Genomic DNA, 144,179 nt, shown 5'->3' with positions numbered 1-144,179 from the left:
TTCCATTCAAGATAATAGGATGACAAACTGAAGATCTCAATAAAACTATCAGAATTTACCAAATTTCCTACAGAATAAAGAATATGGATAGATGTCTGCCTTGGACTTCAATATCAGAGATGTTTTGTCTTTTTTCTAGTTCACGACCCACTTTTGGGTCCCGACCCACCACTTGAGAACCACTGCTCTGAAACATCATTGATGTTCATCTCAAAGGTTATTTTCAGAGAGTCAGACGTGTCTGTATCTGAAAAAGGGCAAATTAAAGTAAATAACTGAATTCAGAATAAGAAGACAAGATGAACTTGCTGGATTTAAACTTTTTTATCATTAAACTTTTATTTAAATTTACTATTATTATTAATATTATATTCTAAGAACAAGGCTTAACATACTTTTCAGCTCTCATTATTGTCATGTTTTTGCACTCTATTAAAGTTAAATACAATAAAAGACTGATCAGTATTTATAAGAGCTAAATATTAGCTTTAATTCCCATGTCATAGGAGATTAAAAACACATTTCTAAATTATTCAATAATTCAAGCAGGAAAACATAAAAGAATAATGTTTGATTTATTTATTTTCTTAGACCTAAATCTAAGGAGAGCAGATCCTCTCTGTCAGGATGTGATGCTCTGGTTGAACAGCAGGGGGCAGCAAACACTCAGGATTCAACAGGTTTCACTGCTGCATGGAGTCTAAAACTAAAGTCTGTCCTTTGGTAATAATGTATGATAGAAAACACCAGTTATATAGATGATTAAGGAGTTTAAGATTTAATTTAGTAAAATAGATATTCTCCTTGTTATTCTCCTGCTGACGTCTTCACCATCAACACAGAATCATTATCAGGGTGCAACAGGTAAACTTTCACACTCAGGTAGGATAAAGGACAGTCTGTGATCCTACATCCTACTGTCTGAAGACAGAACACAGCACAGATTTAAGACAGAGAGAGAGAGACAGCCCAGGTAGACCTCCACACTGGGAGGATGTTAGTCATGTGACCTGATAATGATACATGTCAGGTAGACCTCCACACTGGGAGGATGTTAGTCATGTGACCTGATAATGATACATGTCAGGTAGACCTCCACACTGGGAGGATGTTAGTCATGTGACCTGATAATGATACAGGTCAGGTAGACCTCCACACTGGGAGGATGTTAGTCATGTGACCTGATAATGATGCAGGTCAGGTAGACCTCCACACTGGGAGGATGTTAGTCATGTGACCTGATAATGATGCAGGTCAGGTGTGACATCATAGTCAGTCATAGTCAGCCCCCCCCCACCCCCACCCCCCACCCCACACACACACACACACATACACACTCTCTAGAGCTTGAGTAAGGCTGCACAAAAATAAAAATGCATGAATTTCAATGATGTTTCTAATCTTTGACAGATCAGTGCTGTGATTTTTAAAGTCCTCCTGTCATTAATTACAACGGAAATATCTGACTTTTTATTGTTCAATAGAAAACAGCAGTGACATCATGTGATCAAACTGACATCTAAAGGGTTAAAATCCTGACTGATTAAAGGATTTAACCCTTACAAAGTTCATTGTCATAAATGTGTACGCTTTGAACTATGGCCCATTAAGACAAATCAGAATTTAAAAGTTCAACAGAAGCCTTTAAAATCCCTTAAATGCAGAAACTCTGATGGTCATGTGTGCAGTTATGCTGGTTTTGATTGGCTGAGGACGATTTAAGCTAGAAACTGTCAAACAGTCCAAATTCTCCTCCTGGTCCAGACCTGTTGAAACCTAAAGAGAAGGATTGTAACTGCAGAAAAACATTGTCAACATTTAGACAGCACGGCTGCAGCCTCCAGCTTCTCTCTTGTTCCTGGTCGTTGCTGACGTGTGTGAAGAGTTTCTCTTTCCTGTTAAAGCTGACATAGATGAATATTTGGAGTTTTAGGCCGTGTCTATGTTGGTGTCAGATTTCAGCATCGATGGTTTTAAGCTGTTGAGCTTCTCTCCTCCACTGTAAATCAGACCCTGGCTTCAGTTACACTCTTGTCCTCTCCGGGCCTCTGTAGCTCACTGAAGCAGAGCAAAAGGTAGCAAAGCGGCGAGAAGGAGCACTGAGGCGAACAAAGAGGATGGATTTCAGAGAGGAGACTAAATCAGTTAGTCCTGATCCATCCTGACCTCTGATCTGCTCATCCGGCCTGCAGAGCGATCGGCCAAATGTCCTCCTCTTAAGTGACAAAACGCCCCGAGGACACGCAGAGACCCCGGCACACTGATGTGTGGACAGCTGCAGCTCTGCCTGAGGACTGCACAGACCAGTTCAACTGCAGACCAGTTCAACTGCAGACCAGTTCAACGGCAGACCAGTTCAACAGCAGACCAGTTCAACGGCAGACCAGTTCAACAGCAGACCAGTTCAACAGCAGACCAGTTCAACATCAGACCAGTTCAACAGCAGACCAGTTCAACTGCAGACCAGTTCAACTGCAGACCAGTTCAACAGCAGACCAGTTCAACAGCAGACCAGTTCAACAGCAGACCAGTTCAACATCAGAACAGTTCAACAGCAGACCAGTTCAACTGCAGACCAGTTCAACATCAGACCAGTTCAACAGCAGACCAGTTCAACATCAGACCAGTTCAACAGCAGACCAGTTCAACAGCAGACCAGTTCAACAGCAGACCAGTTCAACATCAGACCAGTTCAACATCAGACCAGTTCAACAGCAGACCAGTTCAACATCAGACCAGTTCAACATCAGACCAGTTCAACAGCAGACCAGTTCGACTGCAGACCAGTTCGACAGCAGACCAGTTCAACAGCAGACCAGTTCAACAGCAGACCAGTTCAACTGCAGACCAGTTCAACAGCAGACCAGTTCAACAGCAGACCAGTTCAACAGCAGACCAGTTCAACTGCAGACCAGTTCAACAGCAGACCAGTTCAACATCAGACCAGTTCAACAGCAGACCAGTTCAACATCAGACCAGTTCAACAGCAGACCAGTTCAACAGCAGACCAGTTCAACAGCAGACCAGTTCAACAGCAGACCAGTTCAACATCAGACAAGTTCAACATCAGACCAGTTCAACAGCAGACCAGTTCAACATCAGACCAGTTCAACATCAGACCAGTTCAACTGCAGACCAGTTCAACATCAGACCAGTTCAACAGCAGACCAGTTCAACAGCAGACCAGTTCAACAGCAGACCAGTTCAACATCAGACAAGTTCAACATCAGACCAGTTCAACAGCAGACCAGTTCAACATCAGACCAGTTCAACATCAGACCAGTTCAACATCAGACCAGTTCAACAGCAGACCAGTTCAACAGCAGACCAGTTCAACAGCAGACCAGTTCAACTGCAGACCAGTTCAACATCAGACCAGTTCAACATCAGACCAGTTCAACAGCAGACCAGTTCAACATCAGACCAGTTCAACATCAGACCAGTTCAACTGCAGACCAGTTCAACATCAGACCAGTTCAACAGCAGACCAGTTCAACAGCAGACCAGTTCAACATCAGACCAGTTCAACTGTAGACCAGTTCAGCATCAGACCAGTTCAACTGCAGACCAGTTCAACAGCAGACCAGTTCAACATCAGACCAGTTCAACTGCAGACCAGTTCAACTGCAGACCAGTTCAACAGCAGACCAGTTCAACATCAGACCAGTTCAACAGCAGACCAGTTCAACTGCAGACCAGTTCAACATCAGACCAGTTCAACATCAGACCAGTTCAACAGCAGACCAGTTCAACTGCAGACCAGTTCAACTGCAGACCAGTTCAACATCAGACCAGTTCAACTGCAGACCAGTTCAACATCAGACCAGTTCAACAGCAGACCAGTTCAACAGCAGACCAGTTCAACATCAGACCAGTTCAACTGTAGACCAGTTCAGCATCAGACCAGTTCAACAGCAGACCAGTTCAACAGCAGACCAGTTCAACATCAGACCAGTTCAACTGCAGACCAGTTCAACAGCAGACCAGTTCAACAGCAGACCAGTTCAACAGCAGACCAGTTCAACATCAGACCAGTTCAACTGTAGACCAGTTCAGCATCAGACCAGTTCAACTGTAGACCAGTTCAACAGCAGACCAGTTCAACATCAGACCAGTTCAACAGCAGACCAGTTCAACATCAGACCAGTTCAACATCAGACCAGTTCAACTGCAGACCAGTTCAACATCAGACCAGTTCAACTGCAGACCAGTTCAACTGTAGACCAGCAAAGGTCCTCTCAAACCAAGGACCCAAATAAGACCAGACTCTACATCAACAACAGGTCCTTTCAAACCAAGAACCTGAACTCAGACCAGACTCTAAACCAAAAAAATGGTTCTCTATAACTATGAACCTGAAATCAGACAAGGCTGTAGACCATCAACAGGTCCTCTAAAACCACAAACCTGAACTCAGACAAGACTCTACACCAACAACAGGTCCTCTAGACTAAGAACCTGAACTCAGACCAGGGTCTAGACCAACAACAGGTGCTGGACCAACAGCAGATCCTCTAGAACCAAAAACCTGAACTCAGACCAGGCTCTAGACCAACAACAGGTCCTCTAAAACCAAGAACCTCATCTCAGACCAGGCTCTAGACCAACAGGCGACTAGTCTCTAGACTTGGGGCTGCTGGAAAAGATCCAGGGGACCACTAAGACCTGAAGTCAGAAAACGACAGAGGGAGCAGTGACAGATGTCAGTGAAGATAGGGGAGAAGAGAACATTTAAGAGATGAACACGACACAAAGACCTGGATGGTTCTAACGATGCTGAGCTTTTTAAAGATCCAGGAGACAATAAGAACATTTAAGAGAAGATACACTATGTGGACAAAAGTATTTGTCCTCTCACGTTATTATTGAATTCAGGCGTTCCAGTCAGACCCACAGGTGTATAAAACCATCACTTATCCATGCAGTCTCAAGCATCTGTGATCCTAAACGTGTCGTTCTGAAGAGCTCAGTGACAGGAACAGGATTGTGGGCCAGGCCTTCTGGTCCAACATCAGTGCCTGACCTCATAGGAGCTCTCCATAGTCTTGTAGAAAGCCTTCCAAGAAGAGTGGAGGCTGTTACAGCTGCAGATGGAGGCCAACTCCATATTAAAGTACATGGATTTGAATACAATGTCATTACAGTCCCTGGTGGTGGAATGGTCAGGTGGCTGAATACTTTTGACCCACCAGAAGGACGAGGTGACCAGTTGAGAAGCTCCGATCTAACATGTGCGTTCAGAGGATTATAATGTTAGAAATCAGCTAAACTGTGTCTATAAATCTGTGGTCCCCCTGGTTTTAGACCAGTTATAGGAGCTTGTGTGGTCCTGAGGATGATGTGGTCCTCTTGGTCCCAGCTCCGTCTCCTCAGACCAGCAGCTTCATCTCATTAGGATCTCTCCATCCCCTCGGCCTGGGCCTTTCTCTCTCTCGTTTGTCTCCGGTATTATCTCTGCTGAGAGAGTGGATCATCACACCAGAGCCTCCTTCATGAACAAACACAGACCCTGAAGCTCCTCGCTCCCTCACATGAGGGTGAGAGATCCTGTAAGGATTCACAAGAGGATTTAGCCTTAGTCAAACACCAAAGAACCTTTCTACTGAGACCCTGCTATGAGACACCTGAGCGACAGAAATGCTAGATGTCTAACATTACACAACAAAAACCCTAAACTTTCATATTTTATGATGAACCAATAGGAAACAGGCAGAGCATGGACCAATCACGTTAGCTCTATCCATTGCTGCTGTGCTGTTTTCCTGGAGACATTTGCTTTGATCTCACTCACTCACATAGTCCCAACATTCTTTCACACACACACACGGTAAAAGTCTGAGAGCCAAAGATCAAAGATCATTGGTAAAGTAATTATTTAAAATGTGTCAAAGACAGAAATAAAGTGACTCCAGCATAAATATCAGGATAATTAGTCTACTTTTTAAAGCCTAAATGAAGTCTGTAGGAGGAACTGAGGGGGAGGTTTAGGGCTGGGACTGAGATGTGTTTGTGATAGAATGTTTGGACTGGATACCAGAGTGTATAGTCAGTTTTTGTTCTTTGTGTGCAAGACGTTATCAAAATGTTGACGTCTAAGACTTGGGAATTTTATTAACAAAATTATCCTGCATCCCAAGTTCCAAAAAAGTTGGGTCGCTGTGTAAAATGTAAATAAAAACAGAAGTCAATGATTGCAAAATGACATAAACTCATATTTGATTCACAATAGAAGATAACAGAGATGTGTGGCTGCCATCAAATTCAAAATGAGCTAAATATTTTCATGAAATGGTAAAATCTCTGAGTTTCAACATCTGATGTGTTGTTTATGTTCTATTATGGATCAAATATGGGTTTATGAGATTAGACAGCCGTTGTTTTTGTTTACGTTTACAAAGCGCCCCAACTTTTTTGGAACTTTGGCTGTATTTCAGTGGATGGTTTCCGTGTTAACGTGACCTAAATGTCATTGTTCCTGTATAATGAGAGTGTATGAAGGGAGGATTAACCCTTTAACACACACAAACACAGAGACCTGGATCTGACACAAAGACCGGTTCATGGTTCAGTCCGTCAGACCCAGTTTAAGACAAAGACCGCCACCAAACACGCACGTGTTATACCGTGACGTTGGGTCGAAGCCTAAACTGGCCTTTTTCCTCCAACTTTCCTTTTTCTGCAGACGTCCAATCAGAGGCGAGCTCAGCAGGAATAATCCCACTGATGACCCTGCTTTGTCACACCAGGACTCCATGTGTGAGTGTCGCATTAAATCCAGCACACTGCTCCTCTATACGGTGACCTCTGACCTCTGCAGGCCGATGTATACCACTGTTCCTCCTCCTTTTCTTCTCCACTCCTCCAACTCGGCTTTCACTGCCCAGGTTTGTTTCAGTCTGAGGACTTTTATTTTGAAGTTTTTCCTCCTGGAATGCTGAAAAAAGAGAAAATATCTGAGAATCGCCTGAACATGGGCAGAAACGTTATGATTAGGATCATTCCTTTATGAAAGCAGCAACTCCTACTACAGGTCTGGATAGAGGGACAGAGACCAGGTCTCGAATAATCTAGGACTAATACCAGAGTCTAGAGGAGTCAAGGACAGAAACCAGAGTCTAGAGGAGTCTTTGACTGAGACCAGAGTCAAGAGGAGTTTAGGACTGAGACCAGAGTCTAGAGGAGTTTAGGACTGAGACCAGAGTCTAGAGGAGTCTTGGACTGAGACCAGAGTCAAGAGGAGTTTAGGACTGAGACCAGAGTCTAGAGGAGTCAAGGACTGAGACCAGAGTCTAGAGAGGTCTAGGACTGACACCAGAGTCTAGAGCAGTCAAGGATTGAGACCAGAGTCTAGAGGAGTCTAGGACTGACACCAGAGTCTAGAGGAGTCTAGGACTGACACCAGAGTCTAGAGGAGTCTAGGACCCAGACCAGTGTAGAGGAGTCAAGGACTGAGGCCAGAGCCTAGAGAAGTCTAGAACTGAGATCACAGTCTAGAGGAGTCTTGGACTGAGACCAGAGTCAAGAGGAGTCTTGGACTGAGGCCAGAGCCTAGAGAAGTCTAGAACTGAGATCACAGTCTAGAGGAGTCTTGGACTGACACCAGAGTCTAGAGGAGTCAAGGACTGAGACCACAGTCTAGAGGAGTCAAGGACTAAGACCAGAGTCTAGAGTAGTCTATGACTGAGACCAGAGTCTAGAGGAGTCTTGGACTGAGACCAGAGTCTAGAGGAGTCTAGGACTGAGACCAGAGTCAAGAGGAGTTTAGGACTGAGAAAAAAAAAGTGAGAAAAATGATGTCATCAAACTTTGAAACATTTCTTCTAACCAGCTCTACCCATAGCTCCTCCCACTGTATCAGACTGAGTCCATACTCTAATGCTCTGGCACAGAGGGATGTTAGTGACGTGAACAGTATACCTACCTACAGAATATCCTATTACTGTAACTAAATCAACCTCACTAATGGACGCAGTGAGGGGAGACTGACGATTAATTTTTAGGGTTTTTTTTTTATGTTAGACTCAGTAAAACATCTAAAAGTGAAGAGCCAATGAGAAATCAGAATCATCTGTTGCTATGGCACTAACAGAGCATATATCAGCATGAGCACTCACTCCTCTATTGTAATGTGATCCTGGATATACACACAGTAAAGTCTCTCTCTCCACTCTTAATTGCCTCATTCGCCCCTCTCTCTCTCTCTCCCTGCAGATGTCTGCCTCCTTAATTTGCGTAGAGAGCAACAATCAGCCCCATCTGTCCCAGTTTTTACTTTCCTCCTCCCCCTGAAAAATCACCTCTGTGCCCCCCCCCCCCCAAATCTCCTCACTAAGCTCACCACACTCCTCCCATACTGAACCGTGTCAGTGGCGTGGGGATTGAAAGCCAATCAAAAAGCTATAAAGGAGTGCTTTGGTGTGCAGGGACACAATCGGAGGCCGGGTGGGGGGCTGGTGGGGTAGGGTGAGGCTCCTAGGTGCCCCCCCCTCTGCTCTGTGTTTGTGGCTGCAGGCTCCTGTCAGGGCAGTGAAAAAGAGTTGGGCAAAAACGGACAGATGGGAGGACTTAAAGGGAGGAATAATCACAGCAGCATCCTCCTCCGTCTCCTACATCCTCAATACATCCTCCATACATCCTCCTTCCATCCCTATGTCCTCTGTCCATCTATCAGTCTGTCCATACATCCCTATGTCCTCTGTCTATCTATCAGTCTGTCCATACATCCCTATGTCCTCTGTCCATCTATCAGTCTGTCCATACATCCCTATGTCCTCTGTCCATCTATCAGTCTGTCCATACATCCTTTACCTATTCATACATCCCTACATCCTTTACCTATTCATACATCCCTACATCCTTTACCTATTCATACATTCCTACATCTTTTATCCATTCATACATCCCTACATCCTTTACCTATTTATACATCCCTACATCCTTTACCTATTAATACATCCCTACATCCTTTACCTATTTATACATCCCTACATCCTTTACCTATTCATACATTCCTACATCTTTTATCCATTCATACATTCCTATATCTTTTATCCATTCATACATCCCTACATCCTTTATCCATTCATACATTCCTACATCTTTTATCCATTCATACATCTTACATCCTTTATCCATTCATACATCCCTACATCCTTTATCCATTCATACATCTTACATCCTTTATCCATTCATACATCCCTACATCCTTTATCCATTCATACATCTTACATCCTTTATCCATTCATACATTCCTACATCCTCTATCTATTAATACATCCCTACATCCTTTATCCATTCATACATTCCTACATCTTTTATCCATTCATACATCCCTACATCCTTTATCCATTCATACATCCCTACATCCTTTATCCATTCATACATCTTACATCCTTTATCCATTCATACATCCCTACATCCTTTATCCATTCATACATCTTACATCCTTTATCCATTCATACATCCCTACATCCTTTATCCATTCATACATCCCTACATCCTTTATCCATTCATACATCTTACATCCTTTATCCATTCATACATCCCTACATCCTTTATCCATTCATACATCTTACATCCTTTATCCATTCATACATCCCTACATCCTTTATCCATTCATACATTCCTACATCCTTTATCCATTCATACATTCCTACATCCTTTATCCATTCATACATCCCTACATCCTTTATCCATTCATACATCTTACATCCTTTATCCATTTGTACATCCCTACATCCTTTATCCATTTGTACATCCCTACATCCTGTATCCATACATCCCTAGGGTTAGGGTTATATCCCCTCATATTCTCCTCTGAATCAGGACTAGGTGAGTCAGCTGTAGGAGTCTGAACGCTTCCTTAAAGCTGTAAAACTCTGAGGATTCATTATCATGTAAACATCCTACCTGAGCTGAATTCTTCAATCATCAGGAATCTCTGTGATTATATAAAGTTTATTAAGAGTGATGCTGATTCTTGCTGAACTTTCTAGGGTTCTTTAATCCACCGTATTTGGTTCTTTGCAGCTGAAACCTTTGTCGTCCAGCTGATCCATTGTGCAGAATCAGACCTGCTCCCTGTTTAAGGCTTTATTAGAATCATAAAGAGCCATCTAGGGGTGGTATTATAAAATCAGCTGCTGTCCTGGTCCTCTGAGGACATTCCTCCACAGTGATTGATGCTCTCATGTAAATCAGCTCATCTGGAGCGGGGCTGATGGGCTGATTGATGGCGTCTTTAACACACAACACAATCCTCTGGTGATGAGTCCGTCAGGCTGGAGTGCTGCTCCTCTGCTCCTTTGTCTGGCTCCTGAAGAGAACCATTGAGACGAGTGAGTCCTGTGTCCTCCTCAGCCGCCTTTGTGAACCTCACAATGACCATTCAGCTCTGTTGGTGGTGGGCCCGCTTTTCATCTCGCTCTCAAAACGCTGCAGCAGAGCGTGAGGAGGAGAGGAATAAAAACACAGAGGACGGCCAGGTATGGAGAGAGGAGAGGGTCAAAATCAGGAAGGAAGGGTCAGCTTTAAGGACAGGTGTCAGACAAACACAGAGATTCAGCTTTAGTCTGTTAAAATCAACATTTTCATCACAACCAGGACATTAATAGGCAACTCTCTTATAACCAGAAATGATCAATATTCACGTCCTGCTTCAGCACAAAGATGATCATCACGCTGAGGAGAGGAAAGATAGCTAAACCCTAAAAACTGGATGTTCCACCCTTGGTGTTTGTCTTTTACATCGCTGTGGAAGAATGTTGTCCCATTCTTCTTTACAGAATTGTTCTAATTCAGCCACATTGGAGTGTTTTCCAGCATGAATGGCCTGTTTAAGGTCATGAAACAGCATCTCAATCAGATTTATGTCCAGACTTTGACTAGACCACTGACGACCAGAACCTTCCTTTAGTTTTTAGTCCATTCAGAGGTGGACTTGCTGGTGTGTTTGGGATCATGGTCCTGCTCCATAACCCAAGTGTGCTTGAGCTTGAGGTCATGAACTGATGGTCGGACATTCTCCTTCAGGTTTTTCTGGTAGAGAGAAAAATTCATGGTTCAAGTAGTCCAGGTCCAGGTCCAGGTTCAGACCATCACACTACCACCACCATGTCTGACTGTTGGTCTGATGTTCTTCTGATGAAATTCTGTGTTAGTTTAACAGCTTTTCTCCATCATGTTGCTTTTGAAGGACACGGTGATGTAGCATTTAGCTAATAAATCTGTGGGGTACTGGTTAGACCGGAATGACAGTTGGGGGTCAAGACCGGCCTGTGTACAAAAGGCTCGGATTGAATGGCATCCTTTGAAGATGATGTATTCCTTTGAAGATGATGTCATCCTTTGAAGATGATGTATTCCTTTGAAGACGATGTCATTCATTAAAAAAAAATAAACAGACCTCAAAGGATGACATCATCAAAGGCAGATGATGGAATGTTCCATGTTTCGGCCTTTTCCCTCCATTTTTACCCACTAGTCGCCATAGTTGGTAACTTTGGTAAAAGTGGGTGGAGCTGTGGAGGAGAGAGGGTTATGGTTGCAGAAAGTTCCTTTTCTGTCTGGTCAGTCCTCAGAATATTTTCCCAGAAGTCTTGGGGACCATCAGGATGTTTTTAGTCAGATGTGAGATGAGCCTTTGTGTTCTTTTTGCTCAGCGGTGGTTTTGGCCTTGGAACTCTCCCATGATGCCATTGTTGTCTAACCTGACACGCCAGATAGATTTGTTTCACACATCCATCTGGAAAACCTTCAATACTAAGCGTTTGGGAAAGGGCAGAGGATTTGAAAAAAGCTTGGAGTGTGATTGGATGAACGTTCTGTCTGTCACATCTTTACAGGCCAATCATAGCAACAAAACACGGGACGTAGCCGCAACCGAGGTGCACATGCGCAGCTACTGAGGAATGATGCGAACCATGGTGACTATAGACGTGTCAGTACACAATTTTTTTTCATTTTTGAAAAGAAAACAACTCACTGCTGTTCTTTGTTCTTCTTTTAACGAAGAAATGTCGTCAAGCTCTGATAAAACTGGTGCTTTAGCAGCATCTACACTAATGTCTTCCGCTATAATTGCACCGGTCTCTTGTTGCTTCTTGCTTACGTCATGACTCCGCCGTGCCTAAAAGTACTGCCTCTCGTCACTGATTGGCTGACTTGTCACTTTCTAACCGGGCCCAAACGGTTCAGACGGGAGCTTTGCAAGATGGATTCACCAGTGAGAAACAAGGAAACGGGCGTGTCTGTCTGCTTTGCAAGGTTAATTGTTGCCCAGTCTCTATCTGATTGTGGAATCATGAACTCTGACCTTAACTGAGTCAGTGAGGCCTGCAGGTCTTTAGATGTTGTTCTGGGTTCTTCTGGGACCTCCTGGATGAGTCGTCCATGCACTCTTGGAGTCATTTAAGGAGGGCAGCCACCCCTGGGTAGGTTCACGTCTGTTCACAGTTTTCCCTATTTGTGGATAATGGCTCTCAGTGTGGTTGAATGGAGTCCTAAAGCTGTAGAAATGTCTTTGTAACCCTTTCAGACTGATAGATGTCAGTGACTTTGTTTCTTGTCTGTTCTTCTTTAGATGGCTCCATGATGTGTTGGAGATCTTCTAGCCTACTTCACTTTGTCAGACTGGTTCTATTTAAGGGGTTTCTGGATCCAACAGGTCTGGCAGTAATCAGGTCTGGGTGTGGATAGTCAAACTGAACTCAGCTTTATCAAAAATGTGGTTAATCACAGATAATTCATGGTTTAATAAGGGGGGAATGACTTTCTCACATTAGGCCAGGTAGGTTTGGATGGAGGCCATTCTCCAGTTCCATCAGAAAAAAATAAAATCATCAAACTTGCAGCTAAGGGGAAAATGATACATAACTAAAAGCTGTATTGAATGAGGTCTTTTTAAAAAATCTAAATAATGAAAGTGCTCATTAATATTGACACACAAGCATGTGAATAATTCTGTAGTTCTGGATCAGAAAGATTTTATCTAAATCCAGACTCTGATAGTCCCCGGTCTCTGTGGTTCAACCTCTTTGTCTGAAGGTCACCGTTATCCTCGTGTGTCAGTCACAGGAGGTCGAAGGACCTCTGAGGAGCCTGCGGGGGCCGGTGATGGACTTTGCCTGGGGCCCTGAATCTCTGTGGGTCCCTGGTTTTGGCGGTGGGCCCTGAGCGGCCCCTCTCTCTCCGGTCACGGTCTCGTCTCTTTCACTGACAGTTTGTTCTCAATTAGAAAGCCTTTGTCCTCCATGAACGCTTTCAGCCCTACACCGCCGTCTGAGCTGGGGGTGAAGAGATGCTTCCACGCCATAATGGCGATGTTTCGCCTCTTCACGGACCCCCGCCGCCACCCTCTTTATACTCTCGTTTTGGCTTTCTCAATGCTGGCCCTTTCTCCTCAGCTGAATAGCTCTAACTAGCTTTATAAAACTTCCTGGATATCTAAATCTCATCCAGACTCCCTCAGACCCTCAGACCACTTCTCCTTCGTCTATTAGGACTACAGAAAAAGATTTCAGATTGTATTTGTACATTCCTAGTTTTTTATTTAATTATACAACCTCGATTTTAAAAAAAAGTTGGGTCGCTATGTAAATGTATTTAGAAACAGAAGTCAATGATTGTCAGATCTCATAAACCCATAAATTCTACTGAGCTAATATTTTTCATAAAATAGTAAAATGTCTGTTTCAACATCAGATATGTTGTTTCTGTTCTATTGTGAATCAAATATGGGATTATGAGATTCAATCACTGACTTCTGTTTTAACTGACATTTTACACAGCATCCCAACTTTTTTGAAAACGGGGTAGTGTATAGGACCCTGTGGGCCCCAGCAGGGCCTCCTATGGTTTAGAAAGAGGGCAGATGTAACAGATGGCTCAGCCTGCAGCGTGTCTTTGCGCTGTTTTACAGGCCAAACGTGTCTGAGTGTTGTGATAATGGTGGTTAAATCTACTGAGCATGCTCAGAGCTCATCGATGACTCAAACGTAGCTCAGACTGACACCATCATCCATCACACTGATTTTTACAGTGTTTCAGATCATCGTTCTGTTAGAGCACACCTGTATGAACTCAGTCCGACAGAGTGGGAGGAGCTATGAATGCAGATGTTTAAAGGATGGTATGTCTTATAAGTGTTGATGATGTCATCTTTCTTCAGTGTACCAAAGGCTTCAAAGTATGACCTCATCAAAGACAGAGAATAGAATGTTGGTTGAGCTGTGTGGGTGTGTGTGTGTGTGTGTGTGGGTGTGTGGGGGTGTGTGTGTGTGGGTGTGTGTGTGTGTGTGTGGGTGTGTGGGGGGGGGCTTTTTCCCTCCATTTTTGAAAAATAGTAGACCATAGGTGGCAACTTTGGCAAAGCGGAACTGGAACTGGACCTGGATAGCATCCTTTCATCATTAAAGGCAAGGATGGAATGTTTTATTTGCTTTGAAGGCTGGCATCATCTTTCTAAAGCGTATTGAAAACTTTAAAGGATGACATCACCAAAGGCAGAGGACAGTTCCACCCACTGTTCTAGAAGTTGCCAACAAAGACACGAGGGAAAGATCGTTGGTGTATCTGTGTCCTGATGGTGACAGAGATGAAGAACTGGAGTTTGATTGTAAATCCACCACAGTGTCATCCGTGATTGGTGGAGTCTCTAGTAACCATGGATACCATGTCTATGAACAAAGGCTGTAGACTGTTGATGATAACATACAGGCTGCCATATGAAGCAGAATAGACAGAAACTGAGAGGCACTCCAACATTATCATTTTAGAGGGAATCAGAAATAATGATAGTTTAAGAAAAGGTATATATGCAGTTTGGAAGCTTGAAAAACGTCCTTAACAGTGAATAAAATAAACAACTCAGAAGATGATGTGTGTGTGATAGAATGATGGGACTATCTTAGTGAGATAAAAGCAAGTGTCTCCTGAACAGCACAGCAACATCAGGCAGAGCTAATATGATTGGTCCATCCTCTACCTGTTTCCGATTGGTTGGCTCGTTCTAAAAAAGAGCAGAAATACAAAGTTTCAAAGTTTCATTCGAATGCTCAGACAGAAAATCAGAGGCGGTTTCATAAACCGGACTCAGAGTGGAGTCTGAATGTTTCAGCTGAAGAATAAAAACCTGACCCAACACTAAAGCTGACGTTCAGTCACACGACTGCAGACTGGGATCATCACCAGATCTGATCCCCAGAGAGAGAGGAGGATGGGGGGTTATGTAGGGGGGATTAGGGCCATGTAGGGGTGATTGGGGAACGGTTTTAAACGAACAGAATGAGAAATTTGGAATTAGACGTCTGGGAAAGTTTGGACCACGGTGAGAAGAGAGAACTAGAGTCAGAGTTCTATCAGAGAAGAGGGAGAAACAGTCCTGAACCTGTCTGATCTTAGTAACCTCAGCTCTAGTAGACCAGTCAGGCTAAAACGCTGGAGTAAGAGCGGTCACATGACCAAAGTAGAGCTTTGTTTGGGGATTTTTGTGTTTTCACACAGAAGAAAGAGAAAGTGAGATCCATCCAGTAAATCCCCTAAACCCCTCAGTGATCCCAAACCTGCGGTCTCTAGACCCCCCAAGAGGTCCCCGGATAAACCCAAGGTCACGACGGCGATTAAAGAGAGCAGACAAAGAACCAGATCAGTCCTGAATCCTGATCTGAGTGTAACCAAACTGGTTCATTTAATCAGATATTTAAAGTTTAATATGAGATATGTTGAAGAATAATTAGAGGGAAGCTGGTTTTGGTCCTGACTGATTCAATGATGCATGGTTTTATTTTCACCCCTGTTCGTTTAGTGTTCACACTGAGATATTACAGAGGGTCAAAGGTCACTCCAGGCTGTCCTTATATTACCTCAGTACACCCCAGTCTGATCCTACCACTGTGTTGGTCTGGGGTTCCAAGTCTTTTCCCTTGGGCCCCCTACTTTTATTAAAGAAAAGCTGAGGCCCCCAGGAGCCACACAGAAAAATTCAATGATAATTTCAGTTGTTTTATCCTTAAGGACAGTCCCCAGTTTTTAAAGAGCAGCCCACTTTTCACAACCTCAGAGCAGACAATCACAACTTTCTGATCTTCAGGAGAAACTTGGAGTATTAAGAAAAGTGAGTTTTGGTGGAGGGACGGGGGTTTGAATATGACAGCTTGAGTGGATATTTAGGAGAACTTTGGGAACAGAAAACTTGAGTTTAGGGGTAAAATATAGGAAAAAATTCAGGGGAGGGGTTGGCAAAATAGATGGAGAATTATGGCTGGAATTTAGGAGGTTTGATGGAGAGTTTTAGGGGTGGTAGTCAAGGGGTTTAAGGGTACATTTTGGTGGTGTGATGGAGATTTTATGGAGGAGATAGTTAGTGGTTTAAGGAAACATTTTGGAGTTTTAATGGAGAGGTTTGAGGGAGGTAGTCGATGGTTTAAGGGTACATTTTTGGGGTTTGATGGAGATTTTTGTGGGAAGGTAGTAAGTGGTTTAAAGGTAGATTTTGGGGGTTTGATGGAGATTTTGGGCGAGTTAGGGTTAGGGTTAGTCGATCGTTTAAGGGTACATTTTGGGGGGTTTTGATGGAGAGATTTGGGGGAGGTAGTTAGTGGTTTAGGGGTATTTATTGTTTATTAATATATTTATTAATTTTTTTTTTTTTTTTCTTTATTTGTAACGTGGAACAATGCACATCAATGAACATGGACATGTAAATGTGCCAGATTGTAGTCATAGGATAATTTCCATCTGTAGTCCCTGGTTGATGGTATGTACAACAAAGAGTCCATTAAAAATCTTCATAAAAATCAGACAACACCAAAATCAGACAACACAGTGCTTAACAAATCTCTTAGACCACCCTAACCCTAACCAAAGTAAGGTTGATGCCACAGCTGCCCTAAATTAACAGCATTGGTAAAAATTGGTAAAACCAAAATAATTTTTTATGTTTCTGCAATGGTTAATACACCAATATGCAGAAGCTCTTTAACCCAAATAATATGTTTAATGCTAAAATATAATAATTATTGTTATCCATGAATTTTACAATTTACTGATTTACAAAAAAATAGTAAAGCACATTAATATTTCTTGATTAATATGTAAAATTATAGTTATTTACCTGCATTCCTGAACAGAAAATGAGTTTTAGCGGTTGAATGTTATGCTTGATTCATTTCTGACTTCTCAGAGAAGCCCAGTGAGCCGGCTCAAATTTGGGTGAATTCAGTTTGAAATTCCTCATTCCTGTTCGAAATGGTAAAACGTGGAGAGCTGACTGAAAATGAAAGAGTCCGCATTAAAGCACTTCATGATGCTGGATGGTCTCTGAGACAAATATGACAGGTGGTCTAATACATTTGTTAAGCACTGTATATAGTACAATAACATACAAAGACCCAAATATACCAATACCTAGCTAAGGACAGACCAGAAATAAATTGAGCATTGCAGTTACAGTGCATAAGGCAGACGATAAAGTGCTTTCGTGCTGAAGTGCAAGTGTGCTGATATATTTCACATGATCAAGAGTGTGCTTAGAGAAGAAAGTGCACATCATCCTTAGCCTGGTTAGTTAAAGTGCTGATATTATTGCACATAGTTAGCATTATAGAGATGTGTTTATTTCTATATTATTGCACCAGAAAAGAGTAAGGGTACATTTAGGAAGTTTGATGGAGAGTTTTAGAGGAGGTGGTCGGTGGTTTTAGGATAAATTTCGGGGGTTTGATGGAGAGTGTAGAGGGATGTAGTCAAGTGGTCTAAGGGTGCATTTTCGGGGTTTGATGCAGAGTTTTGGGGAGGTAGTTGGTGGTTTGAGTGTCCATTTAGGTGGTTGAGATGGAGAGTTTTGGGGGAGGACGGCCTCCCCACGGCGTTGGCGGCCCAGCTATGAAGCTCCGCCTTTTGTTGTCCATTTGTTTACCTTTGCTCGGCCGAGGTGTGGAGGAGAGGGACAATGAGCTGGTAGATCAACAGTTGGTCTGAATGGGGCGGCTCTCCTTTATCCTGTGGCCCTTGAACGCAGCACCTCAGAGGGCCGGTGATTAAGAGCCCAACAGGCCACCATAGGCTCAAAAGCACAAAGGAAGCCGCTCCACTTATCCAATAAAAAAAAGTGTCCGGGACAATCGGAGCGGGCGGCGTCCTGCTGACATCACACTTCAGTGATCAGTGGACGGGTGGAGGATAAAGAGGGAGCACTCCAGCCGACAGACCCTCACCCATTCAGTCCAGACCGGGGGGGGGGGGCCTTGTTAACTCCTTACTGAGGACTCGGAGGCTTTAAGGGTGTCAGAGATTTCAGAGAGGAGGGGGTGAGTTAACGGGAGAGAGAGAGAAGAGTCGGGGTCATCACAAACTCTGAGATGATTCTAGTTCAAATTTAACCTCCTTTATAAAACTATTATCTACTGAGGCTCCGAGGGTGTCAGAGATTTTAGAGAGAGAGGAGGGGGTGAGTTAACGGGAGAGAGAGAAGAGTCAGGGTCATCAGTTTAGCAGAATCTAAACTCTGAGATGATTCCAGTAGGAATAAACTCGTGTATGTGAGTTCTGTTTGTTTCTGTCCTCAGAGTGATCATTTAAACAGAGTTTCAGGTGAGCTGATCTGATGTGAGTCTGGGTTACTGTCTTAATTTCAAGGTCCATAGCTGATATTTTTATGTGCTGTCAGGCTCCTTTTTTTCTTTTTTATGTGTTTGTGGTAAAACTGGAACAACACATAAACATAAGGAGAAACAGTCAAAGCCAGAGGCGACGAGGGAATCCCAGAGTCCACTCAGATATCCGATCATTCTGTTCTGATCCGTCAGTGTTTTTACGGCCAACATTTTTACAACAGAAATCCAACATCAGGAGACCAGCGGTTTCACAATTTCTGTTTCAAAACAGGAAAGACAAACATAAAAACCTGCCTTTGGTCCTCTCTCACAGTTTGGACTGAACTAAGAATCAAAACACCAAACAGAAACCATTTTTGGTTTTCCAAAAAGTCGTTAAAGAAAAACTAATTCTCACCTTCTTTTCTGCGTGTGTTCAGATTAATTTATGAAAGATCAAAGAACAGAACACTAGGGATGTAACATTCTTTTTTTCACAACACCTGCAGCAGGTAAGACGTATGGAGAGAAAGAATGTTACATCACCCGTGTTCTGTTCTTTCAGCTTCCTGGTTTTTGTTTGTTTGTTTTTGTTTTGTTGATTTTTTTTCATAGAAATGTAAAAATGAAACAATGTCATGAATAAACTAGAAAAGCACTCAGAGAGCACAGACCTCTGCCATTAGCCCTATCTCCTAATAGTGAAGAATCCTTCAAAAACTTCCTGGATCCGTCCCCATGTGCCCCCCAACATGGCATTCGCCGATTACTCCCTCCCTGGTGGGGTGGAACCATGGTGAGGCAAAGCGTTGGCTTCGCTACAGGTGGACTGTCAGGATGGAAGCATTGTCTGCTGGTGCCAACAAATGCACTGACAGTCTCACCCATGGTCTCACCGGACGACTGGAAGTCAGGGCAGAGGGTGAATATTCCTCTATTCCTCCCAGCATTGTGAGTATTCTCACTACAAATCGCTGTCTTTCTCTCTGTTACGCTCTGACTCATCTCCTCGACCAGGTGTGCGTCTTTCAAACTCTATAAACTCCAAAACTTTGAGTAGAAACACACCCAAAAATGCCGCTGGGATTGAAGTTACTCATGTCCGCCATCTCCTGGTGTAAAGTAGTAACAGCGCAGACCTCCGCCATTAGCCCTATCTCCCAATAGTACAGAATCCTTTAAAAAAAATTCTGGATCCAGACGGTGATCCGGATCAGTTCCAAAATCTTATCAGTTCTTCCTTATGCCATTTCTGATATTTCCTAAAAATTTCATCAAAATCCGTCCATAACTTTTTGAGTTATGTTGCTAACTATCTAACTAACAAACCCTGCCGATCACATAACCTCCTTGGCGGAGGTAATAAATAAATGTATTTTTTCTAGAAAACAACAAAGCAGGAAAAAATATCAAGAAGGAAAAAGAAGAGTCTAGGTTTAATCTGAACTGCCTGAAAGCAGCAAGAACACATTTTTTTTGTTTTTGTGTGTTTGTCTTTCCTGTGTTAAAAATGAGAAACGGATGGTTTCTGGATATTTGATAAGTATTTCAAATCAAAATCTCATCATAAAACACCCACCACATTAGAAAAAAAACCACATAATCCCTTCAGCATATGATGCATTATACTTACCAAAAGTCTAAAAATTACCCTACGCCTCCAGACTGCCCCCCCGGGAGCATCATGTGCACATGATTCCTAATAAAAGGAAAATACCTCAGAAGAACATCTCTGACCAAGTTTCCCTTTTTTTGACTATAACTTAACAAAATCACCATCAGGCATCTGACCAGACACTTGGATGGCGTCCTTGCATACACTTACCTGGGTTTGGCGGCCCCAAGCTTAACACTGGTAACCCTGGTAACCATGGAAACCCTTCACAGAAACACGTGCAGGATCAGTCCAGGCATAGCCACAAGTGTTTTCTGCTGTGATTGGTGCATTCAGTGTAAAGTTGAGCCTACATGTCGTCATAGGAGATAAGACCAACTTAAGTTAGTACCAGCTGGTGGACTGGGTCCTGGGACCCTGGTCCTCTACCAAGTGACAGTTCTGAAAGCAGGTGACAGTGGAGCTCTTACACGTCATTGTTTTTTAACGGATTTGTTAAAGTATTGATCAAGAGCAACAGGTGATCAGGGTGGTGGGCGGAGTCTGTGAGTGGCAGAGGTCATATGAGGTGAAGACCAGGACCGGATGGACACCAGGAGGCGTGTCCTGGACCTGTTGTCCTCCGTGTAATCATGGGGGTAGAAGCGAGCGTCTCATACAGCTGCCCTCCAAAATAAAAGCCCCTCCCCTTCCTGCTCAGACCTACAAAAGATGAAAGAGTACATCCTGCTGGGTGGTACCAGCCCCAGGTGACCACAGACACCTGACCAGCGCCTCCTGTGAGAACCATACCAGTCCATTTAAAGACGGGTCCCAGAGAGCGAGGGGGGCGTGGCCAGATTGGGGTCTTTCTCTTGTTTTTAACCATAATGTCAGGGTAGGAGTGCCACACAAAGAGAGTCTGAAGGTGGTCGGCCTCAGACCTGCAGGTTAAATAATAACCCAGCAGCTCGGATTACAGATGTGTAGTTTAAAACCGTCCAATCAGAGCACAGCGTTTAAAAAGAAGCCTGAAAAACAAAAATGTTATGTTATTGTGTTCTACAACAGAGCTGCACCTTTAAGTCTGAGACGGGAAACCTGATAAATCAGCTGACGTGTATTCAGATGATTTTATCAGACTGTAACATGCTCTGATGTTTTACCTGTACCCGCTCCACTGCTGTTTTATGGAGTCATTATTGCTGCAAAACTCAACATTCTGAGATCCTGACTCATTGGTCTCAGATTTTGTTTTCTAAACATCCTCCTTCTTAGTTTTTCTCTTTGTGTTCTAAATGTCTCTGAGCTCAGCTCTTTAGTTGATGATCAGATTTCAAACATTCTTCTCTCCTTCAGGAAAATTCTGTCAAACCAACTCTCTGATTTTTCTGGTGTTCCAAAGTTTCTCTAAGCGATAAACCAACCAAGGCACCCAGGCAGAGGATTGACCAATCACGTTAGCTCTGCCCATTGTGGCTATGCTGTTCTCCTTTGATCTCACTAACAGAGTCCCAACATTCTATCACACACACACTCATGGTAAAAGCCCCGGAGCCAAAAATCATCATCAAACTTTACCAGTCATTATTAAAAATCTGTCAAAGATAGTAAGGCAGTGAATCCAGCATAAATATCAGGATGTTTGTCTACTTTTTAAAGCCTAAATGAAGTCTGTAGGAGGAGCTGAGGTGGAGTTATAGGGATATGAGATGATGTTTTTCCTTGAATTAAGTAGATCGTATAAAACCTTCTGTCTACATGATCATTAATGTATTTAACATTCCTTCATGACTTCATCTGAACCATGTTTTGTTGAGAAAGAACTATATGAAGGTGGATTCAGTCAGTCAGGGATGTTGCTATGGCAACAGTGGGGGCAAATCCAGCCATAAATAATTATACCTGGCCTGAATACTTTATATTTCTGTTATAACTGTATAAAAATGTATACTTAACCTCCATGATTTCAAATTTCCTTGTTAAGACATAAAAATCAGAAACGGCGAAGAATAAATATGATAACATAAAAAGTCAGGAATGTAGGAAAAGAAATAAATTTCATTTCATTTCAGATTTTCAATTTTGCATCTCACAATTGACCTATGGCTAAGCCACGCCCCCTCCACTGACTCAGACAAACAGTGAACATTCAGTGGCAGATGCTATTGCAGTTGTCACAGTAGGAGACATTTCACTGGAGGTCACTGATGATTTTTGGAGACAGAAAGATCACGTATCATCTAGAAGTCACCAAAAGGGTCTAAACTACATATTGGAGGGATATATTAATCATTTTATTGTCGAGAAGGTTGATAAAAAGCTTCAGTTACAAGCCAAAATTTACAGGTCCCAGTGATAACGTGATAAACCACATCTCGTTGCCATCACAATCTCAGACCACAAGATAGAGGATCAGCATCAAAGAGCCACTGAAGTTCAGGTTTTTGGCTCAGAATATGAGAAAAATATAACAGCCTTTTTTCCATCTTTACCAAGAGTGTCTCTCTGTTAGTTTGGTGCTACAGTATTTACATTGACTCATTCAGCATAACGTTTGTCAAACTTTGTTATCTTGGCTTTTACAGATAAGTTCATGAAGCTAAGCTCCAGAAGTTAACGTTAGTTTAACTAGAGCCCTTTGGACAACAGCTAACAATGATGTACGATCACCAAAGAACAGAAACTAGAACAAACAATGCCAACGAACTCCAAACAACGTAACACAACGAACAACGCAGCTAGGAGCTAACGTTAGGCTAGCTTTAGCTAATGTTAGAGAGGTTAAGGATAACTTTATATTTCTTTCCAGCAAAGTGACAATATGTTGCCTCAAATACGATGTTGGCTTACCTTAGAACAGATGTTGTTAATTTTATCCACGTTCAGTTGATGTTGTGGTCTACCGCAAACTTATATCCAAAGGAGACACTTTTCTTGGTTTAGATGTGGCTTAGGAAAGGGTAAAAATACACTCCGTCACCCAGCCTCTCAGGATACCTTGTGTTGGAGTCACATGTACCCCATGAACACCATTTGACCATTTTTAAACTTAAAATCTCCAAAAAACCTCATAAAACCGGACGAAAACTGACTTTCTCCCATTCATTTCAATGGATGTCCAGGCAGCCGATGTCCAAGTGTATTGGAGTGGCTATACGCACTGTGACTGGCTCATTGCATTGAGGGCGGGACTTAGCCATAGGTCAATTATGACTCAAACTCATGATTTTGACATTGTACCTCATATTTTTGTCTTTCAATACATTATTTAAACTTTTAATTTTGTGTTTTGACCTTTGAGCTGATAAGTTTTTAATACAGGATTAATTTCATCGACTAAGACAATAAAAATGTTCGTCTACAGCCTTTTTTTCCATGACAAAAACTAAACTAAAACTAACAAAAATAGATCTGTGATGACTAAAACTGACTAAAAGTAAGTTTAGTTTTTGTCAAGATGACTAAAATTAGACTGAAATGTAATTTAGTTTTCTCCACTACGGGTAAATCTGTCAAAAAAAATACATCTGTATCTATTCTGCCTCTCAGCTGTAGAAAGCAGGGACCCCAGGTTTAGCAGAGTACAGAGAACACACTACCATGATTTTGTACCAGATTTAGGCAAGAAAATATATGCTTGGACTAAAAGACTAAAATGTGAGGACGTTTTATGGACTAAAACTTGACTAAAACTAAACAGACGTTTCATCTAAAGACTAAGACTGAAACTAAGATTGAAAATAGCTGCCAGAATGAGCACTGCTTTAGAATTATCATTATGACTGCCAGACTCATTTATTATTAGTAAAACAGGTTTTTTTTCCCCATAAGGGATGGAGTTTGACCTCTGTATTATAGGATTGTGGGTAATGTAGTACTGTTCACTGCAAACTTGAATAAACCATGGATTTTTTTTCTCAAAATGAAGCTGAGTCCACCAGCATTATTTTTGTTTTTTAATTATTATTTTTATTGTATATTTTTGCGGTTTTATTATTGTCTAGACCTGCCCTCTTTGTAAAGGGTCTTGAGATATCTTCAGTTATAGTCTTCCTTGAATGGTTCTGTCATGTCTGATAATCTAAGCTAAAAGCAGCACAGACTGGAAGATGTTGTGGCTGATTAGGGACAGTAGGAGGGAGGGAGTGGGCGTGTCTTATCCCACCTCCCTCACGGCCTTTATGACATCATAAAGACATAAAAGCAATTTGATCTCATAAAAATGTGATGCCACAAAGACGTTCTTTTAAAGTGTGGCTAAGGGTAGGTCCTGGTCCTGGTCCTGGTTCTGGTCCTGGTCCTGGCAGAGTAAAAATACTATACTGCAGTTTTCTCAGGCTGTCCTCCATACAGCTCCTTTTCTTGGTCCTGATTCCATTGGTAAGATGTTTTGTTGTTGTGTTCTTCCCCTGGTTTGTTTTGTGTTCACACTGAAATATTAAGGAGGGTCAAAGGTCAGACCAATGACAGGCTGCTCCTCTGTGTTGGTGAACAAAGATAGACAGTGAACTTTAAAGTTTCTCAGTAAAGATCTGAGACAAAAAAAAAAAAAAAAAAAAAATCAGTCTGTTTTCATCCTCTCAGTCAGAGACTGACCAAAGTCTGGGCTTAGAAGAGTCAGAGTTGGTTTCTGGTTTGAAAAAAGACAGCAGCGTCCTGCAGGGTGAAGAGAAGGAGCTTTATCGGTTTACTTATCCTATCCTTATCCTGATGAGACAGAGACAGGTTTGACTTTAAGACAAGTTCAGAGACAGATTCCTTTAGCCCCCTCCCCGTCCACCCCCCTCTGCCCGCTGGCATCACAGGACTCATAATCACAGCCGATTTTCAGCTCCCAGTGGAACTAATGTGATCAGATCTGAGAAAGACCAGGAGGACGGAGACACAGAGATGTAGCCGGGAGTGGGTCTGGAGGGGGGCAGAGGGGGACTCGGGTGAGGCAACAAGTGCCTTTTTGGACTTTTGGGCCCTAATGGGATTTTCCGAGGAGCTTTGCCAGATCTCCTGCCTGTCCTTTCAGGATCAGGATTTTGGCTGCCAGGCGGCACACTTCAGCCCTGCTGGCCTCACGTTCAGACCCCCCCCACCTCTGACTCATCCTGCTGGCCTCACGTTCAGACCCCCCTCACCACCCCCAACCTCCCCAACCATCTCTGAGCTGGGAGTCCAGAGGGTAGAGACCAGTACCCCCCAGGACTAACAGTAGAGCAGAATGATCCAAACTGGAACAAGAATACACAGAGCCTAATGTACCTAATATATTCTCCCATAGAAGAGGCAAAAATTAAAGTGAACAGCATATAATCCTGAGAAAGATAAAATAATCCACACACCTTCTGCATCTTATGCATCTCTGCATTTTGAAGGAAATAAAAAATATCCTGAAGGACTCCTCCCACCGTGAAAATCATGAATTCACCCCTAACCCTGACCCTGACTCCCCTACAGATCCATGAGATAATGCCACAAGATTTTTACTAGTTTCTCTCCTAAAGCTATCACCATTCTGAACTCTGACCATAACATAGACAGCATTAATGTGCAATAACAAGACAAGTTGGTATAAATGTGCAATTACATGACAGTATAAAAGTGCAATAACATGACAGACTGTATAAATGTGCAATAACATGACAGACCGTATAAAAGTGCAATAACATGACAGACCGTATAAATGTGCAATAATATGACAGTATAAAAGTGCAATAACATGACAGACTGTATAAATGTGTAATAACATGACAGACAGTATAAATGTGCAGTAACATGACAGACCGTATAAAAGTGCAATAACATGACAGACCGTATAAATGTGCAATAATATGACAGTATAAAAGTGCAATAACATGACAGACTGTATAAATGTGCAATAACATGACAGACCGTATAAAAGTGCAATAACATGACAGACCGTATAAATGTGCGATAATATGACAGTATAAAAGTGCAATAACATGACAGACTGTATAAATGTGTAATAACATGACAGACAGTATAAATGTGCAATAACATGACAGACCGTATGAAAGTGCAATAACATGACAGACTGTATAAATGTGCAATAACATGACCGACTGTATAAATGTGCAATAACATGACAGACCGTATAAATGTGCAATAACATGAAATGTGCAATAACATGACAGTGATCAGTATAAAAGTGTAATAAAATGACAACAGACAGTACAAATGTGCAATAACCTGACAGTATAGAAGTGCAACAACATGACAGTAATCAGTATAAAAGTGTAATAACATGACAACAGACAGTAAAAATGTGCAAAAAATGAGACAATATAAATATGCAATAACATGACAGACCATATAAATGTGCAATAACATTAAATGTGCAATAACATGACAGTGATCAGTATGAAAGTGTAATAAAATGACAACAGACAGTACAAATGTGCAATAACATGACAGTATAGAAGTGCAACAACATGACAGTAATCAGTATAAAAGTGTAATAACATGACAACAGACAGTATAAATGTGCAAAAACATGACAGACAGTTTAAATGTGCGATAAAATGAAATGTGCAATAACATGACAGTAATCAGTATAAAAGTGTAATAACATGACAGTAGACAGTATAAATGTGCAATAACATGGAAGACTGTATAAATGTGCAGTAACATGACAGTAATCAGTATAAAAGTGTAATAAAATGTCAACAGAGAGTATAAATGCGCAAAAACATGACAGTATAAAAGTGCAATATCATGACTGTAATCAGTATTAAAGTGTAATAACATGACAACAGACAGTATAAATGTGCAATAACATGACAGACAGTATAAATGTGAAATAACATGAAAGCAGACAGTGAAAATGTACCATAATATGAAAGTTGACAGTAAAAATGTGCAATAACATGACAGTAGACAGTACAAATGTGCAAAAACATGCCAGTAGACAGTAAAAATGTACAATAATATGAAAGTAGACAGTAAAAATGTGCAATAACATGACATTAGACAGGATAAATGTGCATTAACATTACAGCAGACAGTATCATTGTACAATAACATGACAGTAGTCAGTATAAATGTGCAATAACATGACAATTGACAGTGTAAATGTGCAATGATGTGACAGTAGACAGTATAAATGTGCAATAATGTGGCATTAGACAGTATAAATGTGCAATAATGTGACAGTAGACAGTATAAATGTGCAATAATGTGACAGTAGACAGTATAAATGTGCAATAATGTGGCAGTAGACAGTATAAATGTGCAATAATGTGGCAGTAGACAGTATAAATGTGCAATAATGTGACAGTAGACAGTATAAATGTGCAATAATGTGGCAGTAGGCAGTATAAATGTGCAATAATGTGACAGTAGACAATATAAATGTGCAATAATGTGACAGCAGACAGTATATAGTGTCACCTATCGACACATTGCCGTCCATGACAGCGCACTGCAGGAGGAGGAGCAGTTCCTGGATCAGCTCCTCGAGCTGCTTCTGTTTTGAAATCAGATCCTTTTGGCAGAAGCTGAAGGTCAGAGGTCACAGAGCATGACCACTGCCAGTTGTTGAGTTGACCTCTGACCACTGCTGGGGGGGGCATTGTTGTAGAGCAGGTACACTTCAGAGATAAACACACCGTTCATTCATAGACTCTTTAGCAGAGTTTAGTCCGTGTTCATGGTTTAGCAGAGGGAACTAAAACTTCTACTGAGACTTTTCAAAAATGATGTCATCCATTAAATCTCATCAAACATTCCATCCTTGTCTTTTGTATGCAGGCCAGTCTAGGCTCCAGTTGTCATTCCAGTCTAACCAGCACCCCCCCATGACACCATGAGGGAGAAAAGCGGTTAAAGAGGCCCCACTAACCTCTTAGCGTCATTCAGCAGTGACATCCACAGTAACTTTGATCTGTTCAGTCAGAGTCGTAGAAATCTTGCGAATGTTTTGGCCCTAGATAATCTTGACACACTTTGGCCCCCTGGGTAAACCTGTTGGGGGTGTGGTGCGTGGATTCAGGTGTGTCTGTGCTGGCTGACAGCTAATCCCCCTGCGTGCTGCCTTCAGGTACCCGAAACTCCAACCTCTGACCTCCAGCAGGACACACTTAGGAGGAAGTAAGTGTTTGGGCTCAAATCTACAAGACTGCCATCTCCCTGAGGAGGAGGGAGGAGGGGGCTTTGATGGGTTTGATGTCCACAGGTGACCTCTGTGTTTCTAACCTGGACTACACACCATGATGGTTCTCTGACTCCCCCCTACTACCCCCTCCTCATCCAGACCTCAGGGCCCCTAAATACCCCTATTTGGAACAGAGAAAACCCAAAATCTGGTCCAGAGTGTGTCACTGAGAGTATCATAGTTAGTCAGGGATGTGGATCTCTGGACTAGTTTCTGAGTCTGGGGGTCAGGATTTGATTTAGACTAGATTTAGATTCAAACTGAGTCACATCACATTCCCTGTTTGTTAAATAGAGGGGCTGATTTCTGGATCTGGTCCAAGAATAGTTATTGGAAACTTGCCTTTTGAAAAAGTTCACTAAAGTAAATCCTAAAAAGTAAATCCATAAGAATAAAAACAAACTGGAAAAAAAATGTTACATCACCAGTGTTCTGGTTCCATTCTTTGATCTCCCCTTTTTGTCTAACCATAAAATAAAAACAAACTAAAAAGAATGTTACATTACATTGCATGGTCTGTTCTTTGACCTTAGTTTTTTAATACAAACATATGATGAAAAACTAAAAAGAATGTGGCATTACCAGCAACATTTTCTGTTCTTTGATCTTCCTTTTATATCTAAACATAAGACAAAAAACTAACTAAAAAAGAATGTTACATCACCAGTGTTCCATTCTTTGATCTTTTATCCAGACATAAAATTTAAAAGACTGAAAAAAAGAATATTACATCACTAGGTACATTTTCTGTACTTTGATTTTCTTTTTTTGTTTGAGCATAAGATTAAAAACAATCTTTAAAAAAAAGGATTTTTACATCACCAGTGTGCTGTGCTGTGATCTTCCTTTTGTAATCCAAACTTAAGATGAGAAACAGACTAAAAATGAATGTTAGATCACCAGTGTTCCATTTTTTGATCTCCCTTTTTCCTCTTTTCAAACGATAAAAACAAACTAAAAAGAATGTTACATCAACGTTACATGTTCTATTCTCTGTTCTTCATTTTTATCTAAACCTAAGATTCAAAACTAAAAAAGAAAGTTGTATCACCAGCTACACGTTCTGTTCTTTGATCTTCCTTTTTTATCCAAACATAAGATCTAAAACAAACTAAAAAAAATGTTATGGCCGGGCAAATGGTCGAGTGGTTTGAGGCGCCACCCATGTAAGCGGGGACTCCAGGTCCGGGTCCGACCTGTGGCCCTTTGCCGCATGTCTCTCCCCACTCTCTTCCCCATTTCTGAGTCTATCCACTGTCCTTCCTCAATCTAATAAAGGCATGAAAAGGCCCAAAAATAAATCTAAAAAAAAAAATGTTATATCACCAGTGTTCCATTCTTTGATCTTTTTCCCGAACATAAATTCTTAAAAAACTGAAATAAGAATGTTGTATCACCAGCTACACGTTCTGTTCTTTGATCTTCCTTTTTTTATCCAAACATAAGATCAAAAACAAACTAAAAAAAAAAAGTTATGGCCGAGCAAATGGTCGAGTGGTTTGAGGCGCTACCCATGTATGCGGGTACTGGGTTCTGGTCCGGCCTGTGGCCCTTTGCCGCATGTCTCTCCCCACTCTCTTCCCTGTTTCTGAGTCTATCCACTGTCCTTCCTCAATCTAATAAAGGTATGAAAAGGCCCAAAAATAAATCTTAAAAAAGAGAATGTTATGTCACCAGTTTTCCATTCTTTGATCTTATTTTCCCCAAAATGTAAAATAAAAAAGACTGAAAAAAGGATGTTATATTACCCTGTTCCATTCTTTCATCTTTTTTCCAAACCTAAATTTGAAAAAAATATGAAAAAAGAATGCTACATCACTAACATGTTCTGTTCTTTGATCTTCCTTTTTTGTCTAACCATAAGATTTAAAAACAAACTTAAAAAAAAGGATGTTACATCACCAGTGTTCTGTTCATTGACCTCTATTTTTATTTAAACATAGGACAAAAACAAACTAGAAAAGAATGTTACATCGACATTATATGTTCTGTTCTTTGTTCTTTATTTCTATTAACAAAGGTATAAGTTGAAAAACTGTTTGTTACATTGTTGACGTAACATACTGTAACATTGTTTTTCCCATTTGTGTGTCTTAGTGTAGGTGTTGTGAGAAAAGAATGTTATTCCGTTCTTTGATCTTTCTTTTTTGATCCAAACATAATAACAGTAAGATGAAAAACAGACGGTTTTTCCTTTTTTTCTGATGAATCAGAAATGGAAAATGAAAGGCAAACAAAAGTTTATTTTGCATTTTGTCTTTCTTGATTCTGAAAATATCATCCGAGGATTTACAGTTGGAGTGGCTGGTCTGCCTTTTTTAAACCTGTCTGTGATTCCTAATGAGCCGGCATTGAACCAACCCTGCAGTAACGTCAGAGACAGAGGGAAGAATCCCACTGGGCTCAAACGGCTGCAGCTGAAAATGTATTTGGGATTAAATGAAGCACATTTAAAACTAATGAGTTTATGGCGTTTTCGGTTAATATGTGTTTGTATTTGTAGGCTAAATCAGAGCTGAGGCTCTCATAAATGAACCCTCAGAGTGTCTGCAGCTCTCGTGCACGCTGTCAGAGTGCACGTGACTCAACAAGAGGTCACACAAAGACTCACAGTCTCTATAAGAGGTTTGGAGTCAGGACCTCTGATCCCCCAAATCCTGAATCCTAAATCCTGATCCCTGTATGCACAGCCTCTCTCTCTCTTTCTTTCTCGCCCATCCTGTTTCTCAGACTCTGATTGGCTGTCTTGTTAGTGAGCGGTTTCCTTTGTTTGTCAGTTTTCCTGACATCAGATAAATTTGGCCCTTGGCAGTGAAAATCTTATGAATGTGGTCCTCTCAGCAAACAAGGTTGCCCATCCCAAGTCTACACCAGAGGTTCTCAACTGGTGGGTCTGGACCCAAAAATGGGTCCCAGAGCTGTTCTTATAGGGCTGTAAATGTTGAAAACGCTATGAAATAATAACATATAATTATGTTACATTACAACGCATGAAGAAAATACTCGGAACTATTTCTTGACTAAACCACTGGGCGGAGTGACACAGTGCAGCAGCCATGTCTGGAGTGTAGTTCAGGCTTTGCATTTAGCTTTGAAACATCTCTGTCTCGTAATGTTCCATGATTATTTCATAGCGTGGTGAATGTACAGGTCACAACTTGTCCACGAGAGCGTTTTGGAGTTGTTGGATTGTGTGTTTGATGAGTTTGATGAGGGAAAGCCAGAATACCGTCTGCTTACATTGAGTTGGCACAGCAGGTCCGAACTCAGCAGCGGCCGATCTAAAAACAGCTTGCACCTACTACTGAAGGTAACGAACCTATTACTAAGACTATAGGGATTATGGCAATGGACAAATTTGCCAAAAGGTTGAAGTATCCCTTTAATCCTCTGGTCTCCATCCAGGGTACTAGCTCTAGGAGCAGGTCACCTTCTTCATGTGTGTGAGGTGGAGTCTTGTACCTGCACTAACCCAGCTATCACACGTACAGGTGGGCTTCAGGCAGGTGTATCATGACACTCATCCGTCATTGCGATCCATCTACAGTTTATTGACTCTGCAGATAAATGCCTGCAGCACCTGCTAAAAGCTGCAGCATCACTCAGTCTGCTGACAACTCTCTGTTGGTTTTTAAAGGCTGGCTGCAAACAGGAGGACTTTCAGATCATCAGGAAATTCAAGAACAGAAACAGGTTTAGAGCTCAGAGAAAGATTTGTACGCCACAGAGAAAAATCAGAGCCAGCTTGACAAACAGGCAGAAACAACCTGAGTTCATGAGCCACTGGAAAGAGCTTCTGACCCACCATCCCCAGTCTAACCTTCCTGCTACATGGCGTCCTCTCAGCTGTCTTTATTCACAGAGAAGTTTGGTGAATATAAAGGCTGAACGCTGCAGTGAAATGTTGTTGCATGAGTACACCCACCCCCCCAATAACTTCAGGGTTGGGTCTAAACCATCTCAAGTCTAACCTTCCTGCTACATGGCGTCCTCTCAGCTGTCTTTATTCGCAGAGAGATATGGTGAATATAAAGGCTGAGCGCTGCAGTGAAATGTTGTCGTTGCATGAGTGCACATGCTCAGAACCCCCCCCCCCCCCCAAGTGTGTGCGTGAGCTCAGATCTGATTTCAGCCTCTGGTCTCTGAGAGCTGTTAGCCTGAAAAGAGTTAAAGAAAACAGCATGAAGCAGTGAAAAAGCCATTAAAAGAATATTTTCCCTGCTCTCCTTTGTGCGTCTCTGCTCGGCCTTGCTGCGGCACCAAACCACACAAACAAATGCAAATGTCTGTGAAAACTTTGCCCAGGGAGGGGGCAAGACCCCCGCTCGAGAGAGGCCCTGAATGGGCTCTAAAGGAGAGCCTAATTAATCTAAGTACAGCACCAATAGGCCCACTTGGAATTTTTTTCACCCCTTTATCTGAATGGGAGGGCCGGGAGGGGGGAGGAGGGGAGGAGGGGGACAAAATAAAGAAAAAGAGAAAGAAAAGAGAAGAAAGAAAGGAGAGAGGGGATCAGGCCTCCACCTTTTCTATCCAAGGACCCGCCTCATTCAGGCCCTCCATGTTTAACAGCACCAACACCCCCCTCTCCCCGCTGGAATCAATCACTCTGATTTTACAATCCTGAGCCGACACCCCCACAGGGTCTGATTTTACTCCTGCTGCAGAAAACATCAGCAAAATTATAAAACTCAGCTAGGTAAATAAAAAAAATCATCCTAAAAGTTTCAGCGATTTTATTTAACACTCAAATAACAATCCCAGGAATGACCCCCATAAGCTCCTCTTCTGCAGAAAACAATAAAAAAAAATCAGCCAAAACAAAACAAAACTAGGAACAAATGTACAACAATTATTTATTAAAAGAAACTGAAAACTTCCTTATCTCACAGAAAAAACAGAGGTAGTTTTAAAACTTTTGTTTGTTTTGTTTTTTTAAAACAAAATGAAAAAATAAATCTTGGTTTCCCATTTTATTGAGTTTGTGTTTGGATCTGGAGATCAGAGAACAGAACACTAGAGCGCTATCTTTCTTTTCTAAGAAGTCCTGAGGACGTGAGGGGCTCTTAAAAGTGAACTTCCATGTTCCTGATGGAAGAATGTGCACAGGTACTGGAAGCATCACTTTAGCGTGTGAGCATCCTTTAGCTTTAAAGCTAAACTGCATTTTAACAGCTTTTCTGCATCATTCTGAGAAATGTATGAATGAGAACTAATCCGTTTTCTGTTTAATAAATATGACTAATGAGGAGATGTTATTGAAAAGTCTTCAGTTTAAGACTAGAAATAAACTCAAAAGTGTTGTAGTTTGGACCTGAGAGAGAACAAAGGACTGAACAATGAGATACGATAATAAAGGTTAGAAAACTGTGTATTTAAGAGAAGTCCATGTATGCAAATAGTTTATTGTTCCAAAGATAGCAGGGATGTTAACTCAGGAAAACCAGCTCTGTTATAACATTGGAAAACCCGCTCTGTTAGCCCCATAAAGGACAAAATAAAGCTCAAATTTTGATTATTTGTTCGTTATCACAGAAAAACTCGGCAGTCAAATGTTTGGGGGATTTTCCACTTGGGGCTTCTGTACATCTTGGACTGTTTTACACTTTTTCTTCCCAGGGAAGCAACCACGACCCAATGGACACAGCTGCATGACCCACAATTGGGTCCCAATCCACCAGTTGAGAATCGTTGATTTATCAGGTCCTTTTAAGGGAGCTGCTTCAGATTATTCTGTATGCCATTTATAAAAGATGACAAAAATATCACTACAGAGCCTTATTTCACCAATTTTAATGGCTTTTATTGTCTTTTTAGTGTTGCTTAGTTTATTGGTTTTATTCCTTTTATTTATGAATGTTTGAAATTTTTAGATGGCTTTAATTCTACATTTATTATTCCTGCTCTGTGTGTGGATCTTTGGGCTGCATGTTTTAATAAAACTGAGATAAGAACACGTTAAAAATTAACTTAAAGAAAATCTTTGAACAAACACACAAACAGCATGAATAAGAATCACAACTTTGCTGGAATTAAAAGAGAAAAATCTGAACAAAATGAGAATGTATTTATTAAAACACAAACTGTTGTAATCATGGCATGTTTGCATCTGGTGTAGTCATGCATTAATGTAGACTTCATTATCACAGTTTTTTTCGACTGCATAAACACTAAAATCAAAAGTATTACACAACTATCAAAACCTTACACTCAAGGAGCAAAACATGGGCTCAGATTTGCACCACTATAAGCACAATATCAGCCTCACACTTTTTGCAGAACAGTATACACAGTGATTTGCAAAACACTAAACACACTTGTATACATTAGACACAGAAGTATATCATGATGTCACTTCCTTGCAATTCCAAAGCACTGACTGCACACATGAGTCATTGGTTAAACACAGCCATCAGGTGCACAAACACATGATTGCTTAATTGTAGACACACCAGTCAGGTTTAAGCACTTTAAAAATGCAGCAGGTGAGTTCACCTGTCTTCAACCAAAATAGAAGGAATCAGAAGGAGTGAGGGTGAGAGGGGGAATCCACAGAGGAGAAGGAGGAAGAGGAAGAGGAAGACCTGAAGCAAGAAGAGAACATGCTGAAAGAAGAAGAGGACCAAATTCAGCAAAAACATCTAAACCCAGTCAAAGAGTTTTTCTCAGCATGGCGTTGGAAGGTTTACGATCTCCAGCCCCAGGCTCAGGTACCCCTCATTCAGGCCATGGAGGAGGGCTGTGACCAAATTGGTGCCGCAGCTGTGCAAGTATGGATTAGACACTCAAGACGGTTCGTCCCATGTTGTCTTGCCAATGAGAATATCGCCAGTGATGTTGATGAAATTCTCAGGCCAGATCCAGCTTGGCGAGGAGATGTCTAGTATTTTCTGTACTGTATTTTCAGTTTTTTTCATATTTTTTTTCTTTTTACTGAAGTTGAAACCTGTGCTGGATACAGTATTTTATGTTTGTCTGATATTTGTTGAGCTTACAGTGTTATGCACACTACTGTAGTAGCATGAAAACTGGGACATGTTTTGTTTTGACTCTCCATGCTGACATATTGACTGATTTGGGTATATGGAGAGAAATAAATTATATTTTCATCAGTCTGTAGCATTGGTCTTGTGTAGTGTTTGGTGACTTTATTGTATATTTGCTCTTTCTCCATGTACTTCACTTACAGTACTCTAATCACTGAGAAGTAGAATTGCTAAAAGGGTTTTAGGTTAGCAACAGCAGTGTGTAACTGGTTCAAACAGAATTAAGTCATATGAAACGTGTGTGTTACATACGGTAACAAAATATGGTTTTTATAAATTAGTGTATGGTTTTTACAAAAGTGTTTCATTTTGCAAAAGATCTGGGGTGTTCTGCTACTTGGGTGTGTCGTTGTGTGAATTGTGTGTAGTGTTTTGACAAAATGAGCCCTGTTTTCCTAATCATGTTTAAGCAATTGAAAAAAACTGTAATATAGAGTTGTTTATAGTTGTGTAAAGTTGTGTATAGATTCGTAAAGTTGTGTAAAGTTGTGTATAGATTCGTAAAGTTGTGTATAGTTGTGTATAGTTGTGTATAGTTGTGTAAAGTTGTGCAAAGTTGTGGATAGTTGTGTAAAGCTGTGTAGAGTTGTAGATAGTTGTTTATAGTTGTGTAAAGTTGTGTAAAGTTGTGGATAGTTGTGTAAAGTTGTGTAGCATTGTGCATAGTTGTGTTAAGTTTTGTAAAGTTATCTACAGTTTTGCGCAGTTGTGTATGGTTTTGTAGAGTTGTTCAAAGTTGTGGTAAGTTGTGTAGAGTTGTAGATAGTTAAGTAAAGTTGTGTATAGCTTTGTATAGTTGTGTCAATATGTGTATAGTTATGCATAGCTGTGTTCAGTTGTAAAAGTTGTGTATAGATGTGGATAAGTTGTGTAAAGTTGAATATAGTTGTGTATAGTTGTGTATATTTGTGTAAAGTTATGTAAAGTTGTGTATTGATGTTAAGTTGTGTATAGCTGTGTATTGTTGTGTAAAGTTATGGATTGTTGTGTAAAGTTGCCGATAGTTGTGTAAAGTTGTGGATAGTTATGTTAAGTTGTGTAAAATTGTGGATAGTTGTGTAAAGTTATGGATCTTTGTGTCAAGTTGTGTATAGTTGTTTAAAGATGTGTATAGCTGTGTATAGTAGTGTAAAATTGTACATTGGTGTTAAGTTGTGTATAGCTGTGTATAGTTGTGTAAAGTTGGGTTCAGTTGTGGATAGTTGTGTATAGTTGTGGATAGTTATGGATCGTTGTGTAAAGTTGTGTAACATTGTGGATGGTTGTGTAAAGTTGTGGATAGTTTTGTAAAGTTGTGGATAGTTATGTTAAGTTGTGTAAAGTTGTGGATAGTTATGTTAAGTTATGGATAGTTGTGTATAGTTGTGTAAATTTATGGATCGTTGTGTGAATTGTATAACCTTTTGGGATAGTTGTGTAAAGTTGTTGATAGTTGTGTAAAGTTGTGGATAGTTATGTTAAGTTGTGTAAAGTTTTGGATAGTTGTGTAAAGTTGTTTACAGTTTTGTGCAGTTGTGTATGGTTTTGTAAAGGTGTTCAAAGTTGAGTTAAGTTGTGTAGAGTAGTGGATAGTTTTGTTAGGTTATATATAGTGTATAGCTTTTCTATACTTGAGTCAATATGTGTTTAGTTGTGCATAGTTGTGCTCAGTTGTGAAAAAATGTGTAAAGTTGTGTATAAGTTGTGTATAAGTTGAATATAGTTGTGTTTATTTGTGCATCGTTGCGTATATTTGTGTATAGTTGTGTATTAGTTGTATTTAGTTGTGCATAGTTGTGCACCCCTGTGTGGCTGTGTATAGTTATGCATAAGTTGTATATTAGTTGTAATCATCATGTATTTAGTGTTAATGTGTTGTATTAGTTTTGCACTTGTGTGTGGTTGTTTATATGTGTGTATCAGTGTGTATAGTTGTGTTTATTCATGCACCCCTGTACAGTTTGGGTTACTTGTGCATTCATTGTTTATTAGTTGTGTATTAGTTATGTATCCATGTGTAGTTTTGTATAGTTTTTATTAGTTATTTATTAATTGTGTATTAGTTGTGAACCCATGTATAGTTGTGTATAGTTTTTTATTAGTTGTGTATTAATTGTGTATTAGTTGTAAACCAATGTGTAGTTGTGTAAAGCTGTGTATAGCTTTTAATCAGTTGTGTATTAGTTGTGTATAGTTGTGTATAGTTGTGTATAGTTGTGAATTGGTTGTGTATAAGTTGTGTATTCATTGTTTATTAGTTGTGAACCCATGTGTATAGTTGTGTATAGTTGTGTATAAGTTGTGTTTTAGTTGTGTATAGTTGTGTATAGTTGTGTATTAGTTGTGTATTAGTTGTGAACCCATGTGTAATTGTGTATAGTTATGTATAGTTGTGTATTAGTTGTGTATTACTTGTGAACCCATATGTAGTTGTGTATAGTTGTGTATAGTTGTGTATTAGTTGTGTATTAGTTGTGAACCCATGTGTAGTTGTGTATAGTTGTGTATTAGTTGTGTATAGTTGTGTATAGTTGTGTATTAGTTGTGTATTAGTTGTGAACCCATGTGTAGTTGTGTATTAGTTGTGTATAGTTGTGTATTAGTTGTGTATCAGTTGTGCACCCATGTGTAGTTGTGTATAGTTGTGTATAGTTGTGTATTAGTTGTGTATAGTTGTGTATTAGGTGTGCACCCATGTATAGTTGTGTATAGTTGTGTATTAGTTGTGTATAGTTGTGTATTAGGTGTGAACCCATGTGTAGTTGTGTATAGTTGTGTATTAGTTGTGTATAGTTTTGTATTAGTTGTGTATTAGTTGTGAACCCATGTGTAGTTGTGTATAGTTGTGTATTAGTTGTGTATTAGTTGTGAACCCATGTGTAGTTGTGTATAGTTGTGTATTAGTTATGTATAGTTGTGTATTAGTTGTGTATTAGTTGTGAACCCATCTGTAGTTTTGTATGGTTGTGTATAGTTGTGTATAAGTTGTGTATTAGTTGTGGGTTAGTTGTGCATTAGTTGTGCGTAAGTTGTGCACCCCTGCATAGTTGTGTATGTGGCGTCAGGTGCAGCCTGGCTGCAGCAGAACAATGGCAGCAGAAGGCTGCAGCTGAAAGCTCGGGGTAAATCAGTAATGGAGCTAAAGGGCAGACGCCTGTGGGGAATTTGCAGCTTTAAAGGAGCTTTAAGAGGGCCCTCATTCATACGACCCAAAGAGAGCTGAATTGGCTCCTTCACAATCACTTGAAAGGATGAGCTCAGGGTGTTCGGAAACAAAGTGGAAATCACTCTGCCTTTCAGCGCTTCTAATAAGCTTTTAACTATTTTACATCACGCCGCTCCCCTCGGCCTCGCCCTCCACGCCGTCTTTGTGGCCGGCGGGCGCGCTCTCAGACTCAAATGTCTGATTTATACTTTTCTTCACGCTAGATTCAGAAGAGAGATCCAGACGAGAAAGTTATTATCATACAGGAGAAGGAGCTCATTATTCAGGAGGGAGACAGGGAGGAGGAGGAAGAGGAGGAGGAGGCTCAACAGGCACCGCTCCATCATCTAAACAGCACACAGAAGGAGCAGAGGAGGCAGGACACAAGAGGAGCTGGAAGAGGAGTCAAGTGGAGGAACTCAAGCCTCCTTGTTTCCTTTCTAACTCCTTGTTTCCTCCTTTGCATCCTTGTTTCCTCTGTCTCCTTGTTTCCTCCTCTGTCTCCTTGTTTCCTCCTCTGTCTCCTGGTTTCCTCCTCTGTCTCCTTGTTTCCTCCCCTGTCTCCTTGTTTCCTCTTCTGTCTCCTGGTTTCCTCCTCTGTCTCCTTGTTTCCTCCTCTGTCTCTTTGTTTTCTCCTCTGTCTCCTTATTTCCTTCTCTTTCTCCTTGTTTCCTCCTCTGTCTCCTTGTTTCCTCCTCTGTCTCCTTATTTCCTTCTCTTTCTCCTTGTTTCCTCCTCTGTCTCCTTGTTTCCTCCTCTGTCTCCTTGTTTCCTCCTCTTTCTCCTTGTTTCCTCCTTTGCATCCTTGTTTTCTCTTCGCTCTCCTGGTTTCCTCCTCTGTTTCCTTGTTTCCTCCTCTGTCACCTTGTCTCCTCCTCTGCCTCCTTGTTTCCTCCTCTTCGTCCTTGTTTCCTCCTCTGTCTCCTTGTTTCCTCCTCTGTCACCTTCTCTCCTCCTCTGCCTCCTTATTTCCTCCTCTGCCATTTGGTTCCTTCCTTTTCTCCCCGTTTCCTCCTGTCGTCTTGTTTCTATTCTTTTCTTCTCATTTCCTCCTCTGTCTCCTTGTTTCCTCTTCTGCCTCCTTGATGAAATGGCTGGTACTGCTAAGAAGAATAACTGCTCACCATTTCTACCCATATTTCTGAATGTTGCCATTATATTTGTGAAGTTCTGCCATTTGGTGAGATTTGCATGTAGTTATGAATAAAAAACAATACATTTACATAATACATTTACATTTATGAAATTATTTTTCCACCAAAGTTGTCTCTGTTTTCCTGGTTTAGGTCAGTGTGCTCATCCACATATTTAAAAATACAGAATGTTATCACAGCTTAACTTTACTATAGCTCATGATTTTGCTGACCTGCATGGGCCCCTAGAAAGTTCCCCTCTTTTCCCCCCTTATGGACGCCTTAGCTCTCCTATCAGAAAGGCGGAGGTGAAGGACAGGTTTATTATCTCTGAATCTTTAATTAAATGTTGATCCTTGAATGCCTCGAACACTCCTTCAACCCCCCCCCCCGGTTATAAATCTGACTCACATTGTGGGGCCATCGTTGCTTGTTGCTGCGGTAACCGTTTATTGCTCTGGAAATTGCTTCAGTCTTTTTGGAACATCGGAGGTCAAAGTTCATGTAGGACATGACGGGCTGAACCCTAAGAGTCCCTGTGTGTGTGTGTGTTGGGGGGGCATGATGAAATGTGGGGCTGAGGTTTAATGCTGGGCAGTGGGGGGGTCACAGTGAGGAGCCCCTCGCCCTCTAGATGACTCCAGGCTCTGTGGACATTTTGAATTTCATGGTAATAATGGAAGACAAGGGGGGGGAGTGCCCTGATGAAGACCTCATAACTGCTAACCCCCCCATCACCACCAATAACCCCTCCCCCAACCCCTACCTTCCTACCTTCAAAAAAGGCTGCTGTAAAGAGGACAGAGGTCAGAGTCAGTCCTCTAATCACTGATCAATACATTCAACGATCATTATCATTATCAATCATTAATTAAACTGAGGACACCTCACCACTGTTCATATCACTGAGACCTCGAAGAATCTGATTGGCTCTTTAGCTGGTCCTGATCTGGATCAGGGTCTTCAGACCTGAGAATTTCACAATGAGAACTGGAACAGAGATGACTTCTTCACCTCAACATCTCATGACTACATATATGCCAACTTTTACTACATAAAGACGACAAGACTCCTACTATTACAACATTACCACTACTATTACAGTTACTGCATATTTAACTACATTACTACCACTACTTTAACTACTATATTTACTACATAACTTCTACATTACTACTATTACTACATCATTGCGACTATAACTACATATACTACCAATAGTGCTTTTACTAATACTACTGCCACTACTGCTGCTATAACTTCTGCGAAAGAGTGGCGAAAAGGTGGTGAATAGGTTTCTCAGGGGCCAGTCTCTCGATTTATCAGGGGCCATTCTCTGGGTTTATCAGGGGCTATTCTCTGGGTTTATCAAGGGCCATTCTCTGGGTTCATCAGGGGCCAATCCCTGGGTTTATCAGGGGCCATTCTCTGGGTTTATCAGGGGCCATTCTCTGGGTTTATCAGGGGCCATTCTCTGGGATCATCAGGGGCCATTCTCTGGGATAATAAGGGGCCATTCTCTGGGTTACTCAGGGGCCATTCTCTGGGATAATAAGGGGCCATTCTCTGGGTTCATCAGGGGCCATTCTCTGGGTTTATCAGGGGCCATTCTCTGGGATCATCAGGGGCCATTCTCTGGGTTTATCAGGGGCCATTCTCTGGGATCATCAGGGGCCATTCTCTGGGTTCATCAGGGGCCATTCCCTGGGTTCATCAGGGGCCATTCTCTGGGATAATAAGGGGCCATTCTCTGGGTTCATCAGGGGCCATTCTCTGGGTTTATCAGGGGCCATTCTCTGGGTTCATCAGGGGCCATTCTCTGGGTTCATCAGGGGCCATTCTCTGGGTTTATCGGGATTGTTCTCCTTTGCTTTTTCTTTATAGAGAAAGTTTTTTCTCTTGTCTTGCTATAAATAAAGTTGTCTGGTCTCTGACTTGCAGCTTCTCCCTCTCTCTGCAGACATGAATGGACTAATTAGCTCTACTCAGAGGTCTGCTGAGGGTGAACAGGATGAAACTCTACTCCATCCCTCAGGGTGAGGACGGGGGGGGTCTACAGGTGCAGTCAGTGGCACAGGTTGAGGGGAGGAGGGGGAGTCAGAGGTTATCTTGTAGAGCAGAGAGAGCAGAGGGCAGAGACTCCATCTGTTTACTGAACAGCTCCCAGCTCGGTTTCCTGATCTCTGTCAGGATCAGGACTGAAGAAAGGCACTGATTTGATCGGCTACAGCCGTATTCAGACACTATAATAATAGTAATAATAACAATTATAGTAATAATAAAAATAATATAATAATAATAATAATAATAAAATTAATAAAATAATAGTAACGATAACAATAAAAATAATAGTAATAATAATAATGATAATAATAACAATAATAGGTAATAATAATAATAATACATAAAAAATAGTTATGTAATGTTCTTATTGTTGTTATCATTATTAATAGCCAAAAGATGATGCCATTAAATGTTATAAATATTCCATCCATTCCTTTAAAGATGACATCATCCTTTCAAGTCTATAAAACATTCCATTCTTGCCCTTGAACATGATGTCATTTTTAAAGTTTATAAATAATTTCTCCCTTGCCTTTTTTCATACATCCTGTCTAGGTTCTGATGAGTCATACTTCTCAGTCCTCTGGGTAAACCCTCAGAGTCTGGACTGGGACGGTCCTGGATCAGGTCTCATGGTGTCCCTGTGTCTGAGTGCTTGGTTGCTTTCTTGATTGACACTTTCCTGTGACTCTGTTCTGCCTCTGTGGGCTTTTAAAGAGAAACTAACTGCCCCCAAAACCCTCCAAACACCCCCACCCCCCCCAACATGCCCCCGAGCTCTCTCTCTCTCTCTGAGTGTTGGAGGTGACGGAGCATGTCAGCCTCCTCTCCCCCTCTCCTCCTCCCCCTCCTCCTCTGTGGTCATTAGAGCTCTCTTCACTCTGCTCTAAGAGCCCTTCATCGCCCACTTCTACCTGTCGACCTGCTCACCTTACTCACAAACACTCACTCATGTAAACCCTTCCCACAAAAACTATGGACTATACAAACTCTGTTCTAAACGTTGGGTCACTGTTTAAAATGTAAATAAAAACAGAAGTCAATGGTTGTCAGATCTCATAAACCCATATTTGGTTCACAATAGAACATAAACAACATGTCAGATGTTGAGACTGAGACGTTTTACCATTCAGGAAAAATATTAGCTCATATTGAATTTGATGGCAGCAACAATTCTCAAACGAGTATGGAAACTAAGAGGTAAATGGAGGCTGTTTAACAGCTTTTCTCCCTCATGTTGACATCAGCATGCTTTTAAAGGACACACTGATTTACTATTAAGGCAATAAACCTAATGTGGTACTGGTTTGACTGGAACAATAACCGGGGTCCTAGACTGGCCTGTATGCAAAAGGAAAGGTTGGGATTTTAATACTAAAATGCTTTTCAAAGACAAAGAGGGAAAAGGTGCTGTTGATTTCAGTGGTGGATTGTGTGTTTGTGTTGATGGAGTGGGGCATGGTCGTGTTGGTGGTGTGGGTCGTGGTCATGTTGGTGGTGTGGGCCGTGGTCATGTTGGTGGTGTGGGTCGTGGTCATGTTGGTGGTGTGGGCCGTGGTCATGTTGGTGGTGTGGGTCGTGGTCGTGTTTGTGGTGTGGGGCGTGGTCATGTTGGTGGTGTGGGTCGTGGTTGTGTTTGTGGTGTGGGGCGTGGTCGTGTTGGTGGTGTGGGGCATGGTCGTGTTGGTGGTGTGGGGCATGGTCATGTTGGTGGTGTGGGGCGTGGTCATGTTGGTGGTGTGGGGCATGGTCGTGTTGGTGGTGTGGGGCGTGGTCATGTTGGTGGTGTGGGTTGTGGTCGTGTTGGTGCTGTGGGTTGTGGTCGTGTTGGTGGTGTGGGCTGTGGTTGTGTTGGTGGTGTGGTTCGTGGTTGTGGTGGTGGTCATAGTTGTGGTTGTGACGGTGGAGTGGATTTTGGTCGTGTTTGTGGTGTGGGTCGTGGTTGTGGGTGTGTTGGCGTGTGGGTCGTGGTCGTGTTGGTGGTCATGGTTGTAGTCTTGTTAGTGGTATGGGTCGTGGTTGTGGTGGTGGTCATGGCTGTGGTCGTGATGGTGGAGTGGATTGTGGTCGTGTTGGTGGTGTAGGTTGTGGGTGTGTTGGCAGTGTGGGTCATGATCATGTTGGTGGTATGAGTCATGATCATCTTGGTATTTAGGGTCGTGGTTGTGTTGGTGTTGTGGGTCGTGGTCTTGCTGGTAGGTAGTTGTGGTTGTGTTGCTGATGTGAGTCATGGTCGTGTTGGTGGTGTGGGTTGTGGTCGTGTTGGTGGTATGAGTCATGATCATTTTGGTATTTAAGGTCCTGGTTGTGTTGGTAGGTAGTTGTGGTCATGTTGGTGGCATGGGTCGTGGTGGTATCGTGGGTCAGCGGGTATCCAGCGGTCTGAAGGATCATCTATTAGTGTCTGTTCACCCTCGACCATGTGGTACAAATGAAGACAACTCATGGTGGGAGGTCGGTTTGCCTAAGGCTTCTTTTCACTTCCTCCATTCTCTCCTCTCTCCTCTCCTGCTTCCTTCCTCTTCTGTTTACCTGACCTTTCATAATAAGAGCACTGAAGTAGAACTGAGGCAATGCAGATCTTTCTGTTTTATGTTAAATCACTATTTCAAACTCTAACTTTATTACTTCATGTCCTCCACTCCCACTCTTCCCTGCGTGCCCCGGTCCATTGCTGTGATTGGTTTATTTCCTGCTGTGAAGGTGAGCATATCTGGGGGTAGGGGGTCGGCCTCAGGGGAGAGTGAAGGTCTGAATGGAGGAAGTGAAGAGAAACCAAGTGGAAGTGACGTCCTCCTCCTCTCCTTCTTTCTGTTGTCACACAAACAAAAGTCTTCTTCACGTGGCTAACGGAGCATCCTCACAAACATGGTCGCTCTCTGTCCTCTTCCTCTCTCAGTGAAGCAGAAAGCGCCCTCACTGAAGACTTTCAGAATAAAATGCTAAATACAGCTGCACAATAAACACTGTAAGGGGGATGATGTCTTTAAGAAGTCAGCAGTTTTAATCATGGAATCCTTGTCAATGTATTTATGCAGTTCTGACCATATGGAGGAGTGTGGCTGCAATATTTATTCATCAAAAATGAGAAATCAGTCATCTGAGATTTCTGTTTGATTTCAAATATTGGTTTTATTATGACAACTGGGGGGCTAGACTGGTCTGCATGCAAAAGGCAAGGATGGAATGTTTAATAAGCTCTGATGAAGTCATCTTCAAAGACAAGGACGGAATGTTTAATAAGCTCTGAAGACATCATCTTCAAAGACAAGGATGGAATGTATAATAAGCTCTGATGACATCATCTTCAAAGACAAGGGTGGGATGTTCAATGAGCTCTGATGACTTCATCTTAAAGAAAAGGATGGAATGTTATTGTCTCTGATGACAACATCTTCAAAGATGAGGATGGACGGTTTGATTAGCTCTGATGACATCATCTTTTTAGACAAGGATGGAATGTTTAATTATCTCTGATGACATCATCCTCAAGGCAAGGGTGGAATGTTCAATGAGCTCTGACAACATCTTCAACGATGAGGATGGACAGTTTAATTAGCTCTGATGACATCATCGTTTTAGACAAGGACAGAATGTTTAATTATCTGATGGCATCATCTTCAAAGATGAGGATGGAATGTTTCATTAGCTCTGATGACATCATCTTCAAAGACAAGAATGGAATGTTTAATTAACATTAAAGGATGAAATCTTTCAAGGCAGAGGACGAAATGTTGGTGAAGTCTGGGATGTTGGGGGCTTTTTCCCTCCATTTTTTTCAGACCATAGCTGTTTCTTAAATATTCATCCAGAGGCAGAGATCTTCTATCTGTTGCAGGGTCAGTGAAGCAGATAGAACTCTTACTCTGCTCAGACTAGCTGGACTTTGAGGGTTTCAGTGCTCTGGTTTGGGACTCAGGATGACTGTACCTAATGTTGTGGCTGTGGTTCAAACAGGTGGTTTTATTTGCCATGGCATGATCATAACACATGTCTAAGACCCAGAAGCTGGAGGAAGAGGACAGCAGAGTCATCTATAACCACAGAAGAAGAAAGGTGAAGGAGGAAACGTCCACAAGGCTCTGACTGCAGGAATCCTCCGTTCAGTGTGTGAGGGCCGAGAGGAGGAGGAGGAGGAGGAGAGCGCTGCTGTAAAAAAAGCCAGAGAAGAGGAAGAGGAGGAGGACACTGTAGAGAGCTTTAGTCCTCCAACACAAAGAGCAGAAAGTGGGTTAACAAATTGAGAACAATGAGGAGGAATTTACAATGAGCTGAATGGGAGCGTGCTGCTGAGGAGGGTCGCTCATTAACCACCATGATATCTCTGAGAGAGAGGGGGGACTGGGCGACCTGCAGAGAGTCAGGGACCTGCAGAGAGTCAGGGACCTATAAAGAGACAGGGACCTGTAAAAAGACAGGGACCTGCAGAGAGTCAGGGACCTGCAGAGACCTACAGAGAGTCAGGGGCTTGCAGAGACTCAGGGACCTGTTGGGAGTCGAAGACCTGAGGAGACCTGCAGAGAGTCAGGAACCTGCAGAGAGTCAGGGACCTGCAGAGAGTCAGGGACCTGCAGAGAGTCAGGGGCCTGCAGAGAGTCAGGGACCTGCAGAGACCTGCAGAGAGTCAGGGACCTGCAGAGAGTCAGGGACTTGCAGAGACTCAGGGACCTGTAGGGAGTCGAAGACCTGAGGAGACCTGCAGAGAGTCAGGGACCTGCAGAGAGTCAGGGGCCTGCAGAGAGTCAGGGACCTGCAGAGAGTCAGGGGCCTGCAGAGAGTCAGGGACCTGCAGAGACCTGCAGAGAGTCAGGAACCTGCAGAGAGTCAGGGGCCTGCAGAGAGTCAGGGACCTGCAGAGACCTGCAGAGAGTCAGGAACCTGCAGAGAGTCAGAAACCTGTAGCGTGTCGGAGTCCTGAATGGAGTCAGGGACCAAAAAAGAGCCTGCAGGAGAATGATCCAGGTCCAGAGTTGACCTGCAGATGCGGATTTGGGTCCAAAAGTGCATCAACGAGGCTCAGCTTCAAAATACAACCCCAGTTCCGAAAAAAAAAAACAGGTCGCTGAGTTAAAAGTAAACAAAAACAGGAACTGTGAAATCTCATAAACACATATTTTATTCACAACAGCTGGAGCTGAACATCCAGGAGCATTTTTCCAACTAATGAGGTAAATTGTCAGCAGGTCAGTCACATGACTGGGTATAAAAGAAGCTTTTAAGAGAGGCAGAGTCTCTCAGAATGGGCAGATGTTCACCAATCTGTGAAAACCTATAAAAGATTGTGGAACAATTTAAGAAAAATATTTAACATAATATCAAAAGATTCAGAGAATCTGGAGAAATCCCTGTGAGCAAGGGACAAGGCTGAAGGGGCCCTCAGGGGCCACAACAGACATGAAATCACTGCATGGGCTCAGGAACATTCCAGAAATCATTGTCTGTCAACACAGTTGGCCATGCCAGGGACAGGGACAGGGCATGTTCTCCTCACCTCCCAGACGCTTATAGACTGTTGTTAGAGGAAGAGGGGATGATACACAACGGTAAACGTGCCCTGTCCCGACTTTTTTGAGACGAGTTGCAGTCTGTCAAACCATCATCTCCTTCTTCATAAATCCTCTTCCGGATGTTATTTCAGCGTGTTTCTCGGCTTTTGTAAAGCCATGAAATCAGAGTAAAATCACTTTATTTGGCTCCATAGAGTTGTATGGAGGTTTTAATACTAAACCACTCTTTCTCCCTTTCAGAGAAACAGAAACTTTTAACCAAAGACTTTCTCAGTAAGTCGGTGTTCTTGGAGACAAAGATACACAGAATGGGCTAAAATGCACAAATCTGTTGCCACACTTGGTACCTGAGGGTGGAGTGAGGGATCAGTTAATCCGTCAGTGACAGGCGTGTCTCTGCAGGTTAATGACTTGTTGATAAAATAGAAGATTAGCTGCTCTCCAATTGGTCCTCTAAGTATCTGTCTGTTTGATTGACAGGAGTCACCGCAGGGGGCGGAGCCAGCTAAGTAAAGGACAGGTCTGAGATGAGAGCAGAACATATGTCCAATAACAAGTCGTTAACTGGAGTCATACACTGCCAACATGAAACCAGTCTTATCTAATCACAGTTTCTACTGATGGTTGTCCTGGGCTGCAAACCTTCAGCTGTTCCTACTCACAGTCTGACAGGAACGCCGCTGTAGCAACAGTTTCTGCAAACGCTCGAGGAATTTCTCTTTTACAGTCAATGGATTATGAACAGGAACTTTCAAAATAAAAGTTTTTTTCAGGACTCCTCTAAGCGTTTCAGTCTGTACAGATTCAAAGTCTGTGACTCTCTCAGTTCAAGTTAAAAGGCTTTATTAGTATAGAAATATTTAGTTTAGTGGCCAAAGCTATAAATAATTTATAAAAACAATAAAAGCATAAAAAACTGGATGAAAATTGCAATTTCAGCTGAAATTGCGTGGGGATGCTGGAGAGCTGAATTATGGAAGATCTGCTGAAAATAGCCAAAAAGCACAAAAATAGCTGAAAAAAGCATATAAATAGCATAAAATGCCATAAAAGTAGCTGAAAATGGCATTCAGTGGCTAAAAAGGGATAGAAATAGCTGAAAGTAGCCAAAAAGTATATTAAAATGCAAAGAATAGCCGGAAATAGCCCAAAAGTAGCTGAAAATGGCCTTCAATGGCTGAAAAAGCATAGAAATAGCTTGAAATAGCATGAAAATAGCTGAAAATAGCTGAAAGTAGCTTAAAATAGCTTAAAATGACTGAAAAAGCAGACAAATAGCTTAAAATAGCATAAAAATAGCTGAAAACTAATAGTGAAAATAGCGGAAAATAGCTGAAAAATCATATTGAAAATAGCGGGAAAATAGCTGAAAATAGCACAAAAGCTGAAGAGTCTTCTCCTGCACTGTAGCGATGATGTCACCTCTGTAAGTCTCTCCATGTACTCCACTGTAAAACGTCTAATGAAGAAAATGGCCGACATGAATATCGATAGTGTTTACTCAGCATCCCCACTAATAAACTTTAGCAGAAAGAACATTTGATGGTCCATCTCTCCTCCTCTGTTTCAGTAACGACCTCCTGATCTCTCTGTCAGACTCAGTGAGGGGCCAACTTCCTGCTGGATCCTCCATCTTGCCCTGATCAATATCTAATGAGGTGATAACACAATAAAATGTCTCAGTGGGAGACCAAAACTAGAGGAGGAAGAGGAGAGGGATCCACATGGAGTAACAGAGTCTTCACACCATGCCTGAGCACGTTTGACCTTCAGAGACCAGTCCATCTAGTCTCCATGGTCTGAGCACGGATAGAAGACGAGGGCTTCAGGCATGTGCACAATCACAGATTGAACATGGACAGCATGTCACCCCTTTAAACAAAGACAGAGTGTCAGTGCTGGGAGGAGACCTGGAGAGAGGGGGCCATGGTCCTGGAGCAGGCCTGGAGGATGGCCATCAGGAGACCAGAGCGGTGCGGGAACAAGGATGTTATAAACCCCTTTACTTCAAACAGAAAAAACAATGTGGACGGGCACACTGAACTAAACTATTGGGAAACTAATGTTAGACTTCAGAGCTCGTCATCCTGACGATGAGGACAAACATCAGGATGACAGAAAATAAACTGAGTCTACCGTAATGGGAGAGAATAACTGAAAGAGAGTAACCCTCTAACAGAGGTTCATTCTCTGGGATTATCAGGGGCCATTCTCTGGGATTATCAGGGGCCATCCTCTGGGATTACCAGGGGCCATCCTCTGGGATTATCAGGGGCCAGTCTCTGGGATTACCAGGGGCCATCCTCTGGGATTATCAGGGGCCAGTCTCTGGGATTACAAGGGGCCATTCTCTGGGATTACCAGGGGCCATTCTCTGGGATTATCAGGGGCCAGTCTCTGGGATTATCAGGGCCCATTCTCTGGGATTATCAGGGGCCATTCTCTGGGATTATCAGGGGCCAGTCTCTGGGATTACAAGGGGCCATTCTCTGGGATTATCAGGGGCCATTCTCTGGGATTATCAGGGCCCATTCTCTGGGTTCATCAGGGGCCATTCTCTGAGATTATCAGGGGCCAGTCTCTGGGATTACCAGGGGCCATTCTCTGGGATTATCAGGGCCCATTCTCTGGGTTCATCAGGGGCCATTCTCTGGGTATATCAGGGGCCATTCTCTGGGATTATCAGGGGCCCATTCTTTGGGTTCATCAGGGGCCATTCTCTGGGATTATCAGGGGCCCATTCTCTGGGTTCATCAGGGGCCCATTCTCTGGGTTCATCAGGGGCCATTCTCTTTGTTAATCAGGGGCCCATTCTTTGGGTTCATCAGGGGCCATTCTCTGGGATTATCAGGGGCCCATTCTTTGGGTTCATCAGGGATCTATTCTCTGACTTCATCAGAGATCTATTCTCTGGGTTCATCAGGGGCCCATTCTCTGGGTTCATCAGGGGCCCATTCTCTGGGTTCATCAGGGGCCCGCACAGATCTTTGGTCCGGGCTGAGTGAGACACCATCACTCACTAGCCTCATTTATGACAGTTGTATTGTTTTTCCTTATTTGCCCCTCCCCCTCCATGGTGCATGCCTCCTCCCCTCGCCCTGAACAGCAGCCAATCAGCTTCCTCCTTGAGTGTGTGCAGCAGTTGTCAGATCTGGATCAGTCACAATAGAATCAGATTCAAACTTTGTGTTCTCATTAGGAGTCTGCAGGTGCACGCTGCTGTTAATCCCGCTCAATTAAGGCACAGCCCCACGCACAACCACAATACAGGAGACGGGCGGGGGCGCGCAGCACGGGCGAGGGACAAGAGGAGAGAGAGAGTGTAGACTTTTTGATTGGACCTCAGAGTCCATTTTCAATAATCAGACATTCATATACTAATAATAATAATAATAATTTTTTGTCACTATTATTATTATTATATACGCACATACTCTATGTACATATATAAATATATGTATATGTTATTATGTATGAATATATTTGTATATATGTATACATATATATGTCTAATAATATATATATGAATACATAATTTATATGCATATATACAAAAACTTTATATATGTATATTTTTGTTTACATGTATATACAATACTACCTATGTTTGTGTGTGTGTATACAACATAAACATCTCTGATAATGAAATAAAACATCTCTGATGATTAAATATAACATCTCTGATGATGAAATATGACATCGCTGATAATGAAATATAACATTTCTGATGATTAAATAAAACATTTCTGATGATTAAATAAAACATTTCTGATGATTAAATATAACATCTATGATGATGGAATATAACATCTCTGATGATGAAATATAACATCGCTGATAATGAAATATAACATTTCTGATGATTAAATATAACATCGCTGATAATGAAATATAACATTTCTGATGATTAAATAAAACATTTCTGATGATGGAATATAACAGCTCTGATGATGGAATATAACATCTCTGATGATGAAATATAACATCGCAGATAATGAAATATAACATTTCTGATGATGAAATAAAACATTTCTGATGATGGAATATAACATCTCTGATGATGGAATATAACATTTCTGATGATTAAATAAAATATTTCTGATGATTAAATATAACATCTCTGATGATGGAATATAACATCGCAGATAATGAAATATAACATTTCTGATGATTAAATAAAACATTTCTGATGATGGAATATAACATCTCTGATGATGGAATATAACATCTCTGATGATGAAATATAACATCGCAGATAATAATAAAAAATATTTCTGATGATTAAATAAAACATTTCTGATGATTAAATATAACATCTCTGATGATGGAATATAACATCTCTGATGATGGAATATAACATCTCTGATGATGAAATATAACATCTCTGATGATGAAATATAACATGGCTGATAATGAAATATAACATTTCTGATGATTAAATAAAACATTTCTGATGATGGAATATAACATCTCTGATGATGGAATATAACATCTCTGATGATGAAATATAACATCGCAGATAATAATAAAAAATATTTCTGATGATTAAATAAAACATTTCTGATGATTAAATAAAACATTTCTGATGATTAAATAAAACATTTCTGATGATGGAATATAACAGCTCTGATGATGGAATATAACATCTCTGATGATGAAATATAACATCGCAGATAATGAAATATAACATTTCTGATGATGAAATAAAGCATTTCTGATGATTAAATATAACATCTCTGATGATGGAATATAACATTTCTGATGATTAAATAAAATATTTCTGATGATTAAATATAACATCTCTGATGATGGAATATAACATCGCAGATAATGAAATATAACATTTCTGATGATTAAATAAAACATTTCTGATGATGGAATATAACATCTCTGATGATGGAATATAACATCTCTGATGATGAAATATAACATCGCAGATAATAATAAAAAATATTTCTGATGATTAAATAAAACATTTCTGATGATGGAATATAACATCTCTGATGATGGAATATAACATCTCTGATGATGAAATATAACATCGCAGATAATGAAATATAACATCTCTGATGATGAAATATAACATCGCAGATAATGAAATATAACATTTCTGATGATTAAATAAAACATTTCTGATGATGGAATATAACATCTCTGATGATGGAATACAACATCTCTGATGATGAAATATAACATCTCTGATGATTAAATATAACATCTCTGATGATGAAATGTAACATGTCTAATGATGAAATATAACATCGCAGATAATAATAAAAAATATTTCTGATGATTAAATAAAACATTTCTGATGATGGAATATAACATCTCTGATGATGGAATATAACATCTCTGATGATGAAATATAACATCGCAGATAATGAAATATAACATTTCTGATGATGAAATAAAACATCTCTGATGATGAAATATAACATCGCAGATAATGAAATATAACATTTCTGATGATTAAATAAAACATTTCTGATGATGGAATATAACATCTCTGATGATGGAATATAACATCTCTGATGATGGAATATAACATCTCTGATGATGAAATATAACATCTCTGATGATGAAATATAACATCGCAGATAATGAAATATAACATTTCTGATGATTAAATAAAACATCTCTGATGATGAAATATAACATCTCTGATGATTAAATATAACATCTCTGATGATGAAATGTAACATCTCTAATGATGAAATATAACATCTCTAATGATGAAGTATAACATCTCTGATGATTAAATATAACGTCTCTGATGATGAAATTTAACATCTCTGATGATGGAATATAACATCTCTGATGATGAAATATAACATCTCTGATGATGAAATATAACATCGCAGATAATGAAATATAACATTTCTGATGATTAAATAAAACATCTCTGATGATGAAATATAACATCTCTGATGATTAAATATAACATCTCTGATGATGAAATGTAACATCTCTAATGATGAAATATAACATCTCTAATGATGAAGTATAACATCTCTGATGATTAAATATAACGTCTCTGATGATGAAATTTAACATCTCTGATGATGGAATATAACATTTCTGATGATTAAATAAAACATCTCTGATGATGGAATATAACATTTCTGATGATTAAATAAAACATCTCTGATGATAAGCAGACTGTTTGATCTCAGTGACAGAGAATGTATGAGTTTCTATTCTTTGCTTTAGGTCATCAATAAAGGCAGTCAGTTATAAATCACTGTTTGATTGTTCTCTGGGGCAATGGTTTTCCAACTTTTTTGCCCGAGGCACCAAAAATCAAGCTGACATCTCAAGGCACACCATATTAATGTCCTTGTAAAACAGCCTCTTTAGCATGTGTAGCAGGTAGCAACATGTCCCAGTCCCACCTACATGCAATGTGAGCAAGTGCCAGCTACATCAGATTGATTACTGAGTTTCCTTTAGAAGCATCCTGACACTCTGCAAGTGATGCACTGCAGCTCCCCAGGTTTATCCCCAGTCACCCTGTTCCTATTTTCTCTCTGTCGCTCCTGTTAAGATGAACAAGTAACAAGGGAAGAGGTTGCACAAAGGATGACAAGGCACCAGGAGTGTCCCACCAGAGGATATTCTTAATTTTCTTCCACTTTTCTCACTCCTGAAACTTGTTAACTTGTTTTACAGAGAGGAGTGTGTTGCATGGATATTCTCCATACCCATTTATGAATCTTTATGGTCTGACTTGTGCTAACATGGAGATAAAACTATGTGGCTCACAGCTGTTAGAGACACATACCTCTGATTTTTTAAGTAAAAGCATGAGATGTTATATTTTTATATGTAAATTTACATTTGCATATTTAACAGATAACAGATGGACAGTGAGCATGCAATGCTGTATGATGCAATGCAACACGTAACGCTTGCATGCAGTAAGGACATTGGTTATAGTCTCTTTAGTTGTTGCATAGTTGTAGTACGAATGTGAAGTCAGATGAATTTTCAAGGCACACCATCTGAGAACCCCTGCTCTAGGGCCATCATGATATCAGATGATTTATTCAGACATAAATCAGTAAAGATTAATCCAGAGTAAGTCCATGGTGGCAGCAGTAGGAGTCCTGTTCAGGGTAATTGTTTGTAATAGAGGTTAAATGTTAGAGCTCAGTGTTTGAGGGTTTTTACAGCTGAATAAATGTTTAAATGGTTATCTTTAGGGATGGATTCACGATCTAAAGGAGAGGATAAACTGATGATATTAACTCTGGGGTTCCTCAGGAAACACTGTTGGTCCCTTCGTGGTTTAATAGTCACAAAGTGTTGGGCTATGACTCTACATCAGAGGTTTAATGATGGTTAATCATTAAAAAGGTGATTCTGGTTCTTAGACCGTTCTCTTTCTTCTTCAGGTGAATGTTGGAGAACTCTTCAGTAGAGTTTGGTCCAAACTCTGTAAATCTGTTTCCTTTTTAAATATCATCCTTTATAAATCAGTCATCGATCACTCCCTATCTTTATCTGTTATTTATGTCTTTTCTTCTTTCTGGCCCTCTGGATGTTTCCTCATATGTCCCAGCAGTGAGCCTCAGTGCTGTTAGAGACCCAACCGTTATCTTATTCATATTAATCTGAGATTATTAATCCCCATAAAGCCGTGTTCATACAGACAGTTTCAGTAATCCCCCAGATTAAAGACATCATCACAGCAGCTTTATAGAAACGTTAAACTTTATTCTGCTGAGATTATTAATCCCCATAAAGCCGTGTTCATACAGACAGTTTCAGTAATCCCCCAGATTAAAGACATCATCACAGCAGCTTTATAGAAACGTTAAACTTTATTCTGTAGAAAACTGCTTCAAGTAAATAGAATAAAATCTCTTTATGTACAAATACAGCTTAAGAACAGACGAGTCAAATAAATAAAAATAAACTGGGGAGGGGGAGGGGGAGGGGGATACATAATGGATGAGGGCCGCTCCATTCAGTCTTTGTCGCAGCGAGAAACTCGATTTGCACGCTCGCTTTTCTGCTGCAGCTCAACAAATTGTAAAATTGACTTTTCACCTCAGACAAAGACGGGACTGTGACCTGCAGAGAGGGCGGGGGGAAGTGCAACGGTTCCAGGAGAAATACAAAATAAAATACCAAATAAAATAGAGCTACAAAATCAAACAGCTTAAATTATTCTGAGTTCAGGGTGACGTAAGGCAAACTGTGATTCTTAGTCCATCAGGATACGGGACGCTCCGTCTCTGTCCATCCGTCCCAACATTTCTGTGTCTGTCAGTCCTCTCCTTTAGGGGCCCTTGTCTCTCATTTAGGGCCCCTGGCTCTCCTGTAGGGGCCCCTGTCTGTCCTTTAGGGGCCCAGGCTCTCCATTAGGGCCCCTTTCTCAGTAGATGCCGGGGACGAAGCTGCGGAAGCTGAAGATGGCGTCGTGCTGCAGGTAGCCGTAGTCCTCGCCATTGGACGGGCTCCCCGGGCTGGAGGCGCAGTACGACGGCGAGGAGGAGGACGAGGAGCCACTGGAGCTCCAGGAGCTGGGGGGGCTCAGCGGGGGGTCGCACAGTGGGGGGTTGGCGTTGGGGTTGGTGGTCAGGTCGGCGATGCGGATGGTCTCGGACAGCGCCCAGATGTAGTTGTGGGCGAAGCGCAGCGTCTCGATCTTGGTCAGTTTGGTCTCGTCGGGGAACGCCGGCAGCACGCGGCGCAGCGCGTCCAGCGCGTCGTTCAGGTTGTGCATGCGGTTCCGCTCGCGGTCATTGGCCTTCATGCGGCGGTTCTTCTTCACCACCTGCACCGTGGCATCACTGCGGCGGCCGCGGCGACGCTTCTTCTGCACGTGCTCCGGCTGCGGCGAGAGGGAGGAGCTTCGGGACTCCTCGTCATCGGTGTGAGGGAAGAAGTCGCAGCTGTTGCTGTCGATGTCAGAGAAAACGGACTCCATCTTTGTTTTTACCTGCAGAGAGAGAGAGGAGGCGTGAGTCTGAGGCTGACCAATCAGAGGACAGAATCTCTAAGGTGGTTAAAGTCAAGTGAGAGTTTAAAGAGGAAAAAAAGATTTTAAAAAATAATCCTCTAAAATTGATTTGAAAAACAAAAAATTCAAAATAAATCTAATTTTATTTTATGTCATAAATTAAATTAAATTAAATTAAATTAAATTAAATTAAATTAAATTAAATTAAATTAATTTAAATTAAATCATGGCTGGCTTTTCCTCTAACAGACCAGAGGCTCACAGTCTGAAGGAATTTAACAAATAAAGTTCTGGTTTTCTGAGTTCAGCTTTAACTGAAGGTTAAATTTGATCTAAAAGCGGTTTAAACTTTAAAAATGATGATTTAGAAATAATAAAATCTATTCTAGAGTTATTGTTCATTTCTGGAGGTAAACGGAGGGTTTTCATGCATAGAGAAGATTTAGCCAAAGTCTGAGTCTGCGCAGACTGCTGCAGGTGTTGGCTCTTACCTGTCAGAGTGAAAAAGTCCTAAACTCGGGTTATCTCGGTGTTTCCGTGCTGCACGCGCCTCTCTCCGTGTCTCTCCGTGTGTTCGTGTCTCGTGCAGCGCCGTGGGTCTGGCACACGCTCGGCCTCAGCCCCCTTATATACCGACCCGGGACAAAGCCTCCATCACCCCCCTCCTCACGTGCGGCAGGTCCGCCCCGTGCCGCGCATGCTCATTAACATAAAGACGCCTGCGGTGTTTGACTGAAGCGTGCCGGTAATCACGGCCAGCCAATCACAGCCCGAGGCCGGCCACGCGAACGACACGCACGGACCCCCCCACCACGGACCCCTTCACGGCCCGGAGAGAAAAACCAAAAACATAAAAAAGAAGAAGAGGAGGAGGAGGAAGATGAGGACCCCCCCAAGACCCCCACCGGGCGGAGACACGCTCCGGAGATTCAGCCATCCTCCTTCATCCCTCCATCCTCCATTCATCCATTCACCCTCCTTTATCCCTCCTTTATCCTCCTCCTCATCCATCCTCCTCTCTAACAGGAGAAACTCATCCCTCACTCACACAAAGAACCGAGAACGGAGCATTAACGGACATGAGGAGAAGGAGAGACAGGAGCAGAGGAGACAGAAATAACCCTAGCCCATAAATGTTTGACTTTTTATTCTTTTATTATTTGAAGGTTGAAAAACACACCAGAGGATCAAACAGTCAGTCTGATTCCTCTCAGCTCACCTGGAATCCCAGGTATTCAGAACCCTGACCATCAGTGGCTTTAGACCCAGCCAGCACTTTAACCCATTACTGCCACTGTTGCCCATTTTTGGCTCTTCCTTTGTGCCATTTTTAACCTTTTCTGCATCTTTTGCTACTTTTTTGCTCATTCTTGCCACCTCTAACCCATTCTTACCAGCATTTCACATTATTTTGCCACTTTTAACTCAGTTTTGGCAGATCTTCGTCCATCTTTTCTGTTATTTTGGCACTTTTTTTGTCCAACTTTTTAAACTATTTTTGCCTCTTTCAGTCCTTCTACACTGAAGCAGTCTCAGATGTTTGTCCTCATCGCGGCTCCGCTCTGAAGTCTAACATTATTTTCCTTCTATTTTGCCATACACATAAACTTTAAAAAGGGGATTCTGTAGCTCAGTGGGTCTAAACTGGTGGCTCAGGACCCAAAAGTGGGTCGCAAAGCTCTTTCAAGTGGGTCGCGCAATGTGTGCCAGGGGAAAAACCCATCTAAGAGTCTTTTGTATGGAAGCCCTGAGGGCACAAACATTCATGTATTCTATGGGTCAGAGGTTCTAAACTGGTCCAGCCTCAGGATCAACCAGTCTGTCTACTACAGACCGCGACCCACGTTTCCAAAAAACTTTCACAAACACGTTTAGTCCAGTGTTAATTTCATTGACTAAAACTATGAGTAGAAAATGTTTGTTGACAGCCTTTTTTCCATGACAAAAACTAACAAAAATAGATCTGTGATGAATAAAACGGACAAAAAGTAAGTTTAGTTTTTGTCAAGATGACTAAAACTAGACTAAAATGTAGTGTAATTTTCGTCAGATATTCAAAATCTGTGATATTTCTCCACTGTGGGTAAATTTGTCAAAAAACAATGCATCTGCATCTATTCTGCCTCTCAGCTGTAGAAAGCAGGGACCCAGGTTTGGCAGAGTGTAGAGAACACACTACCATGATTTGGTACCAGATTTAGGCAAGAAAATAAATGCTTGGACTAAAAGTAAAGACTAAAATGTGAGGACTCTTTATGGAATAAATCTAGACTAAAATGTTTTTGAGTTTTCGTCGACTAAAACTAGACTAAAACTAAAAAGGATAGAAATGACTGAAATGGGACTAAAACCAACACGCCTTTTAATTCAAGACTTAAACTGTAATAAAAATAGCTGCCAACATTAAGACTTGGTTTCATCAGCTGAATATGTTGTAGTTTGGAGCACGATTGGACCAAAACACCTAATTTAAAAAGAAAAGGGACAAAACTGACCAATTTTTTTCCCCCTTCCCCATCATCATGTGTCAATTTTTGCCAATTTTACAGAGAACTTGTGAAATAGATTCATTATCATTTATTGAAAGAAGAGGAGAAGTTGAAATATTGATCAAACTTTAAATTTACCCAGTTTCACAGTAAAACAGGGTAAAATATTCGATGCATGTCCAGTAAGGACTTCTGGACTTCTGCCACCATTTTTCTTTTCAGACACCTAGTTGCGACCAAGGTCATAATAGTTTTTGATTTTCATTAGTTTCTGTTTTTATTTCGTTTTCACTTTCTGTGTTTGATTTCAGTTTAATTTTTATAAGTTCTAGTTTTAGTTTTTTATGGATAGATGTCGGGGCTGAGTGAGCGTCAAACATTTTTAAAAACTTATTCAAACAGGCTTCTCTTCACTTAGTATTGTATTTACTTAATGATGATGTTTGAAAATAACTTCAGACATAAAACTACCACTGTGTGAAGTCTTAACCAATCAGATCAGGCAGTTTTACTCTCCCCAGACTTGGGTCAGTGCCAGTCAATCTGGTCGTGTCAAAGACTAAAACTAAGAATATTTTGTCTCCATTTTTATTTTATTTTAGTTAGTTTTGTAAGCGCACTATACACTTTTAGTTTGCTTTCGTTTTTTTGGTAAAGCTAAGTTTTTATTTAGTTTCAGTTAACTAAAATGATTTTTGAATTTTACTTTTAGTTATTTAGTCCGTTTTAGTTAACTATAATAACCTTGGTTGCGACCCACTAAAAACTGCTCCGGGACCCACCTTTAGGTCCCGACCCACCAGTTGAGAACCACTGCTGTCTCAAGATTTCAAGTTTATTTATCTCCTTTTCTTTTCACAGCAAGCATCTTTTTTGGAGATATTGGTGAAATTCTTTATGTAATTTATAATTTTCCAAACCGTCTTGGGAAAATGGGGTAAAATTAAACATATGCATGCATTTACTTCTGTAATTTTTCAAATATTTTGGTCATGATTTTGCCTAGGGGTTGGTGGTGTGTGCTGATGTCCAACCAGTTGAGAACCACGGCTGTAGATCGTCCGACAGAATAAATAAAATTCAGTTTTGTTTTTTCAATCAGAGCGGTTAAAATTCAGGTTAAAATAAAATAAAATAATATTACCCCAGAATACCTTTATAGTAGGCCATGATTTTCCTCCATGCCCTCCCCCCTCTTCTCCTGACAGAGCTGATGGATATTGATCATCAGTTATTGATAGATGGAGAGTAGCAGCGCTGAATCAGAGGACATCTAAAATGTTTCTGTTGTTTTAAAGTTCAGTTTAGTCTAAATCCTCTTATGTCAAACTTTAGGTGAAATCCAGAGTTAAAGGGTTAAAGCAGATGTAGACACTGTGAGTGACCCCGCTCCCTCTCTCTCCCCCGTCTGCCTTTTTGTTCGTCTTTCAGCGTTAAAGCGTGCAGCGAGCACACAGCCTCGTTTTCTTCAAGTGTTTTTTAAAGACATCTTTATGAGACAGCCATACCATTTTCCATTAATTATTCCATTTATTGGCTCTGAGCTGAGCAGAGACCTGCAGAGTCTTTCTGCAGGAGGGGGGGTGTGGGGGTCATTTATAAATAATTACACAATGTTTAGAGTCTTCAGGCATGTATAATATATCAAAGCCATTAGAGGGGGAATTGTCCCATTGTGGCCGTCCAGCCTGCACTTCTTTTCACTCCTCTCCTGGTTTGTCCCCGGTCCAGATCCAGCTCCTCGGGCCCTTTGTGCTGCTTTCTTTCTGCCTCAGCCACTCTATTGGCATCATTCTTATTCAAATGCAGCTCAGCAGGAACAAAACCAAACCCAGGCTGCACACAAATCATCTCTGCCCCGGCTGCAGGGCCGGCACAAGCCTGCGTGAGGCCCCCCAACAGGCCAGCGGGGCCCTGCCTGATCCTGCTGCACAAACACAGAGAGGAGGATTTAAGATCCACGGCGAGGTACAAGTCTGACGGCCGGTCTGCAGGGTTCACAATTCTGAGAGAAAATCACATAAAAAGAAAGATTTCCGTCTTTATCGTCAACATGGATGTGAGAACAATTCTCCTCATGTTCAATTTGACTTCAGCTCACTTCATTCAGTTTGGATCTGTAGTTCCACACTTAAAAATCTCAGAATGATCAGGATAGAAAGACAGAGAAAAGCGCAAGGAAGGACGAGAATGTGTTCTTTACAGGATTAGTGAATGTTTTACCAGAATTCAACATGAAAAAATAAAGGAAACTAAGGCTGCTAGCACTGAGGGGCCCCTGCACCCTGGCACATGTCGGGGTGTGGAATAAGTGAGTGTAACCCGTGCTGTGTGCTGCAGCAGAGCACAGAGAGCATGTTGATCCTCCTAGGACTGTTATTGGTCGTGTAAATAAGAAAAAAAACAGGAAATGATATGTTAGAGAAACTTCTGCTTTCTTGCAGTAGGTGGCGCATTATCAAAAACATGTAAAACACATTTGAATATGTAGGGGGGCAGACCCTGATCATACATGTGAGATTTGATGCAAATCAGAAGTTATATTTAAGAGTTAGGGTGACTTCTTGTGAAATGGCGAGGCAATGATTTGCTTGCCAAAAAGAAATGGTCCAATTATATAACTTCCTGTTCCTTTAGGGGTGCAACATCAAAATGATCAAATTAATCTTTGCATATGTAAAGAAGCAGACATTGATCCAACATGGGAAATTTGAAGGCAAGCAGATGTTTGATATGACAGTTGCACAAACTTCCTGTCAAAATGGCGAGCTATTGAAATGCTCGCCATCCTCAGTGAGACATAGTCCAATAAAATATATCTGTGCTGTAGCCAATTATTGAGGCCTTTCTTTCAAAATCACAGCTCTATAGGCTAAGCACAATAAGAGAAATGAAGATATGACACATTTGTGTCACTTCCTGTTGCCAGTAGGGGGCGTTATGATGAGATGTTTATATGTGAGTGTGTTCAGTGTGATACCGTTGTCCTCTAAGAAAGAGCAGAAGATGACAGAATACTGTTTACAAAAGTTATAATAGGTCTAAGTCATTGGAACCATCAAAACACCTCATTTTGAAATTGAGATGAAGCTGGTGGACTTCCTGTTTGGATTTGGGCATGGGTCCAAGAGGCTTTTTGTAGATCTTATGATGACACATATGCAGACCAAAAATCATAGGCCCAGACTGAATGGTGTGCAGGGGCTGAATATTTAAAGCGGAAATTTGAAAAAAGACAAAAAAAAAAAAAAAAAAAAAAAAAGAAGGAACATCCAATTACCAGAAGGGGGCGCTGTGATAAAGTAATGATATTAATGTATGAATGTATTCAGGATCAATGTGTGATCCTCCCTGTAAAGTTTGGTGATTATTTACATCAGCACTAATAAGTTATAAGGCATTATTGGTTCATTTTCACTGCAAAAAATGTCAAAAAGTCGTTTAAGTTTAGGCCCCAGTCAGGGGCCAACTTTAGATCTTCAGGTTGTCCAGTATGAGCAAAACAATCCTGGAGACAATCAGATAAAGTCCCTTAGAGTAGTAGGTTAAAATATGAAACTTGTGAATCTCCCAAAAATACCAAATTTTGGCATTTAGCTGATTGTAGTGCAATTCCTGTACATTTTAGAGGATGGCTCCAAGAGACTTTTTTTTTTCATCTAATCCTGATACATATGTGTTCCGATTTTCATGCACGTAGCTCTTACCCAGTCCCTTATCTCACGTTTGAGGCCCCTACTTGAAGGACCTGCACGATTCCACCAGAATACCCAGATTTCCTTTAGGGGCCGATTTTCTGTGAAGTTTGGCGAGGTTTTGAGCATGAAGCCCCCAAATTATCAACTCTTTGGACAGAAAAATGATGCATCCAGATAGAAGGGAGTTCTGGCTGACCTAGGGTTGGTAAATACAAGGTTAGACAGAAAGGAAGGAACACTTGAAGGAAGGATAGACTGGGACTCCAGTTGTTTCTGGATTTCTGCCTCCTCCAGGTGGCGCTAACCTGCCCTGAAGGGCTCTAAACCCTCTCAGCCCCCTCAGAGCCTGTCAGTGTGAAGTGTGGGAGGAGAAGCCGTTGACATGCAGGGAAACAGTAGAAGAAGAAGTTGGAGGCCGGTTGGTGTTTTATGGCCTCTGTTACTTCAAAGTGACTGAACAGCTTGTGTCTGAACGTAAACTCTTTACTGCTGCCATCCTATTGGCTGAGAGCTGACGGGCATGTGGGTGGCACGCTGTACATTTACACGTTACGGCCAAAGTGTGTCTGAGTAGTTTAATGACTGTAGGACAACTGATCACTGCTGTTTACATCACTGCAAAGTTGATTCTATTTATCGTTTAGTTTGACCTTTATTATGTCTCTATTCTGATTGGACAATGGAGGGTGTCAGGGACAGAGTCAGGGACAGACAGAGACGGTCATGTTCAATGTCCATTGTTGTCAACTTTACTAAAAGTGTTCGAAACTGGTGAGGATTGAGGGAATCAACGACTATTTGGGAAAATGGAGATACAAAGGCCCCGACATCCCCAGCTTCACAAGCTTCTGTTTTAGAGTGTTTATGTTTTAATATTTCATTTCTCTTATTTCCTTTATGTTTAAATAATGTAGTTGATCTTTATTTTAGCTGTATTTTTCTAATCTTTAATAAAGTGCTGGTCTAGGCTAACACAACAACCCGAGTCTGGCTCAGTCTGAACACTGCGTGTGCAGCTCCATGAAGAGAAGAAATGAAAAAAAAAAAAAAAAAAAAACACAACAATGAAAGAAAGAGACGCAGAAAAAAAGCAGAGTGAGAGGTCTGTCCGGGGTGAAGCTCTGACAGGATTAAGTCTCAGCGACACGAGATGTGATTGAATTTCAATGAAGTGAGACACGTGAGAAAATGAAGCACACAAACAATCTGAGCACAAAAAGAGGAGAAGAAGAAGCTGGAGGACTCTCCAGGAGGAGGAGGAGGAGGACACAAAAACAAGAGATGGAGCTGAAGAAGGAAAGTCTGAATGACAACAATTTAATCCTGTAAAACACAATCCAGCAACACAACACGACGGTGGCCTGTAAGGGACAATACATGACACCACTGTAAAATGTTGATAAAACTTTTAGTGTTGTAATGAAGACAAAAACACATAAACACAGTGACAGCAGGTCTGACCTTGTAGTCAGACTTCTCCACGGTCTTTAGTGTTTCGTGCCGTCTGGTGTGCACAGAGATCTTTCCAAAGTGTTGTTGTCTGAATATGGAACTATTTAAAAACAAAAATGATAAATAAAGCAGGATGTTGTGATGTTAACAAGACCTAAGATAGTCCCAACGTTCTATCACATACACACACATAACAGCCCTACAACTCCACCTCAGTTCCCCCTACAGTCTTCATCTAGGCTTTAAGAAATAAAATATTTATTCAGATATTTATGCTGTAGTCACTTTTTTCTATGTTTGACAGGTTTTTAATAATTACTGTTAATGTTTGATGATGATTTTTGGCTCTCAGACTTTTACCATTTGTGTCTATGTGACAGAATGTTGGGACTATGTTAGTGAGATCAAAGCAAATGTTCATCCTAGCCTGACCATCCTCTACCTGTTTCCTATTGGTTGGTCCATCCTCTACCTGTTTCTTATTGGCTCATCTATCCTCTACCTGAGGTGACAGAAACTTAAAAACAGTTAAAAAAAAAAAAAAAGAAGAAGAAGAAGAAGAAGAAGAAGAAGAAGAAGAAACCAAAACAGCAAGAATAACAGTAATACGTTCCATCTGTTAGATTAGACTAAAACATGTCAGGTTACAGGAGTGGAGAGGACTTAAAGGTGTTTAAACTGATTTCATCTGTAATTTCTACTTTAATTAATAATTAATTAGTCTTCAAAGCAGTGGTCATCAACTGGTGGCCCGAGGGCCACATTAGGCCCCCCAGAGCTTCCCATCTGGCCCCCAGAAGACTATCAAGAGGAAAAATGGTTTTGGAACGGCTGTGTTTTTTTTTCTTTAAATCCCTGTGGTACTAAACCGACCCTAAAACTGTGAAGACTGACAGTTTTATCAGGAGTGACTAAATGTTAGAAAGGTTTTACAGACAACTGTCTTCCATTATCAGCCAATAATCAACCAGAAGAATGAGCCACCGCTCTAAAAGCTCTGATAAGTTTAGACCTTAGATCCATGGACACCGTGTAGATGGGGTCAGAGTGTTTTACAGTCAACAGATGTGGATTCTCAATGAGAAAATAAAGAAACAAGCAGTTTCTCAATCACTAGTAAAAGATAGGAAAACAAAACCTGTAAAAATCTACCAGTGACTCCTCACATTAAGCAGAGAAGATCTTTGTTTTCTGTTTCTCCTTCAAAAACAAATTCATCAATTAAAACTATTTGTTTTTCCTTACATTGTTGTTTTTGTTTTGTTTTTTGCTTTACTCAAAAAATATAGATCAAAGAATGGAACACTACTGATGTAACATTCTTTTTTCACATCACCTGCACATGTTTGAAAAGAATGTTACATTACCAATGTTCTGTTCTTTTATCTTCCTTTTTTTGATCAGTTCATTCTTAATTGTATTGTTTTTTTGTGTTCTGATCAGAAAAGGAAGATCAAAGAACAGAACATTGGTGATGTAACATTCTTTTCGAATGTCTGCACACGTTAGAAGAAGAATGTAACATCACCCCAATGGTCAGGGGACTAAAGTATAATCGGTTTGTCTGTCCAAACTAATAAACAAAAAACGAAAAATGGCGCCCTTTTTCCCCCTTTTTTCGTTTTCAACCAAAAACAAATAAAAAGGTTTTTTTCTTTCTGAACAAAAAACCAAAATACATTAAAAAAAAGAAGAATATTGTGTGGCCACAAGGCCAAAGAAGAGAACACTGGTGATGTAACATTCTTTTTTTTCCTATATGTCTGACACGCTGCAGGTGTAAAGCAAGAATGTTACATCTGCAATGTTCTGTTCTTTGATCTTTCCTTTCTGTGATCAGAAAACAAAAACAGTAAGATGAAAGACAAACCATTTTTCATTTTTTAAAAATGAATATTATAAAATCAAAAAAGAGAAACTGAAAAAGTTTGGTTTTTAGTTTTCAGTTTTTGTTCCCTGTGAAACCTGAACTGCCCCAGAGCCCAAACTGTGTCTTTATTTCCTTGTAATTGGAAAACATTTTGTTTCTTGATTTTGGATTTCTACTTAGAAAGTAAAATTTTGTTGACCATAAACGACACAGACCCCTTTAACTCTTTCATATCGAACAGGGAATCTAAAAACTGAAAACAAAAAACTGCTCATTTTTCATCGTATTGATTTTTGCTTTGATAAAAAATAAAGATCAATGAATGAAACACTGGTGATGTAGCATTCTTTCTTTCACAACACCTGCAGTAGGTCACACCAAAAGGAAAAAGAATGTTACGTCGATCTTTGATCTTCTATTTGGACCAGAACCCAGTATAATAAGAGCTGTTTGAAAGGTCCAAGGGCAGGTTTTTTCATGTTTTCTTTTCTTATTTTGAAACAGTTTGTTTCTTCATTTTGGATTCATCATTTCAAATTAAAACTCCTCGGCTGTAAAATAAACCGGCCCCCAAAGGCAGGTTTAACTGTTTGAATGGAAACTTTGAAGACAAATCTGAGCCCAGAATCATTAAGTCATGATCTCAAAATGCTAGAAAATGCTCTTGAGTTTTGCAACAATTATGACTCCATAGCTTATATTTTCCAATCTTGATGCAGATATATCTGTGACAGAAACAAAGGACTGAGGAGGTTTGGGCCATTCATGTAAGGTCGACTCACTGACGGGTAAAGGTCTGAGTTGTTCTTAGAGATGTCAGTGAGAACCAATCAGCAGCGAGCGCCATACAGAAGCTAACTGTTGTGTTCCTAAGGGATTTATTAATAACCTCAGACTGTAGTTTGAGATCCTGACTCGTGGTCCACCCTCCATGATGCCTCGTTGTCTTTCAGGTGCTGTGTGCTCAGATCGTGGCGTTGCCGTGGCGACCGGCGGCGGTGGCAGATGAACCCTGGTCTACACGGTGTCTTTGTGGTCCTAATGTTGGGTAAACTGGAGGTAAATTATCACTCTGAGCAAACACACGCAGACAAGTGAAAGGGAAGCTGCTGCTCCCAGAATGCATCAACAGATTGATGGAGGGGTGGGGGGGCACATGGCCAGGGAGACGGCGGCATTCAGGACGCTGATGGACGGTGAAGTTCCTTCAGATTAAAACCTTCCTGAACAACAAGATGACTGTGAGGAGACGGGAAGAGATTCATAAGAAGAGACAGACGAGACAAAGAGGACGAGATGGAGCTGCTCCGTCTGTGGACACGGGGGGCGGGGGGGCACTCAGCACACCACCAATGATCGGAGTCTAGATCCACAGAACTCTAAATCCACCACGGTCCCGCAGATCCTTCATTTCTAACCTCCATCTGACTTTAAGTTTCACATTTACTAACACCACCATGGCTGTGTTTGTTGTGCTTCCTCTTTCTGTCAGCTTATTTCCTGACTGGCTATTGTTCAGTTCCATGGAACTGTCCTGCTCTTGCCTACTCAGCTGTTGTTGGTGTGCCTCCAGACGTTTACCATATATGTTTGTATGTGATAGAATGTTGTGACTATCTTTGTGAGATCAAAACAGATGTCTTCCAACGAACAGAACAGCAACAACGGGCAGAGCTGACGTGATTGGTCAATCCTCTCTGGTCCATCCTTTGCTATTTTCCAGGAGACACCAAGAGTCCCAACATTCTATCACATACACACTCATTGTAAAAGACAGAGAACAAAGGCAGGTTAGAATGCAATGTTTAAAGAAAAATCCGAGCACAAAATCAAGATTACAAAGTTGTCTGACTCCATACCACATACTATGTCCACAGGGGGCACCAAAATCAACAAAAAACTGAGAGCTCATCACAGGAATAAGGAGAGGAGGAGGAGCAGTAAAAGTTCTCTCAGTCTAATGAAGCTGTTGTCTGGTTGGGGGGGGTGGAGGGGTCTGGACGTGATTTGTCATACAATCTGAATCTTTAGGAGGCTGCAGCTCAGAGACCTCCTCTCCATATGTCTGCTTCGTTTGCATCTGAAAGCTCTGCATGAGTGTTGGGGGGTCTGCCTCTGTCTGCATCATCAGCTTTGAAAGGTTGGTGTGTTAAAGGAAAGCTATGTTTGTCCACAGGACATTTAAATATAACTCTCATTTAACCTTCAGATTCACTGTTCTCCTTCACTTCTGTGACAGATAGAAAACAAACACAGCTCTCTGATACTGTTGTTTATAACAGCCACAGCCCGCAGTGAATCATGGGATATTTGGGACCATAAAGGATGACCTGGATGGATCTTTCATCTGTCACATTTAGGTGAACATATCAGAAGAAGAAACTGCACAGTCTTCGACCCTTAGCTGTTCCAAAACCGAAAGGGATGCATGTATAAAACTATTAGTTTATCAGTATCAACAAATATGGACATTAGAGACAGGCTTTTAAGAAATATATCAGCTGACAAACAGCCATGTTTGTGTTTATCTTTGTTTATCCTCAAAATCAAACCCTAAAGTTGGGCTAACGGGGAGAAATGGTTTCACAGTGATGACAATGATGATAATGGGCAGGAAGAGGAAACATGGTGAACATGGTTAAAAGTACTTTGGTACTCTGCAAATCAAACTCTAGCTTTAGTAACTCTGCAAATCAAACTCTGGCTTTAGTAACTCTACAAATCAAACTCTGGCTTTAGTGACTCTGCAGCTCAAACTCTGGCTTCAGTAACTCTACAAATCAAACTCTAGCTTTAGTAACTCTGCAAATCAAACTCTGGCTTTAGTAACTCTGCAAATCAAACTCTGGCTTCAGTAACTCTGCAGCTCAAACTCTGGCTTGAGTAACTCTACAAATCAAGCTCTGGCTTTAGTAACTCTATAAATAATACTCTGGCTTAAGTAACTCTGTATATCAAACTCTGGCTTTAGTAACTCTGCAAATCAAACTCTGGCTTTAGTAACTCTACAAATCAATCTCTGGCTTTAGTTACTCTGCAAATCAAACTCTGGCTTTAGTTACTCTTTAAATTAAACTCTGGCTTCAGTTACTCTACAAATCAAACTCTGACTTTAGTAACTATTCATATCAAACTCTGGCTTTAGTTACCCTTAAAATCAAACTCTGGCTTTAGTAACTCTGCAAATCAAACTCTGGCTTTAGTTACCCTTAAAATCAAACTCTGGCTTTAGTAACTCTGCAAATCAAACTCTGGCTTTAGAAACTCTGCAGCTCAAACTCTGGCTTGAGTAACTCTACAAATCAAGCTCTGGCTTTAGTTACTCTATAAATCATATTCTGGCTTTAGTTACTCTGTAAATCAAACTCTGGCTTTAGTAACTCTACAAATCAATCTCTGGCTTTAGTAACTCTGCAAATCAAACTCTGGCTTTAGTAACTCTGCAAATCAAACTCTGGCTTAAGTTACTCTACAAATCAAACTCTGACTTTAGTAACTATTCATATCAAACTCTGGCTTTAGTTACTCTTTAAATCAAACTCTGGCTTAAGATACCCTTAAAATTAAACTCTGACTTTAGTTACTCTACAAGTCAAGCTCTGGCTTAAGTTACTCTTTATATCAAACTCTGGCTTTAGTTAGTCTTTAAATCAAGCTCTGGCTTGAGTAACTCTAGAAAACAAACTCTGGCTTTAGTAACTCTACAAATCAAACTCTGACTTTAATTACTCTACAAATCAACCTCCAGCTTTAGTTAGTCTTAAAATCAAACTCTGGCTTTAATAACTACAAATCAAACTCTGGCTTTAGTAACTATTCATATCAAACTCTGGCTTTAGTTACTCTTTAAATCAAACTCTGGCTTAAGATACCCTTAAAATTAAACTCTGACTTTAGTTACTCTACAAGTCAAGCTCTGGCTTAAGTTACTCTTTATATCAAACTCTGGCTTTAGTTACTCTACAAATCAAGCTCTGGCTTTAGTTACTCTAGAAAACAAACTCTGGCTTTAGTAACTCTACAAATCAAACTCTGGCTTTAGTAACTATTCATATCAAACTCTGGCTTTAGTTACTCTTTAAATCAAACTCTGGCTTAAGATACCCTTAAAATTAAACTCTGACTTTAGTTACTCTACAAGTCAAGCTCTGGCTTAAGTTACTCTTTATATCAAACTCTGGCTTTAGTTACTCTACAAATCAAGCTCTGGCTTTAGTTACTCTAGAAAACAAACTCTGGCTTTAGTAACTCTACAAATCAAACTCTGACTTTAATTACTCTACAAATCAACCTCCAGCTTTAGTTAGTCTTAAAATCAAACTCTGGCTTTAATAACTACAAATCAAACTCTGGCTTTAGTAACTCTGCAAATCAACCTCTGGCTTTAGTTATTCTGCAAGTCAAACTCTGGCTTTAGTTAGTCTTTAAATCAAGCTCTGGCTTAAGTTACCCTTTATATCAAACTCAGCCTTTAGTTACTCTTTAAGTCAAACTCTGGCTTTAGTTACTCTACAAATCAAACTCTGGCTTAAGTTACTCTTTAAATCAAACTCTGGCTTTAGTTACTCGACAAATCAAACTCTGGCTTAAGTTACTCTTTAAATCAAACTCTGGCTTTAGTTACTCTACAAATCAAACTCTGGCTTAAGTTACTCTTTAAATCAAACTCTGGCTTTAGTTACTCTACAAATCAAACTCTGGCTTAAGTTACTCTTTAAATCAAACTCTGGCTTTAGTTACTCGACAAATCAAACCCTTGCTTAAGTTACTCTTTAAATCAAACTCTGGCTTTAGTTACTCTACAAATCAAACTCTGGCTTAAGTTACTCTTTAAGTCAAACTCTGGCTTTAGTTACTCTACAAATCAAACTCTGGCTTAAGTTACTCTTTAAATCAAACTCTGGCTTTAGTTACTCGACAAATCAAACTCTGGCTTAAGTTACTCTTTAAATCAAATTCTGGCTGTAGTTGTTCTGACCAGGAACAAATGAATCGTCCCAATGCTTTGAGAGATGTTGATCCTCCTGATGACAGACATGTTTCTGGGCAGTCATCAGATTCAGGAGGTGATGAAGACTACATTTGTCTCACACTGACAGTTTTCTTAAAGAGTACAAAATAAATGAATCAGCTGTTTTTGATTGCCTCAGTGATCGAACAGTTAAAACCAGGCATTCCACAAAGACCTTAAAAAGGAATGTTTCTACAGATCTGTGTGGTCAACATTTAGTAGAGAGGAGATGAGGGTTTCTATGGTCACAACAAAGACCCGAGTCACTGCTTCTACTGAGGAGGAGGAGGAGGTGATGGAGGTGATGATGCTGCAGATGGAGGTGAGGGGGCGGACCCTGACACTGACACTGAGGTCATGACCTGATGACTCTCTGCAGACATCTGTAGCTGCTACACATTCCCTGAGACCCCCATCAACCAATCAGGACATGAGACCTACAGTCCTGAGGCCACGCCCCTCCAAGGCTCATCAGCATGCATGGCTGTGGTCCTGGTGTGTTGGCGGGGGGCGGGGTCAGCTGATCTACGGCAACGTCTTTGTGTGTCTTTTCTGGACACTATAGAAGAAGAAAGAAGGAGCGAGCAGGAACTTCCTCTCTCATAAATTCATCCAAACACTGAAAGCTCCTACAGGAGCAGGAGCAGCCCCCCACCCCTACAGGAGCAGGAGCAGTCCCCCACCCCTACAGGAGCAGGAGCAGTCCCCCACCCCTACAGGAGCAGGGGCAGCCCCCCACCCCTACAGGAGCAGGGGCAGCCCCCCACCCCTACAGGAGCAGGAGCAAACATCCTTTTAAAGCATCAGAACAATAACGGACTGAATATTCAGCATGTTCAGCAAATGTCTCCTGTCTCTTTAAACAGCCTGAAATCTTTTACACCGAAGCTGAAAGTAAACAGAAAAAGTTTCATTAACAATGAGAAAAAAGGTAAAGAGGTAGTGTGGAATTTTACTGTCAGAAAATCAGAATACCCTAAAACCAGACTTAACCAAACTAGACTAAACCAACCTAGAATAAACCAAAGTAGACTGAACCAAAGTAGAATAAACCAAACTAGACTGAACCAAGCTAGAATGAACCAAACTAGACTGAACCAAACTAGACTGAACCAAACTAGAATGAACCAAACTAGACTGAACCAAAGTAGACTGAACCAAACCAGAATAAACCAAAGTAGAATGAACCAAACTAGACTGAATCAAACTAGACTGAACCAAACTAGACTAAACCAAACTAGAATAAACCAAACTAGAATAAACCAAACTAGACTGAACCAAACTAGACTTAATCAAATTAGACTGAACCAAATTAGACTGAACCAAACTAGAATAAAACAAACTAGACTGAACCAAACTAGACTGAATCAAACTAGACTGAACCAAACTAGACTGAACCAAGTTAGAATGAACCAAACTTGACTGAGCCAACCTAGAAGGAACCAAACTAGAATAAACCAAACTAGACTGAACCAAACTAGAATAAACCAAACTAGACTGAACCAAACGAGACAGAAACAAACTAGAATGAACCAAACTAGAATAAAACAAACTTGAGTTAAACAAACTAGAATGAACCAAACTAGACTGAACCAAATGAGACAGAAACAAACTAGAATGAACCAAACTAGAATAAAACAAACTTGAGGTAAACAAACTAGACTGAACCAAACTAGACTGAAACAGACTAGACTGAAACAGACTACACAGAAACAAACTTGATGGAAACAAACTAGACTGAATCAAACAAGAATGAACCAAACTAGACTGAACCAAACTAGAATAAACCAAACTAGAATGAACCAAACTAGAGTGAAACAAACTAGAATGAAACAAACTAGAATGAATCAAACAAGAATGAAACAAACTAGACTGAACCAAACTAGACTGAACCAAACTAGAATAAACCAAACTAGACTGAACCAAACTAGAATAAACCAAACTAGAATAAACCAAACTAGACTGAGCCAACCTAGAAGGAACCAAACTAGAGTGAACCAAACTAGACTGAACCAAACTAGTCTGAACTTCACTAGAATGAACAGAACTAGACTGAACCAAACGAGACAGAAACAAACTAGAATGAACCAAACTAGAATAAAACAAACTTGAGTTAAACAAACTAGAATGAACCAAACTAGACTGAAACAGACTACACAGAAACAAACTTGATGGAAACAAACTAGACTGAATCAAACAAGAATGAACCAAACTAGAATGAACCAAACTAGAGTGAAACAAACTAGAATGAAACAAACTAGACTGAATCAAACAAGGATGAAACAAACTAGACTGAACCAAACTAGACTGAACCAAACTAGAATAAACCAAACTAGACTGAACCAAACTAGACTGAACCAAACTTGACTGAACCAAGTTAGAATGAACCAAACTAGGCTGAGCCAACCTAGAAGGAACCAAACTAGACTGAACCAAACTAGAATGAACCAAACTAGTGTGAACTTCACTAGAATGAACAAAACTAGAATGAACCAAACCAGACAAAAACCTAACTAGACTGAACCAAACTAGACTGAATCAAACTAGAATGAACCAAACTACACTGAATCAAACTAGAATAAACCAAAATAGACTTAACCAAACTAGACTGAACCTAACTAGAATGAACAAAACTAGACTGAACCAAATGAGACAGAAACAAACTAGAACGAACCAAACTAGAATAAAATAAACTTGAGTTAAACAAACTAGAATGAACCAAACTAGACTGAAACAGACTAGACTGAAACAGACTACACAGAAACAAACTTGATGGAAACAAACTAGACTGAATCAAACAAGAATGAACCAAACTAGACTGAACCAAACTAGAATAAACCAAACTAGAATGAACCAAACTAGTGTGAAACAAACTAGACTGAATCAAACAAGAATGAAACAAACTAGACTGAATCAAACTAGACTGAAACAAACTTGAATTAAACAAACTAGACTGAATCAAACAAGAATGAAACAAACTAGTCTGAATCAAACTAGACTGAAACAAACTTGAATTAAACAAACTAGACTGAACCAAACTAGACTGAATCAAACTAGACTGAACCAAACTAGAATAAAACAAACTAGACTGAACCAAACTAGACTGAACCAAACTAGAATAAACCAAACTAGAATAAACCAAACTAGACTGAACCAAACTAGAATGAACCAAACTAGAATGAACCAAACTAGAATAAAACAAACTAGACTGAACCAAACTAGACTGAACCAAACTAGAATAAACCAAACTAGACTGAACCAAGCTAGAATGAACCAAACTAGAATAAACCAAACTAGACTGAACCAAACTAGACTGAACCAAACTAGAATGAACAAAACTAGACTGAACCAAAGTAGACTGAACCAAACCAGAATAAACCAAAGTAGAATGAACCAAACTAGACTGAATCAAACTAGACTGAACCAAACTAGACTGAACCAAACTAAATTAAAACAAACTAGACTGAACCAAACTAGACTAAACCAAACTAGAATAAACCAAACTAGAATAAACCAAACTAGACTGAACCAAACTAGACTTAATCAAATTAGACTGAACCAAATTAGACTGAACCAAACTAGAATAAACCAAACTAGACTGAACCAAACTAGACTGAATCAAACTAGACTGAACCAAACTAGAATGAATCAAACTAGAATGAACCAAACTAGACTGAACCAAACTAGACTGAACCAAACTAGAATAAACCAAAGTAGACTGAACCAAACTAGACTGAACCAAACTAGACTGAACCAAACTAGACTGAACCAAGTTAGAATGAACCAAACTTGACTGAGCCAACCTTGAAGGAACCAAACTAGAATAAACCAAACTAGAATGAACCAAACCAGACAAAAACCTAACTAGAATGAACAAAACTAGAGTGAAACAAACTAGAATGAAACAAACTAGACTGAACCAAACAAGAATGAAACAAACTAGACTGAACCAAACTAGACTGAACCAAACTAGAATAAACCAAACTAGACTGAACCAAACTAGAATAAACCAAACTAGACTGAACCAAGCTAGAATGAACCAAAGTAGACTGAACCAAAGTAGAATAAAACAAACTTGAGTTAAACAAACTAGAATGAACCAAACTAGACTGAACCAAACGAGACAGAAACAAACTAGAATGAACCAAACTAGAATAAAACAAACTTGAGTTAAACAAACTAGACTGAACCAAACTAGACTGAAACAGACTAGACTGAAACAGACTACACAGAAACAAACTTGATGGAAACAAACTAGACTGAATCAAACAAGAATGAACCAAACTAGACTGAACCAAACTAGAATAAACCAAACTAGAATGAACCAAACTAGAGTGAAACAAACTAGAATGAAACAAACTAGACTGAATCAAACAAGAATGAAACAAACTAGACTGAACCAAACTAGACTGAACCAAACTAGAATAAACCAAACTAGACTGAACCAAACTAGAATAAACCAAACTAGAATGAACCAAACTAGACTGAGCCAACCTAGAAGGAACTAAACTAGAGTGAACCAAACTAGACTGAACCAAACTAGTCTGAACTTCACTAGAATGAACAGAACTAGACTGAACCAAACGAGACAGAAACAAACTAGAATGAACCAAACTAGAATAAAACAAACTTGAGTTAAACAAACTTGAATTAACCAAAATAGACTGAAACAGACTACACAGAAACAAACTTGATGGAAACAAACTAGACTGAATCAAACAAGAATTAACCAAACTACACTGAATCAAACTAGAATAAACCAAAATAGACTGAACCAAACTAGAATGAAACAAACTAGACTGAATCAAACAAGGATGAAACAAACTAGACTGAACCAAACTAGACTGAACCAAACTAGAATAAACCAAACTAGACTGAACCAAACTAGACTGAACCAAACTAGACTGAACCAAGTTAGAATGAACCAAACTAGGCTGAGCCAACCTAGAAGGAACCAAACTAGAGTGAACCAAACTAGAATGAACCAAACTAGTGTGAACTTCACTAGAATGAACAAAACTAGAATGAACCAAACCAGACAAAAACCTAACTAGAATGAACCAAACTAGACTGAATCAAACTAGAATGAACCAAACTAGACTGAATCAAACTAGAATAAACCAAAATAGACTGAACCAAACTAGACTGAACCTAACTAGAATGAACAAAACTAGACTGAACCAAATGAGACAGAAACAAACTAGAATGAACCAAACTAGAATAAAATAAACTTGAGTTAAACAAACTAGAATGAACCAAACTAGACTGAAACAGACTAGACTGAAACAGACTACACAGAAACAAACTAGAATGAAACAAACTAGAATGAACCAAACTAGTGTGAAACAAACTAGAATGAAACAAACTAGACTGAATCAAACAAGAATGAAACAAACTAGACTGAATCAAACTAGACTGAAACAAACTTGAATTAAACAAACTAGACTGAATCAAACAAGAATGAAACAAACTAGTCTGAATCAAACTAGACTGAAACAAACTTGAATTAAACAAACTTGACTGAACCAAACTAGACTGGATCAAACTAGACTGAACCAAACTAGAATAAAACAAACTAGACTGAACCAAACTAGACTGAACCAAACTAGAATAAACCAAACTAGAATAAACCAAACTAGACTGAACCAAACTAGAATAAACCAAACTAGAGTGAAACACACTAGAATGAAACAAACTAGACTGAATCAAACTAGAATGAAACAAACTAGTCTGAATCAAACTAGACTGAAACAAACTTGAATTAAACAAACTAGACTGAACCAAACTAGACCGAAACAGACTACACTGAAACAAACTGGACTGAAACAAACTTAAATTAAACAAACTAGACTGAACCAAACTGGACTACAGGCAGTCTTTATTCATTAAGCTCAAATTCACAACCAAGGACATCTGCACACAGTGGGCAGGTCTAGGCCAGAATCTGTGTTCTCTAACTGATAAAGACCAAACATTAATCACGTTGAGCTCAGCACTGAGGAGCATTTAGGAATATTACAGAGGAAAAACTTCCAGGAATCTGGATCAGAACCAGACTGATGGTTAGAATTGGACCAGAACCAGACTGATGAGTAGACCTGGACCAGGACTAACCTGAAGATGATCAGGTGCTGGGTATTGAAGGGTCAGAGGGAACCATCAGGAGCAGCAGTGATAGAAACAAAGCCAACAGCGCCCTCTGCTGGACATCATCCAGTTTAGGTGTAAACTGCTATCTCCTCTCCAGTGCAGAATTTAAATAAAATGATTTTAGTTTTAAAAACCAGACGATAACTGTTTGGCTGTAGAGTAACTTAGATAAAATCAGAGGAAACTTTAATTTTAAAATATCAAAAGTTGCAGACAAATTCCTGCATTCTGTCTTCAAAGTCTTCTAAATTCAGACATGCAGGAGGTTTACACATATGAACTACAACCGTGATAAAAGCTTGATTTAAATGTTTATACACACGTCTGTCGGTGAGATTAAACATGTCTGAGGGTTTATCCATGATAGACTGATGATTTTGACGGCAACATTTTATGAGAGAGACGAGCTGTAGGAGCTGGGTGAGACAGAAACAAAGCCTACAGCACCCTCTGCTGGACAACAACACAGAGACTGCTGACTGCTGCACGAAGAACCAGGATGTTTAATCTGGAGGAGGAGAGTCAGTTTTACCATAAGGTACAGGTTGGTCATCACCTGGGGCCCTGTGCTCCAAGGGCCCCCAAGATGAAGTCAATAAAGGTGAGCATCAGATCAGGTGAGATCTGGGACATTTTCTGTCCTGCACATGAAATTTAAATCACCAGAACCAAAAATCTGAGAACGCTCAGTTGTTATGAGGAAAATGTGAAGGTAGTGTGAGTGTTGCTGAAATATCATTTTAATATCAGATATCTCCAAAATGGATTTGTTCTTGTCCCAGCCTCTAAATGACAGAATGTTAATAAATGTTTCTAGCTATTGCTACAACAGTTTCAAAATCACATTTACATAAAAGTATTAGTTATTAGTTACGTCAGTGGTTCTCAACCTTTTCAGCCCACTACCCCAAAAATAAAGGTGCCAGAGACCAAGGACCCCCACTCTACCTGAAGGTGGTTGAACACAGCCATGAGCATCCTAGAATAGTCATGTGGAGACAAGGCCGTCCATTAGGGGGGAAAAATGGGAGATCTTTCTGGGGCCCAGCCAAATGGGGGCCAGCAAAATCATGGTCCATTGTAGAGTTAAACTGGGGTATTTTAACCACTTTTATCAAAGAAACAAAATTTTATTCATTTGTGTAGTAAGAAGCCCTCATAAAATGTAAATCCTTCCATTAAAAACAGAATTAAAATACGTTAAAAATAGCTACAATGGATAATAACGGCAAAAAAATGGTGGGAAAGGTGGTGAAATTAGATTTTGAAAGTAGCAGAAATGTGTTCGAAATGCCAAAAATTAGACAAAAGTGGCAAAAAATGGGTTAAAGTGGTAAAAATGGGCATATTAAGTGGTAAAAGGGATTAAAAAGTGGCTAAAATGACGTTAAAGTGTCAAAAATTGGCAGAAATTTGGTGAAATGGGATGTAAATTGATCAAATTAATGGCAAAAAAGAGTTAGCTAAGGCAGAAATAGTCAGAAACTGGCAAAAATGGGCTTTTCAAATTGTGAAATGTGGCTTGAAAAGTGGTAAAAGGTGTTAATAGTGGCAGTAATGTGTCAACAGATTCAACAATAGGCAGAGAGTGGCAAGATTTGGTGTAGAATTGGCAAAAACAGGCAGAACAAAGTGTTGAAAAGGGTTTCAAATGGACCAAAAAAATGGGTTTTAAGTTGCAAAAATGTGTCAAAATTGATCAAATTGGTGGGAAAAAGTGAGAAAAAAATGGGTTGAAATCTGGTGAATTTGGTGTGAAGTGGCAACAGTATAATGCAAAAATGTTCTTAGTTTTTTCAAGGCATCTGGAGACCCTCTCTCAGTGTCTTGCGACCCCAAATGGGGTCCCGACCCCAACGTTGAGAACCCCTGAGTTATGTAATAGTTAATATATAATAGCTATTGAGCCGTGTTTCTCTAGTTTCAGCCCTGTTATCGTGTCATTTTTAATCACCTTAAATCTTTTTTTACCCACGAGTCTGAGAAAATATTCAGAAATCAAAACTGAAAAAAGCAAAAAGAATGTTTGAATTCTGAAATATTGGTCATGATAGATTTACAAAGGGCCTTAAATTGTTAAAAAGTCAAATCTTTGATTTATTTATTTATTTTGGGGGGAACTGGATTTGACTGGGACTGATAAAGGATTACGTGTCCCTTAAGAGTTCCTTTGATATCCTAATGCATTTGTCCCTAATGACAAAAACGTCTGCTCCCCAAAAACTACTGTAAAAATAATATATGTTAACATTTATCTCCACTTTAACGAGTCAGTCTTTTAAACATACTTCAGCCTGAAACATACATACTGAACATGAACTATATTTTTGGAGTTTAACCCTTTAAAAGTTAATGTGTTTACACACCTCCTCTGTTTTTAATAGAACAAAATCACGAAAACTCAAATAAAACACAGAAACACAAACAGAAACACACTCATCATGTCAGTAGAAGGCTCCCGTGCAGAAAACAGTAAAAACTGTGAAATTTTGCTGCATTCTTTGAATGTGAAAAATAGCACCGCCTAGTGGACAAGCATAAAAATAAGCAACTGGAAGCCAGTAGTCCAAAATGAAATCTTAAAGTAAAAGAATGCATGAGCTTATGTTAAGATAAATGTGGGATCAAAAATGGAAATTTCAAACATTTTCTATGGGACATTTTTGTCCTTAGGAGCAAAAGTGTTGTCATTTTAGGCTAATTTAAGTAAGTGAGACAGTAATTCTTGAATTTTTAAAAAATGAATATCCTCTGAAAAATTTGACCTTTATTCAATCAACAGAGAAAAATATGGCCTAAAAATAAAATAAAACTGAATGGCACAAAAATATTCCCAAGTCTATTACAGGTTAAAATAAGTAATCATCAAATAATAATGGTTATTATTACCATCATCATTATTATTATCAAGGTTAGATTTTATCATTATCAACAGAGTCTAGACCTGCGATCTTTGTAAAGTGTCTTGAGATAACTTCTGTGGTGAACGAGTGCTAAACAAACAAAGATTGGTTGGTTGATAAGCTAAATTCAAATATCAGTTTCAGTAAAGGAGTTGCACAGGAACAACAAATTTAAATCCATTAAGGTCTTTGACAGCTGACCTGGACCACTGCACACTGCAAAAAGGAGACACACCGGACTATGAGCATCAGGAGGGTCATCATTTAGACCCTGGTAGTTCTAAAGGGGGTCATCATTTAGACCCTGATGATTAAGTACTAGTCAGTAAATTTTAATGATCCATAAAGTCCTTGTGGAGGCCCCCTGGTCCCAACATTAAAGTCCAGTCCCCTGAAAAGTTCTTCCTGTTAGTCTAATGATTGTACTGTAGATCCCTATAGATCAGTGATTCCCAAACTGGGGTACTCGTACCCCCAGGGGTACACAAAATGACGTAGGGGGTACGTGAAAAATAAAAATAAAAACACGATTTGAAAACAGCCTGATTACATTTTGAAACTGGCGTACAAATAGACAAAGGCCTACAGTCTGAGGTGCCTGCTCACATCACCAAAAATTTATAGTAACATATGTTCAGTCAGACCCCCCTCTCATTAAAGCTGTGGTGAGTTTGTACTTAACAGTTTCAAGTTCATAACTGAATATGTTCTAGAAATGTAAATTTCTTTTTTCAAAAGTGAACTGGTGTTGCTCATTGAAAATGCTGATAATAAATACGTTTTGTGAGAAATAATCCACTTTAAGAGACTTTATTTGTTTGTTATGCACGCCAAATGTGGGAGGTGGGGTTGGCGGCAGGCTTACAGACACATTTCTTTTTCTAGCTGCTATAAGTGCATGAGAGTAGGGGGTACATGGCCGGAGGTCAAATGTCTGAAGGGGTACGGGCTCTGAAAAGTTTGGGAACCGCTGCTATAGATATATCGATTACTGCGGGGTTAACTGATCAATTAATCTAATGAGACAAAGCAGTGAGACAGAGAGGTTTTAAAGAGAGTGAATGACAGAGACTGGAACAGTTCAGCATATCACGACTTTATAAACTGAGAAAAACCTCCACCATTCAGTCAACACATACACCACCGATCCATGATAAGGCACATTACAGCTGATCGATCACTGATCAATACACTACACATGTTTGGTCTGCAGAGGGAGACACAACAAACAAACAAACAAACAAACAAACAAACAAGCAAACATGGAGGACAGCATCAGGAACCACACACTTCCTCTGATTGATTGATTGATTGACAGCTGGTCAAACCTGTTTGGTCATATTGATCACCTGTGGCTGTCAGAGCATGATTTCAAGTCTTTGGTACCAGCAGCTGATCAATCAATCAATCAGTTCATCCACTCACTGATTGAGTTTTGGTTTCAGCTGATCAGTTTTGACATTTTCAATAAACTTTGGATTGTTTTAAAAAATAAACAGATCTTAATCAATCATCAATAAAACTCTGATTATCAATAAACACACAAAAATACAGCCGGGGGCGGAGCTTAGATCTGGTTTCCACTCATTATTGATCAGTAAACAGTGATCAGTAACCTCTGGGGACGGCAGACGGTCAGAGGTGAATGAATGTTGATTCTCTGGTAGAGTCATGGCTGACTCAGACCTGGTCCACATGTGGGCGGGGTTTGTGAAAACAGAGGTTTGTCTTTTTCTAAATATCAAAACGGCGTTTTAGGTCCCTGTAAAAATACTGCTACTACAAACTACGATGTTAAAAATGGAGGGAAAAAGCCAGTTTCACCAACATTCCACCCTCTCTCTGAACTCTGAACCCTGATGCCTGACCTTTGAGGATGGTGTCATGGGTCTCCACCTACTCCAAGCAGACAAGCCCCGCCCTAGCGTTGGTGGTTTCAGACCACACCTAGGTCAGGTTGGTGGTCTGATTCACAGTCATGTTTTTGAGGACGTGGCGAGTCTGTTTTCAAAACTACCCACCGACAGAAGACCAGCCTTGGACCGGCCAGGCTCACCATTCACACATGAAGCTCAGCGTTATGTTTTATTTTGAAGTCACACCACTACATCCTGTATCACCATCAGCTGATAAAGTATGGAGATGTTCTTGGTCCCAGCCCTTTCACAATTAAATACTTTACTTATTAAATAATCCAATCAATAATCAATTACAGATCCAGGTTTATGAACCAGATCTAAACCCCGCCCTCATCATCCCCACCAGAAAAGCCCTGACTACATTACCCAGCAGCCCTGATTGTCTCTGACTTTCAAAATAAAAGGCTCGTGAAGGCAGTGTTGCTGCAGCAGCGTCTGACGGACAGACGGAGGCAGCTGATTGGTTAGAGACATAGTCCAATCAGAGGCGAGGATTCAGTCCGTCAGAGGAGAATGTCACAAACATTCGGTCCGTCTGTTTGTGCAAAACAACAAAATCAGCTGATGATTCCAGCAGGTCCGATCGATCGATCGATCAGAATTAAAGCTTCAAGTGTCTAAGGCACGTTTGGTTCTGTCAGTCTGACTCCTGGTCACGGTTTCCCCACGTCCACCGTAATCTTGGTGTACAGGTCCAGCTTCTCCAAGCTGACCACGGAGTATGACAGCGAGTTGATCCCGTCTTTGTGCATCGTCTCTCTGGTGTGAGCGATCCTGTTAAACCTGGATGGACCAGAAGCCATTAAAGACACATACACAGGCGTTTCATAAAATCTGCTATTTTCATCAAATAAAGAGGATTCAGACATTTATGAAGGGGGAAAAAAACCACAATATAGAGCAAATCTTTTAGTGTTACCTCTGAGGGTTGGGCTCATTCTTCTTGTCTCTCTGGTGGCGAATCATTCGACATTTGCCCTGCTCACCGCTCGGTCTGGAGATAGACATTCCTTTAGATGCCAGCCTGAAAAAAACACAGGTGAAGGTCACTGTGAATTCTGGGTAAACAGCCAATCAAAACATTTTCATTTGACCTTTATTTTACCAGGTGAGTCAATCAAAGAACTCTTTTTTTAGAGGAGACCTGGCCAGCTGATCATGAGACTCATCAAGAACTAGGGTGTGACCACTCAGCTATGACTGTTTAACGGTTTCATTTTGACATTTCTGAGTCTTCAGTTTCCTCCTTTCCTCTAGAGGGCACTCTTATGTTTTCAGATGCATACAATTGAAAAATTAAAAATGTAAATAAGACGAGGTCTCCTACCTGTTGTAGATGTCGTCATCCTCGCCGCCCCACCCCCAGTAGTTGTTGGGGAAGCCGTTGATCTTCAGGTACTGTTCCTTACTCAATGAGGACACGCCCCCAAAATACTGGTTATAAGGCAACCTGGGGAAAAACACGGCATTAGGATTGGTGTGGGAGGAGAGGAGCGTTCCAGGAGAGTGGAGAAACAAGCCTCACTTTAACTCCTGGTTTATACGTCCGTCACACATCTAAGCACCTGAAGGGTCACCAGATTACACAGGAGCAGGTTTCACCACTATATGCTTTAACTCTAAAGGAGGGACTAGAGATCGAGCCTAGTCTGCTTTAAAAGGACCAAACTGATAGAGAGATTGCACCTTTTTGATTCTTTATCTGGTTGTGATGGATGTTCTGATTCAAACTCAACATTAGAGACTAACGTTCATGAGGATGAAGAAAACAGCAGCTGTCTGTCCGTCTGTCTCTCTGGGTTCATCCTGTAAACATGAGCTGAGCTGTATGAGATAAAAACAATTTAACCTGCTCTGTGGCAGGAAACAGGAAGTGAAGAGGCTGACAGATGGTGGTGTTTCTTCCTCTGTCAGCACTTCCTGTCACAGATCTCTGTTTCAGTCTAAACTCACTCCCCCCTGCTCCCTACACCATCAGTTTTAACTATGGGGCGGCACCAAAGTTCTCATTAGGAGGTGTGAGGCTCTGACAACTCTGAGAGGGTCACTTCCTAAACATTCCAGTAAAAATTCCCCAATAATTCCATTTGGGTGAATTTAAGCAAATTCACCCAAATTTTTTTTTTATCAAACTCCTTAAAATTGTAGAAATACAATCCCTAAAATTTCATGAAAATGACAGCGAATTCCTCCAAATATCCCCCAAAAAATCCCTTAAATTCAATCAAAAGGACCTACCCCAAAACAAGTAATTCCCAATTAAATTCCCAAAAGTTTCCCAAAACTCAGAAATACATCTCCAAATCTGCATATATCCCTGAAAAGTTCCACATTCTCCTCAACATTCAAAAACATATGAAAATGCTCAAGCACATTTTCAATTCCAGTAGAATTCCTGAAAATCTGAGAGGAAATTCTCCAACATTTTAGGACTTTCAGCTCAGTGGATCCTGAAAAACTGTCTCTGTGTTGTAGAAAAGCCAAAATGTCCTCCTCTATTCATGCAGGTCTGTCGAGGTAAGACACTAGGGCAGTGGTTCCCTAACCGCCCCACTTTAGGAACCACTGCCACAGGCTTTGTTCACTCCCCACATCCACCCCTGACTCCGCCCTAAAGGCGTGGCCTTTGTTTTGAACACATTATTCCCTTTACACAAGGACATCCAGACAGGGGTTGTGTCAACCTGACCTCCCACTTCCCTACTGACAACTGACCTAACACCTTCCTACCTAAGCTGGTAGTTCAATGGTTTTTCCATCAGTGTAACTATGAAACCAGGTGTGTACCTGAAGCCAAACTTGTCCATGGAAACAGACAGGTGCCGTGGTTGGCTGAAGCACTTGTAGGTGTTGCGGTCGTCCATGGGGATCAGGTCCACGTCACTGAACACAAAGCACTCGTAGTCGTACTCCTTCAGGGCCTCAGTGTAGCCGATGTTCAGCAGCTTCGCCCGGTTAAAGATCTCCTCGCCATCCTGATGGAGAACAGAAACGGCAGCGGATTTAGACATGACCACAGAGACATCACTCTGATTATTCACATATTTTTCACTTCAATGTTAAATAACCTGAGTAAATACTAAAGTTGAACCTTCTGGAAGGTGTACACCCCACCATCTGGAGTCAGACTAACACAGCATTTCACCAAAAGAACATCAGACCAATAGTCAGACATGGTGGTGGTAGTGTGATGGTCTGGACCTGGACCTGGACTCCTTGACCCATGAGTTCTGCTCTTGCTGTACCAGAAAATCCTGAAGGAGAATGTCCGGCCATCAGTTCATGACCTCAAGCTCAACCACACTTGGGTTATGGAGCAGGACCATGATCCCAAACACACCAGCAAGTCCACCTCTGAATGGACTAAAAACTAAATGAAGGTTCTGGAGTGGTCTAGTCAAAGTCTGGACTTAAATCTGATTGAGATGCTGTGGTATGACCGTGCTGGAAAACCCTCCAGTGTGGCTGAATTTGTCATTAACACTTGCTTCAGTTGTTGCTGCCAAGGATGGAACAACCAGTTATTCGGTTGAAGGGCAATGACTTTTGTAGGACCAGGAAGGTTTGGATGGATTTAACCTTGATTGTAAAATCATTATTTAAAAACTCTCTTTAGTATTTACTCAGGGTATCTGTGGCTAATATTAACATTAGCTTGATGATCTGGAACACTGGTATTCCAAACTCTGCAGAGGTGAGTCACCACCTGGAGGCAGATCTAGTTCTTCCTCTGATGAAGTGAAACTTTAATATACACAGTGTAATTAAGGCTGTATGTGGGCGTGGCTCTGATGGCTCTGGAATGATGAAGGCAGAGGTGATAAATCATGATGTGGCAAAGAAGAAGAAGAGAAGGATCAAAGACAATCAGGAGGAAAGGGCTGAACGAGTGCAGCACCAGACCAAGGTGGATTACATTTACACCTATGGACGTCCGCTGATAGATAAACGATGGAAGCTTTGGAAGAAACTGAAAACACAGAAGTTTCCTGTCTCGCTTCTCCCTTTTCAGACAGAATCACATTAAAAAAACAGAACAAAGACCGATTGAAACTTCAATTATTCTCCCTCTAAACTCTGGTGAAATCTCCATTTCAGTTTTGTTTCTCAGGAACAACCCCATTCTGGTTGAAGTTTTCTTTTTATATGAAGCAAGGATGTAATGTTTACCGGCTTTGTTGAGATCTTTCTTAAGCCTGTAAAAAACTTGAAAGGATGACATCTTTAAAGGCAAGGATGGAATGTTTCATAGGCTTTGATGACATCCTTCTAAAGCCTATAAAACCTTGATGGGATGACATCTTTAAAGTCAAGGATGGAATGTTTATAGGCGTTGATGCCATTTTTCTTAAACCGATTAAAGGCTTTAAAAGATGGCATCATCTTAAAGGCAAGGATGGAATGTTTCATGGGCCTGATGACATCTTTCTAAAGCCTGTAAAAACTTGAAATGAGAACATCACCTTAATGGGAGAGAATGGAATGTTTATAAATGTTTGGACCCTTTTAGTCGATTATTTCCGTTGTAATGTAGTTTAATCCGTGGGAATGCAGCCTGTTGAAAAACAGTGAGTAACTGAAGGATGAGTGACGCTAATGACTAAAGGTTAAATGCTGTAAGGTTCAGATTTATACCATGTTTGAGATGTTTTTAGAGTCTTTTCATCTAGAATACGCCATCTAAGACTGACTATAAAAGGATGTTTGTTCAGTCTTAACTCAAACATAAGGAGAGGGTTGAGGCATATTAAAAAGATGAAACCAGGAGAGCGACGATTACAGCTTTATAAACAGATTAAAACACGACGACAGTTACAGTCAGCTGCTCCTCTTTGCTGTTTGTTCAGCTCTACAAACCATGATAGTTATCCTTCAAGTCAATATGTGCTTAAATATATACAAAGAGGCTAAACACCGCAACTCATCAGCAGTTTGCCGAGGCTAATCTCAAAAGGAGGCGACCTTTCCCGTAGAGACAGCAGCGTGCTTCACTTGTTACTGAGAGGTTTTAATTGTGACACTCATTGTGTCAGGAGACATTTCCAGAACTTAAAATGGTTCTTTTTTATCACAAATCAGCAGTTTAAAACCAAACCAGTGACAGAGAGCCTAGACTGGCCTGCATCCAAAAGGCAAGGATGGAATCTTTAATAAGCTTTGATGACATCATCTTCAAAGAATGCCTGTGGAATGCTTTTAAAGGCAGAAGACTGAATGTTCATGAAGCTTGGGATGTTGTTTTTCACCATCCATTTTAGTCCAACAGTAGGCCGTAGAAGCGTTCCACCCACTCTCCAAAGGTTACCAACAAATGTCAGACAACCTAAAGGAAAGACTGTTGGTTTATACGGGTTCTCATAATCACAGAGAGATTAGCCACCAGCTAAGAGGCTAGCAGTGGCTCTTTAACAGGTTTTAAACATGCTTTTAAAGGCAGCACTGATATACCATAAGCTTTGATGGCATCAGCTTTAAGGGCAGGTATGGAATGTTCTCCAAGCTCTAAAAGATTACATTATCTCCAAGGCAAGGAAGGAAAATTTCATAAGCTGTACTGGATGCCATCATTTTTACAGGCAACAATGGAATCTTTCAGATGCTTCAAAGGAAACACCTTTAAAGGCAAAGATGGAATGTTTAATACGCTTTGATGACATCACCTTTTAAGCCAAGGATGGAATCTTTCAGAAGCTTCAAAGGACAAATCTTTAAAGGGAAAGATGGAATGTTTAATACACTTTGATGACATCACCTTTTAAGGCAAGGATGGAATCTTTCAGAAGCTTCAAAGGAAGCACCTTTTAAGGCAAGGATGGAATGTTTTATAAACTTTAAATGGTTGCATTTTCTTTGAAGCAAAGTATGGAATGTTTGATATGCTTTGATGACATAATCTTTCAAATGCCTATTTCAGTCATAAATAAGACATCATTAAAGGCAGAGGATGGAATGTTGCTGAGGCTGGGGATGTTTTAGGGGCTGTTCCCCTATATTTTTGCCGAACAGAACGCCATAGTATGAAAGTGGGTGGAGCTGTTAAGGAGTGTGGGTTTCTAGCTAGTTCCACCCACTTTTTCAACAGTTGCCAACAAAGTTCAGTCGACATGAGGGGAAGGCTGTGCTCTAATAATGATAGAGAGATGATGTATTAGCCACGAGCTAAGAGGCTAGCGCTGCATTTTTACCAGCTTTTCTCCCTCATCGTGTCAGTTATGACCTCAGTACCTGGCCAGTAGCCCCCAACTGACTGCCTCCATGCTGCACTGATGCAGCAGGAGCCCTGACCAAGTGCTGAGAGCAGAAATAAACATAATAATCAGAAGGTGGATGTTTCTATGTTATATATTTGTGTTTTGACTGGTCTGTAAAATTCTAATATTCTGACTTCATGACCTGTTATCATCAAAATTAAAACACTAAAGCCTTTAAATATTTGTTTTATTCATTCTTACTGGTCTGTGACAGTCTACCTGTCTGATGATCTTCTCAGGTGTCTGATGATCTCCTCAGGTTTCTATGACAGGCATTTGGCTGCAGGTAGTGGTTTCTAGGTAACAGACACCAGCACGGCGCTCTCAGGTGTTGTTTACTACCTGCAGGACTGACAGAGTGCTGCCTCGACACGCTCAGATATGAGCACACAGGAGGTGTATAAAAGATTCAGAGCCAACAAAACAAACATGAAAAGGTCTGAGAGCCCAGAACAGCTGCAGGAACACTCCTTTAGGCTCCACCCTCTCCTGCCAACATTTTACACATATTTGACTGAACACAGGTATTAACCTTAATCTGTACCTCAGATGCACTTTAAGCCCTGGATCCTCACCGAGTCAGCAGTTTCCTGTAGTTATAGTTGACTTTAGTTATAGTCAACTATTGTTGTATATACTTAACTATAGTTTTATATAGTTAATCACAGTAATATATAGTTAACTTAAGTAAGCTGTATATAAGACTATAATTAACTATAGTTATAAATAGTTAATTATGGTTGACTATAGTTATTTATATTTTATCATATTTGTACATAATTAATTATAGTTAACGATAATTAATAATACTTGTATACATTTAATTATAGTTGTAAATACATCAGACACACATCTTGATCTTTACTGAGTAAGCAGTAGGGGTGGGACAAAAAAATCGATACACTGAAATATCGCGATACTTCTTGGCGTGATACTGTATCGATATTTTAAAATGCAGTATCGATATTTTATTAGCTAATTATTCACTTCGTTGGTGCGGTAGTTTGTGGTGTAATTTCACCCCCTGACAGCTAGTTGGCGGCAGGTATCGCCAGCTGGCAGCTGATTCTTGTCTCTTCTCTCTTGAAACAACAAGATCACGCGAGACTTCCGGTCTGCGTGAGCCGGTTGCTTGTACCTACCCAGCAGAGCGACTTCTGCTGCATTCATAGTGAATGTGTGGATTTCTTTTGGCTTCCAAAACATTAAAGACAGCACAAACTTAGACAGGAGTTAGACTGTTGTTTGCAAGATATGCTACGCAGGAGTAAAAGACTCAGACAACACGACGAATCTACGAGTTAGGCATCATCGCGTTAGCGCTACAGCTCATGGCTAACGTCAACAAACAAGCCCGTTGAAGCTACCGCTGGTCTCTACTCATGCAACCATAATCACAGTCGTTTTATTTGTAAGGGCCTGTCCCGTGTAGTGTCGTTAAGAATGACGGCTTCGGTAACACAAGAAAGAAACACTGGCCTGTCACGTCATGCCCTCCGCAAAACACAGTCCATCAGTCCTTAAAGCTGGACGTGACGATCAGCTCGTCTCCCATAGTCTCCCTCCACAAACACGTTATGTGACATTAAAAAACTTATATAATTTGAAATATAAAAGATTGGAGTTCATTCACCCTATAACAATTTATTCCCATTTTCTTAAAAAACAAACAAACAAACAAAGGTAGCATTTTAATTCAGTGCAACAAATGGGGAGAATCCTCATCTTCAGATTGAACAAAGATAGATAAAATGCGAGATGATGCAGAACTACATATTTTTTAAATAGCTTAATTCTACATTGATAAACTCCATATTAACTTAAAATTATATAATAAGTTTTATATATATATGTATAAATATATATATGTGTATATATATATATACATACATACTACGCACATGTATGGACTTTATGCACTTCATATTCAGTATTTAGCTCAGTCTGTGTCAAATTCTGTGAAATTGACACTGAATTGTTGTGAATAAGCCTAGAAATCCTGCACTTAACCATTTTATAACTATTTTGTATTCTCTAGTTAGACCTATTACGTGATTATCGTTATACAATTGTCTTGCAATATATCGATTATTGCAGTATCACTGTATCATGATTATATCGGTATTTTGGACCATGTATCGCATATCGTATCGTATCGTGAGGTACCCTGTGATTCCCACCCCTAGTGAGTACCCTCTCCTCGCCAAACTAGCCAAGCGGTACCTATATGTACCAGGGACAAGCGTCTCTGCTGAACGTGTCTTCTCTACAGCCAGGGACATTGTCACCGCTCAGAGGAGCAGCTTCACCACAGAGCATGTTGACCAGCTCTTGTTTTTGCACAAGAATCTTGACATTCCCAAGCACTAGCTTGATGAAGAGCATAGTTAAATGTAGCAGCAGAGTACTTTGAAAAAGTATATATTTTTGTTCATTGTATTATGCATTTAGTTTACTACTTTTGATGTCAAGGGTTTTGAACAAAACACTTTTCAAATTCAATTTCATACAAAGTTCAAGGCAAAAATTTTGGGTTTTCAGGGGCTCAGTTTGACTTGACATTTGTTTTCTTAAAGCAGTGACTGAACAGGAACAGCTAAATAAGCCAGAGAAAAATGTTTTATGTATCTTTTTATATTGTACATTTGTTTGCCTTTTTTACTTACAGTCCAGGCTTTGAAAAGGGTTTAAGTGCACTTTATAATGGAGTATGTTATCTTAAAGGCTCCTATTTGTGTGCAGATAAATGCAGCAGTTTACTTCACAAAGTCTATATTCTATCTCATTTTATCAGAAGGGTTTCAGATGTTTTCTATACTGATTATCGCTGCTTTTAAATGCAGTCCAGGCTTTTGAAGAGAGAGTATAAACAGGTGGTTAAAATATATTGCTGAGTAAATCCTAAAAACTAACTCACATGTGATGTGTATTTTTCCTGATATAGTCTTTAGGCATCATTATCATTCATCTTTTTCACTGGTGTTTAAAAAGCTAACTAAAGATTGCAAAATCGGCAATATAGTAGAATCGCAATTTAAATCGAATCGGCACCTGAAAAATCGTAAAAAATCGAATCGGGAGAAAAGTGAATTGTCCCAGCCCTAGTAAGCAGTTTCCTGTTTTTATATATAGTTGACTATAGTTAAAGTTGACTATAGTTGTAACTGGCTAACTATTGTTTTAAATCGTAAACTTTAGTTGTATATAGTTAACTATTGTTTTATAGAGTTAACTAAAGTTGTATATAATTTAAAGATAGTTGTATATAGTCAATTACAGTTAATTATTGTTAACTAATGTTAATTAAAGTTATATTTATTTAATTACAGATGTATATAGTTAATTATAGTTTTATATAGTCAATTATAGTTAACTATTGTAAATAATAGTTATATTTATCTAATTAGAGTTATATAGTTAACCATAGTTTTACATAGTTAATTATAGTTAACTACTATTAATTATATCCATCCATCCATCCATCTTCTTCCGCTTATCTGAGATCGGGTCGCAGGAGCAGCAGCCTAAGCAGGGAAGCCCAGACTTCCCTCTCTCCGGCCACTTCATACAGCTCTTCCCGGGGGATCCCGAGGCTTTCCCAGGCCAGCTGAGCGACACAGTCTCTCCAGCGTGTCCTGGGTCTTGCCCGGGGCCTCCTCCCAGTGGGACTTGCCCGGAACACCTCACCAGGGAGGCATCCAGGAGGCATCAGGACCAGATGCCCGAGCCACCTCATCTGGTTCCTCTCAACGCGGAGGAGCAGCGGCTCTACTCCGAGTCTCTCCCGGATGGCCGAGCTTCTCACCCTATCTCTACGGGAGAGCCCAGACACCCTGCGGAGGAAACTCATTTCAGCCACCTGTATCCACAGCTTGTGACCATAGCTGAGGGTGGGAACGTAGATCGACCGGTAAATCGAGAGCTTGACCTTTCGACTCAACTCTTTCTTCATCATGACAGACCGATGCAGAGACCGCATCACTGCTGACGCCGCACCGATCTGCTTGTCCATCTCCCACTCCATTCTTCCCTCAATCGTGAACAAGACCCCAAGATACTTGAACTCCTCCACTTGGGGCAGGATCTCATTCCCAACCTGGAGAGGGCATTCCAACCTTTTCCAAATGAGCTACTGTTAGTTACAGTTATATGTATTTAATTATATTTGTATATAGTTATGTATAGTTTTATATAGTTAATTATAGTTGATTATAGTTAACTATTGTTAACTATAGTTACCTGTATTTAATTATAGTTACATTGTTAACTACAGTTTTATAAAGTAATTATAGTTAACAATTGTTAGTTATAGTTATATTTATTTAATTACAGTTGTATATAGTTTAACTAGAGTTTTATATGGTTAATTACAGTTAACTACTGTTAATTATAGTAACATATTAATCAAAGTGTATACAGTTTATTTTTCTATAGTTAATTATAGTTTACTTTTGTTAATTGTAGTTAGATTTATTTAATTATGGTTGTATATAGTTAACTGTAGTTTTATGTATTGTTAGTTGTAGTTAACTATTGTTAGTTGTAGTTAACTATTGTTAATTATTATAATTATTCAATTATAGTGATACAGTTAACTATAGTTGTATATAGTTAATTATAGTTAGTTATATATAGTTGTCAGTTGAGTGAACTATGGTGTCAGTCTGTTTAAACAGTGGAGAGTAAACAGCCATCAGCGTGTACACAGTGAGTCACATTTCAGCAGAGTAAGTATCATTTCATCACCATGCTGATAACAAAAAGCAGAGATGATGAAGTTTTAGATCTTTATTGTCTGACTGGTGAAACAGAGCAGCAGAGTTAGCACAGATTCAGAAAGAAGAACAGGAGTTAAGCATTAGAGTTAAAAGTTTCTGATGAGAACAGTCAGCTGGAAACAAAGAAGAAGAAGAAGAAGCCTGATTTACCAGAGCAGACGCTGCTATTGGCTGACACCAAGAAGGGGGCGGTGACAATGTCTCCAGCAACCACAGCCATTGGTCAGAAAAGCCTAACATGCAGAAGGAGGAGGAGGGAGGGGAAGGTGGTGTGAGAGAGGGAAAGTGAGGAGGAAACTCTGGGAACAAGGAGAGAGAAGGAGGAAGAGGATGAGGTATGAAGAAAGAGAAGAGAAGTAGAAAAGTGAGTCACAAACAACAGAAGCAGAATAAGGGTGACGAGTCAGAGCTCCTCAATGACCACAGGAGCTTCTCAGAGCTCTTCAGAGATCATCAGAGATGCATCAGTGGGTGCAGAACTAACATGATTGGTACATTCTCTATCCGTTTCTCATTGGCTGGTTCATCCAAAAACCCAAGAGCAGAGGCGAGTTTAAAGCTCAGAGAAAGTTTTATACATGAACAGAGGAAGAATCAGAGCTCAAGTGGACATTCAGGTCGTTTTCACACCTGATAGTCCGGGGGACTTGGTCCGTTTTGGGATGGAAATTGCAACACTGTCGCACTTTTCTTTGGCTTCGTTTGCATTCATACTGCTCTTTGTCAAACGGACCAAACCGTCTGAACACCTACAACATTGGCCCGATAGGGGCGCTGTTGTCACAAACAAACGGCGACCAAGAAGAAAAGCAGGTGTAGAAGAATAAGAAACGGGGAACTCCAGCTCCTTCCACCGGTCTTTTTTCCACATAAAACAATGAAAAAAAAAAAGAATTTACGCTGTCTTGGGGTTTCTGCTCTTGCATTGGGGCTTAAGGAGCAGTCAGCGAGACGGTGAGCTGTCCAACATGTTGTTCTTTACACGAGACGAAAAAAAAAGCACGGACTACGACGTGTTGCCATGGCTACACAGACGCCAAGCGAGGTACCGACATGTATTTGAGTTTATTAAATTACATAAATCCTTTTATCATTACGCTTTATGCGACTTTCTGTCTTTGGTTCACAAGTTGGTCCGCTTTGCTTTCACACCTCAAACGAACCACACCAGAGTTCATTTGGAAGCGGACCGAGACCCCCTGTTTTCAAGTGGACCAGAGTCCACTTGTTTTGTCTGCACCAGAGTTCGTGTGAGCTTTCACAGCACTCCAAACAAACCGGACTATCTGGGAAAACGGACCAGAGTTCGTTTAAAGTGGACCAAACAGCTCTGGTGTGAATGCGCCCTAAGGGCACAAACAGAGAAAATCTAAGAACAAGGAGGTGGTTTAGAGCACTAAGGTAGGTTTTGCAACAATAGTGACTCCATAAGCCATCCCATTTCACAGGGAAGATGTCACCACCCCACCACTGGACATCAAGGGGTCAGAGTTAGAGATGGGACTGGGCCTTTATACTGCAGGAGTCCTGGGAGCCTAGTGGTGAAGTGTGCAGGCCCCGTGTACAGAGGCCAGGTTCTAATCCAAACTGTCCTCTCCTGTGCATCACCCCTCCCCCCAGCCCCCAAAAATAAATGTTAAAAAAAAGCAAAACTGTGAGATTTCAGTCCTGACTCCTGCCATGCCTGTTCTGTGAAATCATTTTTAACATTTGAAATGTCAGTGGCATTGCACCTCTATTCAAGCTCAAAGCCAGCTTCATTTAAACAAACATGCTGCAGACTGGCAGCTGAAACTCAGATGTGGAACACAGACTCTGCAGTAAAACCCTGTCCTGCTCTTTAAATCTCTTAGACCTAGAGTCTTTGACATTTTCCAACAGTAACTGCTAATTTAAGGACAGATGTTTCAAATCAAAAGTCTTCCAGCAGCTCAATGGACAGCCCTTTTTTCCATGCTGGAGGGTTCTTAATGTGAAACATGTGCAGGAAGTGATCATCCAACTTCCTGAGTTTTTACTACCAGAAACTCCACAAAGACAAGAAGACCGGAGCTAATCACTGTTAGATCTAGTCTGCTGATCCTGGACCTGACTGGAGGCTTTTCCCATCTAATAATCCACCTAATCCTCAGTGTGTGGTGTCAATCTGGTTATTATTTTATTAATCCATGGAACATGGATAGGATGGAATTTTTTATAGGCTTTGATGACATCATATTCAAAGGCAAGGATGGAATGATTTATCAGCTTTGATAACATCATATTCAAGGCAAGGATAGAATGTTTAATAGGTTCTGATGACATAATTTTCAAAGGAAAGGATGGAATGTTTTATTGACTTTGATGACATCCTATAAGTTTTATAAGCTGCAAACTACTATATATACGAATGAAAAGGTGGCATGTTTCATAGGCTTTGATGGCTTACTGAAAGGCAAGGATGGAATGTTTTATAAGCTGTACACCATCAAATCATATTTAAAGGCAAGGTTGGGATGTTTTATAGGCTCTGATTATATTTTATTTAAAGGCAAGGATGCAATTTTTACAGGCTTTGATGACATCATATTCAAAGTCAAGAATGGAATGTTTTACAAACTTTGATGACAACATCTTCCCAAAGCCTACTTTAGTCTTTAAAGGATGGCATCATCAAAGGCAGAGAATGGAATGTTCTCTGTAGTTGAAAACCTTTGGAAAATGTGAGGGACTGAGGCTGTGAGTTCGTCACCCACGGCTCCAGAAGTTGCCAACAGAGTTCAGTCTTCCTGAGGACAGATTGTTGGTATATCTGTGTTGAAACGGTCGAGATAGATGGGGTTTTCCAATTACAGTGAACGGCTCGGCTCTACTTGATTTGGCGTGGCACAGCAGGCCAGAGCAGCCGGGGATTTGCTTTTCCCAGAGCTATACCCCTTTTCTGGGCGTGACTAGAGCAGATGACGTGGCATTCTGAGCCCTCCTCGGTCTGATCTCTAAACTTTCTGATGTGATTGACTTTACATCTTTGTAAAGCAAAAATCAAACTGAAGACTGACAGCTCCGCAGGTCGCTCTTTCCCCATTCTCGCTCTCTCTCTACAATCAATAAACAATAATTCACACTTACCATCAAAAGGAGGATTTTCCTACAAATATGTTAAAGGACATTCTTCTGATGATTGATTTATGGGTCTCTATATGGCAGAAAATCAAGGCAATCATAGTTTTAGCTTAGGCATGCTTTACTAGCACCAGTTAATAAATTTAAGACAGACTATCATTCGAACATCTGCAGCATTTTATTTTTGAAAAAGTCTATGGCCCAGCTCCTGAGCACAACCAAAAGCACTAGTTAGCTTGAGAAGACAATTATATTATTATCATTATTACTATTGTTTTTTACTTTCACTTTTTACTGGTTTATCTTCATTTATTGCTTGTTTAAAGCATACTATTATGTCTAGGTTTGATTGGCACATGTCGGCAGATGTCAGGGAGTAATCATGTTAGAAAAAAAAAACTCAACATCAGTGAAAATAATGAAGACAGTTATTTCTATCATTAGGAGCAGCTCCTGGTCTACCTGATACTCCAGCCTGTAGATCGTATTTAAATGTCTAGTCTCATGCAAACAAAAGACCTTTTCCATCAGCTCTGAGGAGGGCATGGCTCCTTTATTTTAACTGCTAATACATGACAAACACTTTAACTACAACTAGAGTCAGCATCCACACCTAAGTTCAAACACCATGAATCAGTGCTGGGAGCACAGAGGCGTAGCCGTGAATGCTTGGCTGAGCTGAGCTCTATGTTTACTCCTCCTGTTAGTCTTTCTCTGACCATGACCGCTGTAGAATGATACAACCAGACTCAGCCAGGTCTCCCCCTCCATGACACGTTCCAGTCAACCTGTGGATGTTCATTCTCCATTGACCTCAGTAAACAAACTGCTGTAGCACACTGTCTGGGCATTATTCATCATACCATTCATATTTACTTCTCATTAAACTGTTAGCGATATTATTGTATCGCTAACAGTTTAATGAGAAGTAAATATGAATGGTATGATAACCCTGGGGGGATATTATCTCCGTTATCATGAATACATGAATATAACATCAGTGACTAGGGCTGCAAGCAGCGCTGACCGGGCCCTACACCTTCACGCACACTTTTAAATGTTTGACTGGGCTAATGCCAACCAATTTTCACAGCGGTACAAACCCTTTAAACCCTTCAAAGCCCTTTGAACCACTTCCTTTGTCATGGTGAGTAATGGGTCACCATGGAAACAGCTGCAGCGTCAGACCTGTGAGTTTGAAAAAATAACAAGGGGACACTTTCAGGACATCTCGTGAAGAGCTGGGCAATTAATCGAAAAATAATCGGGGCTGAACGATAAGCAAAAATAATCAAATTGCAATTTTTACCTGCAATATTGCGATTGTGATTCGAAATGCAATGATTTAGGTTCCCTCATTTTTTTCTGTTGTTCAACAAACATGAGCAAGAAATCATTCTATATTATAATGAGTACAATATTAGATAAGTTCACCTAGGGCTAAATTTAGAATAAAAATATCTTACTGCCATTTTGGCTGATATCAATTGCTTTATTGAGGGGGATGATCATTCCTCATGTTCTCATTTTGATAAAGAAAAATAAATGCATGAGCAAGAAAAGTAAGATTTTTGTAAAAAATAAAATGAAGATAATTGAAGGTTTGAACAACGTATAAAGTAGTGGTACTCAAAGCGTGGCTCTTTTTGTCTTCATTTTAAATATATTCCCCCAGAAAACCTTCAATAAGGGAAGCTTTTTTGCACTTTTTCACCATTTTTCCCACTTTTTGTCCATTTAAGCAACCTTTTGCCTTTGAAAACCACTTTTTTCCTACTTTTTTGCCCATTTTTGCCACCTTTTTGCCACTTTTATCCCATTTTTGCCTATTAGGGCTATCTTGTGCCATTTAATACCACTTATTCCCTACTTTTTTGCCCATTTTGCCACTTTTATTGCAACTTTTCACCCATTATTTGCCACTTTTATCCCATTTTTGCCCTTTTTCACCCCTTTTTCTCTGCACATTCACCCATTTAAGCTACTTATTGACATTCAATACCATTTGTTCCTAGTTTTTGCCAATCTTAACTGCTTTTTCTCCATTTTAGTCACTTTTCATTCATTTTTTTCATGGTTTTGCCACTTTCAGACCATTTTATGCCAACTGTAACTTATTTTTTGTCACTTCTCCCCCATTTTTGCTACTTTCTGACCCTTTTTCCACAGTTTCCTCCCCATTTTCACCCATTTTTACCCATATTGGTTGCTTTTTGACCATTTTTGCTACTTTTAACTTATTTTTATTGCTACTTAAAGCCATTTTTGCCACTTTTCACCTCTTAGATTGTGGCTCTTGCAAAGGTATTTTTTAACTATTTGGTTCTTTGGTTGAGCAGGGTTGAGTAACACTGGTATAAAGGATAAAAAAAGAAAAAAAAGATTGTATCAAACTGGTATTTTGACACTTTTCAGGTTAAAGAAATATTGCACTGTCTGCGATTCGTGTATTGCAGCATGCCATATTGTGATTTAATCTAATTTGCGATTAATTGCCCAGCCCTAATCGAAACTGACGTTTAGAGTGTCTAACCGACGAAAACCTGCCGTGCCAATTATGTGAATGAGTGATGTGGAATGTGGATGTGGATTATGTGATGTGGAGAGAGCTGATGAACTCAACCTGTTCTTCAACAGGGTTGACACTGTGGACACTCCTACTTCCACTGCTGCTCCTCCTTCTCCGTCTCCTACACATGTCTCCACTGCTGCAGCCACTTCCCTTCAAGCAGCTGTACCCTTCTCTGTCACATAGACAGGGGTGAGGTTGGAGCTTGGGAGACTTTGCTCTGGGAAGGCAGCTGGCCCAGATGGTGTGTTTCCAAGGCTGCTTAAAGACTGTGCTGCACAACTGTGTCAACCTCTCCACAGGATCTTCAACCTGAGTCTACAGCTGGGGCGGGTGCCTGCTCTGTGGAAAACATCCTGTATTGTACCGGTACCAAAAGATAAAATTTCCGGCTGAACTAACGATTACAGACCAATTGCCCTTACCTCAAAAATCATGAAACTCTGGAGCAGCTGATTCTACGTCTACTCAGGCTTGAGGTCAAAGACAAACTTGATTCCCTGCAGTTTGCATACAAAGAACACATTGGAGTGGATGATGCCATCCTCTTCATGCTTTACCGTGCCCTGTCTCATCTGGAGGAACCTGGAGTTTATGTGAGAGTCATGGTCTTTTATTTTTCAAACACATTCAACTCCATCCAACCTACCATACAAGCTCACTGAGATGGAGCTTGTCGGTGGATCCTTCCTGTGTTTCTTGGACCACAGATTACCTGACAAGAAGGCCACAGTTTGTCAGGCTGGAGAACTGTGTTTCTGGGACATTGATGAGCAGTACAGGGGCTCCACAAGGGACAGTCCTGGCTCCATTCCTGTTCACACTGTATACATCAGACTTCAAATACAGCACTGAGTCCTGCCACATCCAGAAATACTCGGATGACACTGCTATCGTGGAATGTATCAGAAATGGACATGAAGCCGAATACAGGGATCTGATAAGTGCCTTCAGTGACTGGAGTCACAAAAACTGCCTCCTACTCAACACCTCAAAGACAAAGGAAATGATCATAGATTTCCGCAGATCCAAACTCCCTCTTCAGCCAGTGAACACTTGTGGCGCGGACATCAAGGTGGTGACATCATATAAATATTTAGGTGTACACCTGGATAATAAGTTGGACTGGTCTAAAAACATAGACTTCATCTACAAAAAGGGGCAGAGCCACCTCTTTTGCCTCAGAAGACTCCGATCAATAGACATCTGCAGTAAGATGCTGCAGATGTTTTATCAGTCTGTGGTGGCAGGTGTTCTGTTTTATGCTGCAGTCTGCTGGGGAGGCAGTGTAAAACACAAGGATGCAAGGCGTCCGAACAAACTGGTGAAAAAAGCTGGCTCTGTGGTCGGAATCAAGCAGAACTCAATGGCGGATGAGGTGGAGAGATGCACAATGAAGAAGGGGGAGGCCATTCTGAGAAACATGGATCATCCACTTCATATCTCCCTAAACCAAAGAAACAACAGTGGTGGACGGCTCCTATCCCTGTGCCGCAGGACAGAAAGATTTAGAAAATCTTTCATTCCATCAGCTATTAGACTTTATAATTCCACCGTAAACAGATGAGAGCGACTCCAGACAATTGAATTTCCCTGCGGGGATAAATAAAGTTATTGTATTGTATTGTATTTCAATTTTTCTTCTTGTAATTCTCTCTCTTCCAATGCACCACCCCCTTAACAACAAACAACTGGCTGTGCAGTCACTTGATAGGCAGCCAGGTGTCACAAGGCATGTCCAGGTATGCCATGGGAATATGTCCAACCATACACTACTCCTACAAAGGCAGAGGATGGGATGTTGGTGAAGCTGGGGATGTTGGTGGAGCTCAGGGGTTTTGGGGGCTTTATTCCTCCATATTTGCCAAAGAATTGGCCTTAAGCTGGAAACTGTCGGAGAAGTGGGTGGAACTAGCAAGAAGCGAGGGAAACCCTTGTTGAAAAACAGGGTCTCTGCAGGTTTCAACAAGTCAAATTTAAGACTTTTTTAAGACCATAATAAATACAATTTAAGACCCATTTCACTTCCATACTGGCAAAAAAAAAGTAAAAAAGACATGAAGGGAAATCTGAGGCCCAGAATTACCTGCAAAGTATATGTCCCTATAGGGCCCTATGAGATCTGTTTTTTTTTTGTTGTTGTTGTTGTTTTTTTTGCCAATTCCGTTTTTTCCATTTTATTGTTTTTTGGAATTCCATTTTTTAACCTTTCCACTAATTTTACCAGAAAAAAGAGTGTCTTGTTTATGTAAATGAATAAAATGTTAACTAATTAAATAGAAATAACCTTAAATTTACTGAATAAGGGCCACAGTTGGCCGAGGAGCCTTTGTTTGGATAGCCCTGATATAAAATAATTATAACCAGTGTAACAGTCACGTATATCCAACATTTCAAGACACATTCACATGTATAATCACATTCTAACTGATGTTTATAATGTAAATTAAGAAATCCTTCTGTTCTCTCAAACACAGTGACAGTAATTTAATAAGAAGGTCACATTAAAGTTAAATGGTTAACAGTGAACCTGTTACCTAAACTTGTATTTACTCTCACAGGCTGTAACAGTGCATGCAGTTTGATGCTGCATTATTCTACTCCTGACTGTAACGGTTCTCTCCTTATCTCCCTCACTGTCTGTCTGTCTGCCTCATATCAGAGCGCTACATTAATGCAGACACGTGTTGGCTCATTAAGCAACCAAAGGGAACTACAGTATCTACAGGATGAATTATTAAGATAACTGTTACTCCAATTTAACATCATTCAGACTGCGGGACTTCATAAAATCTCGAGTCCGTCCGACTTGATTTTGAGCCTCCGACGGGTGAGCGGTGTACTTTGCGCGAGGTGGGGCACACCGCTCAGGTGGTGTGATGAGGTAAAATAACTCAAAGCACGGATGAGTTTTCTTGAAGGTGCAACATTAAGCCCTATGGTACTGGCCCATATGGGGCTAGGTGATGTTTGCCGGTGTTTCGTGCAGCTGCTTTGACATGCTGTTATTGTTTAAGAGGGGGCGGGGTGAGTGAGGGACAAGTTGTGCCCTGCTTTAGTGTTTCCCCGGGGACATATTCCTGATATACGTTCCTCTTTCTTAAAAAACACAGCATTTCAGTCAAATTCATTAAATTTCTGCGTTAAATTGTAAATTCCGTTTTACAGGCCAATTCCACGATTCCATTATAAAAATACATTAATAATACATTTTTAAGACCTTTAAAAATCGTATTTAAGACATTAATGAGATTTTAAGAGAAAATTCAAATTATTTGATTTTAGACTTTTTAAGACCCCGCAGATACCCTGAAAAAGTTGCCGTCTAAGGAACAGGAACATGGGGTAAAGATTGTTGGTGTTTCTGTGTTCTCATGCAGACTTTCTTTAATAACTGCTGTGGTTTGAAGGATACAGGTTCTGAATAATCAGAGCATAGTCACTATAACTCAAACCCAGGGGGTTATAGCCAGCTCTACCTCTATGTAGGGGTGCACCGATAGCAATTTTCTGGCCGATCACCAATCTTTAAAAAGCCTGACCTGTCGATTTTGGCCGATACCAATATTTTGTAACTGACAGCATACACCTTCAATGTTCCATTCTTATTTTATTGAATAACATTGAACAATACCCGTGAAACAATACAAACTTGTTGTTTTAACTGCACATAAGATAGTTCTCTCAAATATAAATGAAAAGTTTAAAGCATTGCTGTTCAAACAACTAAATTATATCAGTTCCTTTAGTCTTTCATTTTTCACATTTTAGTAGGTAGAGGCACATGAAACCGATCTTATCCACTGATCTTATTTACAAGGATCGGCCGATCGCCGATCTCCTAAAATTAAGGAAATTGGCGCAGATACCGATTTTGGCCAATCAATCGGTGCACCCCTACCTCTATGGATTTATAAGTTCATCCAAAGTCAGTCTGAGATGGCCTTTTCAAAATGGTGGCCACTGCAGTGCTTCAATAACCAAACAGCTGACATCACTCAGACTTGGTCCAGTATTTTCTACGCAGTCAGATCTGTTAAATCAAGTCCTAACACCTGGTTTCTGAGTAGCAATGACATCCAAGCGTACCTGGTTGATGACGTAGACTCCGTAGTCCAGCTGCTGTCTCTGCAGGATTGGGTGAAGGTAGAACAGCCAGTACTTCAGGTGTTCGTCTCGTTTCCTGAACGGGATGATGATGGCGACCTTCTGCTGCGCCACGCAGTCTTTGGGTTTGTAGCGTCCGCCCGGCTGCACCTCTGGGTTCTCCTTCTTCACCTGCTCCAGACTCACCGGGGTGTTAAACTCCACCCGCAGGGGGCCCACTGAGGAGACACAAACACAGACACATTAAAATCCAACACACTGGAGGCAACACAGATAAAGGAATCACACAAGTCTGGACTAATAAGTTTGAGCTGGCCTTGAATTGACCTATGGCTAAGTCCCGCCCTCAAACGCGATGAGCCAATCACAGTGCGCATACCACTCCAATACACTCGGACATCGGCTGCCTGGATGTCCATTGAAATGAATGGGAGAAAGTCAGTTTTCACCCGGTTTTATGAGGTTTTTTGGAGATTTTAAGTTTAAAAATGGTCAAATGGTGTTCATGGGGTACATGCGACTCCAACACAAGGTATCCTGAGAGGCTGGGCGACGGAGTGTATTTTTTACCCTTTCCTAAGCCACATCTAAACCAAGAAAAGTGTCTTCTTTAGATAAAAGTTTTGCAGTAGACCAAAACATCAACTCAACATGGATAAAATTAAAAACATCTGTTCTAAGGTAAGCCAACACCGTATTTGAGGCAGCATATTGTCACTTTGCTGGAAAGAAATATAAAGTTATCTTTAATATCTCTAATGTTAGCTAAAGCTAGCCTAAAGTTAGCTCCTAGCTGTGTTGTTTGTTGGCATTTTTTGTTCTAGTTTTTTTACTTTGGTGATCAACATCATTGTTAGCTGTTGTCCAAAGGGCTCTAGTTAAACTAACGTTAACTTCTGGAGCTTAGCTTCGTTAACTTATCTGTAATAGCCGAGATAACAAAGGTTGGCAAACGTTATGCTGAATGATTCAGTGTAAATACTGTAGCACCAAACTAGCAGAGAGACACTCTTGGTAAAGATGGTAAGAAAGCCGTTATATTTTTGTCATATTCTGAGCCAAAAACCTTAACTTCAGTGGCTCTTTGATGCTGATCCTCTATCTTGTGGTCTGAGATTGTGATGGCAGCGAGATGCGGTTTATCACATTTGCACTGGGACCTGTAAATTTTGGCTTGTAACTGAAGCTTTTTATCGACCTTCTCAACAATAAAATGATTAATACATCCCTCCAATGCATAGTTTAGAACCTTTTGGTGGCTTCTAGATGATACGTGATATTTCTGTCTCCAAAAATCATCAGTGACCTCCAGTGAAATGTCTCCTACTGTGACAACTGCCATAGCGTCTGTCAGTGAATGTTCATTGTCTGTCTGAGTGAGTGGAGGGGGCGTGGCTTAGCCGTAGGTCAATTAGGACCTTCCCCCTTTGTTTCAGGTAAACGTGGCCTAAGATGGTCCAGCCTTGGTTTAACATGGAAATAAAACAGCTGTGGCACTGATTTATATTCATCCAACAATCATGAATCACTCTTCAAACGGTCCGTTTCATTCAGTTCACTGTGAAATTAAACACAAATAACAGGAAACTTGGTGTCTAAGCAGACAAATACGGTCAGCACACAGACAGGAAGTGGCTCTGCTGCTCTCTGAGATCATGTCCTCCACAGATGTGGTCCGTTCAGGACCGCTGGCTCCTCCACTGTTACGGTTTCTGATCCTTCTGATACCATGTATTCTAAAACAACCCTACTGTCCACGTCTACAGCCTTGTTCGATCTGAGTCGCAACAGTTCAGGTCTTTAACGGGGGTGAATAAGGAAATAATCTAAACAAGTACACAGTCTATTTAAACATGGCAGACAAAGATTCCACGGATAAGGCCAACAGGTCTAAGCTCAGCAGGATTCAGAGTAAAGGTGCAAGGAAAGCAGTAATGTAACGTCCTCATACGAGGACGCTGGGATGTAGGAGGTTAGAGGCAAGGCAGGAATGTGTCATAAGCTTTAAAGCATGGCATCATCTTTCAAGACAAGGATGGAATGATTCATGAGCTTTAAAGGATGGCATCAACTTTCAAGACAAGGATGGAATGATTCATGAGCTTTAAAGGATGGCATCATCTCTCAAGACAAGGATGAAATGGTTCATGAGCTTTAAAGGATGGCATCATCTTTCAAGACAAGGATGGAATGTTTTATCATAAAGGATGACAGCATCTTTAAAGGAAAGGATGGAATGTTTTATCATAAAGGATGACAGCATCTTTAAAGGAAAGGATGGACTGTTTTATCACAAAGGATGACAGCATCTTTAAAGGGAAGGATGGAATGATTCATGACCTTTAAGGATGACATCACCTTTGAAGGCAAGGGTGGAATGTTTTATTAGTTTTAAAATATTAAATCATCTTTAAAGACAAAGATGGAATAAATAAAGGAAAGGATGGACTGCACACTGGCTCAAATGCAGAAAAATGTTGCCAATATTTGGACAAGAGGTTGAAGCAAGAAAACCCCTTTTGTCCCAGTGTTGCCAACATATTTCTGCAGTGAAGTCGCTGGATAGAGAATTAAAGATGTGAGGCTTTCAGCTTTGGATATATAAAAAGTTGCTGTTTTTGCACAATTTTGACAGTGTTAATGAAACTTTTGTGGCAGTGTTCTTTTATTGTCTTCAGTTATGTTTTATTTTACTGAAGGTGGAGTCTCTTTTAGTCTTTGTGTTTTCATTTATATTCATATATGTTTTAACTTGTATTTCAGCACATCTGTAGGGCTCTTTGAGGGTTGTTAAGCACTTCATAAATAAAGTCTTCATTTAAAACTACGTGCCTAAAATCAGGTGTATGGTGTCTATTTTTGTAGCGGAGATATCAAACTGGAACTTTTCCTTGACTCATATCAGAGTTTTATGCGCTGGCATTGTGACAGCACTCCTCCCAGCTCACTGAGCTCTCAGCATGTAGACGGTCTAACAGTGGAGTCCAAAAGTCAGTGGGCTGATGAAGTGTTGTTTACAGAGCATGAGGGCCACATCTATCTTTGAGTTATCCCACATATCAATAAGGTTGTCCATTTATTAACCTAGGCCTTGTCCACATGGAGACGGAAACGTTTTAACTTATTTCCATTTTGTTTTGAAAGCGTTTTCTGTAAACACAGGATTGTTTCTGGAAATGTCAGAGTAAGCACTGAACCACTGAAAACGCTGTAGTGTATATGCCAAGCCTGTAAGTGGTGCTGTAATGCTGCTGCAGAAATGCACCAAAAAGAGAGAAGAAGAGTACGGGGCATGTGTATAAAGCACAAACACAACCTTGTAATCAGCCATTGTTATTTTGGTTTGACCCGCACATGCGGCTTAAGTGGGCTATGCTATGTATGACATGATCGTCTCGAGAAAGGTGCAGTAGGCTGTCCACACAGAGACGAAACAGTAAGCGTATACAGATTTGTTCACGTTGGGACCCGGTTTCCATGTGGATGAAATGCCGATACAACAAAAAACTTTTGTGTATACTTCTGAATTCATCTCCGTGTGGACGGGGCCGCAAATCACTCAGACTTTATATTTATCACCTTTAAGACCTTTCCTACAAAGAAAAAAGCATCAATGACAGAGAGGCAGAGTTTAAATTAGGGATAGACCGATCATCGGCCGGGCCGATTATCGGTGCCGATATTCAGCACATTTGACGCATATCAGCATCGGCCTTTTTTTTTAATCCGACGGCTGATAAGAGATCAATTTAAAACTGGGTTATTTTGGCTCTGATGCAGCTGCGCCTCTCTGTCTAGAGTCACTACTCTCTCTCCAGCACAGTCTGTGCTGCAGCATTGTCCCCCCAACAGCACTCTCTGATTGGTTACGCGCAGAGCCACAGCACGGGTAACAGCCAATCAGCAGTGAAAGCTGTGCGCACGCCCCACAGCGGAGAAAAAGTTTTGCCGAGTGGAGACGCTCCGGAGAGCAGTTATGTGTTTCGAGGGTAAGTTAAGGCAGCAGACACTCCTGAAATTGTAATAAACACCCCAGTCCCCACCACTCACGATGACTAGTAACATTACTGTGAGCCCAATAACGTTATAACGTTATTATAACGTTAGTATTGGCCCTGAAAAAAACATATCGGTCTATCTCTAGTTTAAATGAATTCTCAGATCAAAGTCAGAATTCTCAGATCAAATTTAGAATTCTAAGATCAAAGTAGAATTTTCAGATCAAAGTTAGAATTCTCAGAACAAAGTTAGAATTCTCAGAACAAAGTTAGAATTCTCAGATCAAAGCTAGAATTCTCAGACCAAAGCTAGAATTCTCAGACCAAAGCTAGAATTCTCAGATCAAAGATAGATTTTTAAGATCAAACTCAGAATTCTAAGATCAAAGTAGAATTCTCAGATCAGAGTTAGAATTCTCATAACAAAGCTAGAATTCTCAGAACAAAGTCAGAGCTCTCAGATCAAACTCAGAATTCTGAGATCAGAGGAACAATTCTAAACTCAGAGCAACAGACAACTAAGTTTATTGCTTCTGACTCCTAAAGATACCTTGAATTTGATAGTGACGAAAATGAAAGCTTTACTGGCTCAGACATCGTTGATGGGGAACCAGGGTGACCTTGCCACAAGCTGGCTACTGGAACTAGACAGGAGAACATGGAACTGATGGACAGCTATACCGTGTTGTACCAGTAACCCCAGTAACCCCAGTGACAGAGGATATGTGCAGAGAATGTGGAATATCTAATGTATTTGTGTCTTCTGTTGCTATGAAGAGCTGACTGTAAGAGAGGTCCTTTTCTGAATGGGGGGGGGGGGGGGGGGTACAGCTGTGTAAACATGGACTCCATCAGACTGATAATAAACAGCCTGGTTAATCAGAGTTACACAAAGCCAGCTCACAAACAGACCTGATGAGACACAAGGTCTTCATGATCTCACTTTTGTAAATCTTTATATGATCTAAGAGAAAATCAATCGATAGCTGATCATAAAAATACATTAGTCCTGGTAGTACAGTACTGAGAACCTGTTCCGTCTGTAGGGACTTGTTGTGTTTACAGGGACTTGTGTCTGTGGGGACCTGTTGGGTCTATAGGGACTTGTCTGTAGTGACTAGTAGTGTTGGTAGGGACTTGCTGTGTCTGTAGGGAAAGGAGCTCCAAAACCTTCGATAGTCAGATCCTAGTCCCTGCCATGAAGCAGCAGTTCAGAAAATCTTTCAGGAAACTAACGTGTCCTTGGAGTTGGTCCACTTTGTTTCTCAGAGACTGGGCGTTCCCCATGATAACAGCGTTTGCCCCGCTTCCTGTTCTTGTCCGCTCCAGCACCACTCACTCCATTAAAGTCTCTGAGAATAAACCTGGTAGCTTAAACATGAGGTTGGTCAGCTAAAGTGGGGACGTTTAGCTCCAGGAGCGCATCCCTGTTTTATGGAGTCCTCACCGTTCTCACCTGGCCCACTGGCATGCTGACATCACAGGTAAGCAGCCACAATGCCACAGAATAGAGAAAATCCATCACTGCTGAGTGAAACCAGGAGCACTGAACTTCTCACATACAATACAAAATTCCATTGAAGGCATTCAAAACACGTCAAAACATGAACACGAGAACGCCAAGCTCTCACCCACTCCTGCTCACTGCACGTGCACACGCCCATTCAGAAGACATTTTAAGTAATTTTAGCACAAGGAGACAGTTTAGAACAGCAGGCAGCAATAATAACTCCATAAACAGGTCTTATAATAATCTGAATCATGAAGAGCTGCTGAGGAAGAGCTCATAACACCGTTTCTCACAAACATCTGGTTTCACAGCGTCCACCTCCCAATGGACTCATAACACCACCAGCTGCTGCCTGAGACAAAGAGGAACTTCTTTAACACTGAAGGGCTGAGATGTTTGCATGGCTGTTGTCTTTGTATGTCTACAGCCAGGGTGGATATCAGAGCGGCAGATTTCACTGATCGTTTGGTTAACAAATCAAACAACCCCTCAGAAATAACAGCTCCTGCTGATTACTACACCAACGAGGATAACTTCATTTCATTTCCATCACACTCCACGCCCAGGAGAAGAAAACACATTATTTTACCTGTGCTACCTAAGAACACAGGTGTTCAGCAGCTGGTCTGACAGGTTAGCCTTACTGAGACTGACAGAATATTCCAGTATCTGAGTTAAAGGAGCAGTTTCAAAGACTGGGACGACACTGACCAATAATAACAAAAAACAACACTGACTGCAAAAGCTCTTCACATTTATCAGTAATATACTGTTTAAAACATCGAGGTCCAAATTCAATGTTCAGATACTCAGAACTTCTGATTCAACAGAGAGGTCTATCTCTGATTAAGATAAGAATCCCTGATTATTATCAGACATCACAACCTGTGAGAATCATTCCAGTCCAGCTTCTGTCCCCGCTACAGCTCTCCTCAAATTCACCAAGGACCTCAGACTCCAGCCAGCTCAACATCCTCCTAGACCTCCTCGCCATCAGCAACCGCAATTTCCTACTTCACCTGGAAGATCATCACTGGTACTGCTCCATCCTGGACCAGATCTTAGACCACTCCATCCTGGACCAGATGTTAGACTGCTATCTCCTTGATCAGATCTTATCTCAAAAGACTGACTACACAGGTCCAGTGGTGTCCTGCAGGGTTTGGTGTAGGGCTGGGTATTGTTAAGAACCTCACGATTCCATTCAATTTTGATTCTTTAGGTTGCAATTCGATTTGATTCAATATCCATGCGATTTGATTTCGGTTCAATTCGTTATTGATTTAAAAGGTTCGATGTCAGTTCAGTAAGAAGTAGAAATACACAAATAACCTGTTGACAATTTTTTAATACTTATTTTCATGCCCATGTGAACATATGAGGTAAGTCACCTCGCATTTTTCAGCAATAAAAAATCTGAAAATAAAAATTTGCACAATACTAAGTTATTTGTGCATATGGAGTACAAAAATAACAAACATGGCAGTTCTGTAAAAACACTGAAAAAGTAAAGTGCATGTAAACAAATAATATTTCTTTCCTCTTGGAAATTGTGATAAACCTCACATAAACATGGTTACGGTTGGTTGTTGTTTGGTTGAGTGCAGCCTCCGTCCATACAACGTGAATCACACACACAGCGACCCCCACTGGCCAGGAGGAGAACTGATTTAGAGAATTTGCTGAATCGATATTGAATTTTTGGGGGGGGGGGTATTGCAATGCATCGATTAATCAATATTTTTACCCACCCCTAGTTTGGTGCTTGGTACCCTTACGTTCATCATATACTCGCTCCCCCTCAGTAATATAATCCCCTCCATGGTCTCCATGGTAACTGCTATGCTGATACAAACTCTACACCGCCACAGAACTTTATTTAATTTTTGTGGATTTTGGAAAAGAACTTTAGAAAGAAATACAGCCCTTCAAGTGTAAATGTTACTGAAGCTGGGCCTTAACCAGTCCCTGTGGTCCGACCTCAAAATGAGTCCCCCATCTCTCTCTGAATGACTGAAGACTTGTGACAACACTCCACCTGAACATCTGATTACATTACAAATTTTTATTTGACATTTCTTTGTAGAAGCATGTTTGCACTTCGACATTAAAGAGGGGTTTTAGTCTTTTTTTTTTTCCAAAAAGCCAAATTATATTAGTCATGATTGATTCATAAAATCAATAAAATGGGGGAAATATTTTTTATGGGGACTATATGAATACAATGTATAATTATTGTTGTTGTTGCTTTAAAAATAACAGATAGTCTGGTTTTAAAACTCAAACAGTCTGAGAAGTGTTGACACATCTAGAACAGCCCCAGGCGGAGTGATACTGGGAGTGAAAAGTCTCCTGATGCTGTTCTGTATTTCTATACTATAGACCATCTCTTGTCCTATCAGAAGGCTCCGTCTGAACATCCTGTTGTATAATGTAGTTTAAAATTTCACTGGTTGTCTTTGTGACTAACAGTGGTGTGAGTTTCTGCTGCAGGAACAACGGTGGCCGCCTGAAGCTAAAAAACTTCTCCCAAAACCAGAAAGACAGGCCTAAGGAGCCACAGGTCTGACCACATACCAGGACAGCTCTGAAAAACTCAGGTTATCTCTACTGTTAGAGAAACTCAGGTTATTTTTACCCTGTTAAAGAAACTCAAGTTATCTTTACTGTTATAGAAACTCGGGTTATTTTTACTATTAGAAAAACTCAGGTTAACTTTACTATTAGAGAATCTCAGGTTATCTTTACTCTGTTAGAGAAACACAGGTTATCTTTACTCTGTTAGAGAAACTCAGGTTATCCTTACTGTTAGAGAAACCCAGGTTATCTTTACTCTGTCAGAGCTGACTGAACATTGGTTTGATGCTATCTAATGTAAACCACTTTCTCTCTCTGATTTTTACCATTAACATAAATCAGATCTGCTCTTCTTCAGCAGATAGCGATGTAGCAGATAAACATAGATGGTTATAAAGTATGTAAATAAACCTGCAGTATGACTTTTATTACTGTAGTAGTGTTTGTCAGCTCTTACTGCTTACTTGTTAAATTATCAGTTAATCTATATGCGGTAGTCATTGATTTAACTGAAAGATTAGTTAAATATTGTTAATATTAAAGATAAAGTTTTATCAAATTATAAAATCCAGAGAGGAGATCATTCAGATGGATGAAAATAAGTGTAGTTAATACATTTTATTTCCAAGTATTATTACTGAATATCAGTATTAGATCATTAAAAACTTGACATTTGTCTTGAATAATAAAATAAAAATTATTTAATTTTAGCTTGTGTGACAGAGCTGACAAAAATCAAAGATGATGGGTCAGATTTTTGCAAAGACATTTGAATTAAAAATCAGTTCCATCACTAAACTGCTGGTTTAGACCTCAACCTGCACAAATATTTATGTCACATTATTGTAGTAGAACTAAAAACTGGCTTAAACCTGTTCTGCCGGTTTTCTCTAGATACTTATCCGTCACGTTTTCTTTCATATATCTGATAGAAATAAACAGACAAAACAGTTGGTGTGACTAAATTTCCCCCTCTGAGGTTTTCTGGGGGATTTTTTCTTCCATGTTGTCACAAACAGAACATGAGTCTCAGAGCATCGACTATCACTGTGTTAGACAGAGCAGGAGTTTCTCTGTTATCTCTGATCATTAAAATCAATGTTTACAGAGAGCTGTGTGTGTAAGAGTTGTACTTTTGTTACCCTGGTATCAAACAGATATTGATTGTTGATTTCCCTGTATGGTTCAGGTTCTTACTGATCAGTGGTAGTAGCAGCTCAGCCGTCAATCAGCAGGCAGTAGGCTCAGTGTTTAAGGACAATAGTAAATACACAGATTAGTATCAGTGTGTCAGAGAACATGTTAGAGGGGCTGGAACCAGGCCAGGTCCTGGGAAGCCATTTAACAGGTTAGAGGAGCAGAATGAAGGAAGGTTACAGATCCAGGCTTGATTAATTCCCTACAACTGATCTCCTCATCCACACTATGGCTGAATGATTTGGAAAAATAATCTAATTGCAATTTAAAGTGATTATTCTTCAGGTTCCTCATCTTATAAACCATTCTATATTTCCCCCAGAAATTTATATCGAATCTCCCAAAATCTACAAATAAGAAAATAACTAAAAATAAAAAACCTGCCACCCAAAAAAATCAAATCAAATTCCCCCAAAAATTCTAATAAATCCCTCAAATTTTCATAAGAATACTAAAGAAATTCAAAGAAACCTCCAACCCCCAAAAAAGGAAAAATCAAATCAACTTCTTAAAAATTTACAAAAAAATTTCTCAAATTTCAACGAATTTACCTAAAGGTCTCAAAGCTAATTCCCCCAGAAATTTTAATCAAATTTCCCAAAATTTACAAATAAATGTTACAAATTTCCATTAAAATACCTAAAATTTTCTATACAAATTTCAAAAGAAATTCAAGTCAATTGCCAAAACTTTACAAATAAATTCATCAAATTTCCACAAAAAAATCTAAAAATTTCTAACCAAAAATCCCCCCAAAATTCAAATCAATCTAACAAAAATGTCTTATTGCAATTATTTTGTCCTATGTTGCAAATTTGATATGAATTGTAATAAAGGGAGTGATGATATTATGGATTTCTTATTTTGAAGAAGACAAAAAATACAAAAAAACAAGGAAAGTTGGAACTTTTGTCAATCATTCTAGAAAATATTGGCACTTGAATGTTTGCATTATGTGTAGAGCAAAACACCTCTGCCTAAAAAAAAGTATCAACTTGGTATTTCAAAACACATTTCAGGTCAAAGAAATATTGCACCTTCTGTGATTTGAAAATTGCAGAAGGTCACACTCATTTAATCTACATTTCGATTAATTGCCCAGCCCCAATCCGCACAGACCCACCTCTATTACTACAGACTGTTTAACTGAGGGCCACATATAGACTAGTATCAGGCTGACGGGGCCCTCATATGTCCCTCCTGTTTTAAAGTTGGTCAGGCCAGTCCAGCAGAGGTTCTCACCTGATTATACTCACTCATACTGACTGTGGAGCTTTTATTTTGGCTGTCAGTGTGTTAAACATCGTAAACACACCTATGAATTCTTCAACCACCAGCTTCATGTTCTAATGTGGACTCTATTTCATTTTAATATTAAAATTAGAGCTGCACAAATAATCTGATAGCAATCCCCATGCCAAGAATAACATAATCCCATAGAGGCTGTGATTATTCCAGTATTCAGGAGTACTGTAAAGGTTTACCAGATATCTGCAGGAAGACCTTTAGCTTTTACTACAGAGCCACTACTGACCTCTGGAGAAGAACCGTTATTTACCAGACAGGAAACAGATTTAAGAATAATCACGGGACAATTAGCCACCAGCTAAGAGGCTAGCAGGGACTCTTTAACAGCTTTTCTCCCCCCTCATGATTTCATCAACATGCTTTTACAGGACACGCTGGTTGACATGTAAGACAATTAACCTTGTGGGTACTGGTTAGACTGGAATGACAACTATGGGACTAGACTGGTGTGCATGCAACAGGCAAGGATGGAATGTTTATGAGCTTTTGAGGATGACATCATCTTTAAAGGCAAGGATGGGATGTTTTACATGGTTTTAATGCATGACATCATCACCAAAGGCAGAGATGGAATATTTTATGGGCTTTAGAGGATGACATCATCTTTAAAGGCAAGGATGGGATGTTTCATGAGCTTTTGAGGATGATATCATCATCATCAAAGGCAGAGATGGAATATTTTATGAGCCTTAGAGGATGACATCATCCCCCAAGTCAAGCATGGAATGTTTTACAGGCTTTAATGCATGCCATCATTTTAAAGGTAAGGATGGAATGTTTGATGAGCTTTAGGAGATGGCACCATCTTAACACTGATAATAGTGTAATCTATCATGTGACCCTGGTTCTACGGGTATTACAGTGATAGTAACCCAGGTCTAACACTGACATTATCGCAGGTATCACACTAATTTAACCCAGGTATAACCCGGGCCTGACTCATGACATGACCCTGGCTCTTACCGAGCAGAGGTGATGTTTCGGGGCATTTCTCTAGCTTCCTGGCCGGCTCTGTCCCCTTCCTCGCGGGCTCCGTCGCCTTCTCTCCGCCCTGACTCACTGGAACTTCCTTCTCCGGCTCTTGGACTTCCTCGGTTTTCGTCTCGACCTGCTTTGGCTCTGTTTTGGGCGGTAAAGGGTCCGTTTTGCCAGTCTGGTTCCTGACCGCCGCTGAGGTGTGATGGTGCTGTTGGTTCTGGACGAAGTTGAAGCGGATGTCCAAGGAGCGGACGTAGAAGACCACGGTGACGGAGATGTGGAGGAAGCAGAGCAGCACCACCAGCTTACAGGTCCGATGGAGGAGGTTAAAGTTCACCGTGGAGTCTGAGGGCATCCTGGCCTCAATAATCGGATAATCGATTAAATATTAATCCAGGAGAGAGCGTGATGTTGCCGGGGAGGGAAGTGCTGCTGTTAGCGGCGGGTCTCAGGCTCCATTTTCTCTCAACTTTACCAGAAAGTTTCAGAGCTCCGATATTCGGTCAAAGTGTCCGGACAGGCTCTGAGAGTCAAACCGAATAGCAGAAGAAAGTTAAATTTAAAGGTTCCTCTCGGTCTGTGTCATCCAGATGTTCGATGTTAGCTAATGTGGATCTCCTCAGAGCCGTTAGACCTGCTGACGCTAAGTGCTATCAAAGTTAGCTCTTCAGGAACTCAATGTCTCCGTCTCTGGTCCGCTAAAAAACTGCAACTTTAGAACAAGAAAAGTTGTCCAACAGCCCCCCAAGTTGTCAACATTTAAAACTGAAAAAGTCTGCTATCAGCTCATATTAAGTCAAAGTGCTGTTCTTTAAAATAAAGTTCTCAAAGTGAAGCAGAAACTCGACAAAGTTTACAGCCTGGACCTTCCCCCGCTTCAGTGACTGCTGAGAGGACACCAATCTGTCAGGGTGCCAAAATGACCACCACACTTCCGTTGTTTTCAGAATAAGAACAGGAAGTTAGATAAAAACTTGAAAAATACATAAACAAGTTAGCTCGTCAAAAACGCAAATCCAAACACTTTTTAAACCGTGATATCAGCTTTAAAAAATCAGAAATCAGAAAAAATAACTACATTTTTCCTTTTCAGTGTTTATCAAGTTTCATATTCATGTTTTAAAATATTTTTAGTGACCTTTTACCTAATTTATCCACATTTAACCACACTGTAATATAGAAGTTCATTGTTTAGATATGTCTGAACAAAATATTATTTTTTTAACCAAGTGTATGAGTTTGAATCTTTTATCAACTAAAACTCTGTCCACCAGAAATCCTCAAAATCCCCCACTGACATCTGCAAACCCCTCATCATGTTAGTGGACATTTTTGTCTTCAGTGTCTATTACTTGTAGAATGTTTTAAATCATGCAGTACATAAAACTACTGGTGCCTCAGAACCAGTTTAGCTGATACTGTTTGACAGAGACTCTGGTGGCCTGGGGGCTACACGAGGCCCACCTCCTCTCTTCTAAAGCCTGCATCTTTGATGGTATGGGGTTGCATTAGTGCCTATGGCGTGGGCAGCTCTAACATCTGGAAAGGATCTATCAATGCTGAGAAGTAGAGAGGGGTTTTAGAGCAACATATGCTCCCACCCAGACAACATCTCTGTCAGGGAAGGCCTTGACTATTTCAGCAAGACAATGTTAAACCATATACCACATCCATCAAACAGCATGGCTTCACGGGAGGGGAGTCCAGGTCCTGAACTGGTCTTAACTGTCCAAAGAAAAAAAAAAACACCTTTGTCAACGTGACATGCACCTGAATAGAAGCACTGCCCACATGAACTTAAAACAATGAAAAACCAAAGTCAAGAGAGAAAAGAACCAGGAGGTCTGAGAACACATCAAACAACAGGCAAACAAATATTAACACAGCGGTGCTCCTTTGTTAGAGCTCTGGTCTGTTTAACAGCTCCTCCTCCTACTCTTCCATGTCTGAGGGATTTTAGTCAGACTGGACTGAAACTGAGGGGTTTAGTTGTAAGAAGACATGAGTATGGTGGAGACGATGTCAGATAAATGACCCCTACCACTGATCTAAGCTGTCCATGAATCCTCAAACAGACATTCTGAGTCCACATCCTTTAGATATAACACATTAAACATGTGATATAATAAATTATATATATGATCTATAAATCATTTCAAGGGCCCAGCCAACCAGGGGCCCATGGAGGTCAGCAAAATCCTGGTCTATTGTAAAGTTAATCTGTAATAACTAAATTTAATTATTAACTCATATAATAACAATGACAAAACCCAAAATTGAGAAAACTGTTAGCCAGGATGCTAGCACCAGTGCCACTCATCCAAAACACATGATTGGATATCATCATCAGTCACAACTGGGCAGGGCAAATTCTCTGGGTTCATCAGGGGCCCATTCTCTAGGTTTATCAGGGGCTCATTCTCTAGGTTTATCAGGGGCCCATTCTCTAGGTTTATCAGGGGCTCATTCTCTAGGTTTATCAGGGGCCCATTCTCTAGGTTTATCAGGGGCTCATTCTCTGGGCTCATCAGGGGCCAATTTTCTAAGTTTATCAGGGGCCTATTCTCTGGGTTCATCAGGGGCCCATTCTCTAGGTTTATCAGGGGCTCATTCTCTGGGCTCATCAGGGGCCAATTTTCTAAGTCTATCAGGGGCCTATTCTCTGGGTTCATCAGGGGCCCATTCTCTAGGTTTATCAGGGGCTCATTCTCTGGGCTCATCAGGGGCCAATTTTCTAAGTCTATCAGGGGCCCATTCTCTGGGTTTATCAGGGGCCATTCTCTGGGTTTATCAGGGGCCCATTCTCTGGGTTTATCAGGGCCAATTCTCTGGGTTCATCAGGGGCCCATTCTCTAGGTTTATCAGGGGCTCATTCTCTAGGTTTATCAGGGGCCCATTCTCTAGGTTTATCAGGGGCCCATTCTCTAGGTTTATCAGGGGCTCATTCTCTGGGCTCATCAGGGGCCAATTTTCTAAGTTTATCAGGGGCCTATTCTCTGGGTTCATCAGGGGCCCATTCTCTAGGTTTATCAGGGGCCTATTCTCTGGGTTCATCAGGGGCCCATTCTCTAGGTTTATCAGGGGCCCATTCTCTGGGTTTATCAGGGGCTCATTCTCTGGGTTTATCAGGGGCCAATTTTCTATGTTTATCAGGGGCCTATTTTCTGGGTTCATCAGGGGCCCATTCTCTGGGTTTATCAGGGGCCCATTCTCTGGGTTTATCAGGGGCCCAGCTGATTCTGTGGGCAGGTCTGGGTCTGGGACTACTTGAGACCCTTCTCCCATGCTACAGAGTTCTACAGATTATGTTTCATTTCTCCGCTATCGTTGGTTTTCTAAAGTCCTCTGTTAAGGTGTTTTTGTAGTCCTGGTACAGTAGACAGGTAGTCAAAGCTTTAACGTCCATATCTGAATTATGTCATCCATCAGTGCTTGTATAAGCTGATGTTCATTTAAGATGTTATGTTTGTATTTAATTGTTTTAAGTTTAGAATAAAGTAAACTTTTTTGACATAATTTCATTTCATTCATACAGTCAGCAGTGTTGAGATGAAGCAGACACCCCCGTGTGGTGAAAAGCTTTAAATACAACCACCTGTTTAGCCAGCTTGTCTTCACGCTCATTCATGAGGATTTAGTTCTTTTTCATTGGGATGTTGGATCAGGTTTACTGTGACTAAGTGGCTTTTGTTTTAAATCAGTTCTAAATCACTACGTAAAATAAGTGGAACTTTTGTAATATGGTTATTTTAAATTTTTGTAAAAGGGTTAAAGTGACAAAAATTAAGATACGTACACATTATGTCCTACATGAAAATGTTCATTTGACATTGTAAACATGCTGATCTGAGAACTCTGACTTTGATCTTAGGAGCATGAGTTTGATCTTAGAATCATGACGTTGATCTGAGAATACCGAGTTTATGTGATCTGATAATTCTACTTTGATCTAATAATTATGTTTTACCATATAGTTTTGACAGTGTGCAAAAGATTAGGTAGAAAAATGACTGACTTCCTTTTAGAAAGATCAGCTCTTCTTGATTCAGATTCAGATTGAACAGATTTTATAGCCCAGATGTGTCTGAACTACAGCCCATGGGCCAACTGTGGCCATGGTCAAGTTTAACTTTGGCCCAATACAAACTGTAAAGAAAGAAATGAACAGGAAATACACCAAATGGTTTAATGTTTGACGAGTTTATGACTGTAGCTGATTACAGAAGCATATAATGCACATTAATAAATGGTACTACAGTACAGGAGTGTAGACAGCAGGATTAGAGAACACAGTAAACAGTGAAATGTGTCATTATGGTTAATAATCCCCTAATAATAAAGGTCTGTATTCTAACTGTTGTCAGTAGGAAGAGATCATTTTCTTTACATTAAAAATCGAGCTCCAACTGCTCAATCCCTTTGGTTTCTTATCCACAGAAATTATTGCACACAAAGACAGGACAAAAACAGCAACATAAGGTTAATAAGAATCAGTTTATTCTCCTCTGGTTGGAAATCCGGACTGCAGGGTTTCTAATTCACAATCCTGAATGATGAAATATTATCTGATGTGTTTACGAGACTGAAACGAAGATGGCTCTTTGGACTTCTGATGCCTTTAAATGGAGTTCCTACGTTGTACAGTGAAGTCGTGTAAGGAAAAGGCTTTGCATTCATATGACCATCAGAGTTAAACTAAAAACTAGGACTGTACAAAGATGATTGTCAAAGGCACTTTAAAAAACAGAAACATCACAAAAACAATATTTAATCTACAAAACATAAAATATAAAGTGTAACAGAAATGTTTTTGATCTAAACTCAGAAGATAAAAACATGCTGAAAAACTCGTTATTCATGTGAAGTATGAAGAACTGAGAGAGAAATGATATGTACACCTGTCTGATACCACTGACACAGCAATAGGGCATTTACAGTCACATGATCCAGGTGAAGGCCAGGTGTGATCAGGAAGTGAAGATCAGCTGTTCTAAATCAATGGCAGAGGACAGAATGTTGGTGGAGCTGGGGACTTTTCCCTCCATTTTTGCCAAATAGTGGGCCATAGTTGGTAACTTTAGGAAAAGTGGGTGAACTGGTGAGGAGCGAGATTTCTGCATAACACTTCTTTATGCAGAAATCACTTCCTGTCCCCATCTTGAGTTCTTCACTGTGATGTGATCTAAAAACAACCAGTACACACCCAGTACTGGGTCTTTTTTTTTGTTAAAGACCAAAAAGTCAAATTCTTGCCCTCACTTCTGTCCTTTGGCGGTGTTGTCCATGTAGTACACGTTGACCAGGTGGCGGTTAAGGTGACGTCGGTACTCCACCTCTAGAGGGAACGTGCGGTCACAGAAGATGCACATATGGCTCTTGAGCTCTGTGGGCGTGGGGATTTCATCAGTGGGCGTCTCTGGGTCGTTGGGCATCTTCCCAGAGCCGGCGCCAGTGCTGTTGAGGCCAGAGTCGTCGCTGCCCTCAGAGGCACTGTCGCTGATGTCACTTCCTCCCTCATGGCTGCTGTGGATGCCCTCGTCATCCTCCTGGTCGGTGGGCTTGCTCCGCTGTGGAAGCACTAGAGGAGGTGGAGACGTGGGTTTGACGAAGATCGGAGCTGGGTGGTCCTCCATAGGAGAAGGTGTGTCCTCGCCAGGGCTGCAGGAAGGCGAGACCTCCACCGTCTCAGGTTTGTTAACTTCTGCTGGGATGGCCTCTGATTGGTCAGGTTTAGATGTGATGGTTTCAGCAGGGCGGGGCTCTGCTGGTGTTGTTCCTGTAGCATCGTCCACCTGAGCGGATTGTTCTGCAGCGTCTGTGGGCTGATTGTTGACCGCCATGTCCTTGTCTTTTTCTGGATCCATGACTGGTTGAAGTTCTGCAGCCTTCTTAGTGTTCCTGCTCTTCTTCTGCTTTGATGGCGTTGTACTGTCGGATGTTTGGAGTGTAGGAACGCTCTCGCCTGTCTTCTTCATGTCTTCTCCGTCCATCTTCTTAGTTTCTTCACCATTTGTCTTTGTTGCCTCCTCACTGTTAGTCTTCATGTCTTTGCCAACCGTCTTCTTCACATCCCTATTTGTCCTCTCTGCATCTTCGGCATCTGTCTTCTTTGTGTCTTTGCGGTCTGTTTTCTTTGCTTCTTCGCCTACTGTCTTCCCCACGTCTTCCTCAGCCATCTTCTTTGCATCCTTCCCATCTTCTCCATCTGCCGTCTTCCTGTCATCTCCACCATTCTTTTTCCTGTCTTCTGCAGCAACGCTGCCCTGCAGCTTCTCAGCAGCATTACTTTTCACCCGTTTGGCCTTGGATGGCGTCTCTGAAGACTTCTTGGACAGGTCCAGAGCCTCCACTGCTTTCCTCTTTGCTACCTTCTCCTTCACCACTTTCTGAGTTTTCTCCAGGCTGTCCACTTTGGGCGGGGCTTCTTTGACACATTCAGGTGTCTTGTCCACCTTCTTTGATGCTGACTTCTTCTGCTTGTTGAGGTTCCTGATCTCCTTCCCACTGTTCTCATTCTTCTGTTCTTTGTCTTTCTCCGGCTTTGCCTTCTCGTCCTCTTTGGCTGCCATCTGCCTGGCTCCTTCGTCCTTCTCTGGTCTCTGACGGTCAGAGTTCCCCATCTGTGATTGGTCCTTTTCTGGCGTTTGGTCCTTGGTCGGGGTCATCTTCTTCACTCGTTTCTTTGTCTTGTTCTCAGCAGGTGTCACAGTGTCTGTCTGGGTTTCTTTAACCGTCTCCAGAGGGTTCTCTGTCTTCTTCTGCCGTGATGTGACTTTTCTGTCTGGTTCCTTTCCTTTTTGTATTTTCTCTCTCTCCGTGGATTTTTTCTCAGCTTTCTCAGGACTGTTGCTTTGCTCTGATTGGCTGCTGCTGGGCTGGCTGCTCTTCTTGATGGACAGGTTGATGGGGCTTGGCTCTGTCTCATCATCTCCGTCGTCCTCATCCACATCGAAGTCTTCATCCATGCTTGAGGATACATCTGCCTTGTTTGCAATGGGCGTGTCCTCTGTGGCGTCAGGTTTCTTGACCCTCAGTTTGACCTTGGAGATGTCCACGGAGACGTCGCATCCGGCGTGTCTCGACTTGATGTGGTACTGCAGGTTGCACTTCTTGGAGGCAGCATATTTGCAGAGCGGGCAGACGAACTGGCGAGGGTTCAGGTGGAGCTCCACATGCTTCTTGAAGTTGCTACGGTCAGCCGTCTTGTATTCGCAGTACGGGCAGGACAGCGGTTTTGGGCCGTTGTGGACCTGGCGAGTGTGTCGAGTCACCTCATGCTGATTGGCTGCTAGGTAGTCGCAGCTCTCACACTTGAAGGGGCGCTCACCTGCATGCAGGAAGGAAAAAGAAGGGTAAATTAGATATAGAAACCGGTTTGATACCACAGAAATGAAAACAGTCCTAGATAACTAATTTTGGACAATTTCTTGTTTTTAATGAACAAAAATTGCAAACTCTTGCATGCTGTCTAATTGCACAAAAGCATGGTCAATGTTAACAAACACTGACCATGCTTTCTTTGATAATTAGATTGATATGCTTTAGTGTGGAAAGGTCAGACAGACACAACAAGGAGCAGACAGTGACAATGAAAGCATTACCGTGTTAGTCCACCAGAGAGCTTCAGTGAGAGACACAAACATGTGATCAATGAGATAAAGCAAGCAACACTGCAGTTACTACTTCACTACTATTACTACCTTAACTTGTATGATTTGTAATGCAGTCAACAGGTTAGCCATCGGTTCATCAGGTTTGAGTTTTTCTAGCGCCACCCTTTCTTTCTGCTGTTAAGATTGTTTTTGTTTGATATAAACCAGAAAACATCACTTTAGTCCATGTGTCCATTGATTAATAACATAGGCATGTTATCATCTTCAAAGGCAAAGATGGAATGGTTTAAAAACTTCAAAGGCTGACATCTTAGAAGTCAAGGATGGAATGTTTCATAAACTCTTAAGGGTGAAAACATCTTCAAAGGCAAGGACAGAATGTTTTGAATGCTAGTAAAGGATGACATCATAAAAGGCAGAGGACAGAATGTTCATGAAACAGGTTTTTTCTTTTTTCATCCATTTCTGTCAAGCAGCTGAAGAACATTCATCCTTGCCTTTGAAAATGGTTGGGGGGAGGCTAAGCAGCACCAGCTGATGATTTCAGCCTTGTAGAAGAGGATGAGAGTCTTTGCCACACCTTTTCCTTTTGTGCCATCCTTCCTGCACCCAAGACACAAAACTATCTGTACCACCAAATGAGTCCACAGCTGTCACTGAAGTTAATGCAGGAATGAGTATATAAATCTTAAAGATGTTTATAAAGTTTTTATTGTTCATCTTCAGAGAGTGAGATTTTTAAAAGTCAAAATTTTTAGGTTTTATGTTGTGGTAAATTCTTAAAAAAAAAAACAACAACAACAACAACAACAAAAAAAACAACAAAAAAAGTTTTTTACAAAAGATGTGAGTATCTGTGTGTTTGTCGCAAATTTACAAGTATTTACTTGTTGATACATACAGTAAGGGTTAGGTGGGCCTGAAAATACTTACATATGCCAAAGGGGGGGCCGATAGAAAAAGTTAGGGAACCACTGCTTTAGGTCTTATAAAACATTTCATCCTTGCCTTGAAAATTATCATCCTTTGAAGCTTATAGAACATTCCATCCTTGCCTAAGAAGATTAGGCCATCTTTTAAGGCTAATTAAACATTCCATCCTTGCCTTTGAATATGATGTCATCCTTTAAAGTTTATAAACGTTTCATCCTTGCCTTGAAAAATATCATCCTTTGAAGCTTAAAGAACATTCCATCCTTGCCTAAGAAGATAAGGCCATCTTTTAGACTAATTAAACAGTCCATCCTTGCCTTTGAAGATGATGTCATCCTTTAAAGTAAATAATCTTTAAAAAGAGCCATAATTCCCATCTTTCTGAGCAAGGCTAGACTGACATAATAAGTCCCATGCTTTTATTTTACTAGCAGGGTGCCAGTGCAAAACCAGTCCAGTCCTGGTGAAGACCACCCCTGTCTCTGTCTGATGTAACAGACTTTTTTATTTAGCTGTGTCCACACAAAGCATTTAAGGATTCCTACTTGGTATCAGAATGATTAAAACAGATATAAATCCTGTTAGTGTGATGTATAGACAGGATCGCTCTCTTTTTGTCGTAGATTTCTTACAAGTATATAACATTGAATGTACCCTGCTTTGTTCAATGACTCGTCTTTTTACCTGTACAGGTAACTATTAACACCCAAGTTCAGTAAGGCCGACTGACCTGAGTGCGTCCTCATGTGGCGGGTCAGGTGGGTCTTCTGAGAGCTGGAGTAATCGCAGTACAGACACTGGAAGGGACGCACACCTGTACAACACATTGATGGAGCACTGTGGTTAAAAATATTTAGTAGTAGAGTAATTTGGTATATCCACTAGTAATTCTAACTCTTCATCCCTACTGAAAATCCATCTTTAAAACTCCATTTGTAGCCCATCCCTAGCATGAGTCAGTCTACCTGTATGAGTCCTGATGTGTTGGATGTAGTTGCTCTTGCGGTCAGAGAAGTAGGAGCACTGGCTACAGGTGTGCAGTTTGCTGGGGAAGTGGTTCCTCAGGTGTTTCCTCCAGTGGTACTGGCTGACCGTGGTATACGGACACAGCGTGCACTTAAACACCCTACAGAGACAAAGTTAGAACTCATTTATTCCTGCTGTTAAGACTCCTAATGATGATCTGATTACAGAGTAGCAAGAAATCCACATTAGTCAGTGTTGTTACCATGCTGGTTTCTATGCCCATGTGGTATTACCTGTGGTCCTGGCCCTCTTTGCTGTGGTGCTTCAGGTGAGCAATGTAGTGGTCGTATCTGTTGGTGTTGTAGCCGCAACGTTCACATTTGATCAGCCCTTTGATGTCTCCCGAAGGCCCTGCCTCCTTGGTGCTCTCAGCCTCTGGCACCGGGGCCTCAGGTGTTTCAGCATCCTTGGACCTGGTCTTGCACCGCCCCTCTACGCGGTTCACCACCATCAGCTTGCTGACCCCGTGTGTGCGCAGGTGCTCCACAAACTCCTGTTCGTTCTGAGCCTGGAAGTGACACGGCTTACAGTGGAACGGTTTCTTCTTCTTACAGCTCTCTGCCGTCAGAGCAGGGCACAGTTTACGTTTGACGCCTTGCTCAGGTGTTTCTGTGGGGGCAGGGGGGTGGAGCTGAGTGTGATGGGACAGGTCTTCAGCTTTGTCCCTGTCCTCCTCCTCTTCCCCCGCAGCATTTCCTAAGGCCACGGCCTGGAGGCTGGGGGCTGGAGACTCTGGGTACTCGATGATGCAGACCTCCCTGTGGTTCTGATCGTCAAAGCTGTACCTGGACAGGTAAGACAAAGGTGAGTTTACATTCAGGTAACAGACCTGTTAAATGTGGACATGTCCACATTTATAACCCTGATAAAGGAACATGAACACAGAACAGCTCTGCTTTTTAAAGTAAGAGCCTGGTTCAAAGGCCTGTCAACAGAACTGTATGGGTCCCTGAAATCCCCCAGGCCAAATGGGCTCTCAAACAAGAGCCAGCTCCTGTCATTCATAGAAAAGAGCTGGCTCCTCTATCAACGATACGGCCTCATAGACAGAATTACCAACAGTCTTTCTTTCATTTTGACTGTCCTTTGTTGGCAACTTTTGGGAAAGTGGGAGGAACTGGTGAGGAGCAAGGAAACCCCCCCTCACCTGATGATGTTCTCGTCCTCGCTGTCCGAGTAGCTGCATCCCACTGTCTTCAGCTCCATCATCTCCTTCTCGTCTCCCCCGCTCCCATCTCCATAGCTGCCGGCCTCTGCCGCGGTCACCGCCGCCATGTTGGCGAGCATCACCAGCTGAGGGGCGGGCAGCGTGGTGCCAGGCATGTCACTGAGACTCTGAGCATCCTCCATCAGGGGCACGCCCACAGGAAACATGGAGAAGACAGTCTGAGCCGCCATGTTGATTTCAGACGTTCACCTCCACGGGACGAGGAGCCTCTAGAGAAAAACCCAGGAGAAAACAAGTCAAAACGTTTGGAAACGAAAAACTTCTTTGGTTTTTACATATTTTTAAATTATCTTCCAGATCAAAAGTGACAAAAAAATGCCAAAACTTTACAAAATACGTTAGTTCTTTGGTCGTATATTAAACAAAACCTGTCACGGGCAAAGGAGGGAGCAACTGCCTGCATGTCCATACCAACATAACAGACGTGTGAATATATGGGTAGTTATAGTTGTACTGGTTGAAATGTAGAGATCTATATCTAAAGAGTACATAAATAACCCTTGAGGATCACAACAGAGTTCAAACAGGAATTTTAATGCTGTGCTTGAATTTTATGTGGTTCCTCTTCTTAGTCAAACTGACATTCCCTGATTTTTCTCGTACAAAACTTTTTTTGAGCTCTAAACATATTTCTACACTATGATATAATCATGAACCAACAGGAAACAGGAAAAGGATGGACCAATCACATTAGCTCTGCCCGTTGTTGCCATGCTCTTCTCCTTGCCTAAGGGCCACATATCCTACCTATCTGCTTACCTCGCCTAGTTGTGAGCAAAGCTAGAACTGCCTAGGAGACCAAATTACAGCTCAACCATTCCAACGTTTCTTCTTCTTCTAGCTGTGCTAGACTCTCTCTAATTCAATACCAAGAACTCCTCAGGCTCCATTATAGTAAGGACAGATCTCTAAAATAAATTTGCTATTACTGCAGATAAATTTGTTGGTATTTTAACAAATAAGCATAATTAAATTAACTGAGGATGATGGATTATTGTAAAATAAAAAAATAATAACCTGACAACAATGGTGATAAAAAGTGATGTCTTTGATTGACTAATCCGGTCCAAACAAGTGGTCTAGTTTAATGTGGAGGGTCCCCATGTCGGTCTGTGCCCGGGGCCTCCAGACCATTACACCTGGCCCTGATCCTTCCTCTCAGACCCCTGAACATTTAAATACATGAGACTTTATCTCACCTGGGATTTAAATCTATCAGACTTTAGATGGAGTAGAAACTCTGCTTAGGTTGATCAATCATCAGTTTGACTGATTATAAATCAATAATACTGAGGAACAGTTAAATACCCAGGTTTACAGAGAGTCTAGACATCCAGATAAAATGCTGGTCCTTGTTTTAGCCAGTGTTCCCCGGCCCTAGACCAGGCTGAAGCGATCCTCGTGTTTCTGATGTCACTCTGGCTAAAATGAGTGTCGGCCATTTTGAAACAGCACCACAGTGGAGTCGACAGCGCCATCAGCTCTGGGGGGGAAACCCCGTAGAGAAGCTCTTCTACCGAACCACTGTTTCTTTGGGACTGGGGTTAACACCAACGGTCACATTTAACGGCTAAAAACATCATAAAACCCGGCTAAATCTGGTCTACACTGGCCTGTAAAGAGGGCCGATTTACCACTAGAAACACAAAGAAAGTTAAAAAGGCGGTAAAAGTTGTAAAAAAAAAGACCTAGCGAGAGAAAAATACTAAAGTTTAAAAGTTAACCGGATTTAAACGAAGTTTGGTTAGACTGGTGAAGTTATTCCAGCTGTTTAGAGTTGGTAACTAATCGACTAAAAGTGATTTAAAGGTTGAAAATAAAAAGAGTAAGGACTGTTTAAAGTAATAAACTTACTAAAAATGTTAAAACGAACCTTTAAATCAGTTAAAATAAAGTTATATCAGTTTTAAAGCGGCGATTGTGATTTAGAGCTTCTTCGAAACTTAGTTTACGGAAGCGGATCAAACAGCGATGTTTAGATTCAGACATTTAAAGTTAAAATACTCTTTTTAAAGTGAGTTTCAACGGGTATATTTCGTTTTTGGGATAATCTGGCTGCTGTATAGGTGTGAGTTGCAGAGTGTTAGCCATGGTCCTGATCAGCCCTGGACAGCGCCTTCTTCTCCTCCTCCTCGCCTCCATTTTCCTCCAAACTACCAACAACTTTCCCCCAGCTACTCCCTCTAACAGCGGCTCTCTGTCCGTGCTAACACCCGCAGATAAGCTCCCAAACACAGGGACACTCACCCAGTCTTCCCCGCCGAACTTTAGCCAACTTTTATCAACTTCTTCTCCCCGTTAAAGGACTTTTTCTCTTCGACCAACAGCGCAGAGAATAAGAGAAGTGTAGCAGAAGTTTCCGCACATTCCTCCACAGAGGCAGACGTAAGGCGGCTGACGTCAGCACGTCGATCCGACAGTGAGCTGGAAGTGAGAGGGATAGGAACACTGTCCCATCTTTTCTGATCAAATTTGAACTGAATTTAACTCGTTTTTAGTCCATAATCAAGTCAGATGGACAGCTATTATTAAACATATTAAAATTTTAAAAATACAATATTCAATCTAAATCATATTAAGATTATACACATACGGACATCTGGTTAAATTAGTCAAATCTGTGGTCTTATGGCCAATAATCAACTGTAGCATTGGTTTAATCACAGGAATCTGATTATTTAACAAGGTCTAATATTATCTCTTTAAATACAAATATATATTCCAGATAATACTTATGTTACAACCCCTATTCCAAAGAAGTTGGGTCCCAGACTGAATAAATGAGCCAAACTGTTTTTTTTTTTTTTGTCCAGTTCCATGGTCATACTGGAGCTAAGCAGTCAATATCTTGTTTTAAATAACAGATTAAAGTTTAAGGAATTATCCTGGTTAGAGTGATGTTAATAAGGAAGCTACATAATCTGATGTAGAGAGCATGGAAGCAAAAGTCAGCATTTCTTCCCTCTCCTTTGTTGACGTGTAAACCAAACCAGTCTTAACGTTTGACTGCATGCTTATTTATATTTATGTATCTGTTAAATAAATAATCCGTAATTTTAATGAAACCACACAGACAACATTTGCCAGGTTAGTCAGATTCTGAGGGTAGGAGAGGGCTGAACTTTCTGAAACCATGACTTACTCAGACTGGGAACACTGGTTCAGACTGGTCTGAGGGTGATTTGCATCGGGCGGGGCTCTGACCCTCTCCAGTAAACTGACTCTTCATCATGATCCAGTCTGGTTCAACATTAAATAAAACTCTCTCTGGTGGTTTAACACATCCTCAAGGTGTATGATACCCTAACAGGAGTGGGAGGGGCTAGTTTCTGTGGTACTGTGATTGGACCAAGTCATGTGGTTACTGAAGGGTTCTCAGTCTAATCCCTGGCCGGGAGCAAACTGAATATGCTGACTGAGGATTAATCCCATTTCTCAACCTTAGCCCTTATCTTTCTATTTGAATGGCAATTTTGAGAAAAAGGGTGAAACCCAGTTTTCCAAACACTGAAAGGGTTAGGGTTAGAGATTTAGAGATGATCAAGCCTTCCATCCTTGCCTTTAACATTCCAACCTTGCTGTAGAAAGATGTCTTTTTGTAAGGACTATTAAACATTCCAACCTTGCTGTAGAAAGATGTCTTTTTGTGAGGCTTATTAAACATCCCAACCTTGCTTTAGAAAGACTGTGTTTAAATGAAAGAAAATTAGACAAACATAAATAAAACATCACTGCACAAGTGAAAAACTACAGACACATGTACAACGTATTATTATGAACCCTTGGTTCTCAACTGGTGACTCTGGACCCCAAAGTGGGTCCAGTCACTATCTGTTAGTCCTTAATGTACCCCTGGAAAATGTGACAGTCTATAACATGCTTTATTTCGAAGTTTATGTCTCCATTTCCTGCCCCATCAGATCTTTTTTGAACCTGATTATGGATGAAGAGGAAGTCCAGGTCAGTCCTGTTGGATCCCGATCCTGGATTGTCCTGGACACAAAGATGTTATGTCACACTGCAGGATCGTTTAACGATGAAGCAATTGTCAGGTCAAAATCTGATTGGACTGTTAACCGTCTCTGCTGTTGTCACAAACGTTCCTCTGTAGCTGGACGTGCAAATGTCACCATAGAATTAAGCTCCTCCCACCAACCCTGGGTGACTCAGTCCTTCTTTTTCTTCTTCCTCTTTTTCTTGTTCATCACCTGCAGACTCTTCACTCCATGAGTTGACAGTCCAGAGTCGATCAGTCCGGTCGGTTTGATAACTTTATATGCAGCTGATTTTTTGATTCTTTCTCCTTTCAGAGCGACAACTCGAGGTAGCAGCGGTGGCGTCCTCACACCGAAACCCGCCTCCTCAGGACCATGAACCCTCAACAATAGCTGCTCGCCTTCTGCTGCTGTCACCGCCACCCAACCTGAAGGTTCACAGAAACACTGAATTATCCTGTTTGTTTAATAAAAGCTTTAAATATTGATAATGCTTATCTTTTCTTAGATGTATTCCTCTTCACATCTGTCCCTAAAAAAACTTGTTCACTCTTTCCAAATTGCTAAAATATGTTGGCAACTCTATAACCAGAAGTTTTGTCCAAAAGTTGTCTACATTTTGTACTATTCATTTAGTAAACTTTGATATGACTAGTAAAAACTAAACTATACTGAAACCTGTTTGATACCACAGCAACAAAAGTAGAAGTCCTAAACACCGGATATCAGACAGTTCTTGTTTTAAATTAACATGAATTGCAAAAAAAAAAAAAAAAAAAAAATCCTGCGTTTTGCCAATGTATTTGTACAATTTAGAAATTTCTCTCTCACTGTCTTCTAAAATACAGCTTAAGAGCTGTTGGTTTTTAAAATTTTGGTACTTTTTAATTCTGACGACAGTGACAGCTCTTTCCCGGACAACTCTGACCCCGAAAACTTTGACCTTGGCCACTCTGACCCCAACAAATTCGACCCCCACAACTCTGACCTTGGCAACTCTTACCCTGACAACTCTGACCCCGACAACACTGACCTTGACAATGTCCACCTCAACAACTCTGACCCTGACAACTCTGACCCCGACAACACTGACCTTGACAACGTCCACCTCGACAACTCTGACCTTGACAACTCAGACCTTGACACCTCCGACCCAGACAACTCTGTCCCCGACAACGCTAACCATGACAACTCCCACCTCCACAACTCTGACCTGACAACTCAAACCTCGATACCTCTGACCCAGACAACTCTGATCTGGACAACACTGACCTTGACAACTCCCACCTCCACAACTCTTACCTTGACAACTCTGACCTTGACAACTCTGACGCTAACAACTTTGACCCCCCACAACTCCAACCTTGGCAATTCTTACCCTGACAACTCTGACCCCGACAACACTGACCTTGACAACTTCGACCTTGACAACTCTGACCCTGACAACTCTGTCCCCAGACAACTCTGACCCTGACCACGCTGTCCCCAGACAACTCTGACCCTGACCACTCTGACCTCAACAACTCCAACCTTGGCAAGTCCAGCCTCAACAACTACCACCTCAACAACTCCAACCTCGGGCTGGCTTAGTGAAAATGCCTGATGACCTTCAGACACCCACTGATAAGATCCTCATGCCACTGTTCTTCCCCTGAGATCCCACTTTCCCTATCGAGGTGGAGGCCCACCTTAAACCACCACTTCAGCAGTGATAACATTTAACTCTCCTGGATCACTCTTGATCTGGTTCGAGTTATCTGATTGGATGAGCATGATCATGAGTGACATTACCAACCAGCATATTTCTCTGCTCCAGTGAGCATCCTAACCAGGGGAAACTGTTCTGTGGTCACACAGTTGTGCTGCATAAATGAGTGTTTTTACACTCTCTTTCAGTTGTTCTTTCTGCTCAGTTTTTGTGCAATTTTGACAGCATGACAGAGTTTGCCTGCAACTTTTGATAATTTAATTTGATGAACTGCCCATCATTGTGTGTCTACGACTTTCTGTTTATGTTGCCATGGTAAACGACAGCTTTGCATATGGTTTGATTTTTATTAGACTAAAAACAATTTATAAAGACTACCATGAAGCTCTGACAGATGTCTATGTGTGTATTGATCATTGATTGATGATGGTCAGCTGACTACCTGCAGATGACAGTGTGATGTCAGCTGATGCCTCCAGGTAGCCCCGCCCCTCAAGTCTGACTTCCTGAGGAACCAACGGAGGAAACGTCTTCATCCGCTCTGGCCCTCCCATAGGAACCTGGAGGCAGTGTTAGAAATGAAATATGTTATTAATAATAACAACAATAATAAGTTGTTTTAATCCTCAGGTTTCTCACCCCCAGCAGGACTCCCCCGGCATGTTTCTCATAAATCTGGTCAACTTTCTCCAGACTCGTGATGTGGATGGGGACTCGACTAGAGACTAGCACAGAGAACCAGCAGGACCGACCCCCCTTTGAGAGAAAAAGACAGATTATAACTTTTTTTAAAAGTTGGGACACTGTGTTAACTTAACCTAAAGATAGAGGATTTTCCAAACTCAAACAGAATCAAGCACATCAGGGTCATGAATCAAATTCAATTTTCAGTCAAGTTTTACACCATCTCCCAGCTTTTTTGAAAATGTTAGTAGTGACAGTCACTGTATGAATGAGTGCTGACCTCCATGAAGTCGATGCGGCCCAGTCCGCCCACCAACAGACTCCAGCCTGGCTTTAACACAAATGTACGGGGAACCAGCGCCCGAGACGGAACCACAGACATCACTTCCTGTTCGCTCAACAACAACAGAATCTGGGCGAGAGACACAGAGGAGAGGGAGAGAGAGGGGCGAGAGACATGGAGGAGAGAGACAGAGGGGTGAGTGACACAGGAAACAGTGAGGGGCAAGAGACACAGAGGAGAGGGAGGAAGGGAGAGGATCAGAGCTGACAGCTGATTGGCTTTTCAGAACTGAAGTGTGAGATGTTTGTCTTTGCTGTTGTTTGTTTGTTGTTATGTGTGTTTTGTTTGTTTATTCTTGTTTTTTTATTTATTCTTGCTGTTTGTTCATATGTTGTTGTGTTCTACTTGTTTTTGTTTTTTTACTTATTTGTTTGTTGTTGACAAACGTTATCTCTTGTATCTCTCATGACTTTCTCTAAGGATCCCCGGCGTGTTTAGTTGTTTACTGTTTGTTTCATTAATTCATTCAACCTTTATTTAATCTCGAGATGCCATTGAGAGCACGCTCTCATTTACAATGACGTCAAGAGTACATTAAAACACTATATGCAAGACAATAAATAAGCAAGGAGAATGACAACACAAATGCAAATAGACATAGATACTTGAGAATAAGTGGAGCACAGTTTAAAAACAGTTACAAACATGTACATAGTAATTTCTTATCATGTTTTGAAACTGTCCTATGTTAATAACTGAATTTAGTTTTAGTGTTTGCTGTACAGTATTCCAGCTGTGGGCTGCACAAAAGCTGAAAGATGTTTCTTGAATTTTAGCACTTACTCTTGGAACTTCAAACATTATCCAGTCACTTGAACAAGTTTGATAATGGCTAGTGGACACATTCATTAAAGAGGCGAGGTATAACGGCAGATGTCCAGACAGAGCTTTATAAATAAAAAGTAACCAATGCCTGTCTCGTCTAACTGATAATGAGGTCCAGCCCACTTTGTTATACAGGATGCAGTTGTGAGTTGAGTAACTGTGGCCAGTAATGAATCTTAGGGTGGAATGATACACTGAGTCTAGTGGTTTAAGTGAGCTAGCTGTAGCGTGCCTGTAGATCACATCCTCAATAACTTGTTTTCTACAGGAAATAGGGAAATTAGTTCTGTGTCTGTATAAATATCCTAATTTCTGTCTTAATTTCAAACAAGTAAATTGATGTGAGATTTGAATGTGAATTGTTGATCCAGCCAGATACCGAGATATTTATACTGAGTGAGTCTTTCTATATTGTGACCTTCCAGAGTTGTAATGTGTGAAGTACTGTCAGCAGGATCTCTGGATCGAGTGAAAAGCATGTATTTAGTTTTATCTGGGTTCAAAATTAATTTCAGATTGAAGAGTGGATTTGGCAGATTGTGAAGCTCTTGTTGCAGTGTGTCAGTGGCCAGCTGTGCAGTGTTAGCGAGGCATTAAATAACTGTGTCATCAGCGTAAAGGTGGCTATTACAGTGTGATAAAACAGATGTAATGTCATTGATATAGATTGTGAAGAATACAGGGCCCAAGACTGAACCTTGAGGGACCCCCTTAAATATGGAGAGCAAACGTTTCTCATATTCACACACTGTTGCCTGTTTGACAGTGGTCATGACACCATTTAAAAACATGTCATCAAAGCCAACATCACTATTTTATTTTGTTATTGTTGTCGCTCTCTCATGTCTCTCTCTCTCGGAGGATCCCTGGCGTGTGTTTATGTTTATTGTCCTGCGTTTGTTTGTTTATTGTTTATTTGTTTGTTGTGTTTATTAGTTTGTTTATTTGTTTGTTGTTGTCTCATGTCTCACTCTCTTAAGAATCCCCTGCATGTTATTTTGGTTTATTGTGCTGTTTTTGTTTTGCTTGTTTTGTTTGTTTGTTTATTGTCTTTGTTTGTTGTTGCTGTCTCTCTCTCATGTCTCTCTCTCTCGGAGGATCCCCGGCGTCTTATTTTTGTTTAATGGTTGTGTTTGTTTGTTTGTTTGTTTATTTGTTTATAGTTTCTCTCTCAAGTCTCTGTCTCAGAGGATCCCCGGTGTGCTATTCCTGTTTACTGTGCAGTGTTTTTTTAGTTTGTTTTTGTATTGTTTATTTATTTGTTGTGTTTGTTTGTTTATTGTTTTTCTGTCTGTTTATTGGTTTGTTGGGTTCGTCTCTCTCTCACGTCTCTGTCTCGGAGGATCCCTGGCGTGTCGTAGAGCCAGTGGGCGTCTTTCAGCTCGTTGTATGTGAACTCCCTGGGTGTCCGGCTCGGCTCTGAGAGTCACACAGAGAAAAAAGATAGGTCAACTGCAACTCCCAGGATCCATTTAACTAGCAAACAGCCAATCACAGACATCCTCATGAATACAGAGTTGCTAAAGCGTCAGAATGTTCAGCCTTTAGAAGATTCCAGTTTTTTAGGGAGCAGAAATTGCACAAAAACATTGGCAACATTTCCCAATGTTGGTTTCGTTCGCTCAGCTCCAGCTCTGACATCTTCTGCCGATGTTGCCAACTCATTTCAGCAATTTTAAAACATACAGGAGTACTTCATAACAGGGTAAACAGGAGATGAGTGAATTCATCAGAACCCTCCTTCTCACTGCTTTAATTGCACAAAAATGTGGCAACAATGGTTCTATTTGTAATTCCACTCAGAGCTGATGACATCACCGGCCATTCATCCAATCAGACGTCTCATCTCACCTGCTGTCGTCATCTCTCCGTCTTCCTTATCTCCAAAAGCCAGACTGTCAGGATCAAATTCAATCTCGGCTCGTCTGGCGCCGTCATTAGACCGGAACGTTCTACCGACTCGACCTGAACAGGTAAACAGGACCAGGTGAATCTCATGTCTCCTCTCTGACATGCCCCCCCCCCCCCCGATTTCTGCCCCGTCTTACCTACGAGGTAACCCTGGTGACTGAGGACTTTAAGTCTCTTCAGCTCGTCCTCCGTCAGCTCGTCCTCAGTCTGCTGAGACTCCTCCCTCAGTCTCTCCTGACGTTTGAACATCCGGTACGGGGTCGGGTTGATGATGGGGAACTTCAGCAGGTTCAGGGTGGTCCCTGTTCCCACAGCGACAGGAAAACACATGACAACAGGTGAGTTAATCATCTTTAGATTACAAAAATATATTACCTTTATATGACAATTTTTTTTTAAGTAGTCTGAGCTGATTTCTGCTGGCAGTGAAGGAAGTCCACCGGAAGTTTCTTAAAGGCGAATATAGGAGCCTTAGATGGAAGTTTGGCAGCGCCACAACAGTGAGATCAGCCAATCAGACAGGTCCCTGTGACACTCTAGGATTGTGGGTCATGTAGTGCTGTTAGCTAAGATTGTGAATACACCATGTTTTTCCTTAAAATAAAGTTTTTTCCATTTTAAATGTTGCCTCCTCTATGTCCATCTATCCTGGTAAGTCTACCTTCAATGGTTCTGTCATTATGGCTAATAATCAGATCTAAAAGCAGCATAGACTGACTGATGTTGTGGCTGATCAGGGACAGTAGGCAGGGGGGAGTGGGCATGTCTTATTACATTATTATGATTATTATTGTCTGATAGTAAACACACATTAAATCAATGAAAACATGACAGGATTCAGTCCGATGCTGATCAATCATTGTACTGATGAAATCACTGAGGTTAGGCGAGCTCACCTGGCCATGGTGAGATGGTGGCCTTGTGGATCAGGTCTGAGGACTTGGACTTGCAGTAGTCGGACTCCAGCAGCGTGTTGAAGAGTGTGGACTTCCCGGCGTTGGCCTGGCCCACCAGGTAGACATCCCCCTTGTACTTCCAGGAGCTCTGCAGGCTGGAGATCAGGGTCTCCACACCATAGCCTGTCTTGGCACTAATAAGGTGGACGTCTGTTACCTGGGGGCCAAAGCCGGCGCCATCGCAGTAATGGGAGAGCTGGCGTTTGATTCGCTGCAGGTAGTTGGGCGAGTCTTCGGGGAGTAGGTCGACCTTGTTGCCAAGGACGACAATGTGTTTATTGGTCCCTACAAGGCCGGGCAGGTCAGGGACAATGGAAGCAGGGATATCGGTCAGGTCAACGATGAGCAAGATTAGCGCTCTGAGGGGGCGGAGCCTCTGTACCACCCGTTTGTACTCATCACTGGACAGGTGCAGGTCCAGCGCTTGGCGGTAATGAGTCAGCAGGTAGCAGCGCTGACAGGTAGCCTGGCCCAGCTTCTCCTCCTGCAGCAACACCTTGTACTTCTCGCTGGGCAGGTACCCTGGCACCGCGGGGGCGGTGCAATGAAGGATGGCACCGCAGCCTGAGCAGCAGGTGTCACTGAATGGCTCGTCCACGTCTGGTGTCCCAACCACTCTGTGCTCACCTGGTCCCGCCCCCTTCTGCTTCTGCTTCTTTTTCTTCTTCGCTGTGATGAGGCTTTGGTCCAATGGGAAGTCCACGTCATGGAACTCAATCAGAGACTCAGGCTCTGCCTTCCTCTGGCCAACGCCCTTCAACACCTGCAGCTGGCGCTCCAGAGACCTCAGGTGAGTCTGAGGACGGACAGGTGGGGGCAAGGACGGGAGAGAGGTCTCCTCCTGAAGCGTCGGCTCACCATCTGAACATGAGAAAAAGTCTACGATCAACATCATAATCATCGTTAAAAAAAGGGGTTCCACCTGTACAAATGTTGCCAACATATCTGTACAATTTAGATCAGGAGAAACAGGAAGTCTCTTTGGTTCTAAATCTGAAAAAAATTGCAGGCAATCCCCCTTGAAGTTACACAGATATGCTGGAAATTTTAGGATGAGAGGTTGGTATTGTCAAGACCCTCGCTCCACTGTCTCATCCAAAAGTTGCCAACACATTTGTGCAATTTAGATTACGAGCAACAGTAAGTCTCCTTGTTTCCACTTGTAAAATTGCAGGAAACTCCTACTCTAAGTTACACAAATAGGTTGAAAACTTTAGCACAAGAGGTTGGAGGTGGTGAGACCCGCACGCTATCATCTGATCCAAAAGTTGACAACATAAATGTGAGATTTAGACACTGCTCTGCTCTGCTGCACAAAGTTTTTTGTATTAAAATGTTGCCTGTGTGTAGGATTTTGCTGACAATTGTGGATGGTTTCATACCATTCCTGTAAGTCGTGGCCACTCTCTAAATTGCAAAAATATATTGGCAACTTTAAAACCAGAGCATTAGCCCAAAAGTAGTCAACAGTTTTGTGCTTTTGGACGGCTCTCTCTTGGTATAAATCACAATCAATGATATGTAGGGCAATGAATCAATCAAATATTTCAAGAAAACTCATAAACATTGCCTAAATTAAAAAATATGGTTGACAACATTATGATATCTTGATGTTACCAATGCAATTGTACAACTTAGAAAGGGCATAGGATTCTGCCTTAAATATTTGTTGGATTAATTCTACTCCTACACATCCGTCTTTTTTTAAACTTTTTTAAATACTTTAAAAACATTTTTAAATTGCACGAATATGTTGGAAACTTTATAATGAGAGGGTCCAACCAAAAGTTGACAACATTTTTGTGCTATTCAGAGTCGGACAGCTCTCTCTCTCTTTGTTTAAACTGCAGTCACAGATCTGTACGGCAACAAATTCACCAAACTTGTAAACATTGTTAAAATAGGATTGACAGCGTTACAATATCTTAATGTTGCTAACACAATTGTACAATTTGTGTAGAGTTTGAGATTCTGCTTAAAATATTTGTTGTTACAGTTCTTCTCCTACACCTTTTTTTAATTTGTTGACACTCTCTAAATTGCACATATGTTGGCAACTTTACCACCAGAAGGCTGGTTTAATGGTTCAATTCTTCTACTTTACTAATCTTTATTTTTAATGACTCGTTGATTCAAAATTGCACAAATATGTTGGCAACTCTATCACCAGAAGGCATGTAGTAAAGTTGTCAGTGTCATGTGTAGTATTTCTCATTTTATAGAAAAAAACAGTGCAGGGATAAATCCAGCAAATAGAGAAATGTACAAGTTGTCTTAGTTGTGCATATATCTGCAGCGTTTCAGTGTTTTAATGTTGCCAATGTATTTGTGCAACTTTGCCAGTGTACAGGCGACAGCTCCTTCAGTCTGCTCTCTGATGTCTACGGAAGAGTATTAGGGCCACTGGAAAAAAAAAAAATTTTGAGACAAATTTTTTTTTTTCAATTGTGAGAAAAAAGTCAGAATTCTGAGATTAAAGTCGGAATTCTGAGATTAAAGTCAGAATTCTGAGAAAAAAGTCAGAATTCTGAGATTAAAGTCAGAATTCTGAGAAAAAAGTCAGAATTCTGAGATTAAAGTCAGAATTCTGAGATTAAAGTCAGAATTCTGAGATTAAAGTCAGAATTCTGACTTTATTCTTCAAATGAAAAAAAAGTCTCAAATGTTTTTTCTCAGAATTCTGAGATTAATCTCAGAATTCTGACTTTAATCTCAGAATTCTCAGAATTCTGACTTTTTTTTCTCAGAATTCTGACTTTAATCTCAGAATTCTGACACCAATCTCAGAATTCTGACTTTTTTCTCACAATTGAAAAAAAAATTTGTCTCAAATTTTTTTTTTCAGTGGCCCTAATACTCTTCCGTACTTTACAGACATTCATTATTATTACAGATATTACACTGTAGATCAGAACCCTCCTTCCAGAACCCGTACCTGTCTCTACATCTGTCCAGTCCACGAACTCGAACTGCTCCTCTAGGTTCGGGTCTACGGTGCAGCTCCGCTCCGTCCTCCCGGCTCTACTGCCCAGCTGCCGGCTCAGAGAGCGACGAACCCCCGCGGACTCCGCAAGGGGGGTCCGGCGGAGCAGCAGTCCGCCCCCCCTTAGCACAGCCCGGTACAAACTCACCTGGAACATTTCAGAGCACGAGCTCACCTTGGAGCCCCAAACACACGAGACTCCACGGCTGCTGTTTGACTTCCTGACAGGACGTGACGTCACACGCGTCGTTCGTTGGGGTTTCTTTAAAAGTAAATAAATAAATACAGTAAACAAACATAACACATACACAGGTAGGATTGTAAAAATAATGTAAATTAAATATAAAATTGAATATTGAACTTTTCTACGTCACAGAAAGTCTGACGCTGAGCGGACGTAAACAGGAGGTCTCACTCTGAAGGTTTTTCTGGAGCCCAAAAAGTTCTGAAGTTTCTTTGATTAAAAATAAGGATGTATGATGTTAGATTTTTGTTAGTTTTATATTTTGGATGTTTCCTCAACTCAGTAGCATTTAAATCACTTGATTAGATACCTTTATGTCTTAATAAAAAGTCAAAGAATTGGAATCATAGAAAAAAATTAAGATCTGACCACGGAGAGGACACCTTAGAGGACAGATTAACTAGGTATAATTAATCAGGAAGATAGATTAATCAGGTGTAATAAACCTGATAAAGCTCCTTATAAATATCTCCTAAATGTTGGTTAAAGCTCAGAGGGGAAAGGTTTTTGGTTTGGCCAGGGCAGCATGATGCACTCTCTGGTTCGCATGCAGAGTGAGGGCTCTTATTTTTAGAAGAACTTTGTGGGTGTAAAGGACTTCCTTTCTGCTGTCGGAGTCTTTCTGTCACTTTGAGTCCGACCAGGATGAAGATGAGGGTCTCTGCCCTGAGAACAGCTGCTGCTCTGCTCTCACCTGTTACACCTGCAGCCCAGGTGAGTCCATCTGACCCCATCTGACCAATAACACGCTTTAAATTGAACTTTAGGGGCTTTTAACCCAACCAAAACCACAATCGGCCTAACTCCTATCAATCTCTCCAACAAGCCCTGACCTGACCTAGAGAAGGCGAATATAGATTAAATGTTCCCCAATGACAAGAGTTTAAACTGACAGTCTCTGGTATTTATATGGCCACCAGAGTTAAAACTTTAAATTTTGTTTCACATGTTTCATAAGACAGGAATGTAGGGTCGGAGTGACTGAATCCAGCAGTAACTGTATGTTAAATGTCTACAGCTCAAATACTTTAAAACAGGGCCGGTTTTAAAAAGGGGGAGGGCTTGGGCAAAGACTGTTATTGGCCACATTCTGTCCTTTCCTTTGAAGATGATGGCATCAAAGCTTATTAAACATTCCATCCTTTCCTTTTGAGATGATGTCATAAAAGCTTGTAAATCATTTCATCCATGCCATTGAAGATGATGTCATCAAAGCTTGTAAATCATTTCATCCATGCAATTGAAGATGATAGCGTCAAAGCTTATGAAACATTCCACCCTTGCTCTAGAAGACGATGTCGTAAAAGTTTATAAAACATCCCATCCTTGCCTTTAAAGATGATGTCATCACATCTTATAAAGCATTCCATCCCTGCCATTAAAGATGATGTCATCAAAGTTTATAAAACATCCCATCCTTGCCTTTAAAGATGATGTCTTCACATCTTATAAAGCATTCCATCCTGGATTTTACAGATGATATCATCAAAGTTTATAAAACATCCCATACTTGCTTTTAAAGATGATGTCATCAAAGTTTATAAAGCATCACATCCTTGCCTTTAAAGAGGGTGTCATCGCATCTTATAAACATCCCATTCTTTCCTTAAAAGCTGATGTTATCAAAAGGTAATGAAACATTTCATCCTTGCTTTTTTGCAGAAATAGATTGTTCATGTACTGCCTGGTCCTAGTGAAGTGAAGCCCCCAGTAAAGACCAGTAGGAAATTATTGATAATCTCAGTCTTACAATCAAACCCATCACATTCTGTTTTGACATACATATAAATTCAGCCTCATTAAAAAAAAACTAACTCACTGGGACCATGTTTTATTATCAAAAATATAACATCCTGACCAATTTATGAACCTTTATCAAAATTACACTTCTATATTTATACTTACTCTTGGCTCCTTATATACATTTAAAATACACATTTAAACCATTTAAAGTCATTTTAGACATAATTCTCATACTTAATTCTTGAGGCCCTGAACTTTGTTTCTTTTGCAACCACCGTCATGTTTCTGATTGTCAGGGGGGCTTTAAAGGGTTAAAGGTTGTGTGGTTTTTGTCATTTTTGTATTTTATGTTTTGTGTGACGTCCGTGTAGTTGGTATGTTTATTGTACTCTGTGTAATGTGGTTTTAGCGTATGTTTCGTTAGTTGGTCTTTGGACCGATCCGAGGAAAGGTCAAAGCCTGAAGTTTAAGATTAACCAGCAGAGAGGCCCCTGAACACACCGACTGTAGACTAGACTCAGTTTAATCTTTGAGATGTTTCCTCTAATTTATCTTCATTTGTGTTCAAATGACCCTGAGAGAAGAACAGACAGTAACTGGGATGATTAGGGACAACCTGGACCACAATCTGGTTTAGTTTTTAGATCAGGACCAAAAATGACACAACTAAGCCCAGGCTGAGAATTTAACCTCTGTGTTACTGTCACATTGTAACTGCATGAAGGTTGTTCATGAGTTTTTACTGAGACTTCTGTCTTTGTTAATTCAGCCAAAGTGAGACATCTGTATGTTTATTCAGTCGGATTGAGACCTCTGTCTGGTTTTTCCTATCCCTGCAGCCCCTGGTGCGCCTCTCTTCATACTCCCCCCAGGAACACTCGACCTTCTATGAGTTCCGTACCTACAGCGTTCATCCTCACCTGAACGCCGCCTTCCTCAAGCTGACCAATGAGAAAATCCAACTTCGTACCGCCCACTCTCAGCTGATTGGCTACTGGAGCGTGGAGTATGGTGGTCTGAATAAAGTCTTCCATATATGGAAGTATGGTGAGTCAGCCCTCTTTAGTTTTCTTCTTCAGGAGGTCTGAGTTGTCTAACTCCTCCCCTCATCTTTAACCCTGCTCCCTCAGACAGCTATGCCCAGCGCGCCGGTGTTCGCTCCGCCCTCTCCAAGGACCCATCCTGGCTGTCAGACTACATCGCCAAGGCAATCCCGATGCTGTCCTGCCAGGAGAACGAAGTCACATACCTGTTACCGTGGAGTCAGTTGAAGACGCCACCACAGGAGGGCGGTAAGCCCTGCCACCCTTATGTTAACCTGTAGTAACCTGATGACATCATCATGACCCCTTCAGGTGTTTTTCAGGTGTGTATGAGCTTGTCTCCTACATGATGCGTCCTGGTGGGCCAGCTGTTTGGGGTGACGCCTTTCAGGCTGCCATCAACTCCCATGATGCACCAGGGTACGGCAAGCTGATTGGTGCATTCCACAATGAATTTGGACCAATGAACAGAGGTATGTTATGATGTTACTGGCTGATGATGTCATGAATGTGATGTTATGGTTGTGATGATATCACTCACCGTGATATCATTGATTGTGATGATGTCATTACTTTGATGATGTCACTGCTTGTTACTGTCTCTTAGTCCACGCCCTCTGGTGGTTTGAGAGCCCCGACCATCGAGCTGGGATCCGACACAAGTCTCACACTGACCCTCGTGTGGTGGCTGCAGGTGAGACCCCGCCCACATTAACTAGTAGATGACCCCACCCACATTGACCATGTGACTCTGACCATAACCTTTGCTCCTCCTCCCACAGTGAGGGCCAGTGTGGCTCACCTGGACTCTCAGCAGAACCTGCTCATGTTCCCCCTTCCCTTCTCTCCTCTGAAGTAACTTCCTGTTGGCCTCTGTAATCTCCACCCCAATTAACTCGACTCAACTTCTTGTTTATTGGCGTTCAGCTTTTATTTTGAAAGGACAGCTGAACACAGAAAGAAATCACTAACCCTGGGATCAGAGTTCCATCCTGTGTGTATGTTTACTCAGGATATGGGCCTGACTCTACCTTCCACTTATCTGTCAATGTGAGTGACAACTGTATCTTCCAGTCCTGAGACAGTGGGCGGGGCCTAGCTTGTTCCCTTTAAGACATCTGTGTGAATAAACTGAGATGTGAACATTTGATTGTTTTGTCTTAATGCAATCAAAACTTTATTTAAAATTATGGGGACATAGAGATAACAATAACTTAGAGTAGATTAAAGACTACCGTTTTTTGTGCCTTAAACAATTAAAAAGACATATTTTAGGTTTTAAGTTAAGTTTTTATGCTCTAATGAAGAAGGGATGAAGAAGAGCTCCGTGTCCGTGTTACTCCGTGCCCGTGACTCTAGGATTGTGGGTACTGTAGTTCTTTACTGATATCATGAATAAACTATGTTTTTCTTCCAACTTGTGTCTCATGATGTACTGTTTATACTAGTATCTCACAGACTGTTCATTCTGCGACCCATTTTTTAGGAGGACCTAATCAGAACTGTGCTGATCTATAGATCATAAGTCAGGTTAATAGTTCATAAAATAATGTTATTGATAACTTGACTGTCTCTACTCTGTTCTATTATTTTTAAGACAGACCAAATATGACATTTCACTAGAGTGTCACAGCTTCACTTCTTCTCCAGTCTGTTGACCATGTCCTCTTCAGCTCATTGGTTGAGCCTATGGCTGCTGCTAACATGGCTAATTTCTGACTCGCCTCCATCACATACTTTCTTCGCATTTTCGGCCCCTGGGGCCCTCAGCAGCTATCTGGTCTGAAACATAGGGTTTCTTTTATATTCGCCAAGCATCCATGACTGTGACTGTAGCTCTACCTCCAGCCAGTGGATGGTAGCTCTACTTCCATCTACCAGATGGTAATACCATCTCCCTCTTTCAGCTGGTAGCTCTATTTTCCAACATTGGCTGGTAGCTCTACCTCCATCCAGTTGCTGCTAGCTCCATCACCTTCCTTTGGCTGGTAGCTCTACATCCATCCATTGGCTGGCAGCTCTACCACCCTCCAGTGGCTGGTAGCTCTTACCCCATCCAATGGCTGGTAGCTCTATTTTCTAACACTGTCTGGTAGTTCTACCTCCATCCAATGGCTGGTAGATCTACCTCCATCCAATGGCTGGTAGCTCTATTTTCCAACATTGGCTGGTAGTTCTACCTCCATCTAATGGCTGGTAGATCTACCTCCATCTAATGGCTGGTAGCTCTATTTTCCAACATTGGCTGGTAGTTCTACCTCCATCTAATGGCTGGTAGATCTACCTCCATCTAATGGCTGGTAGCTCTACCACCCTCCAGTGGCTGGTAGCTCTACCTCCATCTAATGGCTGGTAGCTCTACCACCCTCCAGTGGCTGGTAGCTCTACCTCCATCTAATGGCTGGTAGCTCTACCAGCCTCCAGTGGCTGGTAGCTCTACCTCCATCCAATGGCTGGTAGCTCTATTTTCCAACATTGGCTGGTAGTTCTACCTCCATCCAATGGCTGGTAGATCTACCTCCATCCAGTGGCTGGTAGCTCTACCTCCATCTAATGGCTGGTAGCTCGACCTCCATGCAATGGCTGGTAGATCTACCTCCATCCAATGGCTGGTAGCTCTACCTCCATCTAATGGCTGGTAGCTCTACCACCCTCCAGTGGCTGGTAGCTCTACCTCCATCCAACGGCTGGTAGCTCTATTTTCCAACATTGGCTGGTAGTTCTACCTCCATCCAGTGGCTGGTAGATCTACCTCCATCCAATGGCTGGTAGCTCTATTTTCCAACATTGGCTTGTAGTTCTACCTCCATCCAATGGCTGGTAG

The 144,179-nt window shown here is 41.0% G+C and overlaps 5 protein-coding genes across 6 annotated transcripts; 1 reads left to right on the top strand and 4 right to left on the bottom strand.

Moving 5' to 3' along the window:
- Positions 1–55,499: 55,499 nt before the first annotated feature.
- neurog1 (neurogenin 1) lies at positions 55,500–56,220 on the bottom strand. The gene has a single exon (XM_041798219.1). It carries the CDS (start codon positions 56,218–56,220, stop codon positions 55,666–55,668), a length of 555 nt encoding a protein of 184 aa, XP_041654153.1. The 3' UTR covers positions 55,500–55,665.
- Positions 56,221–79,727: 23,507 nt separating this feature from the next.
- Positions 79,728–115,012, bottom strand: b4galt1l (DP-Gal:betaGlcNAc beta 1,4- galactosyltransferase, polypeptide 1, like). Its single transcript, XM_041797905.1, has 6 exons — positions 114,106–115,012; positions 102,535–102,770; positions 84,533–84,720; positions 83,073–83,195; positions 82,665–82,769; positions 79,728–82,528 (listed from the first exon to the last, which is right to left on the bottom strand). Exons 1-6 carry the CDS (start codon positions 114,473–114,475, stop codon positions 82,399–82,401), a joined length of 1,152 nt encoding a protein of 383 aa, XP_041653839.1. The 5' UTR covers positions 114,476–115,012; the 3' UTR covers positions 79,728–82,398.
- A 3,583-nt stretch (positions 115,013–118,595) lies between these two features.
- Positions 118,596–127,315, bottom strand: rest (RE1-silencing transcription factor). Of its 2 annotated transcripts, none has more exons than XM_041797542.1 (6): positions 127,168–127,315; positions 124,840–125,129; positions 123,926–124,477; positions 123,632–123,792; positions 123,397–123,480; positions 118,596–121,447 (listed from the first exon to the last, which is right to left on the bottom strand). In XM_041797542.1, the coding sequence occupies exons 2-6, from the start codon at positions 125,088–125,090 to the stop codon at positions 119,376–119,378; spliced, it is 3,120 nt and encodes a 1,039-aa protein (XP_041653476.1). In that variant the 5' UTR covers positions 125,091–125,129; positions 127,168–127,315; the 3' UTR covers positions 118,596–119,375. The 2 variants fall into 2 exon arrangements, with proteins under 2 accessions (XP_041653476.1, XP_041653477.1); XM_041797543.1 differs by lacking the exon at positions 127,168–127,315 and adding an exon at positions 126,229–126,338.
- A 938-nt stretch (positions 127,316–128,253) lies between these two features.
- LOC121515863 (nitric oxide-associated protein 1-like) lies at positions 128,254–138,528 on the bottom strand. The gene is made up of 9 exons (XM_041796796.1): positions 138,278–138,528; positions 135,283–136,203; positions 134,524–134,688; positions 134,327–134,440; positions 133,803–133,894; positions 131,588–131,719; positions 131,263–131,379; positions 131,066–131,183; positions 128,254–129,343 (listed from the first exon to the last, which is right to left on the bottom strand). The coding sequence occupies exons 1-9, from the start codon at positions 138,480–138,482 to the stop codon at positions 129,087–129,089; spliced, it is 2,121 nt and encodes a 706-aa protein (XP_041652730.1). The 5' UTR covers positions 138,483–138,528; the 3' UTR covers positions 128,254–129,086.
- Positions 138,529–139,173: 645 nt separating this feature from the next.
- nipsnap3a (nipsnap homolog 3A (C. elegans)) lies at positions 139,174–142,505 on the top strand. Its single transcript, XM_041797709.1, has 6 exons — positions 139,174–139,283; positions 141,152–141,359; positions 141,443–141,604; positions 141,679–141,828; positions 141,963–142,049; positions 142,138–142,505. Exons 1-6 carry the CDS (start codon positions 139,215–139,217, stop codon positions 142,212–142,214), a joined length of 753 nt encoding a protein of 250 aa, XP_041653643.1. The 5' UTR covers positions 139,174–139,214; the 3' UTR covers positions 142,215–142,505.
- The last annotated feature ends 1,674 nt before the right edge of the window (positions 142,506–144,179 follow it).

Source organism: Cheilinus undulatus, linkage group 10 (genome assembly GCF_018320785.1).
Source record: "Cheilinus undulatus linkage group 10, ASM1832078v1, whole genome shotgun sequence".
Classification (NCBI taxonomy): Eukaryota; Metazoa; Chordata; class Actinopteri; order Labriformes; family Labridae; genus Cheilinus; species Cheilinus undulatus.
Note: the sequence above shows the minus strand (reverse complement) of the source record. Positions and strands in the feature narration are given on the sequence as shown.

Excerpts from the sequence above, each read along its gene's own strand:
- neurog1 (XM_041798219.1), bottom strand. The coding sequence starts at position 56,220 with ATGGAGTCCGTTTTCTCTGACATCGACAGCAACAGCTGCGACTTCTTC.
- b4galt1l (XM_041797905.1), bottom strand. The coding sequence starts at position 114,475 with ATGCCCTCAGACTCCACGGTGAACTTTAACCTCCTCCATCGGACCTGT. Across the intron at positions 102,771-114,105 it reads CGAAACATCACCTCTGCTCG|TGGGCCCCCTGCGGGTGGAG; the intron begins GTAAGAGCCAGG and ends GTGTCTCCTCAG. Across the intron at positions 82,529-82,664 it reads AATGAGCCCAACCCTCAGAG|GTTTAACAGGATCGCTCACA; the intron begins GTAACACTAAAA and ends TGGTCCATCCAG.
- rest (XM_041797542.1), bottom strand. The coding sequence starts at position 125,090 with ATGGCGGCTCAGACTGTCTTCTCCATGTTTCCTGTGGGCGTGCCCCTG. Across the intron at positions 123,793-123,925 it reads AAAGAGGGCCAGGACCACAG|GGTGTTTAAGTGCACGCTGT; the intron begins GTAATACCACAT and ends TTGTCTCTGTAG. Across the intron at positions 123,481-123,631 it reads ACACATCAGGACTCATACAG|GTGTGCGTCCCTTCCAGTGT; the intron begins GTAGACTGACTC and ends TGTGTTGTACAG.
- LOC121515863 (XM_041796796.1), bottom strand. The coding sequence starts at position 138,482 with ATGTTCCAGGTGAGTTTGTACCGGGCTGTGCTAAGGGGGGGCGGACTG. Across the intron at positions 133,895-134,326 it reads CGGAGAGATGACGACAGCAG|AGCCGAGCCGGACACCCAGG; the intron begins GTGAGATGAGAC and ends TGTGACTCTCAG. Across the intron at positions 131,720-133,802 it reads GGATCCTCCGAGACAGAGAC|ATTCTGTTGTTGTTGAGCGA; the intron begins GTGAGAGAGAGA and ends TCTCTCGCCCAG.
- nipsnap3a (XM_041797709.1), top strand. The coding sequence starts at position 139,215 with ATGAAGATGAGGGTCTCTGCCCTGAGAACAGCTGCTGCTCTGCTCTCA. Across the intron at positions 139,284-141,151 it reads CTGTTACACCTGCAGCCCAG|CCCCTGGTGCGCCTCTCTTC; the intron begins GTGAGTCCATCT and ends CTATCCCTGCAG. Across the intron at positions 141,605-141,678 it reads GACGCCACCACAGGAGGGCG|GTGTGTATGAGCTTGTCTCC; the intron begins GTAAGCCCTGCC and ends GGTGTTTTTCAG.